This window comes from Alnus glutinosa, chromosome 1 (genome assembly GCF_958979055.1).
Source record: "Alnus glutinosa chromosome 1, dhAlnGlut1.1, whole genome shotgun sequence".
Taxonomy (NCBI): domain Eukaryota; kingdom Viridiplantae; phylum Streptophyta; class Magnoliopsida; order Fagales; family Betulaceae; genus Alnus; species Alnus glutinosa.
This window is the reverse complement of record NC_084886.1, coordinates 12,148,401-12,251,136: the sequence shown is the minus strand read 5'-3', so window position 1 is coordinate 12,251,136 and position 102,736 is coordinate 12,148,401. Positions and strand designations below refer to the sequence as shown.

General features: G+C 36.1%; 9 protein-coding genes, 1 long non-coding RNA gene and 1 pseudogene across 12 annotated transcripts; 4 read left to right on the top strand and 7 right to left on the bottom strand.

Annotated features, from left to right (window-relative positions):
* Positions 1 to 12,459: 12,459 nt before the first annotated feature.
* Positions 12,460 to 14,505, top strand: LOC133872937 (probable indole-3-pyruvate monooxygenase YUCCA7). The gene is made up of 3 exons (XM_062310610.1): positions 12,460 to 13,134; positions 13,608 to 13,979; positions 14,098 to 14,505. The coding sequence occupies exons 1-3, from the start codon at positions 12,460 to 12,462 to the stop codon at positions 14,332 to 14,334; spliced, it is 1,284 nt and encodes a 427-aa protein (XP_062166594.1). The 3' UTR covers positions 14,335 to 14,505.
* A 2,310-nt stretch (positions 14,506 to 16,815) lies between these two features.
* LOC133872930 (7-hydroxymethyl chlorophyll a reductase, chloroplastic) lies at positions 16,816 to 27,902 on the bottom strand. The gene is made up of 19 exons (XM_062310598.1): positions 27,745 to 27,902; positions 27,532 to 27,637; positions 27,305 to 27,389; positions 26,695 to 26,806; positions 25,423 to 25,507; positions 25,253 to 25,294; positions 25,030 to 25,108; positions 21,723 to 21,774; positions 21,563 to 21,625; positions 21,003 to 21,100; positions 20,201 to 20,236; positions 20,055 to 20,116; positions 19,403 to 19,430; positions 18,443 to 18,522; positions 18,177 to 18,246; positions 18,033 to 18,090; positions 17,495 to 17,559; positions 17,316 to 17,410; positions 16,816 to 17,237 (listed from the first exon to the last, which is right to left on the bottom strand). Exons 1-19 carry the CDS (start codon positions 27,821 to 27,823, stop codon positions 17,147 to 17,149), a joined length of 1,386 nt encoding a protein of 461 aa, XP_062166582.1. The 5' UTR covers positions 27,824 to 27,902; the 3' UTR covers positions 16,816 to 17,146.
* Positions 27,903 to 30,222: 2,320 nt separating this feature from the next.
* LOC133872916 (protein BLISTER) lies at positions 30,223 to 47,844 on the bottom strand. 2 transcript variants are annotated; one of them, XM_062310584.1, is made up of 14 exons: positions 47,459 to 47,844; positions 43,257 to 43,938; positions 42,942 to 43,121; positions 42,508 to 42,815; positions 36,913 to 37,032; positions 36,227 to 36,292; positions 35,894 to 36,004; positions 34,772 to 34,848; positions 34,632 to 34,699; positions 33,920 to 34,012; positions 33,375 to 33,541; positions 32,674 to 32,742; positions 30,863 to 31,018; positions 30,223 to 30,713 (listed from the first exon to the last, which is right to left on the bottom strand). In XM_062310584.1, the coding sequence occupies exons 1-14, from the start codon at positions 47,513 to 47,515 to the stop codon at positions 30,633 to 30,635; spliced, it is 2,235 nt and encodes a 744-aa protein (XP_062166568.1). In that variant the 5' UTR covers positions 47,516 to 47,844; the 3' UTR covers positions 30,223 to 30,632. The 2 variants fall into 2 exon arrangements, with proteins under 2 accessions (XP_062166568.1, XP_062166558.1); XM_062310574.1 differs by having other exon boundaries at positions 42,508 to 43,121.
* On the top strand, positions 38,913 to 40,548 carry LOC133858343 (succinate-semialdehyde dehydrogenase, mitochondrial-like). The gene is made up of 4 exons (XM_062293809.1): positions 38,913 to 38,931; positions 39,333 to 39,775; positions 39,890 to 40,078; positions 40,129 to 40,548. Exons 1-4 carry the CDS (start codon positions 38,913 to 38,915, stop codon positions 40,546 to 40,548), a joined length of 1,071 nt encoding a protein of 356 aa, XP_062149793.1.
* A 4,042-nt stretch (positions 47,845 to 51,886) lies between the features above and the next one.
* LOC133872908 (small nuclear ribonucleoprotein SmD1a) lies at positions 51,887 to 57,762 on the bottom strand. The gene is made up of 4 exons (XM_062310563.1): positions 57,475 to 57,762; positions 57,300 to 57,376; positions 52,278 to 52,469; positions 51,887 to 52,167 (listed from the first exon to the last, which is right to left on the bottom strand). The coding sequence occupies exons 1-4, from the start codon at positions 57,486 to 57,488 to the stop codon at positions 52,106 to 52,108; spliced, it is 345 nt and encodes a 114-aa protein (XP_062166547.1). The 5' UTR covers positions 57,489 to 57,762; the 3' UTR covers positions 51,887 to 52,105.
* Positions 57,763 to 61,481: 3,719 nt separating this feature from the next.
* LOC133872875 (probable glutathione S-transferase) lies at positions 61,482 to 62,378 on the bottom strand. Its single transcript, XM_062310515.1, has 2 exons — positions 61,986 to 62,378; positions 61,482 to 61,894 (listed from the first exon to the last, which is right to left on the bottom strand). Exons 1-2 carry the CDS (start codon positions 62,295 to 62,297, stop codon positions 61,526 to 61,528), a joined length of 681 nt encoding a protein of 226 aa, XP_062166499.1. The 5' UTR covers positions 62,298 to 62,378; the 3' UTR covers positions 61,482 to 61,525.
* Positions 62,379 to 65,482: 3,104 nt separating this feature from the next.
* LOC133872860 (wall-associated receptor kinase-like 10) lies at positions 65,483 to 69,448 on the top strand. Its single transcript, XM_062310490.1, has 3 exons — positions 65,483 to 66,543; positions 67,317 to 67,496; positions 68,239 to 69,448. Exons 1-3 carry the CDS (start codon positions 65,685 to 65,687, stop codon positions 69,420 to 69,422), a joined length of 2,223 nt encoding a protein of 740 aa, XP_062166474.1. The 5' UTR covers positions 65,483 to 65,684; the 3' UTR covers positions 69,423 to 69,448.
* A 4,107-nt stretch (positions 69,449 to 73,555) lies between these two features.
* On the top strand, positions 73,556 to 74,765 carry LOC133872866 (wall-associated receptor kinase-like 1). The gene has a single exon (XM_062310503.1). The coding sequence runs from the start codon at positions 73,571 to 73,573 to the stop codon at positions 74,603 to 74,605; it is 1,035 nt and encodes a 344-aa protein (XP_062166487.1). The 5' UTR covers positions 73,556 to 73,570; the 3' UTR covers positions 74,606 to 74,765.
* A 7,673-nt stretch (positions 74,766 to 82,438) lies between these two features.
* On the bottom strand, positions 82,439 to 84,983 carry LOC133872892 (probable glutathione S-transferase; annotated as a pseudogene).
* A 1,225-nt stretch (positions 84,984 to 86,208) lies between these two features.
* On the bottom strand, positions 86,209 to 90,447 carry LOC133872853 (uncharacterized). Of its 2 annotated transcripts, XR_009901091.1 has the most exons (3): positions 89,921 to 90,447; positions 88,342 to 88,439; positions 86,209 to 86,497 (listed from the first exon to the last, which is right to left on the bottom strand). It is a non-coding gene; the product is annotated as an uncharacterized LOC133872853 (long non-coding RNA). The 2 variants fall into 2 exon arrangements; XR_009901090.1 differs by lacking the exon at positions 88,342 to 88,439.
* Positions 90,448 to 94,225: 3,778 nt separating this feature from the next.
* Positions 94,226 to 95,927, bottom strand: LOC133872884 (probable glutathione S-transferase). Its single transcript, XM_062310527.1, has 2 exons — positions 95,582 to 95,927; positions 94,226 to 94,894 (listed from the first exon to the last, which is right to left on the bottom strand). The coding sequence occupies exons 1-2, from the start codon at positions 95,891 to 95,893 to the stop codon at positions 94,532 to 94,534; spliced, it is 675 nt and encodes a 224-aa protein (XP_062166511.1). The 5' UTR covers positions 95,894 to 95,927; the 3' UTR covers positions 94,226 to 94,531.
* Between the last annotated feature and the right edge of the window lie 6,809 nt (positions 95,928 to 102,736).

Sequence of the window (102,736 nt, the reverse complement as noted above, 5' to 3'; positions counted from 1 at the left end):
CAGAGTAGTGTACCCATTTTTATTTTATAGGAATTATAAATTCGGGGCATTAAATTAACTTCAGTCTCCTCTAAACCTCAAGCCACAAACTTCATTTTCCTGACTACGACTCGAGGATCATGTGAAAGCACTCCTGCTAAGGATGGGAAAGACATTAGAAAATGGAAAATCGATCAATGCAACGTCTAAGATAAAAATAGAAACGTGTAATTACCTCTCTCAGCTGAAAATCCATCACGAGGGGGCTTCAAATGGAGAAAATATTTTTTTAGATTCTTATCATCTAACAACTCCTTGTAGACAATTTTTAAGGGGTGGTTGGCTGCCCATTCTATACCACCCAGGCCATGCGCAAAGACTTGGATGTTGTAGCATTCCATGTAAGAAAATACTATGATGTAAATACATGAATAAATAAAAGCATATTATTCATAAATAAAAGCATATTATGATGTAAACACATGGAGTAAGGTAAAGCTCGTAGGCGCGTTTGGTTGAAAAAACGTTAAGATTTTCAGTTAAGTCTTTAATAATTAAAATCTGTGGCATCTTGTACGAATGGGATTGGAAGTCCTTTAAACGAAAGGGAATCTCCAAGTTTAAGTTTTATCCACGAGCAGGAAAAGAACTGACGACCGAGATTATAAGGAAAACATTTCCTTTATTTCCTCCAGATGAGAGAGAGAGAGAGAGAGAGAGAGAGAGAGAGAGAGAGAGAGAGAGAGAAGAAGAAGAAGAAGACGAAGAAAAAGAAGAGCAAGCTTGGAGTGAAGGAAATTTCAAGAGGTAGTTTTCGAACCGATTTTCTCCGCTCGAGCGATTATTGGTTTTTGAAGTATTGTTGTTGAGATTTTGTTAGATGATGGTTGTTAACGTTTTGTTGACCTTATATGTGATTGTTTTGTTAATTTGAAGTTGTGGGGTGAAGTTTTTGAAGGAGTTTGATATATATCGTTGTGATTTGATATTTAGGGTTTTGGTGGTTGTTAAATATTTTAATTGTGAGCTGGTTTGGTAGATTTGAGGTTCTGATTATGTTGTTGAGTAGATGATAATGGTTTTTTGTTGTTGTGTTAGGCCAAAGGGAAGAACTAGTAACAGTTAGGCAGTAAAGTCCAGTAGCTCAATATTTTAGTATTCATATCAGTATTTTCAGTATTACCTATGCATGAAAGTTTATAAAAAGCAAGTCTTTTACGTTATTTACTTTCAGCTGTGGCGGACAAAATGGGGTTCAATCATGATGAAGTAGTGCTTGGACTACCTTCACAAATTTGTGTTCACCTATAACATATTTGGGTTCATTTATGACAGATTAGTGTTCATCCAAACTAGATCTGCAAGGCAATATTATACACAACCTCTCTCTTTCCCCGTGTTGATGCTATGACCTATAGTGACCTCACGCCACCCATTAGAGATCGAGGAGATATTCGAGAGAGAAATATAGTTAGAGGGGTTCACCGGTGGGATTCGGTGAAGCCACTTCGATACTCAAGTCAGTGAATATAAGCTAAGGGAGAATTTAGGTAGCATTTTGCTAGGGTCAAAATTGCATACGTGGGTGAGTGTCATTTCCTCCATTATATAGGCTGTCGTTTTAAGGATTTCCGCCAATAAGTTATTATTGACGAGGAAATTCCCTCCCTAGAATATCGGGAAGGGATGCATGGCATGGCATTACAGGTAGTTAGCTGAGCTGGTAGAGGGAGAATCGGCTGCTAGGCGCTATACTTGGGTTAATGTGCATTCGAATCTTGGCAGTTAGTCGGATTGTGGATAGTTGGACCTGCGGTGACCCATGGGTCTTGATGGTACTGGAGGTCTATTGGGTTCTCCGGGCCTTTGAGGCCTATTGGTAATCCAAGCCCTCCAATAGGCCCCAAATTTCTTTGGATGATTGGTGTGCCAATGGATCCATGAGAATTTAAATAGAGGCCTTTAAGGCTTGTCGGTAACCAAGCCCTCCATCCGGCATCCCCGAAGTCAACGTTTTTACGCTCTCTCATCTAATTTTTCTACTCTTATTTAGAAGAAAAGAATTAGATGTTCTAGTAGCTATAATTAATGGGGTTGTCAAAAGTTGAGGTAACACTGAGAAAGCAAGGCCTTAGAAGGCGACAACGACATGTTGCTCCATTGAGCCAATTAGGCGTGGCTAGCGTATTAATCAAAATGTCACCAAGAAGATTTCATAGATGAAGGTGCTAGAAAGATTGACATGCACATTGAGAGTCTTTTTAATTAGTGAGCCCATAATATAGCATGTTGAGACACCACACAACCTAAAGCTTAAGCCTATAAGTTTGAGCTCGATCAACTATGTTATATTATCCACTCACACTTCTTCCATCTTTCTAATATTAGACTCAATCTTTTTTACACTCATACATGTATACTCAATAAAGGGTATATACGAACTATGAAGGGCAGGTAATCAAACGATGGGTCTGTCAAAATGCTCATCTAGCTATTTAGCTAACCCAAAGTTATGTGTAATATTAATAAAGAGTTGAACCCAATCCTATATATATATAAAGGAAGCGGAATCCAATCCAAAATCAGAATAGAAAGATTTATATTAACATGCATTTCTGCAAAAGCATGCAGAGGTGAGGCCGGTTTGGTCAATAATTCCTACAGAGTTAATCATTTAGCTTGGAAGCACATGCTGCTGGTCTTCTATTTGGAAAATTTTCATTAAATGCGTTTGTTGACCGTTTCCAACTCTCACCAACGGTCTTACCCAACTCTTCCAACATTCATGTGATCACATGGCTTCCCATGTTTCACACCTGATTATTCTCTCGCACAATTGGGGGAACAGTTTGACTATATATATTTATATATATTAATTACTTTATTATATGAAGCTAGCTAGGCATGCCATTCAGTTATTACAGTTATGGAGTTAGTTGCTTTCGTACATATATCAAAATTAATGTCTTTTAAATATTATATATTGAGCAAATTAATAAATTATAGTAACTGGCTAAATATTAATCAGAAAATAAAATAAATAAATTAGTAACTGTATGCCTCATGCATGTTTCTAGGCCGGGGATTTGAGCATGCATGCAAGATGGCATGGTCCTCGATCCTTCTATAACAGTATCTTTTTGAATCATATATATCTTTTTTCTTTTTTATTTATTTAAATACTGAGATTCATTGAATTGGTCGGTAGAACCACCATTTGATACATGTTACCGTTCCAGAACGATGTTCGTCCCCCCGCTCCCCTTCCAATGGAAAACATTAAGAAAAACAAACCAATTAATTAGTTAATTAAGAGCACAAATCGTGTCTCTCCCCGTGGGGGAGATCGAAGGCAGTCAAGGCACTAGATTAGGTTGGGCAGACAAAATAAATGCATAAGAAAAGAAAACAAAATCTAGATCAGCTGGTTGGTGCCGCAAGAAAGATTTTGGTTGTGCCTAGTGCTACCTATCCCTGCCATAGTACTTGGATGACTACATAGAAATTGACTTCATTCATTCCAACTTCTTAACCGACCTCATTAGCAGAATCTAATTATCGAAAACTGTGTTATATAAATTGGGGAATATATATATATATATATATATATATATATATATATATATATAGCAAGAGAATGAGGCTACGTAGTCAAATGAATGATTTCAGATATCCCGGCCGGCCCCTTTTTCATTTGTCCTTTAATTACTTGATATCCTTTCTTTAATCTTTAACATCACTTCTTTTTCTTCTGTTTTTTTTTTTGGCAATAAGAGATTCATTCTAACCAGACTCTACAAATGAATAAATAATGAGAAAAAAATATATATAAAAAGGAGTTAAAAACCTTCATTATTGATGAAGGCAAATGATTGTCCGGAAGTTCTTATGTGTGCCAAAAAATAAATCCCAATGATTGATTTGCTTTGGCACCGCCAAATTTTGATAACACTTGCCATAAGCTTAAATGGGATCACATGCATTTAGTATAATTAATTTTATTGTTAATGGGGTAATTAATTCAGAACTTTTATTAGTTAGATCAAAGCAAAATTTATAGGGAATAATAATACTACTCTTCACATGCACTTACTTTATACCGGTTGATATGACATATTTTAAGTAATATTTTTCTTTAAATAATTGACATGAAAAGTTACTTAAAATATGCTATGTCATCCAATGTCAAATTTATTTAATAAATGAGTGCAAATAGTAACATTACTCATAGGAAAAGTTCACGGATATGTTGTAGTACTAGGAAAGCCAAACACCTAGTTTGTCTTTATAAAATATATATTTCAAACAAAAATGAGTACTTCCTACTTAAACTTAATTAGAACATAATGCCAATTAAGGCGGTAAATGAACAAAGTCGTTCCCGAATAAGTTTGGGCTCGGCTCGGATTATATTAGCTTGACTTGGAATTGTTTTACTAATTAAACAAATAAAGCTTGAATATATTTTCAAGCTCATTTATTATACGAGTTGAACATACAAAAGCATAGTTGAAAATGTTGTGATAGTTTAGTAGGCTAAGTGTATTTTTTCCAAAAAAATATCTAGTGTTTTTGTAAGAGGAACCATTTTTTGTGGAGATTGTGTCGTCCTAGTTACTTGTGTACGTAGTTACTCCCAATAACCATTTTTTTGTAGAGGTTGTGTTACCCTAGTTACTTGTGTACGTAGTTACTCTCAATAACCATTTTTTGTACGTACATAGTTATTGGGATCTGACTCTTCTTTATGATTAGTTTCTCTAATTTATTACTTCGATCTGCTGAAGAGGGCCGGGAGACTAACTTTTATTTGCTTTGTCTTTTAACAGGTTGCTTTCTTATTGTATATGAACTGTGATCCCCCTCTATTGGTATTTACTTTCTGTTGGTACTTGGTATATTATATGCTCATTGTTGGTATTTTGCTTTTGTTGTGCTGTACGTGGAGTATTTTTTGGTGTGCTTACTCAGTCACTGATTCTGTAAGTTATCATGCTTATGATGGTAAAAATGTGATATGATCTGATTGTTAGAATTGCTCGGGTTTTTTTTTTTTTTTTTTAATAGGTTAACTTGTTATTGCTTATTGACTTCGTGATTGTTGATTTTGAAGTTTTTTATGCCCACTAATTAAGTCACTGATTCTGTAAGTGTTTATGCTAATTAAATATTTCTGTACTTATGATGCTACTTTGTGATATTAATTCATTGTTATTGCTATTTTGTAATATATAGGTTAACTTGCTATATATTGGTTATTTACTTTGGTGATTTGTTGGTTTTGAAGTGCGCGCTTTATGCTTACTAAGGATCACTGGATATGTAAGTTTTGTGCTTATGATGCTTATATTATTCGATATATATGAACTGAATTAAGGATTTGTTGTCTTTTTAATAGGCCGGTTACCATGTTATTGATTATTGACTTGATTATTGTTGATTGTTAAGTGTTTTATGGTCACTAACTCACTGATTATGTAAGTTTGCATGCTAGCTTAAGGTGTTTATATTTGTGATTTGTTTCTGATTTTTTTGAATTTGCTCTTGTAATTTGTTTTAATAGGTGATGAAGCTCGATCGGCAGCTTGACTTCTGCTTTTTTTTTTTTTTTTTTTTTGGGAGGGGGTATTCTTGAGATGGGGTCCATGAGAATACATTTGCCGTAGTAAGTTTACCATACGTACATTCATTTGTACGTGATATATAGTCATTATCAGCCACAAAAGAGGAAGTGATATTAATTATACAAATCTTTTCCTAATTAAACAAGCTGGCCGTGCCCTTGGTGGAAGGGTAATTATTTACTTTTGTGCCACTGCCACAGCATAATCAGCTTTAGAATTAAAAAGTGTGTCCTGTCCACATATATATCAACCCTTTAAGCTAGAGCCTGTACAATGGCTGAAAAAAGGATTGATATAGGAATAATAAGCATTATTATATATTTCCCTAGCCTGTTTGTGAATGGTGTTTGTAGTGATATTGACGATGGTATATATATATATATATATATATATATATATATACTTACAACTTTTACAGCATAAAAATGGTCCAATGAGAACTTCATGAATTGAGTTCTGATCAAGGAGATCGAATTAGGTTAATTGATATTATTAAAATTTGTTCTTGCTAGCTACGATCATCAAGCATAGAAGATTTTATATATGGTTTTGTGTATGTCTTGTAGTTTCCTCGATTAGTGGATTTCATCCAAAACTTGATTACTTGCTTATCACTAGTAATGCTTTTTTAATTAATTATTAGCACCATGGTGATCGATCGAATATCCTATATTATGTATGATTCCTCATGTTACTGTTGTCCCTTGTTTTTGCTAAAAGGGACATTATTTTACTTTTGATTAATAAATCTAATGGTAGATATACCATCCCTTTCCCTTCGATCACCATTTGTATAATTAAGCTTATTTTACTTTGGAAACCTGCATGTATTGATCATGATCAGCCGTTTGTTACTTTTCCTTTCTTTTATTGCCTTGCAAGGGCAAAACGATCCAAAAGGATTGTGCAGCCCACCATGAGCAAGTGGGAATTATAAGACTACTCGTTTAAATATATTGAAAATCTCAATCAAAATAGGGAAAGTAGGCCAGGGACATAGGGCAAAAAGGATTCCTTGTAGTTATTATTTAAACCCTTTTCTATATAAATTTTATTTTAATTTGCTCATCTCGATCTCTCCATTTTGAACTACTCGATCTTCACACTCATTCATATCAGCTGATCGACGTTATGTATTTTAAGTGGCTTCTCATATCAATCAGTCACTTAAGAAAAACAAAAGAAAAACTACTTAATTAATACACATCACATAAGTTGATAGAAATTGGGTGTGAAGAGTGACATTACTCCTATAATTTTTATATAAAAGTAATGTTAAAGATGTGAAAACAGAACCAATTCCACATGTATGGTCATGATGTCAAAGCATTGTTGCTTTCATTATACTAAGGTTCTGGTTATTATTATAATAAAACTTACTATTAATTAAGGCTCACTTTCTAAGAACACATTGTCCAGTGATCGAGCTTCTTGGAAGGTCCTTATACCTTAATTAATTAATGAGACGTTCCGGCCAGCTATATCATAATTAACTGGCCATCAAGATTCAAGATATCATTTAGCTTCAACTTAGTATAGCTAATCGAAGAATATTATCCAGAGAATTTCTTGGAAGCCACTGATATCCTCAGGAAAGCAGCCATCTTGTTGCAACTTGTTTGCATGCAGAATTGGATCTGCTAGTGGTCTTCGGTTGACGAGCATGCTTGCTCAATCTGAAGCACATCCCTCCACAAAAAGTATATATTTCTTGAACCTCTAATTTTGAAAGAAATGAGGAGGAAAAAAGAGAGAGAGCTGTATTATCCATTGGTAGCTATAAGGAATGTTGTTTGACTCCAAGCTGAAGCCTAGGGCCTCTCATCATAAGCTGCCTCAAAAGTGCCTTTGCCAGGCTGGCAAGCTAGATAAATATAAGCTACATGTACACATCCCTGTTTGACCCTGAATGGAATATGGACAGATCTCTCTTTCCTCTCTATGGCCGGCTTGATATAAATAAAAGTGAAAAGTCTAAATGAGATTTTCTTTTTTTAAAAAAAAATTAATAATTAATAAACATCAAAATATTTACTTGAAGATGCAATTGTTCTAGTTCTAGATATAATTATTAATAACAATACATGCGGGAAAAAAATCATAACCATTTGAAAAAGAATTTTGTATGTTTTTTTTTTTTTTTTTAAAGAACTCCATATATATGATCAATCATGCATGTTAGATAAGCAATGCTTCCATTAGTATCTTTTCTTTTTTTTTAAAAAAAAAAAAAAAAAGTGAAATCCATATATATAGTTAAAATGGAATCTTATATCACTCTTTTTTGGAAGATAATGAATTATTTAGTTTTGTGATGATATATCATTAATTAAAAGTAGGATTTCTTTAAAGCTCTCTCTCTCTCACACACACACACACAATCGTGGATTCGTGGGTGTGCTTAATTCCATACAAATATATATGCATATAGATGATGAGTGGGTTGTCAATTGTCTTGGAGAGCCCATAACGATTTTGAAATGATAATTCTTACACATTCCAAAGACTAGATCCCAAACCACGTACCTCCTCATTTTTGCACAAAAATAATTTATTTAGTTCAATTCGTGAAACCAGGGTTGCAAGCACGTGAGGCACCTCTTTTTCCCCCATGATACATATCTCTATCCTTGTCATCTCACACCATATAGTTAGGGTAGAATTCGGTGGGGGAGAAAATTGACTTTCGTGGCCCAGAAACAATTTGTTCCAAGGGCCAAGGCAAGAACTTAAGGTAATTAGGTGTAGATTATATATGAACATGGTTCCAAATTCCAATTTATAGGCTACATGAGGTGCAGCTGCAAATCAAGGATTAATGCAAAATCACCTTCTCCACGTGGGTGCACCGTGCATGCATGCCTATTCTCGTCAGCGTTGCATCTATTGGAAACGTTGAATTTAAAAGATTGATGTTTTTAATTTCAAGTGGCTCTTTTTGAATCCAATCTGAACCATAGGTCTTGGAGTAGGGACAAGAGCATGGTTGCTTAAACTCGTTTCCCGAGATTTAATCCTGCTGTACGTGCTTTCCATATCCTGTCTTTCACGACGTTTGTTTTCGTAATAATGAAACAAAATCTAGGTCCTTTAAACGCTCAATATATATATAATTTATTTACTGGGTGCATCGTGTTATCCCATATATATCCATCCAGTTAGCCCAGGTTGAGAATGCGGGCCAGGGCTACAGTTTTGGCTCGGGAGGTTAGGTCCAAACAACGGCCCCGATCAGGCCATAGGAGCTAATGTTCCGGTTACGTAGATATCGACTGAGGATGTGATGTAGAGGATAACTCTCCGTACTACTTTGTCTTAACTGTCCCATTATTCTATGTGAGAAACCAAACACCCTTAGCCTACCCGTGAGCATGCAATCCGGCATGAAACTTGATAATAGCTGCAGCCTGGCAACATGCAAGGAATTCGGCACCATAATCGACCAAGGTGATCACACCCCATCAGCAAACGATACCAAGGGCATATCTTGCTTAGAGGCACTAATTTAACGCCAACAAATGACACTTGGCGAAAGTCATACATTGTTCGTAGGCACTTCACATGAGAGGGGGCATGCAACCCATCCAGGTACATACACATGCACTGCATGCAAATCACATTATACTCTCTTCTAGCTCTCACACTCTCTCTAAGAAATCCATTAATTGTTCTTCCTAACTTAAGTATCGGAGATATTTCTCATTGGGACCCTTGGCAAGTCTCTAGCTAGCCTTTTGTTGCTCACTCTTAAGAGCATCTCCAACTACATAATAGGTAAATAACTCATAATAGTTAATTTTGACTATTATTAGTCATTTTTCGTCTCCAATAGAATAGGCAAAATATAATTTTTTCTTCTAGTGTGAATAGTAAATAGGTAGAAGAGCCTATTCACTATTCACATACACTACAAACAGTTTTTTATTATTTTCTCTCTCTTCCTTTTCTTCTTTCACACTCTCTTCCATACAAAATAATATTTAAAGAAAATAAAGAGTAGAATAGATAATGTGTTGGAGAGAGTATAAAAAAAAATAGTAATTAAAGTAGAGATTTGTACTTTTTCAATACCTATTTTGGCTATTATTACTGGAGATGCTCTTACAAACACCTATTGTTCAAGGTTGACCATGTGATCAACCGCATCATCACATCCCAAATCTATTTATGCTTATATGATTTGTAGCAAGGTTTTCTTATATAATTCAAATTAGGAGAGACTTCACTTAACCCCTAATTAATATTTCAATTTTCGGTTCTACAAGCCTTATTTAAAAAGAAAGAGAACATAATTAAAGACCTTTGTTGTTTCCATTGCCCAAAATCGTTGTGTCCAATTAATCAATTTAATTTTCTAGAGTTAATTAACGAACTTAAGTTGAACTTTTCACCTTTGTCCAGCCAAACACAAAAATATAAGACATTTCTATTAGCCTTCGGGTCAAATATTTCGTTTTCTCATTTAAAAAAAAAAAAAAAAAAAAAAAAAAAAAAAAAAAAAAAAAACCAACTATTTTTCTATCATCTACAAATTGTTTTTGTCATATATGTACCATGTCTCCATATATAATATTGTCGATCAACAATCGTGTTCCATCTGGATGAAGGATATATATAATATATGTCATCTCCATTTTACGATCAAGATTTTATTTTATTACATTTAATAGTATGCATGCATGGTGTCACATCATTTAAAAATTTTAAATGATGTGACAACATACTCAGTACGTAGCAACATATACATTATTAGATTCGTAAAATCTAATTAATTTAGACAATAAAATGAATCATTTCTAATTCACTTGAAATGATGAGAATCCTATTCTGTTAAGCCATATTAGCTATTATCACATTAAATTATGTGCAATTCCTTTAGTTGTTTTTAAGGGTTGAGTGGGTACTACCGAAAGTTTATTAGAGGCCGCGGGTATGGGCAGATTTTTGCCCAACAGCAACAATAGCATGTGTTTAAGCTACATGGATTACCTTCCACAATTGTCAATGATCATGACACAGTGTTTACTAGCTCTTTTCGGAAAGATCTTTTCAAATTACAAAGTTTGTGTTAGCTATGTCTTCGATCTGCCTAGCTACCACTTGGCCCCAAGAAATGATCGACAAGTTTTTGCTGTTAGTACTTTTATTGGTGCACCATTAATGCATGGTATCCTTCTGTGAGACAGTGAGATCACCATATTCAGAATGTAGTGAACCTGATGAACCTCTTAGGCTCTTAGCTTGTTCAGTTGTACGTTCTGACCTGAAAATCTTAATGGAATACAGTTTATCGAAAGCGATTGGGCAATTTAATTTGTACACAAAGAAGAAGTTTGTCTATATATAGATTACAATCACTCGTAAATACTCGATGTTTCTCATATAGACCACAGTCGATCTGCATGACCAATCTTTATCAATACGAGACTTGAAAGATGACCAGATGGGAATAATTGAATGTCAGCTGTAGAGTTTCATATAATATAAAATATAGAAAAGAGAAGAGCGCGCGCGGAAGCGGTGAAAAAATAACGTACACGAAAGAAAAAGAGAGAAGAGCGGAAGTGGAGAGAGAAAGAAACTAACATTGACCCTCAAGACTACATTAAATGTATTACAATACTCTCTATTTATAGCTAAAGAAACTAAGAGCGGTGAACAAGTAAACTTAGATTAAGTAAAAAATATAATAAACTTATAAAAAAAACCCTTAATATAGAGATTACAAAAATCGTAATCAAATCTAAATGAAAAATAGTAAAATCGGGTACGTCTCATAGGAGGTCAATAATTTCGACCTCCCTCTACCCTCTAGAGTCATACTCAACAAAAGAAAATGCTAGCTAGAGTATCATTTTTACGGCTGGTCATGGTTCCTATTTTAGTCTTTTAACTCTATATTTGTCAAATAGGATCGAATATATAGCAATAAATTAAACATATATATATATATATGGGTAAACTCTCCTATAGTGATAAACGAAAACTTAGTCCCTGTTTTTCTTTTTGAATTTCAGGACATTGAAAAGTTGCATGCAATCAAATTAAGTTGGTTGGATGTGGCAACGTACGTATTCAAATTGAATTTTGACAATTGTATTATTCAAACTGGGGCAGACAAAATGGTTGGACAAAGGCAGGCTTGGATTTCTGGAGCTAGCTAGGATTATAGGGGCTTTTATCTTTGAAGGAACCAACCCTTGAAAAGAAGCTGCTCAACCATGTGCTCACTGGAAGCCACTGTACCAAATAGGACACAGATGATCAAGTAGGATATATATATTGATAGTAGGTTTGGTGGTCACAATAAGCTAAATTGGCCGGGGTTGACCAAAACAAGACCCTCTAATTAAGGTTCATGGGTATGAATATAGCTTCCAAAATTTGGAGGACCCTTAAATGACATGATTGGGAAATTTTTTTTATTTATTTTTAAAAAAGAATGAATTAGTAGTTTAGGTAAAGTTGAATGTAGTAAACAAAAGAAGGCGGCCACAAGCTTATCATTTGAGAAGGACTTATATCATTTTCAAATCCCAATCACATGCTGCTCTCATGGCTATGACCCCTCCCTATTTAAATCTCTCCATCCCTCTTTCCCCCTCCACACATAACTTCAAACAAATTACATTTTATTCCCCTTCTCCACTCCTCTTTGTCGCATCTCTATAGCTTTCCACATAGATCAAACTATTTCCTTCATTTGGTAAACAGAGTCTCTTGTCTTCTTTTCTATTACTACTTAGCCTAGCTAGCTATACCATTAACTTTCACCAACCATCGATCTCTCCGATCCCAAAACCCACATAAATTACATATATAGTACTGCATGATGCCGAGCACTTGTCTCATTAATATGCTACCAATGGTTCAGGCTTCTGATCACGGCGACTTTGTTTCCCGTCGATGCATATGGGTGAACGGACCGGTCATAGTCGGGGCCGGCCCATCAGGTTTAGCCGTTGGTGCTTGCCTTAAAGAACAAGGCGTGCCGTTCATTATCCTCGAACGAGCCAACTGCATTGCCTCTCTATGGCAAAACCGCACGTATGATCGCCTCAAGCTTCATCTCCCCAAGCAATTTTGTCAACTACCCAACTTTCCATTCCCGGAGGAGTTCCCGGAATATCCCACAAAATATCAGTTTATCGACTACCTGGAATCCTACGCGGAACACTTCGACATAAGCCCATGTTTCAATGAGACAGTGCAGTCAGCTAAGTATGACGAAACTTTTGGTTTGTGGAGGGTCCAAACCACTAGAGAAAGCAGTTCAAACCCTGGCGATCAAGTTGAGTACATTTGCCGGTGGCTCGTGGTGGCCACCGGTGAGAATGCAGAGAAAGTGGTGCCGGAGTTTGAAGGCTTGGAAGAGTTTGGTGGCGACGTCATGCATGCTTGTGACTACAAATCCGGCGAGAGTTATAGTGGGAAGCGTGTATTAGTTGTTGGTTGTGGGAATTCAGGCATGGAAGTCTCCCTTGATCTTTGCAACTACAATGCAGAACCATCAATGGTTGCTCGAGGCCCGGTAAGTAAAAGAAACCAGTAATTCTAAATACTCTAACTCTCATCTCACTATTAATTTATTGAATTAATATGGTAGTACTCGTCGGTCGTTAAATTTCTTTTTGCTTTTTAATAAAGGCTGATGTAAGCACTAAGCCCAATGGGATGGGAAATGGAGCATGTAGTATTACTCGAAAAGAAATTTCATTAAGATTTATGATATTTAATAATTAATTGTTATATGATTACCGTACAATAAAATGATGATGTAATAGTAAAAATTAGTCATTGTTTTTTCTTTTTTTACAAGTTCAACTTGTTGATCCAAATGTATTTGATTTTTACTGTCACATCGTCTCAATTACATGACTGTCGTATAGCAGTATATATACAAAATAGCATTAATCTTCCATTAAATATGGTTATTCTACAACCACTCCTATTTTCTTTTGTTCAGATCGATTATAATTGGGTTAATTTTATTTTGGCCCACAGGTTCATATCTTGCCAAGGGAAGTTCTTGGAAAATCAACTTTTGAAGTAGCATTTTTCTTAATGAAATGGCTGCCACTTTGGCTTGTCGATAAGATATTGCTGATTCTTGCGCGGTTGAGTCTCGGAAATGTTGAAAAATATGGTCTGAGAAGGCCGTCGATGGGTCCTTTACAGCTCAAGAACACCACAGGAAAGACTCCTGTGCTGGACATTGGCGCGTTGCAGAAAATTAGATCTGGTGAGATAAAGGTTGTCGGTGGAATCAAAAGGTTCTACCCCGGCAGAGTTGAACTTCCTAATGGAGAGCATTTGAAGATTGATTCTGTTATTCTGGCGACTGGGTATCGCAGCAATGTTCCTTCCTGGCTAAAGGTAAGGGAATTGAACACTAAATAGTTCCCATATTAGTCTCTATTGGATTTGTTTGGTGGCTTCATTGTCTAACTTATGAGCAGAATCTAATGTTGTTGGGAATGTTTGTATTGGACAGGAAAATGAGTTCTTTTCCAAAGATGGGATTCCAAAAAACCCATTTCCAAATGGGTGGAAAGGCAAGGCTGGGCTGTATGCAGTTGGGTTCACAAGGAAAGGCCTGTCTGGTGCATCTTTGGATGCCATTAGTGTAGCACATGACATTGCCAAGAGCTGGAAAGAAGAAACAAAGCAGAAAAAGAGATCTATTAATATTAATGGGACTCTCCATAGGAGATGCATTTCACATTTCTGAAGTCCTGGACTTATTACTAAAATAAGACTGATTTTTGGGCAGTTCTGTACGTCTCTTTTTGGTTTGGAAAGCGATCTGTTTGCGTAGAAAATAATTTAGAACACAAGAGGAAGGAAGATATAGCACAGAAATTTCAGCCCTTTCCTAAGCAAATCCCAAAATGTGAAAATAATTGGGTTTCTTTTTTGTAAAAAGGAAAATGAGGCGCATTGTTTTTCAGATTCTAAAGATATTTGTTTCACATTTTAATAGTCCGATTCAAATGGGAAATCCCTCTCTCAGTCCACGCAGTCATTAATTCATCTGACAATGTTTTTCAGAACATGTTTTTTACTTTCTTTTTTTTTTCGTGATGCGATATAAAAGTTAAATAAAAGTTAAAGTAGTTTATAATCTTTTCCCATAAAAGTAAAAATATTATTTCTTTACAAAATAATAATTTTTTACTTACCTTCGTATTTTTTACAAAATTTTAACACAATTTTAAATAAAAAACAAAAAAAAAAAGAGTTAAGAAAAATGTTTTATGTTAAAATAATGTATATGAAAGCTAAAGAGTTACCCAATAAATTGAATGGAACTACAACATTCTCAATGTTTAGATGTGAAATAGGTAAGTTGCTCCAAGTAATTTTTTGTGATTTTTTTTTTAGACTTTCCCTATATTCAAAGAAATGTGAGAGGTTATAAGAAAACTGCTGCATACTACCTGCTTGTGCTTTTTAGGGGTTCAAAATATACCAGCATTTGTTTTCATTGAAGAAGTTCAAATCTCCAATTTGCCAAATCCAATAATTATTTTAACACAGCATTTGAAAACAGCTTCATTTGTTGAACATGAGAGTCATATGGGAAATTGTGAATTCGGTGTTCCAAGAACACAACTTGATATAAAAAGAACAAATTTTTGTGAAGATACGCAGCAGAGAGATGACTTGTATTTGAAGGAAAGTGTTCGACTGTCATGCTATCATATAACCAAATCCCTCTCTCCCATCCAAACATATATAATGACAGGAAATAGTTTTACGTAATTTATTTCCTTTGCCAATCAGATTTGGCAGGAAATAGTTTTCCAATGTTCTACTAAAATGAACAGAGACTTTTGTCCTCTTACAGAAAAGAAATTTAGAAGTGAAAGACAACCCACATGAGAACCCATTCCTCTCATTCAAACATGCAGAAAAGCTCTAACTTGATGGTCCATATAAAATTTGTTCACAGCCACAAACTCATATAAAAAAATTGAAGAAAATGAGGCAAAAAGTTAATGGAGTCGGTCTCAGTCCTACATAGGGGCATTCTATTCTGCGGCTCTCTTTCTTCAATGTGTCTTGAATCTGAAGCAAAGAAGCAAAGATTGACTGATTGAATTTTGTACGACGTCGTCCAGTCTGCAACATGAATTCTACAACTGTACCTTTGTAATTGTCAATGCTCACTCAAGTAGTGCTGAAATTCTCATAAAATCCTGCACTGTTACCAAGAGAAGGAAACACATGGGGTGGCCGCCACCCACATCTTTTCCTTGCAACTCACCAAAACCCCATTCCTAGCTTCATTCATTCCTCTACCGCTCACTATTCACTAACACTAAGGTTGGAATGTTACCTTATATACAACTTTTTTTTTTTTTTTTTTAATATTCAAAGAGGGGAAGGGGGAAATGGGAGATTACTAGAAAATTAAAAAAAAAAACAAATAAGACTATTCTAACATAAAGGAGCTAGGAATTGGTCAAATAAATAACCTGACCCATTTGGAGAATTGAGACCACCATAAAAGACGGTAAGCGTGAATGAACACACTCAAATATGTATGTATATATATCCATAGCGATATCCTTGATGATGCTGATTAGATTTGTTTGAGAAAGTCATGTAAGCATGTGTTAAACCCCATGCTTAATGTGTTGGTTGATCCTAACTGTATAAATTAGGAATAACTTCACTTAACCCCGAATGTTTAAGCACTTTTGTAATCATACTCTTAAACTTTAATAAATGTCAATGTCGTGTTACCGTCTTTTAAAAATTTGCAAAGTCACTCCTATTATTAGAGTTTAATGTTAAATCAGACAGTATGCAGGTAAAATGTCCCTTATACCCTTGTAACACTAATAAAAATATAAAATTGCCCTTCATTAAAAACTTAGAGACTAAAAAATAAAAACCAAAAGAAAAAAAGAAAAGAAAAGAAGAAAGAATAGAAAAGCTATACGTGACTGGCCTGGGTCTAGTGACCCACGGCATGGGTATTTAAAAAACACAAAAAAGACAAAAACAAAAATAAAAACTAAACTAAACAAAACTAAAGAACAAAAAAAAAACCGAGTATTTTTTAAAATTTTGACATTATCTGTTAAATCTATTTCCATGGCTGATTGCATCTTAACGAAGATATGACATTGCAAACTTTCAAAGCATGGCGACTTGGCATTGACACTTTCGAAAGTTTTAATAATACAATTACAAAAGCGTATAAAAACAGGGGTAAGTAAAGCTTCCCCCTTCTTTTTATCCTGATAATCACCTGTTTCTGCCCTTTAGGTGAACTTTCTAATATGGGAAAATGATGGGTTTGTGAACAAGCTAATTTCAGACACAAAATCTTTCAGCTGGTTATTGTCACAGACAAACGCAATTTGCGAGGACAAGAAGCATTGATCATCAATCTACATTAGGTTACCAAGAGAACATTGCCAAAAATTCATGATCATACATGGCATTAGTCCCTTCTTTACAGAAAGGAAAAAAGATGATTTCACATGCATGAAGCACCCTGATTTCACCACCTTCACCGTCCAATACATTCACTTGTTGGACAACATCTGTTTGATTTCACCGTTCTTGTTGTACATTCCCACGATCTTCTTTGCGTAAGAAGGCATGTGCCTATCAGCTCTGCATGTACTCAAAACTTCAAACATAATATATGACACAGTATGCCCTACTAAAAGCTCATTGTTCATTATAATTTACCTTTCTTTTCCCCATGCGCGGTTTACGTGCAAATAGTTCCGGATGGTATGGTAATCAAGTGAGTAACGTGCAAATTCCAGGCCCTTGGGGCCAATCTGAACCAAAAGAACCAAGTAAGAATAGAGACTTTTATATAGATACTTTTCTTGCCTAATGAACCACAAAGAAAAATACTTCACCAAGTTTAGGATAAAAGCTATCAAATTTCCAATAAACTTTGGCGCTGGCTTAGAAGGACCTCTCCCTGAGAAAAACAAGAGAGAAATTAGCTCAATAAAATATTAGTAAGTGGCACATTTCACTCAGGAACTTAATCAGCTCCATTCTTTATGTACAGAGAGAAAAGGAAAAGCTTATTTGAGAACATTCAGAATGTTGCAGACATTTGATTTCCTTTGTGTAGTTTTTATCCAAAAGGTGGGAAAAAAAAAAAAAAAACCCATTAACATAATACACCCCACAAGGCATTAACATTATGCTGAATTGGGCCCCAGAGTTGAGTTTAAACGTGATTCCTAGAAAGAGAGTGGGACAGTTTCTAGATAAATGAAATGTGCATTTGTTCGGAACAGAATCCAATATTATTTTCATTCTAGCACTAAGTTCATCCCTGCACCTCCAAACATGTGTAACTTGCTCAGTTAGGGAGCTTATACCTCTGAGGTTCAAGTGCTACAGATACCAATAAAAGAAATAACAAAGATATGCAACACATACCTAACTTAGCATTATCATCTGCCTTAACAGTCTCCGTAACAAATGATCGCCGGTCACCCTGAAGTAGTCTCTTCATGTTAGTAAAATTATCTATTCTACAATGTATTTAAAGTCAACCAGAAAGAGCAAAGCAAAGGGTTTTACACTACTAATTGTAGGAGTAATTTCCAGAAGGTTTTCCACCAGACTGAGCATTTCCCTTCCACGTTCATTTCTAACATTTGAATTTTACACAGATATAGAACTTAGTTTGTCATAGAAATAATGATATAGTAGAATTATCATGAATTAGAAGTTGTACTAGAACAAAATGATGAAAAAAAAGAATGCACATATGCACGTGGGCAAGCGTACACACACAGAGATGGAGACAGAGATAGAAGAGGAGAGAATCAAAGCAATGATATTACCTTACTGTAACATACTGTGGATGCTGTGTCATGCTGATTTCAGAATATTTTGGCACACCCATGTAGCCAACCACCAGATCCTGTAGTTGGAAAGACTACATTATAGTACCAATGAATTACAACAGTTCTTTTTTGTGGCTTCTTTGCAGGACAAAAGTTCAGATCCAAGGTTGATTGTAAGTACATGCACGTAACCATGACTCTCGAGACAGGCCGGCAAATCTAATTAATTATCACAAGGTTATAAGGCATCTAAAGAATGTTGCTGTGTTAGTAGAGGGCGGAAAAGTAAGAGTTCACATCATTATACATTCAACAGAACGGAGGGGAAGGTATTTACAGATGTGGAATTGTGTAAAACACAAATAGAACAATAAAGGGTAGGAAGACCTTATTGTGTTGAATTCATTATCATTGGAATTTGGCGTGCACAACCATGAACAATGATTTGCTTTTTACGTGTAGAAGAGCATCTAAACTATGCTTGCATCATCCAACACTGTCCAATTGGTCTCACACTATCACCAACATCCATTTGGACCATTTATTTTATTGTTCACGCAAGCAAGGTTTTCAGAATTCTCCTAAATAAAATTTGAGATCTATTTATGATTTCAAACACCATAATTTGATTAAGACTTTGGCAAAAAAATGGATACTGAACTAGGCATGATAGGACTCGAAACACCAACAATACACCCCAGATGCCATAGTAATAGACCATTGTCTTTATTGAAGCCGGTAAAATGTCTAAAAACCTCTCACATTGCTCTAATCTAACAAAGAGCAAGTTAGACAAATATGAAGCAAAATAGGAGATGGCTAAATTCTAAACTTTATGGACCACTTTGTTAGTATAAGTAACAAATAAGACACAAGAATCGTCACAGGCATTCTAAAGTTACAAGAGATAATGCATCTTGAGACAGAATACTTGTTAAGAAGAGTAACAAAACTCACCGCTAAGGCATTGGTGTAGTCAAAACAACTGCAGACACAACAACATTTGACTCGTAAGAACAATCTTTAATGGTCAAATAAACATGTATTTGATTAGTAAACATAACTGTGATAATTGTAAGCTGTCAAATACATCTTAGAAATACAAAATTTATTGGCTGAACCAATTTCTGGGGAGTCCACAAGATTAACAATTCCAACACCTGGTGTACCAGAAGTTTAAGGCAATAATATTCTTGCCTGGGAAAATTTATGCGTATGCAAGCATCCAAGTTTACTACGGGCACTACCTAGATATGTGTTATGTCGGTGATTGTCCACCATCATTGTTTTTGTTCATTATTCCATTTATCTTTTTATCATAAGAAAATGGTGTAAATAACTAAATTTTCCATTAGGAATTGCAGGGTAGGCTTGTCTTGAGTAGACATTCATCATGAATCAGTTAAATAATTGATATTGCCTGGATGCTACTTAACACTTTCTAATTCAATTCAACCTTCACAAAAATAACGATGAAAAAATTTATATATGCATTTCCAAACAAATGATTTCCATGGGTCTCCGGATATTTACTTATCTTTTGCATTGAACTCTGCCTAATACTTTCAAGGAATTCTAAATAAAACAGAAACAAAGAATAGGAATTTACCTATAGCATGAGGGAGCAATAACATCAACCAAATCATTTGCTGGTAGAGAGAAATAAGGAACCTGCTTTAGTTAAAATTTAAAACTGGGTGAAGCAGCATGGTTGTGATACTTCAGGCCAAATGGGAAATAGAGGGACTGTTTTACCTCTTCAATATGACCGTCCAAATGCTTCAAATGAACCTATTAAAGTACAAGAAAAAGCGTCGGGAATACAGCAGTCAATGATAACTCAATAAGAAATACCCAAATTGGTGAAATATTACCAATACGGGAGATTAAATAATCAGTAACTTCAATACTAATATTTTTAAATAGTAACAATATCTCGCTTGAGACATAAGCAACATCAAGTGCTTATCAAACAGAAAATATCTCCTACTTAAATTTGTAACAGTCTCTTTAAATGGAAAAATTACCATTGAATTAAACTATCAGAATAATTACAAACTAAAATAATCACATAGTAATAAACCCGCGTACGGTCAACAATTAATAGCAAGAATATGTTAAAAGATTTTGAGGCTTCCCTTGAAGCCTAAAGAAACTGCCTCAAGGAACTACCTTGAGACAAATAACCCAAAGTGCTCACACCTATTAGGCCTTTGCCTCACACTCTGAGTCTCTCCTAGTGAGTGAAGTATGTAATAAGCCCGCGAACAGTAAAAAATTAATAGCAAGAATATGTCAAAAGCTTTTGAGGCATACACCTTGGGGCTTGCCTTGAAGCCTAAAGAAACTGCCTCAAGGTACTAACTTGAGACAAATATCCCAAAGCTCACACCTATTAGGCCTTTGCCTCACACTCTGAGTCTCTCCTAGTGAGCGAAGTATGCGCCCCTCTGGTAACTAAGTGATTCTTGATTATATCTTCAATTCAGAAAGGATTCTTCTCCTCAAAAAAAAAAAAAAAAAAAAAAAAAAATCAGAAAGGATTCTCAGCACAAACCTTGTAGTCTTGCATAAACTCGTAATGGAGAACTGTTTCTGGTTCACTACTTGCGGCCTTTAGAAACTTATCCAGTCCTTCTCGAGTTCCATTATCAACTGTTGGATAAAACTTTTAGTACTAATCCAAATTATGTTCAAGTACTTCCAATTACTCACACAACATAATATTATAAACTACAATTCATGCATAAAATATTATTTCTTATGTCACCCACATAAACCAGTTGGTGTAAGGAGGGATGTGGAATTCTAAGGAATGGTAGAATCCAAGTGTGAAACTACTTACCAAAAAAAAGTGAAATGTGCTCCACCACCTAGTTTCAAGGTACAAGAGAATAATATTTTGACTATTCTACCACACAAATTTGACCCAAAAAAAAAAAAAAAAAAAGACTATCAGAGTGTTCTCATGTATGAACTTTGAAATTAGCTGAACCGCATATAACATGATATCATATCCATTGCAATATCTACATTATTAGTGGGGCCAAGAGTACCAGTATTTCAAATCTATGGCTAGATAAAAAATAGCAAACTGAATATAAAGCTTTTAATTACCACAATTAGTGCCTAATACATAGAGCTTGTCCAAATTCAAGTGGTGCTCCACAGATCTTAGCGCTGCAGTTTAAGAAATTACTCTGCATTACAATGGTACAAGTCACAACAGAGAAAATAACTGAAAATAGAAATTTCCAGATCATTGTATAAGCCATACCTTGCACTTGGCAACCCACACCGCAGAAAAGAAGACGCTTCACACTTGCAGCCTGTTATAAGTAGAAAATGAATACTCATGTCAATATATTTTTGAAGCAATATACAAATTAGATTTATAAGAGCTGCCATCTAGATAATAAGCTAATCATAAACAAGTCAGACGCGTGCACATGCACACACACAAATAAAAGGTAACTTCAATATTCTCAAAAAGGAATTAATTAAGCCAATATCCACCCTCTAACCAACACGTACACAAGAATAAAAAGGAACATCAGTCTTGCCAAAAGGGAATGAAATAAGTCAATTTTTACAAATGAAAGTCTAAACTACACTAAAATGACTATCTAAATTAAGCAGAAGCAAGTCCTCACATGAAATGAAAGCCCAATCACCCTCTTAGAGCATTACTAGCAGCTTCTCTACATGGGTTCCCTTCCCTACATTTTAGGGAAAATTTTAAAAAAGTCATAAAAACCACATCACAGCAGCTTCCCTTCCCTTTTCCATTCCCTAAGAAGTGCATTGGGAAGAACTGTTCATCTCCCTCTCTATTGTTTAATAATAAAAAATAGGCCTCTCTCCTCTCTCCTCTCTGCGCATTTCTTCCTCTCTCTCTCTGCCGTCACTGCTCATCTCTCTCATCGCCATCTCTCATCTCTACTCCTCATTTCCTTGTGCATCTCTCCATTTCTATCTCCTCTCTGCGCACGGCATCACTGCTCCTCTGTCTCTCCGATCGCCTCTGGCGCTCTACAACACGCATCCGGCATCCACCACCCCCACCTTCGATCTCCACTGCCACCTGAAACCCCAATCCAAGATCGAAATTCCCTCACAGGCACGACCCCTCACTGACGGCTCCAGAACCCGCCGGTGCACGAATCAACGGTGCAACCATCACGTGTTCGAGTTCACGGCCGAATCAAACGAGAAATCAAGGTTTTTGATCTAGACTGAGATTTGATCTTCGGGCAATCGGACGGGAAGTGACAAACCGACGGTGATAGAGATAGAGTTAAAACCAGGTGCTGATGGTGGTGGGGAAAAAAAAGAACCGAAGTGCTTGAAGAAGTTGAAGAGTGGGATTTTTCGTCGATTCCATGGGTGTGGACTCTGCATCTTGTGCGAGAAGACAACAAGAGAGAAGAAAAAAAAAAGAATAAATAAAAATTAAAAAATAATATTTAATTGATATAGGGAAAAGTAAAAGGAAGCTGCTGTGAGAATTTTTTTGATTGGGAAGCAAAAAGTGCTTTTGTTCCCTATACATAGGGAAAATAGTTGGGAAGGGAAGGGAAGCTGCTAGGAATGCTCTTAGTACCCCTATATATGGTAGTAAAACAGTAGATTTTTTTAATTTTTTTTTTTTAAAAAAAAAAAAAACCACAGTCAGCATGATCTTAAGCCTTGTCAAAACAAAAGTTCATGAGAACTCCTGCCTTATTCCAAGCTTAACACTCATCATCATGCTTGTTTCCAAAAGGAATGTATGATAGAGGCAAAAATGTCATGTTCATCAAATCTTAGAAAACTAGAAGTTTCTGATGAACTGTTTGGCAACCGAGTGGAATAATTATTCCACTCGGGTTTTAGAAAAAACCCACCCACCCGCATAAAACCCGGATTTTGACCCGGATTTGACCCGAATTTTGAGAAAATTTAATGCTGTTTTTCAGATTAATGGTGGGACCCACGCGCAGGAAAAGTTGACTAAAAAAGCGCGTGGGTCCCACATTTAAATAATAAAATATCAATAATTTAAATTAAAAAAAAAAAAAAAAGAAATTAAAAAAAAAACAGAGGGGTGGCTGCCGGCTGGCAGCCACCCCCCTTGGGGGAGGCCGCGCGGCCACCCCCGACCCTTGGGGAAGGCCGCGCGGCCTCCCCCGAGTACAAGGGGTGGCCGCGCGCCCCGACCCTTGGGGGAGGCCGCGCGGCCTCCCTCGAGTACTGGGGGTGGCCGCGCGGCCACCCCCGACCCTTGGGGGAGGCCGCGCGGCCTCCCTCGAGTACTGGGGGTGGCCGCGCGGCCACCCCCGACCCTTGGGGAAGGCCGCGCGGCCTCCCCCGAGTACTGGGGGTGGCCGCGCGGCCACCCCCGACCCTTGGGGAAGGCCGCGCGGCCTCCCCCGAGTACTGGGGGTGGCCGCGCGGCCACCCCCGACCCTTGGGGGTGGCCGCGCGGCCTCCCCCGACCACTGGGGGTGGCCCAGCCACCCCCAAAAGGGTGGCTGCCAACCGGCAGCCACCCCTTCCTTCATTTTTTTTTTTTTTTTTTTTTAATTTTTAATTTTGATTTCAATTATTTTTTTAAAAAAATATTATTTATTTTTTTAAATTAAATAATCAATATATAATAAATTATTATTATTTAAATTATTATTTCACACAACTTTTCAAAATACCAATCATTATACACAACTTTTTAAACTTCCAATCATTTCTTACTATTAAAATATAATATTTTTCAATCTCAAAATTCAACACCCAAACACAATTCTTTACCTCGATATTTGTAAATAGAATTAGAATTCAATTCTAATTCTAAAAATTCAATACCCAAACGCACCATCAGATTTTCAATCAGATCTCTCATGTGCTTATGTATATTGACATAAATGATCATAATATCTCATTTTCTAAATCACATTCAACTAGTTGCCTAAGCAATTTATGAATCACATGCTTGCATAGCACCGCAATTTGAGAGACAAGTAAGGAAATTAGAATTTAGCCTTGCAGATTGGTATTCACCAACTCCTTCCTCATGGATAGTCCTAGCCATCTAAGAGAGAATAGGAGTTCCAAATCTCCAAGAGCCAGAGGCACAGAGATTTTATCTATAAAGGCCAGGGCTGTTAGCTCTAGCTGCCTAATGATTGAAGAAGTGCCATCTCAATGCACATGTTATCTGATCTTATAAGAGAAGCTCCTTGAAGCCATCTAAAAGAGCAAGATCTTCAACTTCAACTGCATCTCTATATCCAACTGGATGGAAGAGAACGTGAACTGGTTTCCTGCTATGTTCTTTTAAAATGCCACCTGTTTAATTTTGCCTTCTTTTGATTCCTGTCTTTTCCCAAACAAGTCAATACAGAGTGCACCTAAGCATGTCAACAAAAATTGTCCAGTCATAGTCAAGATTTGCTTTTTTAGATTTAAAACCTTTCCTTCCGCAGAAAGATCTAATGCAATGTGCTCTTAACAAAGATGCAGCAGAAACCAAGCATAGGGAATCAAAAGCACCACGAAATAGTAAAAGAGGCATTTCTATGTCACTAATTAAAGAAAATACCAGGCACCTCAATAAGGGCAAGAGTATTCAGATTAGGAGATAATGTTGGCTTAACACCTTTAGCAGCTAGAACTTCATCCGGTGTCCTATTGCAAACCAAAACAAAATATAAGCATTACATTATGGATGAAAAGATAAGTAAACAAGCAAAATAAAAGCTCTCAATTGAATTTATTCAGTGACTGAGAGTATCTTAGATCAAGTATAAGTAAAAAGAAGTAGATGCAGACCTTGCTAGGACAGGCCTAGGCATGAATCTGTCGTCTGGATCACTGTGATTAACAAAATAACATGACCACAGAAGTTCATAAAAAAAAAATACATATTAAAAAAGGGCATTGACAATCAATAAAAAGTTACATTAATTCTACCATATATCATATTAAATTTGTGGCACTACCTCTGTACACAAACAACAGCTTCTACCATGCCTGATTTAAGCATTTCAATTGCAATAGTTGTTACTATCCCTGTCCATTGAGCTCCTACAATTATAGAAAGTTAAACAAAAATTTAAGTTTAAACCATAAACTATTTGGCTCCAAAATTTCCACTGAATTTACCTCAAACCGAAATGGAACTTATAGATAATAGTTTTATTTGCAGATATGTTGGTCTCAATAATTTCAACCAAAAAAAGAAAGCAAAGAAAGGGCAAACCTATACCTCAGTCTATGGAAGCATTAAAGTGGATCCAGAACATTAAAGATATTTGACATAAAAATCCATATCTTTTTGAACAATTGATGGCATTATGTTTATAGGGTGAATTACAAAAACCTCCAATGAGGTTACAGAAACCAACACTAGTCACCCTTGACACTATACTAAATTAGTCCGACCACTCGTAAACTTTTACCATCTAACACACCTCCCCTCCATCTTTTCAAGTCGCAGAAAGATGACAGTAAGCACCTCATAAGCAAAGGTTGAAAATGATGTTAATAGTGTCAACATAAAAGCTAGTTAATGATGCTGATATTAGTTTGATAGCATCAGATTGCAAAGAGACAAAATATGTATGATGTATCATTTGGATACTTCGAAAAGATTAAGTGCAAAACTTACAGAATGGCTACTGTTATTCCAAGAACTAAAAGTGCAGTTCCCTAAAAATTCATAATTTAATACTATTCAAATAAAAATGAGGAAAGAAAGAAAGAACGAAAAAAAAAAGGGCTTAATTTTAGAGAAGATTTGAATGAAATATGTTGGGTGGTCAAAGAAACCGGAATAAATAGATAAAATAAACATATGGTTCCAGTCGTTCCACATGAAAGATAAAAAACCATAAAGTCAACACAATTTTCATCCCTGCTAGCTGATCTCATTAGAGCACTACATATCTTTCACCAACTACTTGAATTATAGACAGATACCCTATTTTTTATCAGATGGTTGTCACTAGACACCACCAATGGAGAAAGGTGGCAAAAGAAATGCTGCCTTTTCAAATTAAAAGATAGGAAAGAAATAATTCTCCAAGTGCAATGGATACCAATTATTGTATAATATAAATTACAATAACAGATTAATTCAAACCCCAAACGAGCTAGTGTACACCAGTTGTCATAACCATTACACTTGAAGTCTCAAGCAAGCTATTAGACCATCAAGAAAAACCCAATATAAGACGGACAAAAGAATTGTAGGGAATCAGAAAAAAACTTACCTTTTACAGGCTCTACTTTACGAGCATATAACAGCTCCTCATAGACCCCAAAGTAAGTTTCATCTAAGGAACTTGATTTCCTCCCTCTACCATGAACTATGGGTTCCAAGGCCTGAATGGGGGAAAACAGATCAATACAGGGAATAAGTGAAAAGAAAAAATGGATAAATATTCCTATATACATCTACATCCACACATATATGGCATTTATTTGATTAGCAGGTATGCAGTATTTATTACATCTAAAGCAAGCGTATAAAGCAACAACTCGATTTCAATAGAATTAACCGACAAGACTATTCTACTAAGTATCAAGATTGTCGCAGAGCAAGTGAAGATGGTGCTTTAGGCGCATGAGATCAAAATAGTACCAAAATGATAATCAAAGAAGAAATAAGTAACAGGCATATGGCTGCGTCATAATAGGCATAGCATCAGCCTAAAATCATAACCCGTTTAGTAATTATTGTGTCTAAAGTGAAGGTCCTTAAAGCCAAAAATAGTCCGAGAATTCCAGGGGCACGCAGCTACTTAATACTTATTACCATTCCTTGGTGGTGCCGCAAAATGACAGAAAGAGAGAAGATATAAAAAGAAGTAAGAAACTTACTTCAATTTTAGACATTCCATCTCCCAAGAAAGCGCATGCATTCTTCACATGCGCAATGTAATACGTATCACACAACCCGCAACGACTGCACAAAAATTAATCAAAGCAAAGTTTCTCATATATATAATCTTTAAGATAAAAATATACTCATGAAAAAAAAAAAGGGTAGTGGAGGGAAGAAAAGGAAAGAAAGAAAAAAGTTTGCAAGGAGGGTGGGGGGGTTGAACCTGCAATGATCTTTGGCCGGGTAGGTGCCTCCTGGAGGAATGGGTTTGGAGCGGTTCCTCCAGTCCTCTCTGAGCTTCACTGATTTTGAAGACTTTGAGTTCCCATCTGTTCCGCAAAAGAAACATGTAGTTATGCGATAAAATCCGATATAGCACCCACGCTTAGGAACATACACACGCACAGAGCAGAGAGAGAGAGATGCTTTTGGGTACCTTTAGAGGGAGAGGAAGATGAAGAAACAATGGAGGCTGACAGAGGAAGCGAAGAGAGGTTGGAAACGAAGGAAGACATAGTTGCGGGGAGAGAGAGCTGGAACTACCGAGAGTGAGAGTGGCTCTGCACCACACGCTATATGGGATTTGGTCGGATCAAGAAATTCTACACTACATGCGTCATTCTCCCAGTAAATTAGATACACCAACTACGACGTCGTTGGGTCTTTTCTTGCCTTTTTAATCGAGCCAGTCAGGCAGTCAGAGCTACAAACGACGGTCGTATTCTTCTCGTAGTAAAAAGACGATCATATTGGTATCTCGTTAAACAGATGTTATTCAACTAAAACGACCCATCGTGAATCTTTGTACATAATTTTTTTTTTTAAGTACGAATTTCATTCAACAAGATGGGTTACAAACATAAAAGCAGAGGGGTAGGCTCCCCAACAATAAACCCAAATCTAAAAAAGTAATGCCAAAAGTAGAGGTAACATGGTAACCAATGAGGGAATGGTGAATTTTCAGTTCTAGAAGAACTAAAAAGGTTACGGCCCTATCTACCTTGAACAAAGCCAAAACTTGGTCCGCATAAAGCGGATTAGAGACCAAATCAGTGGTGAATAGGGGCATGACCCATGCAGAGGCCTTCAACCCGGTCCAAAACAACCTCTTTAAGAGGGATGGGTGGGCACTGATCTGGATATGAAAGAGAATTGGCACCACAAATATCAGAACAAAATATCCAATGAATGGGTCTCCAACAGAGACCAGAACCCAAGAAAAAAAATTACAGAAAAGAAAAAACAAAAAGCATAAATGAATCAAAAAGCATCGCAGGTGGAAAATAACAGGGGGAGTCAGCACGCACGACGTCCAGATCTGGCGCGTGGGTTGCATGCTCCGGCGTGAGAGTGCCGGGCGACGAAGCGGCTGACGGTGGGTTGAAGGAGAAAGAGCTGGGAATCCGATGGTATGCAACGTATGGTGGAGAGACCTCCTGAAGTTGATAGATTTAAGTTGAAAAACATCATATCTAAAAACTTCAAGATACCGGTGGATCCACAGTCATGAGCGGGAGGAGGCAAACCAGACTGATCTGGATGTGGGAAATCTGCCCACGATGCTATAACCCAAACCACATAACAAAAACAAAAAAGCACCCATAACAGTGTGGGAAATCAACAGAAAAACTACACAAAAGCAAGAAAAAACCACAACACAGTGGATCGGCAAGGATGGGAGCCGTCTGTGATGGCGCGTGTAGTCCACGCGCCAACACAGGAAGGCCTCTCCATGGACAAGAGCAGTAAAGTCGACCAGTAACCACCAACAGCGGAAGTGGATGAAGGCGGAGAGGGGAAGCAGGGCTAGCACGCGCCGGCAGACGTGGAACCGTTGCTGGCACGTGCAAGCCACGCTAAAGTGAGGAGTGGTCCGGAGGCGGAGCGGATGGTGTCGGCGTGACCGGAGGACGACGGTGGTCTCGGTGGGGAGGAGCATGTAGGCCGTGATCGGGTGGAGAATAGTAGATCTAAGTGTAACGACTTCGACCTTTAAACTACACAAAACTCGGCCATGAACACGATGGGTAGCACGGTAGATATTGAAGGAGATCTAGGAGATCTGTGTTGAGAGACAGAGAACAAAAGATAAGGCTGGGGCAAGCTCCAACATGTTAAAGGCTGGAGCTAGTTTCAGCAAGATAAAGGCTGGAGCAAGCTCTAGCAAGATAAGGGCCTCATCAGAGGCGGAAGCATGGGAAGTGAGGGGGGGAGAGGAGAGAAAAAAGGAAGAGAACGGGGAGGGAAACACAGAGCTTCCCTCCCATGGCGTTTGGTTCAGAGGCTGAGTCAGGAGAGAGAACAGAGAGAAAGGATAGTTTTTTTTTTTGGTTTCCTTTGTACATAATTGATTAGTTTTAGACCGGTTCTAGAATTGTGCGGAACCGAGCTTTATAGATTTGTGTCCAACAATAAAGGCTTCGCGTGCTTGCTTTCAAATCGGAGGAGGAGCCGGTCTTTTATATACAAAGAAGCTTTTTTGTAAGTTTACACAATGTAAAATTATAAAAATACCTTTATGTATAAAGAACCGATTCCTCTCCAGTTTCTTTCAGCTAGGGCAGAGACTGCTTGCTGCAATCTGAAACAAGACACAATCTTACGCACTTTTAAGCCTTTTTTTTTTTGCTCCAAGAAATTATACCAAATGAAGTTTTTATGCTTTTTTTTTTCTTTAAAATTCTTCAGCTAGATTGTAAGGGAAATTTTAAACAAAGGAATAACAACAACAAAAAAAAAAAAAAAAAGGAATAAAATTACAGATGTATAATCACCATCAATCATAACTCATAAGAGTCCCTCAGTTTTTAAGGGTAATACAAGTGTAGGAAAATGATACACAGGAGGCTACCCCTTAACCATGTTGGTAAATGCGATGTGCGGCATAAATAAAGCAGAACAAGAACACCTGAAATGCCAAAAACTATTTGTTTCACTTTATGGGCTTGAGCCCCGAACTGTTATAATCAAATACAAAAGATGATATAGGCAATAAAGAACTGCAAAACCTGAGAGGCACGTTACAACTACAACCTCTTACATTCGTCTCTTATCCAACAAATGTCCAATTAAACTTTGATAGCAACAAGGGACATCATTTATTGTCATCGGTCAAATAAATGACAAATTGAATTTACCAATCAATGGGAAGACCTCTCAAAACATTACTCATTTCCGTTTATAAAGAATGGCTGTATAATTGACTCAAAATATACAGATTACGACCTCTGTTGTATCGCCAAAACAAGGGATGATCTGCTGGTGAGGGATGACAAAAACAGATCTCAAAGTAGACCTTTGCCAACAGCTTTTCTGACTTGCATATTACAGCAGCTTGCTGGTTCTTCGTCTTGATGGCCCTCCAGGAAAGAGCTTCATGATCCATCCTAAGACCCTTTCCACCACCTAACAAAGCAAGAAATAAATTTAATAGAAAAATAAAAGGAGAAAGCATGAAATTTTTAGCTTCCAATTCATAAATTTGAGAAGTGTACAATAACAAACACACACACACACCCAACATAGATACGATAACATATAAGGATAGGTGATACCTCATCGCCCTCATCTGCATACGGGGTATTCTCCTGCATAGTATGAGAATCAGGTTGTCTAGCTTGAATACTCTCATTGGCCATACTTTGAGCAGTCAAAAGCTCTAGTCTTTGAGTTTGAGATTCAAGTTTATGGGACAAATCCTTGTTCAACTCCTTCATTCATGAAAAACAGAACAGTCAAGCTTGCAATAGACAAGATTAAGATTAATACCCGAACGAGGCATTGCATTTAGGTGTACGTATGAAAAACTAAATGATTACTTATTCAATAATATAGCTTTAAACCAAGTTTTCTACCAGACAAGAGTAAGACATTGCTGTGGCTTGAGAATGCATATAAAAGCCACACAAGACATGACTTCTAACACATCATATGAAAGAATAAAGGCAACAAAAATCTAATTTAGAAATTTGCAAATAAAACCAACAAGAAAACCAATAATATTTTTGAAAAGAAGGTGCGAAACAAATCTGCTCATGGTGGATCGATACAAGTTCAACAGATAGCAAGAACATAACGACAAGATTAAGAAAGTCAAGGAAAGAGTTTAGCATAATTACCACAGTTCACCGCCTAATTGCTATTCACAATACATGGTACACTTCTACTTCAAGGAGAGAGAAAAAGATTCAGAAATCCAAAACTCAAACATATTTTTTTTCTTTATTTGCCATTTTAAAAGTAGTTTTGAAAAATAATCACTTGAAACATTAATGTGAATTATTGGCATGAAAAAGGAGAGGCTACAACCTTTATGAATCTAGCTTAAGACAGCTATGCGATATTGTTCACTTCAAGCTAAGAAATTTATATAGACAAGGTACAAGCTTTACCACACTTATCACAATCCAGGCTCAATGGTGTACCACTTTACCATTCCTATTTAGCGTACCACAGCAACCCACAATCAGGTGACAGATTAATTAAGAAATTACGACACATACTAAAAGTTGAAAATAAAAGGGACTAGTGCAAAGGTAAAATCTTAGGCAGACAAACACAGGTGTGTGATTTCTAGTCTTAAGAGCAGCCGCTTTATGCAGAAAATGCTGAAGGGTAGACAAACCCTTGATTTCAATTAAGAATAAGGCCCTTAAACCCTTAGTGAAGTTTGAATAACAAAGAAGGATAAGCAAGCTTAGCCAATACCAAGCAAATGACAAAATGTTTGATTAAATATAATTATTAGAAAAACAATATGTATAATTCTGATCTAAGGACATAGTACCATAAAGATTCTTCATACAGTTCAAAAAAGAAAAGGGTTAAAGTCATCAAAGGAAAAATCAGACACAAACAGTATGCATGTGAGATACATGCACATGCATACAAGTTATGTAACGTCTTACATGTATGTTAAATGAATTAATGTGCTCCCTCATGTCCTTTTTTCTTGAAACTTTTCCATGCCTACTATGCCCAGGATCATGTTTAAATCTGCCCCCGTGTTCTATGTCCATAACAAAGCAACTAAACCTCTACCAGACTTTCATTGATTATCGATTAGAGTACAGGGACTGTAGCAACAAACTTGTATGAAGGGACCCTACTGAGATGTTTGAATATTAAACTAAACATGATTTCCATTACCAATTTCAGAATAAGTCAAGACATTTAATCCAGATATGTCGGAGTTGTTCTAGCATTAATGTTACATTTTCTTTACCGAGTATCGAACAATATGACCATCATCTAGAACATTCTAAAAGAACTCTTTCTGAAGCGATTAAAGCAAGATTCAGTACCTTCCATTTATGATTTAATTGCTAAGAGCAGTATATAAAGCCCAGTTCAGATTCAAACTTACCTTCAGCTTGGAACAATGAGATGACTCAGATACCAAAGCTTGCATCAACTCTTCTTTCTCCAATGCTAACTGCAGCAAGAAAAGGTCAGTGCTCTTGTTAGGTCTAAACAGCTATCTACTTCAACTACATCATCAGATGATTAAAAGGAGATTGACAAAATCCAATGAAACAACTGAATTTCAAAACATAATAGTTATTATATATACTTATAAAAAATTAAAAAAAGAAAAAAGAAAAAAAGAAAAAGGTATTATATATATCATGAACGACATGGAAATGATAGAGTAATCTCTTCCTTATCCAGGGAAAAAATGGAATTTATAGTTTGCATGGTCCAACCATTGGTCAAAGACATCTAAAAAAAAATTAGGTAGGTCCCCATGAAATCTAGTGCAGTGCTAAGCCCATTTCATTTCTTATTGAATTAACTGATCAACTTGCTTTGCCATCGAGTATTTATTTTGTTGTCTTGGATTTTAATAATTTACTCACAAAAAATTTGAGATATTATATTTTATTACGAGAATAAATCCTCCCACTCCTGGTCCTGCGGTTCCAGCAGATGGAAAAAAAAAAAAAAAAAAACCTGGGACATATAATCGAAATAATTGGTCCAGTACTGCATGCAGCTTTTCCCCCCGGTATCACAAATAAACTAGCAAGAAATGGACAATGTATAGAAATGAGGGTTGGATAATACCTCAGAAATTATTGCATTAATATTCTGAATCATTCTCATCTGATCAGAAGGAATATTCACAGATGAAACTTCAAGAGTTGATTGGCCATTTTCAGGCAGCAAGGAAACACTGGAGGCATCACTTCCAAGAGAAGATGCTGTTTGATGTGTTTCATGGATGGAAGGCTCTGGGATGGCATTGAATTGAATTAATCAGTGGACAACCCAGAAAGAGAAAACTGAATATCATTAAAAAAAAAAAAAAAAAAAAAAATCCTGTACAGTACCCAGTAACCACAAAAGTACAAATACATAATATCAGCACAGGACCTATTTTCAGCCGTTGAACTTTGTTATTAGTAAGGAAACGAAGTAATGACTTGGCAGCTAATAATCAAAATTATAAACAAATTTTTAAATGCAATCATTAAGAACTCTTGTTTTGAAACATGAGCTGCATCAAGGACCATAATGATGTGGCAACTCAACCTAATTCCACTATTTACCATGAATTTCTATTAGGTCAATTATTTAAATTTTTGCCAGCGACAAAAAAGTGATCTTACCTAAATCTTCTGTAGATGTAGATGTATCTCTCTTATTAAGAGAAGTGTTGCTTGTGGAAGCTTTCCGCAGCTTAGACTGCAACAGCTTCTTCTCTGTGTCAGAAAAACGGATTAGGGACAAACATTGCAAGCATATTTGATATACTCAGACATGTACTGTGTGACAAAGTCACTTTAGTCCATTGCAAATTGAAGACGAAGAAACAATAGAAACTTCATCAATTTAGTCATGTTTCAGTGTCATGACTTCTGGAAGTTAAAAAAATGAAACCCAGAGCATTGCTGGAGTTTTTGGACCAAAAATTAGAACATTTTTGGAATTTTCTATTCTTCAGATCAAGTCTGCAAAGAAAGAAACAATAAAAATTGAAGAAAAGTTTCATATTTTTCATAACTGACAAACAAGCTAAAGCACAAATTCTCAGTAGGGTCTTAGTAGTGAGTTAAAAATGGAAGTTCAGACATAGAAATTGTGGATTACTGGAATGATCCAATTACTTCCTTATCATCCCCAAACTAGCTTCCCCCATCTCCCCCCAGCCTCCTCATCCCCCCCAAAAAAAAAGACAAAAATAATCAATTTTATATTAATGAAGGCTGCTCAAACCCTACCCTTCTGATAAATAGACTGTATATTGAAATTAGAAGAAAAATTGATAAGTAAAACATAAACAACAAAAATCCGTAAAGAAAAACATATAAGCAACCTTACCTTCTTGAAGAGCATCAATAGTTGACTGCAAATCCTGACGCTCTTTCTCTAAGCTAGACATTTTCTTTCTGCAAAATTATCCAACATGATCATTATTTTCTGACATCCCTGTCCACAGGCAAATTAAAAGTAAAGCATACCTGTATGAAGATATTTCAGCTTGTGATTTCTCCAATTGCCTCTCCAGCTTTAGCTCACTAGATCTTAGTCTGAGTGCCTACATAATATAATTACAGAATGATTTCAAAGAAATATAGCAGTGAATGGTTAATGTGAAAATTCCAGTATACATCTTAGTACAGGTATAACCTATATGGCAGGTCACAGTCACAGAAGCGTGAAGAAAGCAACATGAAGGTTAGACTAGTCTATCATCACCACTAGATTCATAGAAGTGGTAGTTGAACTTTTACACATTGGTTTATCCATTATGCCTTTATCCTTATCCACACTTACTAGTTTTTGTGGAAAGGGTCTAGTTGATACACTTCACTTTCTGGTAAATCATGGATGTTTACTGAAACTAAATTCGGTTAAATTTAGCTAAAACGTTTCCACAACATGATATGAAGAAATGCTTTCCCACAAAGCAACAATATGGTTCAAAAATACAATTTCCTCAAAAAAATTATATTGTGCATAATCTTTCATCTTATTTCAGTTTCTTCTAAAGACAATTAGAAAATGGTTGATCTTAACTGAACCACCTAATGTAGATAGTATACTAACCAAATATCCCATGCCACAAAATATCAACAAGCTTAAATTAAACATATTCTCACGTGGACAAACTCTAAAACTAACAAAAGAATTAAGAAAATAAAAGATAAAAAGGCCCAAACAAACATCTCAGCGATATCAAAACTTCTATCTTATAAACCATGATCTTTTTCTGATCAAAGACAGTTGATTAAGTGTACTGCCCAACCTAATGAATACATTAACCCTTATGCCAAACCTAATTATTGTACTAACCAAATCTTTCAAGCCACTAAGATTGACTGGGCTTGAACCTATTCCTTGCTTGTCTAACCAGCCTATCTATCCACATTACGACAGTCTGCAAATAACAGACAGACAATTCAATGGAAAGCAGACTTTTAAAAGGCATGATTACAATTGTTTATTACTATTTGTATGAAATACACATTTCAAGGGTATAACAGAAACTACATTTTTTCCTTTAATAAGTATCGTATGGACTGGTATTTTCTTCACGAAATGTAACACAAAAACTTAAACATACCAATAAATTTTACTACCTTCTCCTCTAAACCGATGACTTCCGCAGCTAGTAACTTGGCACGCTCATCAGCTGCATTACATTCTAGCTGCGCATTTGAATATTCAATCTTGACAGACTCAAGTTCCACCTGCAGACATCAAAGGGCACACTTATAGCAACAAAAAATAAAAATAAAAATAAACTAGAATGATAATTAACAACTTCTCAAGAACTTGAAAACATACTAGTCATGCAAACATCACAAAGCAGGAAACAACGAAACTTATATCCAATAATACAATTGAATAACTTTTCCACGTGAGATTTGAGTTGGTAGATAAGCAGCAATTAAAGAATAATTGATACTAACCAGCTGGGCCTTGATTTCCTCCTGTAACTTTTCCATGTCAGATTTGAGTTGGTTGACAACACTTCTCTGTAGAAAATATACATAAAACAAGGGGAGATTAGACAAAAAATTGGTACTATAATCCAGGGACTGTTACAAGATTCAAGTTCATATTACAATGCTGTTACAGAACTAAAAACCTTGTTTTGAGATTTTTAATTTTCTTTTAAATCACCACCTGACATATACATCAAACGTTGAAAATGTACTATCAACCATGTGGTTCTGGATAAGATTTTGAACTTTTGTGCACAAGTTGCGCACATGCATCTTCTCCAAATACAATCCCTGCTATCTAACAATAGAGGCAGGATAAAATTTCTGAAAACAACCCTTAATGCACAGAAACTCGTAAAATCCAATACCCCAATGTCATTATCCATATCAAGTAAGAACTTAAATCAAATCAAATCAAATGGGGAAAAAAGAAAAATAAGGAAGTACCATTAGCTTCATTTTTCCATCATGGAGTATCGTCATACAATTCTGATAGCACATGCCTTTTATTTATGTTATGAAAATAGGAAGTAAAACAGAAATATAGAACAGAGATTCACAATCATAGTAGAGATCATGTTGAAACATAATATTAACAAGCTGTCAAAAGTAACATAGTTTTAACAAGTATAATAAATTCAAAAGCCAACCTGTTGATTGTAACTATCAGTCGCAGATGAATTCTCAGAAGCTAAGGACTCCGCTAAAGCTTGCGAAGCCTCAAGAGCTCGTTGCAAAGAGAATTTTTCTTGTGTCAAATCTTCAATATGCTGCATGGCACAAAAAAGGATGTCACTAAAGTAATTATTCCATGGCAACAAGCTCAGAAGGCAACATTAGTGCATCATTCGACATATACAAGGATTAGATTATTAATTGAACAGTTAAAAAATACTAGGGGATTATTTTTTTAAAATGTTTCAAGGAAACTGAAGTAATATTCATCACAAAGGCTTTATTCAAAAGTTCAAAGAGTCTGAAGTCCATACTTATCAATCAGTTTCCATCCAGCTAATGCTTTTAAAATTAAGAATATGCAGTACATCACATATTTAAATATAAAATTACTCGATCACTTTCGCATATGCGAGATTCTCAGATCAAATCTCACCAAATCATTACAACTTGCTCAGGGCTAATACACACATCTACTTAAACCAAGTAGACCGTTCAAAACCTGCTGCCTTAGAGGTATGCCATTTGGTGGTGAAAAATCATTCTCCATGTTTTGAATAACAAGAAAGACTTTGAAAGGAGGAGAACAAAGGAGTGGCAGCTACTATCTCCTTAGTGTGTCATCTTCCCCCCCCCCCCCCCCCCCCCCAAATTCAACTTGCTGACCCTTACTTGATTAAACCTGTGAACTCACCCCCCCCACCACTTGTTTAGGGGGTAGGAGATACCATTTGGTCCAAAGACCATTGAGCTAGGTGTCTCATCTTTCTGTTAAAGGGAAACAGAAGTAGCCAACTTATAGAATGAGGGGACTGCCAAACAAATAATTATAGAAAGAAGCATTAAATGACAATGTCTTGGTTTTGTGAAACTTGCCTGGTTCCCCTATCTTTTTTTGTAATCTAATTTATTAGTCAGTGAAACTTGCACTGTTCCTTCAGATTTTCTACATCAGAAAAAGAAAAAAGTAACAAATGTATTCTGAAAGAAATAGGTACCCTCCTCCTAGAAATTTTTTAGAATCTGAAGTTTAATTAATCATAAAAATCAAAAGAAGAAGAAAAATGGATACTATAAGCAGTCATCCAATCTTCCAAGTAGTGGTGCGTTTGGGTATCGAATATTTCGAATATGAATAATATTCAGAATCTGATCACGGATTTCAAGGCAATGAAAATGTGTTTGGATGTTGAATATAATTTAGATTCTTTTGAATATGTGTTTGGGTGTTGAATTTAGAAGATTGAAAAAAAGTGTTTTATAATAGTATAAAGTGATTGGAAATGATTGGATTGTATGAAAAGTTGTGTATAATGATTGGTATGGTAAAAAATAATAATAAAAAATATATGATGGGTTTTAAAAAAGTGTTTTATAATAGTATAAAATGATTGGAAATGATTGGATTGTATGAAAAGTTGTGTATAATGATTGGTATGGTAAAAAATAATTAAAAAAATTATATAATAGGTTTATTCAAACTATTCATACTTTATTTAAATGACCCATGGGTTTTATTCAACTTGGATCCGGGTATGGGTTTTTGAATAAAAACCCAGTTCGAATATTGAATATCACTACGAACCAAACGCATGACCAAGCATCCATTTCCAGCAAAAAGGAATAGAAACTGATACATTCAGATTTCCAGGGCTTATGTGGCAGCACACGTGGCAATCCTAAAGCCCAAGTCGGCAAAGAATAAGGAGTATAATCTCCATACATTATTTCCCTAAGTGTTTTAGCTAATAAGCTACTCAATGACCAAGCATCCATTTCCAGCAAAAAGGAATAGAAACCGATACATTCAGATTTCCAGAGCTTATGTGGCAGCACACGGGGCAATCCTAAAACCCAAATCGGCAGAGAATAAAGAGTATAATCTCCATACATTATTTCTCTAAGTGTTTTAGCTAATAAGGAATGTATTTTCCATTAGTTTATTTCCTCCCTAGTTATTTTCCTGCATGATGTAATGACGGTTAGACCTAATGGTTATGTCTTATGCCTTAGCCGTTTTCTATATAAGTGTAACCCTAACCAATAAAATATCATGTTGAATAGTATGAAAACCTAGAACCTTTGTTGGTATCTTGGAGGTCACGGCTCCTCAAAGTAACCATTAGAGATCACGGCTCTCTCGAAGTAGCCTATATCCTTTTCTTTTGTTCCTTTTTTTATTTGATTGCATCAAGTGGTATCAGAGTAAACGTTGATTGTTTTCTACAACAATCTCCGATCCACACCATTACCATGTCTTTCTGGAATAAAGAGGAACGAGCAAAGCTAGATAAGATGTGATCACAATTCCTTGCGTGGAAAGAGGAATCTAGCAAACAGATAGAGGAGATCAGGAAAAAAATTGAATGTTTTTTTCTACCACGCACCTCTCCAGCAAGCCAATCCTTGCCCATAACGGAAGAGTTCAATGCAGGTTCTGTTGGTACGAATTTTATGCCCCATATAATCCATGTCAATGCTGGAAATGACGTCCCAATGCAACCTGATTCTTCTGTGGGTATTTTGAGCCCTGATGGTCGCGTTGTCGGGGGAGGAGTCGCTGGAATTCTCGTAGCGGCTAGTCCAGTGCAGGTTATCGTCGGTAGTTTTCTACCTAGCAACCAGCTTGAGCCGAAACCAAAGAAGCTGAAGAATGGGTCTGACAGGCCAAGAGAGTTCCTGTCTCTCTATCCAGAAGGGGCTGAAAATATCAAGGGCGTGCTGCAGCAGAATATGAAGAAGAAAGAAGAAGAATGGAAGCACGGGTTGGAAGAGCATGGAGCAAGTTTTACAAAACCAGAACTGAAACAAAATGAGAAGGAGAAGGAAGAGCAGGGGGTGATTTTTGCTTGGTTCAGGAAGAGAAAGAAGGAACAAAAGGAAGAAGCCGAACGTGTATATGGTAATATAATTCCATCGCCTTTTGCTGATCGCCGGTTGTTTGTTTAGTAGCCTGTAGGTGTTGTTGGTGCAATTGCACCCCGGAACTTTCCCTTGGCTATGATTACTCGGAATGTTGGTCCTGCACTCGTATGTGGTAGTACGGTAGTCATAAAACCCTCTGAAATTGCGCCTCTCACAGCTTTGGCAGCAGCTGAGCCCTCTCTTCAGGCTGGAATACCCCCGGGCGTTGTCAACGTGGTATGGGAAACGTTTCTGATATAGGGGATTCTTTACTTACGAGTAAACAGGTAAGAAAGATCACATTCACGGGCTCAATAGCAGTTGGAAAGAAGTTGATGGCAGGTGCTGCTGGGACTGTTAAAATGGTATCTCTGGAATTTGGTGGCAATGCAACCTACATAATTTTTTATGATGCAGACCTGGATGTGGCAGTAAAAGGAACTCTTGCAGCAAAGTTCCGTAACAGTGGACAGACATGTGTTTGTGCAAATGGAGTTTGTGTGCAAGAAGGTATCTACGAGAAATCTGTAAATGTTTTTTTTAAAGCTGTCCAAAATCTCCAAGTTGGGGATGGCTTTACTGTGGGTGTGGTCCACGGTCCTCTGATCAATGAAGCTGCAGTGAAAAGGGTGGAAGGGCAGGGATTAATTTTTGGAAAACTAGAGTTCTTCCTTGGGGACAAGGAAGATGTTAGGGGAGAGGGATGATACATTCAGATTTTCAGGGCTTATGTGGCAGCACACGTGGCAATCCTAAAGCCCAAGCCGGCAAAGAATAAGAAGTATAATCTCCATATATTATTTGCCAAAGTGTTTTAGCTAATAAGGAATGCATTTTTCATTAGTTTATTTCCTTCCTAATTATTTTCCTGTATGATGTAATGACGGTTAGACCTAATGGTAATGTCTTTTTTTTTTATAAGTAATAGAAATTTCATTAAAAAAACATAAGGTACCCCTAGTTACACAGGGAGTATACAAAGAAACAACCCAGCTAGCCCATAAAGCAGAACCCAACAAGATCCTCTAAAATCTAAACACCCAAAACAGTAAAAGCCCCCAATAAACACCCAGACAACAACAAAACCTTGATGAAACCCAAAACCCAACTACTATAAAAGCCCCCAAAAAACACCCAACCCAAAAAAACAAAAAAAGCGCCCAACAAACCCTCCCCAAAACCCAAGAGAGACACCCAAACCCGAGCCAACAGCAGCAGAAAAACAGGCCCAAAATACAAAAGAAAACCCAAAAATGCAGGGAAAAAAAAAACTGCAGAGACTAGCCATTGAAGATTATGAAAACCTAAAAACTTTGTTGGTATCTTAGAGGTCATGGCTCCCTTGAAGTAGCCATTGAAGATCACGGCTCTCTCAAACTAGCCCATATCCTTTTCTTTTGTTCCTTTTTTTTTTTTTATTGCATCAGAAACTCCAAGATTCCTCTAGACTTTCTTTTAATACACATACCGGTATCCCTCTTCTTGTAATCAAATATGATAATCAATTACTTGAAAAATAAACCAAGAAAAAAAAATTTGGATCCCAAAAGATAACATGATTACATACATATATTCATTCCACGTTCCAACACGATCTAGGTTGTCGACATCCCCCCCCCCTCGGCCCCCGTGTTTAGACAATTATGTTGTTTTTTGTCCCTTAGTGCTTATGTTATCCTAAGATATCTTACAGCCTTATCCAGTTAACTAGGATTTTAAAATAGAGAGAGCAATCACTTCCTTTGGACCTTTTCACATGTATCAGAGTTTTGATTGATTATGGAACTTAAATAGTCCAATCAGCGTAATTAACTTCAGAAATTTCAATATTGTACTTTCACTTAGGGTTGACAATTTTAGACACGACCCGCGAATCCGAAACGAAGTTATAGGGTTTGGAATTAGGCTAAACGAGTTCGGGTAAAAATACAGGTTGACCCGTTTATAAGCGGGTCAACCTGCGTGTTGACCCATTTATAAGCGGGTCAACCTGCGTGTTGACCCGTCAACACATTTATTTATTAAAAAAAAAAAAGAAACCGAAAACCCTAGCCATCAGACATAAACTTATTTTCAATTTTTCACATTTCTCACTTTTCTTTCACTCCAGGCACCGCTCGACTGTCCAATGTCCACTCTCCTCTCCAACGCCGGTCGTCCGAAAAGTGAAAACACCACTCGTCTCTTCTAACACGCCGTCGTCGTCACTTCACTCGTCAGTGTCAGTCTCTCAAGTCTTTCCTCTTGTCATGCTCGTCTCTTCTCAGTTGTGGAATCTCCACAGGTAAGAACCATGAGAGAAGAATGCTCCATCAAAAATGAAGAGGAGAATGCTCCATCAAAAATAAGAGAATGCTCCATAAAAAAATAATAATAATAATAATGGGGTCGTGTCAACACAACATGACCCGTTAGCTAAACGGGTCAATCGTGTTGTGTCGTGTTACCTGAATTATATAACCGTGTCGTGTTCAAGTTTCATATCTCAACCCATTTAGCTAATCGTATCAGGTTCGTGCTGGCGGGTCAACCAAGTCAACCCGAACCCAACACGTTAACCCGTTTTGCCAACCCTATTTTCAATGGCTGAGTCAGATAATATAAGTAAACACAAAATTGCAACACCAAAACGGTTATGAAAATGCAGCAACATAAAATACAGGTACCTGTTCCAAAGCAGCAAAATCTTCATTTTGTTTAGCTGAATAAAACTCTTGTTTTATATCCAAGTTATTCTCATTAATACTCCATCTCACCGGGTCTTCCCCACTGCCAGAATAAACTGAAGAATTCCTGGATTGATCAAATACACTAGGCCCATTAGGAGTTTTCAGCTTCGGAAAAGTCCCCATGCTTTCACTCTCCACTGATGGCTTCTTAAAAGCAGATGATCCAAAAAGATCCATGTTGTTCGTATTTGAACTATTGGACATAAATGAGCCCTTCTCAGGATCAGTATGTTGAAAGAGAGTCCCTGAAAAATCTCTAGGCACATTAAGAGAATCAAGAAAAGATGGACGAGATCTCCAGGAATTAGTTTCAGTTGTGCCTGAAAATAGTGGTATATGATTGGAGGAACTTCTGACATCAGAACTAAAACCTGTGGCTTCAAATGTTAGTGGAGCTGCATTGTTGACACTAGGCAAACTGCTGGCATAGCTACTAAGTTTTCTTTCCTCATAATCAGAAACCATAGAATCACCGATGTGGGAGATACCATTCATGTGTTGCCCAGTTTCATGAGCAGACCCTCTTGCATTAGAGGTAGCTTGAATAGAGTCTACCACAAAACCCCAAGACACATTAGCGTGGTCAGTTCCTTACCCCAAAGAACAATATATAAATATATTGTCTAGTGTAAGTTCATCTTAATAGGTGAAAACACTAGTAAAAGAAATTCAAACATGCAAATTACCTTCATAAAATGAGGAGGATGTATGGGCACTGATCAGCATGCTGGCATTACTGGGGTTAGCTTGTCGTAGAGTTCCAACAGAATTCTGAGGTGAGGCTTTTGCAGTAGAATCATGAGAATAACCAGGATTTGTAACATTAGATTGCATCAAAGAACTTCTATTTTCTGTTGACTGGGATCCATCCCTTCCAAAAAACCTAGACTGATCAGTTGCAGTCTCGAATGGAAGTTTACCTTGCACTCCAGTATATATTCCCACATCATTATTCAGCCCTTCAGTCTCATGGCTATGGTTAACATCCATTGATCTAGCAAATCCTGAAGCACCATATGTCTTAAACTTTTTATCACCTGCATCTGTCTGTGCACTATCTGCATAATGTGCATTAGAATATTTCACTGACAACGGAGGACTAGCAAGTGTGTCATTTAAAGAATCTTGTTCACTTTTAAAGGGAAAACCGATTGCTTTGTTTTCATTGGCAGTTACTGCAGCTGAGGGTCCCATAACAGCTTTGCCAGGTTCATCAGATGTGCCAGCTCCATCTGAATCTGTACGTCGTACAGGTTCAGTTTCTAAAGGCTGTTTCTGATGGGGTCTAATGTCAGAAGTATGATTTTGGCTGACAGATGCAGCCTTCTTCACTTGTTCTGCTGCTTTTTTCTTACGGAACTCCTCCAACTGCAAGATAAGTGAAGACAAAATGTGAATTTTGACAAATAACAAAAAAAAAAAAAAAAAAAAAAGTTCCTGGTAATATATTTGGGATTGTAACTCAAATTAAAAGGAAATGATCGACAGAAATTCCTGAATAAATTTATAATAAATAAAATACCTTAACCATATAAAACTTTCATCTATCTATTTAAAAAAAAAAAAAAAAAAAAATCCCTCAGGTTACATGCAGATGCAAATGCACGTGTACTAAAAAAAATTACTGGTTTACATGTTGCAGAAAATTGGAAATAAATAAATCTCTTATTTTAACAACCAGGACCATGAAAACCTGACATTAAGCTTCAAAAATAAAGCACAAGCGCAAAAGCAATAACAGGATACCACATAATCTAAGGTACATTCCATGAGAAGTTTCTAGATAACAACAGAAGTTATAAGGTTTATCAAATGATATTGCAAAGTCATCATCCATCCTCCCCATATAAGACTAATCTTGTTCTGATGCACTAACATGCCCCATGAAAGGGTAGATTGTTCAAAATAGGTCTCAAATTAAACATCAAACCACCTCTAATTTGTAGTTGAAATTACAATATAAAAATTTACATTCAAAACCTTTGAATATAGGCCAAGATATATCTTGGAATCTATTGCTCCATCTCAGAATTTTTTTTTTTTTTTTGATAAGAAATAAACCAATCTTATTAAAAGCGTAAAGCGCCCAAGTACACCAGAGTATACAAAAGGAAGCACCTAACTAGAAAGAGAAAAACAATCAAGAAATCATCATAACTAATCGACAAAATGGACACAAAGGCTACACTCCTAAGGTACAAGTATGGAAGAAAGAGGATATAATATCCTCCAAAGACCTCTCCAAATCCCCAAAGATCCTGTTGTTCCTCTCCCTCCAAAGAGTCCAAAATAGGCAAATGGGCACCATTTTCCACACCGCAGCACTGCTCGGCCTTCCAAAGGACCACCAACACGCAAACAAGCCGATAACCCAAAGACATTCCAAAACGGCTAAAGAGAGCACTACACAAAGCAGAAGCCACATCACAATGAAGAAGAAAATGGTCCACGAACCCCCATCTCTTACACATGCAACATCTATCCATGACAATAACATGCCATCTCCTAAGATTATCCAAAGTATGGATTTGTATGTTACAGGTATCACTTCTACATATGTTCTGGTTTTGTTTGTTCATCTACTTGTTAAGGTTAAACTCCTAGTCAAAAGAGTCAACATGGCTATTTTCTATAAAATATCTGGACACAGACTCCAAGAGAAATGTTAAAATTCTTAAAAACATTGTAATTATTTTTCTCTTTGAATGTATAAATATGAAGTTAATAGTGGGCTTGTTTGGCAAGGGAGAGAAAATTCTCCCTCCCCCTCTTCACTTTTCCCAAAAACAATTAACTTCAAAACATTCTAACTTTATATCACATCAATAATTTTTTGTTACTATTTAAATAAATAAAAAAATTCACTACAATACAAAACTTTTTCATTTTTCCATACAATTTTTTTTTACTTTATATCACATCTATCACTTCTTACTACTACCCCCAACTCACACTCCCTTACCAAACAAGGCCAGTATTTTAGGATCTTAAGTTTAGTCTGGGTCTGCGCTTAATGGCTGGCACTTCTCAGTACCAAATGCTGAAGGTGGATAGTCTTTGCAAGCAAGGTCTGACGTAGTCAATGGCCTTATCTTTCCAGCTGTGGAATCTGCTCCTTTGATTAATTTGTGCAATAGATTAAACCATATTCAAGGAAAAAAGACAATTAACTACCTAGCTCTGGCATGCAGCGTTATTCCTCTACCTCACAGTTCTGCCTCTCAGGTGAAACAATGAGAGAACCATGTTATGATGGTTTGACTAAGCAAAGCAGACACCTGGTTGCACCTTTTGTTTTTTCATTTTTTAATAATTAGCTATTTATTGAGGAAAAAAAAGAAGGGTAAACAGTGCAGGCAGTGTACTGCAGTACCCCCTCCAAAATGACATTGATAATAAAAAAAAATCTAAAACAAACAAAGACAAGCTGTCATCCGAAGGCATCCACCGAAACAACGAACTCAAAAACACGTGCTTAATCCTACAAAGGGCAGCTCATCTCCCTCAAAAATCCTCCTATTCCTGTCATACCATGACCACCACACAAGACACAACAAGGGAAAAGCATTGCAAAGCTTGCTATCCCCACAATGCCCAAGCTTCCACCTCCAAAAGTACACTAAATCAATTTACCCTATTCATCATAACCTATTTAACAAAAACAAAAAAACAAGCGTAAATACTAGTGACAAGATGCTGCATGCAACAGGGCAAGAAGCAAACAATTATGCCATTTAGCCACTCTTCTTGTACATACAACGCCAATTCATAGTAATGTTTCTCGTCTTAATCAAACTATCCATCGTAAGAATTTCTTTGTCTGCCACCGTCCAATTACAAAATGCAACTTTATGAGATGTCGTTGATCACCAAATAGCCATCCACCCTAACCCAAACCGAATGTGATAACTCAAAAAAGGGCTCCATGAACCAGTACAGAACGCTATAGTTCAACTCTTTTAATTTGTATATTCCAAGTCTCTATATATATCTTTTTGTATGTAGGACAAACCATTAAAAAGAGGTCAAGAGGGATATTTATGATTAATTTGTTATAACTAATGAGGCAGTCTATTACTTCAAAGATTAAATCTCCATGCTCATTATTTAGAAGTAACACAATACTTCAGCCGAATGACATCACTCTAAGTCCTAGTCAAACAGAGATAGCCTTCCAACACTGAAACTGTTTGTAAGAGAGTAGTCGGCATCAATCTTAGTCCTAGTCAATCTTAAGCCGAACGACAAATTTTATGCACCACAGCGCATGTTTTGAATCCAATGACATGATAGTGAAGTTGCAAGGTCAAATCCAACGAGATGATAACAAATACTACGGAACAACTAAAAAACCCCATTCTAATAAACCATAACACATGCAACAGTGAAGTCGCATGTTCCAATCCAGTTTATAGAGCATATTAAAAGCTGAAGAACTAGAGAGACAGACAGACAGACAGACAGACAGACACAGTTGATTGAGTCTAAAGTGAGACCTTAAGCTTTGCTTCTATGCATGACGCACTCGTTAAACAATGTAAATCCAATGCTCAATCAGACAGTCATTACTGTACGAATAATTGAAGTCATCATGAACTCCACAGGTTGTATAATAAAGCACTTTTCTTTTCAACTAAACAATCAAGCAAAAGGTAATGCAATGGGGCAGCTTGATCGTCGAAATTTTAACCCATACCGGTGACAAATGATTTCTTCGGATTCATATACAAGAATTCTTGTTGTGCATGACAAAGACATGTACATAGGATCACCCACCAACGCATGCATACACAAACATATACAGCGATTGACACATTGATGAAATTCCAAACCCCATTTGAAAATATACATGAACAATTCAAAGAGAAAAATGAAAACGGAAAACTACCCGGCGCTTTCCAGCTTCCAAATGCTCCTGTTTCCGCAGCACCTGAGCCGAAGCCATTCAGACCCAAAAGCCCACGAAAACGCCGAAAAGTCGCATACAATTAACCCACAATTCTCATCCCCACCACCATCTCTCTCATCAAAACCCTAAGAAACAAACCCTATAGATCAATCAATTTCGGAAATCGTACAAAATTCGAAGTGATCAACGGTCGGGCAATATTATTTGAAATTTCCAAAACAAGAAAGAAAATATTGCGAGGTTTAAAACGCTAGTGCCCGATCTGGTCGGAGAGGAGGAGAGCTGTGTGTGAAAATCTTTGGGTTCTCGCAGATCTCCTTGCCCCTCTCTCTCCCTCTTTGTGCTTGTTTTTCAATTTTACACTTTTTTGGTATATTTTCGGTGGGTGATAACGTCACCTGGAGGTACATGCAAGTGACGTGTAGGGGATTTGATTTGAGTGCAAAGCGTAATTACGTTTTGTTTGTTAGTTCTCTTCGTATACAGTATACGTGTCATTAGGTAATTTATGGTGGTTGCGTATTAGTGCCACCGACTGTGTGATAAACATAAGTCAACGATGGGCAGCATTTAAATGTCGGTTTTTTGACATTTGAACAAAAAGAAAACCCATTATATACTAATTTTTTTTTAAATATATTTTCAGAAAAATATTAGACCTAAATCTCTTTTACAACTTGATTACACGTGTCAGTGTCATTATGTAATTAGAGTGTGTACAAAATTTTTTAGAGGTGACTTGTAATTCTAATCACGTACTAACATGCGCCAATAAATTATAAAAAAGTTGTAAGGTAAATTACTCATTTTTTTATAAAGTTAGAAAAAATATATATATATCAACCAACCATAAGGTCATGTATTGGTAGGCAGAATCATATTCCCTTAAAATAATTAATAGCTATTACAAAAAATAAAAAAAGTTGGAATTGAATAGATATTCTCGTTCTTTAATTTGGTTGTATTGAATATGTATTCTTTTGTTTTATATAGTGCAATAACTATTTTTTTAGTTTATGCCTAGAGATTCCTAACTAACAAATGTCTAGTTTGTCTTAACAGGTATATATATATATGACTTGTACATCACTTTTTTAAATCAACCATTAGATTTATAGGACCCATAAGAATCCACATGTAAGTCTTACCGATACGATAGTTGATTTAAAAAAGTGACCTACAAAAGATGTATAAGAGATATACATGCAATATATATCTATATATATATATATATATATATATATATATATATATATATATAACCAATCGCAACACTTTTTTTTTTTTTGTTTTTTTCATGAAATGCTACCATCACAAAAGTTAATAAAATTTCAAAACAAAATTTAGTGATGATTTCCATTTTCTGAAGTAGCTAAATTTAAAGTAATTAATTACATATTATTGATCGATTGGAACGGACATATATAAATAATGGAACTTTTAGTTGTTCTTACAACAACCGGACTAAACTCGATCGTATAACTCCAACAACAATTAGTATTTTTTTTTTTTTTTTTTTTTTTGATATGAACAACAATTAGTATTAATCAGCACTGTAACTATTTATTAATTCTTTTTTTTCTTTTTTCTTTTTTTGGCAAGTATTGTTCATTGGTTCACAAATTCCGAGATGCAACAACAGTTGGTATTAGCATTGTCTATTCATTTTGGGTTGTTATTGCAAAGCTGGAGAAAGAAAGAGGGGGAAGAGTTGGCGATTATTGGTTTTTTTTTTTTTTTTTTTGGTTACAGTTTTCTCAATTATTCTTGTATAGTTTTTTTTTTTTTTTTTTTTTCATTTCTCCTTTCCTCTCCAAAAAAAAACTTTGGTTGAGGTGAATGAAAATTGGAGAAGAAATTGTCTTATTTATATTGAATGCATGTGACAGTTAGGAAGAGACAAATTTTGAAAAATATGAACATTTACAAAAAAAAAAAAAAAAATGAAGACAAATTTTCAAAAATATAACCATTAGAAAAAAAAAATGTAAATTTTCAAATATATGAATGTTGGAAAAAGAATAAAAAAAAATCATTTAGAAGTAATATTTAAATAGAACAATAAAAGTGAATTCTAAGTTTGTTCAGCCGGATGTAAGTGTTTTAAAAAGTAGGTAACAAAAATAAGAAAACATATTTTTTTTTAAAAATAAAAAAATAAATTTAAAGAGCTAAAAGTGAATGCTGTAATAGTAGGATTGGCTTTTCAACTTTTGGAACAAAGACCATGGGTGGGATGAGTTGGGGTTGGGCTTGGATTTGGGTTTGGTAAGCGGGAACCTCAGTTTGGTTTTCTATGAGTAAGAGGGGATGCGAAATATGGACATGATGTTTTGTGATTTTTTAAGGTTTATTCTCTGTTTTTTTCATGCGTCAAAGTGTTGTTTCTCTTAAATGGAAAAGATCGATTTGATTTTTGTTTCTCGTAACTAAGTTTCATTTTTGTTTTATTAATGACTTGGTACTAGCTAACGTGACATTGCATTGGGTACTAACATGTCCCAAGAAAACACACGTAACAGATAACAAACCGTTAACTTTCATAATAAAATATGCATACATATATAGGATTCACACAGCTAGTGAACATCATCATTAGGTTGAAACAATAATTTTATCCCCAGGATTTTAGATGTGCCAACAATTTCGTGTAGTCAGGAAGGTTCTCTTTGATCACAAGAACTTGCTAGAGATTCTCAACCCATGCATACAAGCGAGGCAAGGCGTTGGCGTTGTATCACTTACGTCCACCATTAAGTAATTGCTCTAAGAACTATATTTTGCTCTTATTGCTCGATTTGAATATGTAAAAGACTCTATTTATAGGAATTTGAATAGGTGCTGTAGTTTTTTTAACAATTAAGATTTAATAATTCTAATTTTTTTAATAAGAAAGAGAGAGTGAAGTTAAATCTTGACAATTGAAAAAACTACGATAGATATGTTGTAGTATTTTTATAGCATTGTACCAGTGATTTGAATAATTTCAAATATAATCAAAATCTCATAATTTAAGGTAACCAAATCCTCATTTATCATAAAAGAATTTCTATAAGTTATCAATAAGGAAATTATCTTAAAAAAATAAAATAAAAGTGTGCTCATAAATATAAGCAATCTTAACAGAGATGCATGACAGAATGAATTGTGGAGGACAGGTTGAAATGACCTTATCTTTTGCAAATTTAATCCAGAAGCGAGCTAAAGGCCTTCTCGTAAGGATCCTTTGGCAGCAAAGGGCTCTCAGGCCACGTTTCTTCGATGCATTCAAGGATGAACAAGCACTGGAATCTTCTTGTGAACCGGGTTGAACTGCAGTAGCATATCACTCTTGTTGCGAAGGTCTTCTTCTATGTACTCATATTTCACACCCTTCAGCTTCAGAGCCCATATCACTCTGTGGCTATAGGGTATAGCCCTAAATCCCAGAAGCTTCACTTTGTTCCATTGTTGATATGAGACCAAGTCACCAAGGTTGGAGATCTAGCACTCTAGTACCAACAGAATAAATCAACTTTTAGCAATTATTGTATTTAGTTTCTCCCCTAGTCAATAAGCGTTGAGTCTGAAAAATGATACAAACTATATTTTTATCTCATAATCATTTTATAATGTTGATAGTTAGGGGGTTTCTTCTTTCTTTTTTTTTAATTCAAAGGGGGAAATAGGTCACAATGGGATCCTTTCCACTTCAAAACATGAGGAGAGGATGGGGAGCGACTATGAATGGTTTCAAACACAAGACTTGAAGCGGCCCATTTGGCGCTATGGTGTGTACATAAATTAGTACACATCTAGAAGTCTTCAATATAACCCATCAAGAAAAGTGAATGAGCTACTTGTTGACGTCAGCAAGAGCATGAGCGGTGGCCCATTCCGAAGGTAAGTGGGGGGAGTTGATGGCTACTGGCTAGAATATTTGTCAAGGAGTCCGCTTCAAGCCTTCAAGAATGAGCGGAGGGCTTCCAAAAGTAGAGGCAAGTTGTACCGCAAGAGGGCAGCATGAGCTTTACATGGGGAGACGCTTAGTGCAGGTAGCAAGGAAATCACCCCGGGGGTCCCTGAGGATTGCAGCAGCAGCAAACTAAGGTCTAATAGCCACGTCAAAATTCACCTTGATAGAACCAAAAGGAGGGGGAGACCAATCATCCACACAATCGGTGCTGGACTTCACTTGAAACATCTATCTCATAGAAAAGTTCCGTGAAAATCTATCATGAAAAATTAAAAGGGATATTCTATCCTAGAGTTCGGAACAATAATTACAAACTACAGGGTAATACTAGCACTAAGAAACATCTACAAGCATATAATCATTAAACCAGCTGGGTCAAAACTGATGGCCCAAAACTAGTCAGGCTGATCTGATACTCCCAACAAATTGGACGAGAGGTTACGAGATTATACTGATCGCCGCAGCACACAAAATAAAAGGTTTAAGGTTTATCAATACCAACTTCTTTGATGGGCATTTTAAGAAAATACCAAGCATAGACAAACTCAAAATACACGATTCAATAGCAATACCAGTCTTTTCATGTCCCTAAGATCACCGATAAATCCTCCCTACAACTTAGGTTTTTACATAACCAGGAGCCACAAAAATTGAAACCAGTGCGACATGACTTAACGGCCACGACCACGTCCGCGCCCACGACCACGTCCTCGGCCCCGTCCCAAAGGCTTCCCTGAAATTTAGAATGGGTTTAGAAAGACTACTAGAAGAAATTCACCAGATGCTGACAAAGAATAACAAAAGAATATCAACATGAATGGCATTGAAGTCAGAAAAAAATACCAGCAGTTGGCTTCTTGGGCTTGACCCTAGGTGTCTCTTCAACCAGCAAAGTCTCAAGATTCAAGCTGTCAGGAAGGATATAATATCGAATATTGTTACCCCTCACGCTGAGATGATCCAGAGTCACTGGATTTTTTCCCTTCAATGTAAGTTTCACAGTCTTCAAGTGTGTATTCATACTAATATCCACACCTGTATCATCAAGTCAATCCACCAGTCAAAACAGCTATAGCTTCCATGCGAGTGTCTGTGCTTCAAGTAAAGCAATCATTCACTTCAATAAGGAATATGCGACCATAACCAAGAAGTCCCCATACACTTTATTTTCACTATAAATACACTTAATGAAACAATGGAACTCTGCCTAACTTAAAAGTTTCACAACTGAAGGAAAACTGAATTAATTGAAATGAGAAATAACAAAAAAACTTCATATTTTTAAAGGTCAAGATATTGCAGGTACTCATATATTGGAAGCAAATACACATTGCAACAGTAGCACGTTAGTGCTGCAAAAAGTGCTTGATTCATCCAAATCAATCAAAACGCCTTGAGAAGCTCATTAACTGATGTGCTTAAAATTGGAAGTGTCCCATGTAAGATGTCCTCCAAAGACAAGATTTGTGAAGTTGTACTTCTGCTAAATAAAGATGGAAATCTAGGGTAAAAGGACATATTTACCAAATAAACGACCAATGAAATTCCAAAGTTCAGAGTATCCTACAGAATGCGCATCCTCTGAATGCTTGTAAGAAGTTGGCAATATTATATTTAAGATATATAAAGTGGTCAACACCCTAAAAGAACTAGTTTTTTTTCTTTTGGGGGGGGAGGGAGCTGAAAATACACATATCTAAGTCCCTGTTATGCGGGACTTGTTGGCAGTGCTTCGCTTTTTAAAAAGCAGAAGTTACCTGCATCTAGCTTGCTATATGAAAGGTGCTTACTGATCCACAGAGAGAGAATTTAAAGTTCCAACAACATACGAGAAATGCTATATATACCTCAAAGTGCTTACTCCCACAATGAAAATCATCATTGAATTTTAGACAGGTTAATCTTTATATTTCATATCAATGATGATTTTCATTACCACATCAGGAAATAAGCACTTGGGAGTACATGTAGCATTTCTCTTAACATACTCCTAATCAAGGGTCGAAAGCAATTGACCATGATGCTCTTGCAAATTATTGTATGAAAAATGACATCTATGAATATTATCAGTAACAGAGAATATAAGGTTCCATTAATGTACTTCATTCCTTATGTTTAACTAAGGACTCAATAATCTTTAACTAAAGGACCCTAAGTACACAGGTAGTATACACAAGAGAGCCAAAGCTAACCCGCGAAAACCCAACAAAAACCACATAAACTAAACCCTAGAAACCAAAAGAACACCAAAAAAACAACCCACAAAAGATCACCCAAGAAACAGCCCACCAAGAAACCGAAAGATTACCCGTGAAACAACCCATAAAAAACTACCGAGGCATACAACCCTACAACATGTGGGCCTTGCCTTTCCTACACCTAGAAGAAGCTTTAACATCACCATAATTGACGGAACTTTGCAGATTTTGAAGCTCCCTCTTTCCTTTGGTTTTCTAGCACCCAATCATCTCGCCCACGATAGTCTTGAACTCCTTGGTCTGACCCTCGTCCACCACCCACTCAACAGACAGCTTCTCCCAAACATCTCTCCCCCAATTGTGGTCAAAATCCACAGGCGAAGCACTTTGACGAGAGTTGAGAAAACCTTTCCTAAGAAAGTCTTTCGCTGGAGGCTCTGTAACCTTCTTCAATGGGAGCACTGCCAGACTAGCCGAAGCAGGAGGATCAACCTGAGACACCGTAGGCGGCATCTCTAGATCTGGCAAAGGGGGGAAGAAGATAGTGGGAGTCGGCTTGACTGGAGAAGGGCTGAAGCGGACTCTAGAAGACAAGACGATCCACCCCCAGTAGAAATCTCCCCGACTAGATGCTCAACGGACTGTCAACTAGAGCAAAAGCTGAAGCCGTCTTCAAAAGGATAGACGACCCTTCCCCATGAGGAGGAAGACCCAGAAAGACCCCAGAAGAATTTAACGGCGTCTTCTCTAACAGGATTCTCGCCAGAGGGGATGCTATGGCCTTTGGCTTGAGACAGCCCAGACGAAGACCTGATCATTTCCGGCCCAGCCCAGACCTGGCAAGCCGACCCAAAAAACTCCTAAAAGCCCGGCCCACGTCCAAGCTAAAACTGAAGACCAACTTGTTCCACGTGCGCGAGTTCGAAATTTTGAATTTCGAATTTGGACATGTGAGAATCTTCTTAGCCAACGGACTACGAGACTGATATTTGTCTAGCAGATCAAGCAGAGACTACACAAAGAGGAGCAATCCACCGCTGACCTTTGGTCTTCCTTTGCAAGCCTCATTGCCGAAATGAGGTCAAGAGCACACGGCTCCACCAACGGATCCCTCAGACTGGAACGACGACCCCCCATGAAAGGCACCTCCTTCGCAGTAGTGACCGAACCCGACCTCAAAACCTCCACAAAAGAAGGCCCCGTCCACTTTGGAGCCAAACCCAAAACCGACCCTTCTGCCTTCCCATCCACCGCGCTAGAGAGGAATTCTATGGCCTTTCTCAGCTCGCCAGAGAATTTGTGCCATCCCCACCCTCCACGGCCCTCAAGGATAAGAATGAACCCTTTCGGCCGCCCATCTCGAAAGTTGCCGCCTCTAGAAATGACCAACCTTGTTCCCACCCCTTCGCGCAATCAAACCTTCCGATCCTTTCCGAAAAAACTTGATAAAATCTTGCTCATTTGGTACACCCAACAGCACTTCCAACGTCGACGCAAGCCACTCAAAGCACTAGGTACTCATGAAGACCTCGCCGAAATTTTTTTTTTCTCTTCTCCATCACCCACAGCACCGAACCCCCATCCAAAGCCGAGAAGGCAAAATCCTTCGACTCCACTGTAAATCTCTTATCCATCTCACGACAGACCCAAGTCTCAGATGGCCAAGCTGAATGATTCACATCACCTGAATAAAAACCACCCAACCAGAGAGATATAGGCTTACGCCCCTACGAGAAGCGCAACCCAAGGAACCGACGAAAACAGATCTAGAACCCCAAAACAAGAAGCAAGAGGCTGAAAGAGAACGAATAGGTGGACAGGAGACGAACCCCTAGCTTGACATGCTCTCGCGCCGACGCTAGGGCAAAGGAGCGAGAGAAAGAGAGGAGCAATATAATGAGAAAGTGAACATTCTAACTCTTGGGGACAAAACATCTCTCAAAAATGTGTCCCAAGTTCCCAACTAAATAAGGAAATTAGAAATAAACAAAGCATCCTATTGTCTTCTTGTCTAATCATGCAAGGATAAATAGATATTTCAAAACACTATCATGAAATTCCAAGTTCCAAGACATTACATACATCAATCCAACATGAAACAGTATCCAGAGAGATACATACATATTCGTGAAAAGAAAAATATTTAGCTTAGCTACCCTTAACATACTGGATGGATATAAGTATCTGCTATAAGACATGTATAATATGAAACATGATAGAAGTTATGAACACCTCAAAGAAGGCAAAATACTATTATATGACAAGGACTTGGAGATCCTGGCGAAGGTATAGGCAAAACCATACTACTGGTATCTAAAAAGCATGACGACACAACCTCAGAAAAGAAATAAGCATTAAAGAGCGGATTTTTGTTATCTGAGTAAGACTCTCGCCTTACCAGTTACCCGTTAGACTTGACTGGGCCACTCAAAAACTTAGACACCACAATGAACTCCTATCAAGTTTGGCTATCATCCAGGATATCAAATTTGTCTCCAATAAGCATTCAGTACATAGTCATAGGTTTATACTATCAAGTATCAAGAAAATGAAACCTGCATTTTTGTACAGCCCCAATATTACCTCACCAACGCCTCAGGCTTTTTTTTTCCCATTTTTTTTTCTTTTTTTAATTCAAGGTGTTATGAGACAGTAGGAAATCTTAAAGTATAAAAAAAAAGCTTTTCCAACTACTCATCCATTTCTTCTAAAAAAATCCCACTTCCCATCAAATTCTAAATAGTAATTGTCTTGCCATTTTGAAAGGAATAAGTGAAGAGTAAAAAGGTAAAATGTGTGAAGGATCATTGTCTAATCAAATACAAAAACAAGCTCTTCAGCAAGCGTTTTGTAGGAAACTCAAATATGCAACCATTTTGAAGTCAATTGTATGCTAAGCTATATGCTAAGTCACATAGTTGATGCTTCTAGACGGTATGCTAATAGAATTAAGGATAGACAAACATTGCCACTGAAATAACTAACCCAAACAGGAGAACGCAACCAACTAGAGCTTCCCACCTTCCATTCAAATCAGCTTTTTCCCCAATGCCACCCTAAAAAACTTTGAACTTTGGCTATATACTGCTCATAGAGTTGCAAAAGTCTGTCTCATTTTCCACCAAACTTTTAAACAGTATTTACACAAAAATTGCATCATGTGACAACTCCATGAGAACTTCGAGTAGTATTGACTATTGAGAGAACGCTCAAGCTCTATTGGCATAATTTCTTGAAATTCTAATACATACTGATTTTAGGTGCTGTGAGAGAACATCTAACCTCAACCTTATAAAAAGCTAAGTCAATTGTTGGAGTGACTGTTCTTACTATAACCAAAGAGCCCCCTCTAGTTTAAGCCATCGAGACCTCACAGAGCCTAAATCAGAAATATATCAGAGAAGTACAATTAAATCCAGTTCTTAACACGCCTAATTCTAGTTTACGCACCATTAATCTAAGATCCCTGCAAAACCAAGCAAGTACCAAACGGCTAAATTTATACCCAACATTTCAAATGCCAAATAATGAGGCTCCAAGATTCACACGATCGAGCAACAAATTTTCCCATTATAAGCCATAGAAGAATCTGTAACCCAAAACCTAGGGTTTAACAAAAACCCTAAATATACAAGAACTAATACTAATAAAAGGCAAATAGAGAAACCTGTGATAGTGCCGTGAACAACGGTGCCATTTTTGAGCTCGATCGACACGGTCTCGTTGTTCAGCTTCATCAAAAACCTGTTTATTTTCAAAATCAGATTTGTACACAAACACCAAAAAAAAAAAAAAAAAAAGACAATAAAGTTTGAGAGAGTGAGAGAGAGAGAGAGAGAGACCTGACGAGCTTCATTGTGGGCAAGGAAGAAGAAGGCTGGGGCTAGAAGAATCTGTGTCAAGCTAAAGCTTTTCGGAAAGGCAATCTCTACTTTCTCTCTGCTTCGAGAGTCTTCTTCCTCAGCTTCTCTGCGTACTTGGCATCTTCCCCTTGCTAGAGATTTTCTTGGAGTTTCTCGGAACCAAACAGAGAATTATGCTTCGAAGCACAGATTTGGTGTTAGAGAGAAATGGGTTTGGTCTATGTGGATTGGAGAAGCTCTAGGGTTTTGCCGTTTTGGCGTAAAAATGTGTTTGGAATGGACGGCTGGGATGTGTGGGATGCTTGGGCGGCTGGGATTAAGCGAATCAATTATTTTGGTATTGTTCGATTTTGTGTTTGGTTCGAATGTTTTTCAACATTCGAACCGGGTTTTATTTTCAAAAACCCGGAACCCGGAACCAACCCGAGTAAAACCCGAATGATGCTTGAATATGGTTTGAATTTGGAGGCGAAAACTGTGAAATGATGACATGCTCGACTGCTTTTCAGACTGGTAGCATTGATTGCAACAATCAAACCAACTTTTTCTTCTTTTTAAAAACAAAACTCTCTCTCTCTCTCTCTCTCTCTCTCTCTCTCTCCGACCGGCGTAGAAGCTCGGGACGACAGGATTTGGAAGGCCGGCGGGATCGGTATGACGGGTCGGGACGCTCGGCCGGATCTAGGTGGTTTTCTGGTCGGATCTGGGTTTGGATCGGGACGCATGGACGGATCTGGGCTCTGGACGGCATGGTTTTCTAGCCGGATCTGGGTTTCCGGTTGGATCTCTCAAACCCACGCCGGTGTGCGTGGGTTCCTGCCGGATCTTTCCCGAGCTCAGTCGCCGCCCGTCCATGGCCTTCGGAAATGGACGCTCGGCGGCGACTGTCTTGGAGGTGGCGATGTCGACGTGTTCCAGGGTGGTGGTGCCGGGTGGTTTGGGTGGGTGGTTCGGGGGCACCGATCTTCCTTGTGTGCTTGAGAAGAAAACCAAAAAACTCAAGAAATAAAGATGGGAATAAGCTTTTGGGTGTGAGTGTAGCAGAAATGATTTGTGAATTGTGGGGGACGAATTGTTCTCGTGAGTGTAACCAAAAAACTCAAGAAATAAAGATGGGAATAAGCTTTTGGGTGTGAGTGTAGCAGAAATGATTTGTGAATTGTGGGGGACGAATTGTTCTCGTGAGTGTAACCAAAAAACTCAAGAAATAAATATGGGAATAAGCTTTTGGGTGTGAGTGTAGCAGAAATGATTTGTGAATTGTGGGGGACGAATTGTTCTCGTGAGTGTAGCAGTTTTTTTTTTTTTTTGATTAACCCAAATTTTTGCTATTAACCCAAACCTTTTTTTTTTTTTTTTTCCTTTTGTCAAAAATAAAAATAAAAATAAAATTTTAGTTTTCTGAGTTTTTAATTTTTAATTTTTAATCCTTTTTTTTAATTTTTTTTATTATTAGTTTAATTTTTTAATTGAAAAGTGACACGTGGCATGAGTAATATGAGAATATTTCGTCAAATATGACATTTTCTAAAGGTTTTTGTAGTTTGTGGGGCTAAAATGATATTTTTTCCAAGATTAATTTTCATCATACCAATCATTATTTACAATTTTTCAAAAAATTTTTTTTTTTCAATCTAAAAAATTTAACACTTATTTTCATAACACCAATCATTATACACAACTTTTCATACAATCCAATCATTTCCAATCACTTTCTATCATTAAAAAATATTTTTTTCCAATCTCAAAATTCAACACCCAAACACATATTCAAAAAGAATCTGAATTTTATTCAACATCCAAACACATTTTCATTACCTCGAAATTTACAAACAGATTCAGAATATTATTCATATTCGAAATATTCAATACCCAAACGCACCAAGGCATCCGATGATCTTTAATTTGGAGATGTACTCGTTTACGTGTTCCAACTTTTTTTTTTTGGTATTGTTTTTAAAATTATGAATTCAAAAAAGATTAAAAAAAAAAAATACTAATTATATTTGAATAGTTTAGATAATAAAAAATAAAATTGAATATATATGTTTGGGAATGTAAATTAAATTTAATATAATTAGGAAAAGTAAAACTAAAACTCAAAGAAAATAAAAAAATAAAATTCAAACTCAAAAACCTAAAACTAAAAATATTAATAATAATAAATAAAAATAGAAGGGGTGGCAAAGCCGTCACCAGATATCTGGAGGTGGCCGAATAATTCTTGGGACTGAACTTTTTCTCTTTCTTCTTTTTTTAACCCTTTTGATTGCTTTTTTTCGTCCTTTTTTTAAAAATAAAATAAAATAAAATTGTTTTTGAGTTGGGTTCAAAAATTTTGAATTGGATACAAAAAGTTGCCAATCAAAAAATAAAAGAAAATAGTTATAAATAAATCCAAACAAGCCCATAATTGAAAGGAGTGAGTCGACTTTTGGTTGTTCAAACTCCGCTCAATAAACATTAATACTGGCCTTGTTTGCTAAGGACATGAACGGTACAGAGTAGTGCATATCACTATTCTCATTATTTTTCTCACTTTTTTACATTTTTCAATAACAATCAACATCAAAATATTCTCACTTTTTTCATTTTTTATATCACACCAATAATTTTTTATTATCATTTAAATAAAAAAAATTCACTATAATACAAAACTTTTTCACTTTTTCATACAAATTCTTTTCACTTTATATCACATTATCAATTTTTACTAATTTCAAAATTAACAATTTATTACTATGTTATATACATGTCTTTGCCAAACAACTTCACTAACTCAAGCATTAGAGCTGGCTCGGGCATGCATATGAGGAGGGTAAAAGCGCGTCTAACACTCAAAAAGCCCGTTTCAAAAAAAAAAAAAAAAAAAATCCATTTGGTGAATTTTGTTAAAAGCTTAAAAATGAAGCATTCTGTCAACCGCACTTTTGAAGGGAAATGAGCAATTGAAATATAGTAATTGACAAATATGCCCATACGATTTTCACGTAATTATAATCATGCCATTGTATAAACATCTTTTATTCTTAACCGGGAAAAAAAAAAAGAAGACAAATATTTTTATTTTGAACAAAAATTTTGAACTTTTAATAACTCCAAAAGAAATATCTTGCTCAGCAACTACAATACTTTTAATAAAAACAAAACAAGACTACTCTCTATCTACACTTTATCTAAAAGATCGGTGATGAGCTGCTTTCACTAAATAATAAACTGCCTCTTTAGCTACTCTTTGAAAAACTATGAAAAACCATTGACATAGTTGTAATATATTGAATCAATTGGTCATACTATAAACAAATATATATATATATATATATACACACACTCATTAGAGTTGTTCACAAAATCCATAACAGGTCCAACCACACCATCTTACAATTATCCACAAAATATGCTATAATATTATGATGGACTATATATACATCATTCATCAGTGTTTGATCTCAATTTGTAATTCACATTCTAATATACAAAAACATCAAAAGCAAATGGACAAAATATGGAGTGAAGCTCAGCTAGTCAGATTTATAATCATTCCTACAAGAAACAAAAGCTAGCCTAATTCCATCAAAATGTTAGATTATTTCATTTAATAAGTCTTCCCCCTTATTTGAATTTTTCAACTTTCCTTCAATTTGAGTATTTTATTTTGTCTCACATTAAAAAGTTAGAACAACTTTTGTTACTTCATAAAAGACTGTTTTTCACCGAGTCTAAATTGGCTTTTAGGTAGACACATGCTAATGGTGTCCGTGTCACATAGGTCAGAGCAAAAAATAAAAATAAAGATTGATTTTCACTACCACGTCATCCAAGTTGTATAACAATCTACTAAATAACATTAATTTTCTATAAAATGGTGATTTCGGACATTCGCAATCATACTTTTTGTTTAAAATAGTGTTATTTTAAGGAATATTTTTGTCTTTTTTATGACAAAAATGGTACATTGCAATTTTTTTATTTTAATATGAGGAAAATCAGCATACATATCACTGGAGTCTGGATCCATGCACGCAAGAAGCTAGTGATTGTGACATGGAAGGTCTGAAATGAATTTGGCCCTCATGCATTTCATATAGGCCAACATTTTTCCATAGTCAGGAAGGTTCTCTTTGATCACAGGAACTTCCTTAAAGACCTGAATCCAAGCATACAAGCGAGGCAAAGCGCTCGGATTTACCACTTTCACGCCCACTGCTTCTTCCATGCCTGAAAACCAATAAGCCAGCCATCCATATGCAATGTCTACCATTCCTATGCTCTGCCCGCTAAAAAACTTCTTGTCTCCGAGGGCTTTCTCTTCCAAGATCTTCAGAACTTCCAGGGCCTCTTTTGTTGCCTTTTCTTGTTCTTCTCCACTGCTTTGGAAAAATGCGTGAATAATGGGGGCCTAGAAATAGAGAATCAGGAAAACAACCAAAACCTGAAAGAAGTTACTTCAAAAGAAAAGAAAAGAAAAACAGAGTAGTAGAACAGAGTACCTTGTGCAATCCAAACTGTATCCAGAATCGAGCCAAGGCTCTTTCATAAGCATCTTTTGGCAGCAATGGATTCTCCAGCCATATTTCTTCAATGTATTCAAGGATGACAAGGGACTCGGCGATCGGTTTGCCACCGTGAAGTAGAACAGGGATTTTCTTGTGAACTGGGTTGTATTGCAGTAGCAATTGACTCTTCTTATTGGGAAGGTCTTCCTCTATGTAATCGAATTTCACACCCTTGAGCTTCAGAGCCCATATCACTCTGTGACTGAATGGGCTTGCCCAGAATCCTAGTAGCTTCACTTCCTCCATTGTTATTGAGGGATCAAGGTGGGAGGTTCATTTATAACAACAATGGTATTTTCTTTCTTGGGCAATAAGTTTCTAGCTAGTTTGGTGGACGGATGAACATTTCAATAAGTTCCTTTTCCTTCATTTTTCAATTATAAATTACCCAATTTTATAACTATGAAATACGAACTTGTGCCAGAATCTTCTAGCTATTTGTATTTTCTACTTTGATAATAAATCACTTTTTTATGTCGCATGTTCTTCAACTACAACTCCCTATAGTCAAAGGTCAAAGTAACTTTCCCTACAAGCTATCCATAGAATAAAAGAAAACTGGATTTTCTTTTTTCCGCATCAATTTTTCATACAAATTTTATTTATTAATGTTTTGTTCACTTAGTTAAAACACCAAGTTCAAATTATTTAACTAAAAAATAGCTTGGAGTGATACTATAAAGTCTCCAGATTTATTTAACAGGTAAATAATCCAAAGAGTTACTGCTACTACTCAATAATTAGATACAGTGGCGGACCTAGGCTTTTAAAAATGGAGGGGCCAAATTGAAAAGAAAAAAAATAAAAGGGGCAAAATTAAAAAAATTAAAAAATTAAGGGGTAAAATTTAAAAATTTTTTTTTTTTTTTTTTTGGAAAAGGGGAAAATTTTGGGGCTTGGGGGGGCCAGGCCCCCCTAGCCTCCATGTAGGACCGCCCCTGATTAGATAGCTATGCAGTACGTAAAAAGGTATATCATTTTTTTTTGGACCACAATGGAAACAGGACTAAATCACAAATAATAATTAGAGCAGCTACCACACCATAATATATATAACTTAAAACATCATAATCATAAACTTAATAAAATCACTAAGGCCTCGTTTGGTTTGCGGAATGTCTATTCCATTAGGAAAAGGAATAACTATTCATGGGAATAGATGAAAGTGGAATGGAATAACTATTCTTATTCTTTTGTTTGGTTGTAACGGTGGGATAGAACATTGCATATGTATTCTTTTGTTTGGTACAGTGCAATACATTGGTGAATGGAATCATATTATAATCAAATTTTCTAAAATACCCTTATAATACAAATATAATTTATATTCTTGAGGACATTTTTTTTTCTTTATTTAAGAAACATAAACAATCATACTATGACCTTTTTTGTTTTTTTTTTTTTAATTTCATAGAGTTCATGGCTTCTTTTTTTTTTTTTTTTTTTTTTCATATACAATTACGCTACAAAATGATTTATAAGGAAAAAAAAAAACACACACACACACACATAATCATCATATCACCATCATAAAAAAATAGATCATCTGCAAAGCCCTTTTTATTTTATTCTTTTTTATTTGTTTTCCAGCAACAAACATTCATTCTTTGCTTACAAAGTAAAATAATTTATAAGAGAAAAAAAAAAAAAATAATAATCATCATAAAAAAATAAATCATCTACAAAGCCCTTTTTATTTTATTATTTTTTATTTGTTTTTCAGTAACAAACATTCGTTCTTTGCTTATAAAGTTTTTCTCAAACCTCCGCAAGGCAATTGGAGTCCCCCCGATATTAAGAGGTACTCGTTTTGCTACATCTACTGTAGGCTAAATCATAGGAGGAGGAAAAAAAAAAAAAAAAAAAAAAGACTACCCCACAACAAATTAAGTTGGGTTGAGAAACAGAGAGAGGGGGATGAGAATATAATTGCAGAGATGGAGAAAGATATTGATGGTGCACTTGAGTGATGAATTTTTGAAATCAGAATTAAATTTTTATTTTGTTTGCGAATTTTGAAATTTGACTTTTTATATAAAATTGAATAAAATATGATTTGTTTATAAAAAGTTGAATAAAATATAATTTGTTTTTTAAAAAGTTGAATAAAATATGATTTATTTCTGAAAAAAGTAGAATCAGAATTATATTTTATTGTCAAAATTTCGTATTAAAACACACCATGAGTTGAGAAACAGAGAGAGAGAGAGGGATAAGAGACTTGGGTGTTGAGAAGGTTGGGGTTTTTGGGCAAAAGACGAATTTAATTTATTCCCATAGGAAAGGAATAGGTATTCCACTCATTTTTGAGTGGAATACCTATTCCTCTTCGTAAGGGAATAACTATTCCGTGGGAATAACTATTCTCTTAAATAATATACAACCAAACAAAAGAATAGCTATTTCGTAGGAATAACTATTCCTTTCCATGGGTCTAATCCGCAAACCAAACGAGGCCTAAGTCTACCATCAATACGATCATAAACCAAATAGATAAGCTAATTAGTCGATCACAAGATAACACAGATAGTCTAAATTCAGGGATACATAATAAGGTCTAGAATCATCATATATAAGCTATAAAATAAGTATGGGAATACCAAAAGGCCACAGAAGAATTGTCGGTAATTAATGTCTAAGCTAGCTATTAGCGATGAAACAGTTGTTGTCACTAAAATGGCCGGGAGCTATTCATGAAAGCATATATATATATATATATACTCGTCTTCGCGCGCGACTCGCAAATATGGGAGCTATTAGCGACAACTCGTCTACCTCATGATCGAGGTGGTTTTTGGCAATGACCATCAAGCGGCAATAGCGACGATATTGTACTTGATCATAAAGAGAAATTTTAGAGTTTATTTTAGTGTTTTTCTGGAGTTTTTTTTATGCTGACATGGCACCATATTTTTAATAAAAAAAATTACAGTTTGATTTATCTATTATGTTTTTATTAAAAAAAAAAATAGGTGTTATGTCAGCATAGAAAAATTCCAGAAAGAGATTAAAAAGAACTCTAACATTTCTCAATCATAAAAGGGATATTATTATAATTGTCTATGTATGATCATGTTTATTATTGACTTATTGTGTCGTACGTCCAGAATAATCTTTTTTCTCCGATAGAATTTTTGCGAAGACGCCGAAAGGGACATTTTCGTGACTAAAAGTCAGTTCAATGATTAAGTCGTTAGGCCTTTTTCGATATCCTCTATCTTGAAATTGGATGAATGGCCTAGATCATCAACTTGGTCAGAAGACAAGTAATAAGTTAGCGTGGGATTTCAGCTTAATTTGTTGCGAAATTCTGAATTTCCTCGTGAGGCCGCCAGGCCGGCCTTCTAAATTTTAATTGATTGTTTAACGCGTGTTCGATCTATATGTGTACGTATGGATATATAAGACGCACCCAAAAAGCCACAATTGTGGACCATCCATATGGCCGGGATCATTTTCCAAGTAAGTTCTGAGAGATCAATAATGGCTGCTAGGTTCATGCGCAGAAAGAACAACTTGGTCTTCTTGGCGACTTATTGAAGGAAGATAATCGCGTTATTAAAAGCGGGGCTTGAGCTTTGCTGCTTCACACGCCCAATATTCGTCATCCTAGAGAGAGAGAGAGAGATAGAGATGGCGGTGCAAATGGCAGTATTTCAGATAATTTTGTTATTGTTTTCAATCTATGCATTTGTGCAAGCAGCGAGTTTTTCATTGAGTTCATGCCAAGCAACCTGTGGGGATGTTAACATCAAATTCCCTTTCGGAATAGGAGCTGCAGATTGCTACGCTGATAATTCGTTTGAAGTAGTTTGCAATAATGACTCTTTGGGATCCTCTCCCAAACCTTTCTTGAGGAGCCTCAACCTAGAGGTGCTGAACATTTCATTAGAAGGCACAGTTCGCGTCAACTATCCGACATTTTTTAATTGTACAAATGGTTCAAGCAGCGCAGCAAATATTGTGAACTTAGCAAACAGCTCTTTCGTCTTCTCCCAGTCCAAAAACAGATTCATCGCCATGGGTTGCAACAACTTTGCTTCAATGGTGTCCGTAGAATCCAACAGTTCTGGTTCTGTTATTGGTGGGTGCATGTCCATTTGTGATGCGAGTATAGTGGTAAATGCAAGCAGTTGCAATGGCATTAACTGCTGCCAAACCACAATTCCTTCGGATCTCGTTGCCTTCAATACAACAATAGAGGTGATGAAGAGTAAAGACACTGTCATCGATGGATGCCAGTCGGCATACTTGGTAGAAGAAAAGTGGTTCATGACCGATTTGCAGACTACTCTTCCGCTTCACCTTTACGTTCCGGTGGTGTTGGAATGGTGGATTCCATATGAATCATTCATCGCACTTCCAATAGCCAATAATAGGTCCTCAACCTATAATTGCAGCCAAGTGCGGCGTAACCAACGGAACGCAACTTTTACATGTTCTTGCAACGTCGGCTTTGGAGGAAATCCCTATGTTCCTGGAGGATGTCATGGTAAAGTTAAAGTCTATGATCTATCTCTTTAATTAGTTCTTCTTTCCTTTTTCGTTTGCTTGTGTGTGAAATAGTTCTATGAATTAACACTTGTAGAACACATGCATGCGTCACAACAACGTCATTCCTCTACATATATACATGCGCATGCCTTATGCAGACCACACGTATAAACGTGTGGCGGCGGCTAATATGAGCCCTGAAACCGCCATTGAAGACTTTCAAGATTGTTTAATTAATTATTATTCAAATAGTCCACTTTCTATCCTATGAAAATCGCATGTTTAAAAATACAAAAAATTTGCATTTTCATATCGTAAGATTTTTATTTTTTAAATGCAAAATTTTAAAAAGGTTAGCCTCAGCCTATGATTTGAAATGCTAAACTTCGTTTTTAAAAATTATATTTTTAAATCGTACATTTTAAAATTATTATTTTTTAAATCGCACATTTAATTTCTAAACGGCAAAACTTCAATTGCCAACTTTTTAAAATTTAGTATAATTGAACTAGTTACCAAAATACAAGTCTTCAACGGAATTTTAGATAGAAAATGAACTATATATTGGAATAAGTAATTGAACAAATCATTCACAAAATTTATATAGTTACTTTATCAAGTGATCTAATTAGAGAACTTAATTTATGATTAGTGTTTTTTTTTTTTTTTCTATTCTCAATCTTTTGAATTAATAATCGATGATCGCTCTGAATTTATTTGCTGATTTATTATATAGATGCTAACCGTGTTTGTGTGGTTATTACATTTCAGTTATTGAGAAATGCGAGCCCTCACACGCTTGTTTGGATTACAATCGATCCAGACTTGATCAATATTGTGAAATTACATATAATATGGAAGAAAAGAGAGAGGATATTTACAATGGGTCTTACATTTGTTACCGTCCGGTATTTGACATCACCGAGCGTCGGGTTGAAGTGTTCACGATAGGTATGGTTTACTGATCGTATCTAAGTGTTTAAGGATTTCCTATTTTATTTTTCTTTCTCATATTTTCATTGATTTTCATGGATCAGCATTTTTTTCTTTCTCTTTTAATATTTTGTCGTACATTTCTATGCAATCAATTTTTAATAAATATATCACTAAAATTCACTTACTACTATCAAGAGCATGCTTCAAGTATATTGGATTTTGAGATATATTGGAATCTTTAGGAACAGAACTTCCTGAAAATCTCTAGGACTAAGATTTTATTTATTTTTATATAATCTTAATAATTGCTGGGGCTTGCAATTTTTAAAAGAGTAATGATTCACTACCACCTAAATATACAATTTTTCACCACCTTGTCTATGTGGCAAGGTGGTCCCCCACCTTAATTTATTTTTAAAAAATAAAAAAACTCAAAAAATAGTGGGGGACCACCTTGCCACGTAGGCAAGGTGGTGAAAAGTTGTATATTTGGGTGGCATTAAATCATTATTCTTTTTAAAATACTTCAAATAAACACTCAAGGAGGGGTGGACGACCACCCCATATACTTTTGAAATACTTCATTAATAGTCAAAATATATTAACATACCTTTTGTCGCATGATATTTTGTCAAACTAATATCTAGCATTAAGAGGAGATATCTCTCTATTTTTTAGTCAATGTTCTCAATCAAAACTATTGCTATAACCTTTTACTGCAATGAGTAATATTTTGCTATTACATTGCGTTAAACAGGTATTAGCAGTAGCCTTGGACTTTTGGTTCTACTTGTTGGTGGATGGTGGTCCTACAAAGTTGTAAAGAAAAGGAGAAAGATTAAACAGAAGAACAAGTTCTTCAAACGAAATGGTGGTTTATTGTTACAGCAGCAATTATCTTCACATGAAGCCAATGTTGAGAACATCAAATTGTTTAGTTCAAAAGATTTGGAAAAGGCCACCGACCGTTTTAATGTGAATAGAATACTTGGCCAAGGAGGACAAGGCACTGTTTACAAAGGCATGTTGGCAGACGGAAGAATCGTTGCAGTAAAAAAGTCCAAGGTAATTGATGAAGGAAAACAGCTCAAAGAATTCATCAATGAAGTTGTCATTCTTTCACAAATTAACCACAGGAATGTGGTTAAATTGATTGGCTGTTGTTTGGAGACGGAAGTTCCTTTGCTAGTTTATGAATACGTTTGTAACGGAACTCTTTTCCAATATGTCAATGGCCAAATTGAAGAGTTCCCACTAACATGGGATCTGCGCTTACGAATTGCAACAGAAGTTGCAGGAGCTCTCTTCTACTTACACTCAGCAGCTTCCACTCCCATTTACCATCGGGACATTAAGTCTACAAACATACTTTTAGATGATAAATACAGAGCCAAAGTAGCTGATTTTGGGACTTCAAGATCCATCGACGTCGATCAAACTCATTTAACCACACTAGTACATGGCACGTTTGGATACTTGGACCCTGAATATTTACAATCAAGTCAGTTTACAGAAAAAAGTGATGTTTATAGTTTTGGTGTTGTCCTTGCTGAGTTGTTAACCGGAGAAAAAGCAATCTCTTCAACAAGGACACAAGAACCGAGAAGTTTAGCCACATATTTCATTCAATCGGTGGAGGAAAACAATTTGTTTGATATTATTGATTGTCAAGTTTTGAAGGAAGGTAAAAAAGAAGAGATCCTTGCAGTCGCGAATCTTGCGAAAAGGTGCTTGAACTTAAATGGAAAGAAACGACCGACAATGAAAGAAGTTGCAATAGAGTTGGAGGCAGCTCAAATGTTGCGAAAAGGTCATAACCTTCAGAAAAACTATGAAGAGCTTGAATATGTCAAAGCCGAAGTGTACGAGTTATGGGATGCTGTTCCCACATCAATAGTATCAACCTCATCCATAGATTCCCAACCATTATTATCTTCTTAATCAATATGAACCAGTATTTTTTTTAATGCCATATTGTAGCCTACACAATTTATTTTCTTAATTTATATTCTTCAAGTAATTTCAAGAACTTGGATTAACCATAAATATCCAATTGTCTTACGATAGTATAAGATAGCAAAAAGCTCCATGTTCATAATATAAGGATCCATCTTTGTTGTCTATATAAAATCAGGTTTCCAGTTGCTTTACTAAGCAGGAACAGAGAGAGAGAGAGGAGGTCGAGAGGAATCAAATGCTCTCTCTCAACTCACAGAAATTCTCTTTACTCGTATAATTTTTTCGCATGCGAACAATTATTTATAATTAGGGGCATATCTTTTCTAAGAGAACTGGAATTCACAACTCATTGATGTGAATTTCTTTATGTACAGACGTTGTGATGATTAGGTCAAAGTCCAAAAGAATGTTGAAGAAGACAAACAAGGTTGAGGATGATGTTGTCTATTTTTTTGCCAAAACACACCGTTAGGCTTGTCTTTTCTTTATGTACAACCCGGATTTTAACATCTGAGTATAGAAGTTTTAATTTAGAAAATTAAGACTAAAAAATAATGCTTGGATTATTAAGTAATAATTTTGAATGGATCTAAAGGAAGTGTGGAAATATTTATGGAAATAAATATTTATTTATATTTAAAGGTCTTAATTATATTTTCCAAAATAAGCGATTATTAATTGGGCGAAGGCAAATGTTCGGGAAACTAAATTAGAGATTGATGTAAGGATGTGACACTCAAGAAATTTGGATCTGATCATAAAGCTTCTGGAAGTGTGATTAAAAATAATATTAAACAACATTATCATTTTTATTAACATTAAATATAATAAGAGTGTGACTCAAAAATTGAAGGTCAATTAATTTGAATAAATTTTTTGACAAAAAAATTACCGTATGATGTTTCATGTTTCGAAAACACTTGGTAAAAATTTGAATTAAGATCCCCTCAAATTCTTTGCCCGAATTTGATAGAATTCGGGCAGGTAGTTGTGAGTGAGCATTTATGAGACCCACCTGACCAAATAAAAGTTGGGCTGCCCAACTGCTTATTCGGTCAGGTGAATCTCATAAATGCTTACTCACAACAACCTGCCCGAATTCTATCAAATTCGGGCAAAGAATTTGAGGGGATCCTGATCCTAAAAATTTAGGGTACTCAGAGTTCATTTAAGGATCCAATTAAATAAAAGTTGGATGTTGAACTGAAATTTTTGGGACCTAAAAACTTGGGTCAAATAGATTTATATGTTAATTAAATTTCGTGAGAAGGTCAAAGAAGAGCTGAGATAATTGAAGAGGAGCACTGTTATAAAATTATTATTAAATTTGAGATGATTATTATTAAATTTTGATCTAATAGTAATTTTAAAACTACATGACATTTGGGAGAAAAAAAAAAAAGGGACTAAAATTCTCTTTATAGCATTACTAATGAAAGTGGGAACAATAATAAAATAATGTAAAAAAAATTAAAAATTAAAAATAAGTGGCCGGTTGTGGCGCGCACCACAACAAGAAACGAGTCTTGACGCCCAAGCAAGCGGGGTGGGTGGCACCACATGTTGGACATTTGTCCCATATGAAGTGCGGCATGGAATGTTATTATATTTAATTTATTGTAGGAAAATTATAATAGAGTCGTTATAATGTCTAATGTAACCAAATATATATTGGCCTGGAAGAACCTGCAAAGCTTGTCTTGCCTTGTCATTCAAGTTACAAAATATTTATAATACAAGATAATAATAATAATAATAATAATAAAAAAAAAAGAGATATTTTATCATTCTTGGTAACTTCAAGGGAACTTCTTGGCGACTTTTAGGTCGATAATGGCGTCATTAAAAGCGGGGGGCTTGGGCTTTGCAGCTTCGCACTCCTCTCATAATCCCATTCATATGATCATCCTAGAGATATAGAGAGAGAGAGAGAGAGAGAGAGAGAGAGAGAGAGATAGATGGTGGCCGTGCAAATGGTATTTCAGATCATTTTGCTCTTGTGTTCACTTTATGCAGTATCTGTAGATTCTGTACAAACATCGGGTATATATAGCAATTAACAGTTTCTCTTTAATTAATTCTTCTTGTCCTTTTTCATTTTTGTTATATATAAATATAGGAAAAAATTCTTGCACATAGTGCAAGGTTTTAGAGACATGACGTCCTACATGAGACTCATTCCATATTTTTAGAATGATGCAGAACAGTTGCACAACTGTTATACACCAATCACTCTTTTACATGTGCCTTATGCAGACCACATGCACGTACAAACTTGAGATATAATAAAATTTCATTTTTGGTAGACAAAGGGAAAGTTTGTATACTTCATTTTTGTATTTATTTTTCTTTTCTATTTTATATATGTTTTATCAACTATCTTACAAAATTTACTAAATAAAAAGTAGATAAAATAACTAGATATTAACCTTTTTACCCTGAGCGAGCGGGGTGGGTGGTCCCTTCTAAAGACAAGACCTTCTTTTTCCAACACTTGCTATCCTGGTGCCAAGTAGCTAGCTAGCCACACGTGTAGGTACATGTTGTATGAGTAGATTTATTTATTTATTTAAGTTTTTAAACTAATTAATGATATTATCAGACTTTGCTTATTGAATATATAGGAATTTCAACCCACACACAATATTATAATATCAATTTAAATGATTAAATTTCTTATTTTCTTAATTTCATAAAATAAATTTGTGATTTAATAATCACTTTGAATTTTGCTTTTGATTTATTGGATACTAACAGTGTTTATCTCCTTATACATATTTCTCAGATTGTAACTATCGGCAACAAACTTGTTTAAGTGAATCCGGGAGACCACGTTTTTGTTCAACTTCTAATGAGTCTTTCACTTGCACCTTTGCTATGGGTCCCAGTGAAAAGGCCTTCATAGGTATGTTTACTTGGATTGGAGTGTTTAAGGCTTAATTCCTTGATTTTCTTTCATCTTGCTTGTTTCAATTGGTCCCACTTGTTTTGGATGTACATTCTTTTAGGAGAATTAAAATTATGCTTTTGGAGAAAATTTTTAAATCACATGTTTTGAGAAAAATAAAAATTAAAGCACAAATTTATAGGGATCAAAATGGGCCCCCCGTGGTTTCATTTTCTAAAACTTATGGCACTGATCAACTATACTCCTTGTCTCTTAAAAGTGCTCATATATATCTCAATCTTTGAAGTATTTCCAAGTGAATGTGTCTGTGACTTCTTCTTCTTCTTCTTCTTTTCCCCTTTTTTTTTTTTTTTTTAAAAAAAAAAAAAAAAAAAAAAATTCTAATACACTTTCTAAGCAATCAAATTTTCCAAAAAATAAAATAAAATGCTTGGACTTCACTTACTACTATCTAGAGGAATGCTTCATGTATATTTGATTTTGAGATATATTGTATCGACCAATAGTTTGCTAAGTCAATCATTTTGATGTAGAACAAAAATTTAAGAAAATAATTATTTAGCTAATCAACTAAAAAAGGTGACCGAACCACTCCTCAAGATTTTTGGGGCAATTGGTCACCCCAAAAGGGTAGTCACCCATTCCCATAAGCCTTGACGAGTGGTTCGACCACCCCCTCAAAAGCTTTTCGGAGGTAGTCTGTTCACTCTTCAAGGCTTATGGAGGTGGTTGACCACATTTTTCGGATAGCCAACCACTACAAAAATCTTAAGGAGTGATTTGACCGCCATTTTTGGGTGGCCGGTTGAAGAAGCCATTTCCTACAATTTTTTTTTCCTCAAAATAGATGGTGTAACAAAATCGTAACCAAATAAACAATCATGATTTTAAAAGTTGTTATCGCAGGATTCTAACGGAAACCTTAAAACCTTATTGCTTTTTTTTTTTTTTTTTAATTTGTTTAATTGTGTTCCTCCGTCAACGAACCACTTTTAGCATTACTTCTTTCAGAATCTATTGGAATACTAGAACAATCAACAATCAACAATCAAAATTAAGAGAAGATGTCTCTCTCTTTTGAGTCAACATTTTCATTGAAAAAACTATTGTTATAATCTTTTACTGCAATTAATAATCTTTTCCTATCACACTGTGTTAGTTAGGTACGACCAGCAGCTTTGGGGTATTAGCTCTACTTCTTTGTGGACAGTGTTCTTACAAAATGGCAAAAAATAGGAGGAGGACTAAACAAAAGAACAAGTTCTTCAAACGAAATGGTGGTTTATTGTTACAACAACAATTATCTTTACATGAAGCTAATGTTGAGAACACCAAATTGTTTAGTTCAAAAGATTTATGCAAGGCCACTGATCGTTTTAATGTGAATAGAATACTTGGCCAAGGAGGACAAGGTACTGTTTACAAAGGCATGTTAGCAGATGGAAGAATCGTTGCAGTGAAAAAGTCCAAGGTAATTGATGAAGGAAAACTTAGAGAATTCATTAATGAAGTTGTCATTCTTTCACAAATTAACCATAGGAATGTGGTTAAGTTAATTGGCTGTTGTTTGGAGACAGAAGTTCCTCTATTGGTTTACGAATACGTTCCTAATGGAACTCTTTCTCAATATGTCAATGGCCAAACTGAAGAGTTTCCACTAACATGGAATATGCGCTTGCGAATTGCAATAGAAGTTGCAGGAGCTCTGTTTTACTTACACTCAGCAGCTTCCATGCCCATTTACCATCGGGACATTAAATCTACAAACATACTCTTAGATGATAAATACAGAGCTAAAGTAGCTGACTTTGGGACTTCAAGATCCATCACTATTGATCAAACTCACTTAACCACACTAGTGCATGGAACTTTTGGATATTTAGACCCTGAGTATTTTCAGTCAAGTCAGTTTACAGAAAAGAGTGATGTTTATAGTTTTGGTGTCGTCCTTGCTGAGTTGTTAACTGGAGAAAAAGTGATCTCTTCAACAAGAACACAAGAATCCAAAAGTTTAGCCACATATTTCATTCAATCGGTGGGTGAGAACAATTTGTTTGATATTATTGATAGTCAAGTTTTGAAGGAAGGCAAGAAAGAACAGATCATTGCGGTCGCAAACCTTGCAAAAAGGTGCCTGGACTTAAAGGGGAAAAAACGACCTACAATGAAAGAAGTCGCAATGGAGTTGGAAGCAGTTCAAATGTTGCAAAAAGCTCCTAAACTCCAACAAAACTATAATGAGCTTGAATATGTCTGAGCAGAAATGCACAGATCATGGGATGTTGTTGCCTCATCAACAATTTCAACCTCATTTGCAGACGCCCAACCATTATTATATTCTCAATCAGTCTAAATCAGTATTTGCTTAATGTCATGTTGTAGGCTACATAATTTGCAGTTTATGTTGTATTCTACTAGCTATTTCAAGAATCATCTAAGAACATGGATTAACAATATATATATCCAATTGTCTTATGGTAGTATAAGATAACCAAAAGCTCTATGTTCATTTATAGATTAAATCGGGCCTTAAGTTACTTTACCAAGTATATGATCCTATGAGTAGCTGTCTTTCCTGCCTCAAGATTTCCGCTATAGTTCAAGAATTAATGACAATGAAAAATAAATCCAATTCACATCAACACAATATCAATTCATGTCAACAACTTCAAGATAAGCACCCAACCCAACTAAACTACATCTTAAAGAGGTAAATTGAAGATAGAGCAATCGCAATTGGTTAGCTCTTTTTTATTAAGACTTAACAATATGAGAAATGATTGTTCTACAATTTTTGTACAACTCTAACAACCATTTTTTTTATGTTTTTATTTTTTTTATTTTACGATCAACCATTAAATTTTTAGGACCCACATGTAGGAAAACAGATCTAATGATTGATCATAAAAAAAAAATAATAATAAAAAAAAAAAAAAAAGTTGTTAGAGTTGTACAAAAGTTGTACGAAAATTATGCAAGAAACATTACTCTTAACAATCTAACCTAATGGGCTCCGAGTCGGGAACCGAATCCTATCCATATAGCCATGCAACATTAATTATAAAATAAATAAATAAATAAATAATGCTAGACCTATAATTCTTTTACAACTTGGTGGCATGTGTCAGGATGTGTTTTGAGGGTGTTAAACAATTTTTAATAGCTAACGTGAATCTAATCATATGCTTACAGATGTTACAAGTTGTAAAAGAGATATAAATCTATAGCAACACTATCGGTGCCTTGTTTTCTTTTTCTCAATTTTGTAATGTTGTGCCCCAACCCATTGACCCCACATTTTGGCCATTGGTTTGTCTTCTTCGAAAGTTACAAAATTGATTATAGTATATATTGTGGTCATAAATCCGTTGGTTCTTGGTTTTATCCTTTTTACCACCTTCAAGTCTTCGTGGTATAGAAGAAATAAAGAGAAGTGGCAGGCCCAACTTTTATGAGACTTGTTACAGATCAAGCAAGCTTTTCAGCACTGCAAACTCACAAGTTCGGATGTGCGGCTCATGCCACCAAATCCATACATTGGTTCTCCGACAAATCCACCGTTGAATTGAAGAAAAGAAAGTCCTAACAAAGGCATATGTTTCTTTTTTCTTTTTATTTTTTCCTCCAAGAGGCATATGTTTGGCCAAGTTGCTCATCTTTTGGCCCTTTTGGACCAATCGTTTGGTCTTGTTTATGACCAAAATGACTAGACTCATTTGAGGGTCATAGTTTGTCTCATTTCATCCCTTTGTTGGTTCTCTTTTATTTTGACAAACTGTTTGGCCCAAAATTTTTGTTGGTAAAGGCCCATCATTGGTCACTGTTTCCGACTGCCATCAACTTTAGTCACCTCCGCCAACCGCCACCAACTCCAACGAGTTTCTGGCTACCATCTCAGGCCTCTATCGCCGACGGCTACCGTCTCCAACAAGAGGAAAAAAAAAAAAAAAAAAAAATTTCAAGCTCAAGATTCCACAAATTTTCAGCTTCAGGTTGAGGGAATGTTAGAATATATTATAAAGTTCAAGAATTCAAGCTACCATTGAAGTCTATCACCTAGCTACAATTGAAGGCTATCACATATTCACAGTTGAAATCTATCACCTAGCTACAATTGAAGTCTATCACCTAATTACAATTGAAGACTATCACCAAACTAATAACAATTGAAGACTATCATCTAATCGTATTTGAAGTCTATTTGTATTATTCTCATCTACCTTATATATTGTAAATATTACCAAAGAAATAAGAGCAAAATGTAGCAATTTGAATTTTATCATGTGAATATAGGCTATAGACCGAACTATATATGTACTTATCCTGATGCTTGGACTGAGATGCTATCAAACCATGCATTCATTACTTAAAACATCCCCTTCTCGTACTTCATCAGGCATTCCTATCTTAAACGCAATTCCATTTGTATCTCGTCAAAATGTTTGTTGCTCCATGCTTAGTGAGCTAACCTTGTTCTCCAATCATTCCGAGTGGTGTGGACAGACATTGTTGGTTCTAACTTCTAATACCAAATTATGATGACTTCTGGTATCAAAACGTGTAATTGGTCTATTAACAGAGAAGGAAGTAAGATCGTTCCTACTTAACCTTTCTATCTTGAAAAGTTGAAAGTGATTAGAAAAAAGATGCATCAGTAGGGTAGTTCAAAGAATCCTAACCTCGTAAAATATTTCAAGGAACTTTTAGTCGCCTTAAAGATGTGTGGAAAATAATAGCTTGATAATTTTATTCATGACATTGATAGGGTGCCTATGTTAAGTTTTGTAGGAAACTTTAAGCTTTTAAAGTTGTTTTGAAAGAAAAGACTGCTGCATGCTATGGTGATCTTAAATCCAGAATTGTCCAAGCTAGAGGCAGGCTGGATATGGCATAACTTGAAGTTCTGGAATCTCATGGGAGTGCGGTTTCTTTACTGAAAGAGAGAGAATGTCTCCATGCCTATGTTTCCATTACAAAGGCAGAAGAAGCTTTCTTGAAGCAAAAGGCCCGCAATCAATGGTTGCATCTAGGAGATCAAAACCCTGCCTATTTTCATAGGGTCATTGAAGGCAGACAAGCTAGAAATTCTATATCTTTTCTCTTTGATGAACAAGGAAATAAAGTGGATGATATTGATGGTATAAAGGGCATAGCAGAAAAGTTTTATAAAAACCTTTTAGGCACCACTCACATGGTGTTCACAAAGGAGCATGCACTCGGATTCAACAGCTTGTTTCCCCTGCTATTTCAGCTGAAAACTGTCTTTTGCTTGAATGAGATGTTACAGTTGAAGAGATTAAGGAAACTATTTTTAGTATGAAATCCAACAAGGCCCCTGGCCCCGATGGATATACTTCTGATTTTTTCCAGGCTGCTTGGCCGGTTGTTGGAGGGGATGTGGTTGATGCTATCAGAAATTTTTTTGTGTCTGGGTGTCTCCTAAAAGAGGTCAATGCTACAATACTGACTTTAGTCCCTAAGAAACAAAACCCTTCTGTTGTGGGGGAGTTTCGGCCCATTGCTTGTTGCAATGTTCTATACAAATGTATCACAAAGATCCTTTCTAATAGGATCCTTTCTATTCTGGATGGTTTGATAGGCAAGAATCAATCAGCTTTCATCCCGGGGAGGAGTATTGCAGAAAATGTATTTTTGGCTCAAGAGTTGGTTCGGGATTATCATAGGAAGGCTGGAACTGCTCGGTGCACTATGAAGGTGGATATTATGAAAGCATATGACTCAGTCAATTGGTCTTTTCTTATACAATGTTTGATCTGTTTTGGATTTCCTGCGAGATTCATCAATTGGATTAAGGTTTGTATAACTTCACCCCGGTTCTCTGTTTCTGTGAATGGTACACTTGTGGATTATTTCAAAGATGAAAAGGGGCTGAGGCAAGGGGAACCCCTGTCTCCTTACCTCTTTGTGATTGCAATGGAAGTATTTTCTAGACTTATGGCAGACTATACCCGGGATGGTTATGGTTTTGGGTTTCATCATAGGTGTGCTCGGTTGAGGATCACTCATCTATGTTTTTCAGACGATTTACTAATCTTTTCTGATGCTAGTACTCATTTTATCTCTATTCTTAAGGCTGCCCTTGAGGAATTTGAGAATTTATCCTGTTTGCAAGCTAACCCAGAAAAGAGTACCATTTTCTGTGCTGGTATCTCTGATAGGAGAAAGGAGATTTTGTTAACCGATTTGGGGATGAAAGAGGGTCATCTTCCTGTTAGATATCTTGGAGTGCCCTTAATTTCATCTAGACTTTCTGTCTCTGATTGCAGCATTCTCCTTGACAAAATTGTTGGCAGGATAAATTCTTGGACCTCCAAGAATCTCTCTTTTGCCGGTAGACTGCAGCTTCTTAAATCAGTTCTGTATAGCCTTCAGGTGTAATGGGCCAGCTTGTTTATTCTTCCTAAACAGGTTCTCAAGGAGATCACTCAGAAGTTTAATCAATTTCTGTGGAATGGTAAGGAGGGTAGTCGTGCCAAAGCTAAAATTGCTTGGGATGAACTTTGTTTTCCTAAGAAAAAGGGCGGTTTGGGATTGAAGAATTTGGAAATCTGGAATTCCTCCTCCATGATGAGGCATATATGGAGCTTGTTTGCATGGGCTGGCTCCATTTGGGTTGCTTGGGTTCATGCTTACTTGTTAAAGGGCCGAAGCTTTTGGAGTGTAAGCATCCCCCAAAATTCTTCTTGGTGTTGGAGAAAGTTGTTGAAGCTCAGAGGTATGGCTAGGGGCTTTATTCAGTTTGAAGTTGGTGATGGAAAGAATATCCATTTATGGTTGGATAGTTGGCATCCGTTTGGTGCCCTATTTGACAAATTTGGGTATGGAATCATTTATGACTCTCATAGCAGTTTGAATGCTAGATTGGATACTTTTCTTCTGAATGGTTCTTGGTGCTAGTTCGGTCTGATGAGTTGGTGGCCATTCAAAGCAAACTTCCTGAAATTTCTCTTGGTGCTGCTAATAAAAGGGCTCTTATGTGTGTGCTGTCATCTGGAATTTCCTTAGGAAAAAGAAGGAAATTGTGGATTGGGGGTCGTTAGTTTGGTTTCCAAATGCCTTACTCCAAGCTTTTATTTATGGCTTGTTATAAAGAATAGGTTGACTACGGGAGATAGGATGCTGGGTTGGGGATATACAGGTGATATAAAATGTGTTTTCTATAGACATCATATATATATATATATATATATATATATATATATATATATATATATATATATATATATATATATATATATATAAAACCCGAGTTTTTCCTTAGAATGGCATAGAATAGTGACACGTGGCATGAACCCATACTTTTTAGTAACTAAACCAGTCATTTAAATACAGAATCGGTCTTTTAAATAAAATTGAATCGGTCTATTTAATCTCTCTCCCTCTCTCTCTATTAATGATACAAATAGTCTCTCTCTCAATTAATGATATAAGTATGAGATTTTTGGTATTTTTATATTTTTGGTTGAAATCTAAATATAACCGATCTATTTAATCTCTCTCTCTCTCTCTCTCTCTCTCTCTCTCTCTCTATTAATGATACAAGTAGCCTCTCTCTCTCAATTAATGATATAAGTATGACTCTTTGGTATTTTTATATTTTTGGTTGAAATCTAAATATGTTTCCATTTTGTTTGTGAATGTTGATGAGATTTTTTTTTTTTGTTCATTTGTTTTTTCGAATATTCAAAATTATATAAGATTGAAATATAATAGGTATCACACCAACATTAAAAAAAAAATTCCTACTAATTTTCTATTTTATATTTTGATAATCAAAATTGTGGTTTTGTTCTTTCTACTTTTCTTCTTCATACTTATTTTCATTCTAAACTACACCTATGAGAACAAATATTTTAACATATTTTAATTTATATGAATTAAACTAAAAATAAGGGTCTTAGGTATTAATTCATTTAAATGTTTTATATACCATATATATGTAAAAGCCGAGTTCCAACTTAGAGTTGGCATAGAATTAGGACACGTGACATGAATCCATACTTTTTAAATATTGAACCGGCCATTTGAGTAAAAAAACTGGTAATTTAAATAAAACTAAACTGATCTGTGTATTTCAAGTAAAATAAATTGTGCATTTAATATCACTAATTAACTATCTTATATTGAATAAGAAATGAATAGAAACGTCAATTTTTTTTGTCATTAAATCCTCACTAATTTCTACCTCTTTCTCTTCCTTTAAGTAAAATCTTTTACTCTAACACCGTTTCCCCTCCCACAAAATGTCCGTTACAAACTAAACCTCAAAGAGTCAAATGTCAGTTTTTTTTTTCTTTGGGAAATGTCAAAAGTCACTCCAATATCTCTCACTTTCTCAATAAATATATGGAGAAGTAATGGTTTGTGGCTATGCAAAATTGTAATGTTGTTTACATTACCGGAGAGTGATGCTCAAAGCAAAGAGAGCGCAGTTTTTGCTATTGTTGGAACATTTTTGTTTGTAATATTGCGATAGCTTTTTTTTTTTTTTTTTTTTAAATTTGCTTTTCAAGTTTGTCGGGGTTGTGTTCAATAGAATTGTAAATAATATGTTTGTATTTATTTTATGTGCTTCTGTTTTTCTGATTTGATTTTCTATCCTTATTTTTGCATTGATAATTTATATATTTTTTTTTATTTTTGTTGTTTTGAGTACGAGGTATGATGATTTTTTAATTTACGTTGTTCACTGATTTTTTTCCCTATATAATGCACATTGGTAACGTGCTTAATTGATAGACAATATTGATTTTCAAGGTTTCATATGAACCGAAAAAGTATATGGAAAAGAAAACTCTAATTTATTCTTTATTTTTTATGTAATTAATATATTATTTTTCATTCAAATTGCTTATTTTATCTTTTGTAAATTTTACACTAAATTCAAGAAAATGATAGTGAGAGAGAGTTTCCTATGGTTGTTTTTTGTATGGGGTATGATGATTTTTTAGCGTATTATGTTTATTGAGTAGTTTTTTATTACTTTGTGTAATACAAAAAAGATAATACTATTATATGGACAGAAATTTCCTACAAACCGATTTGTGGGGAATTTCTTACAATCCACATATAAGATTGACATGTGTCATTTGGCATGTGAGAATCATATGTTATTTAAATAGCATGTACGAACATAGCATTAATAAAAAAAAATGTGCTTCTCACATGTTTAAATGATACGTGTCTTTTTTAATTTTGAGTCGTAGAAAATTTCCTATAAACCAGTTTATAAGAAATTTTTGTCCCTATTATATTATATTAGTGTTTTTCAATTTTCATTTTTTATCTGTATTTTATATGCTTCTCTTCTTCCATTTTTTTATTATTATTATTATGAAACTAAATTATAAGAAAGAATCCCGAGCATAGCACGGGTTACAAGCTAGTTTTATTGAAAGTAGAGACCATCTTTTGTTTTCCTGTAGCTTTACATATAGGATATGGAAAACTTGTATGCAACGTTGCTCTCCATTGGCTCCTCCTTCTGATTGGTCGGTTATAATCAGTGATGGGTGCAAGAATTGGAATTCTAAGTCCATGGAGGGTATTATATATCGGTTGATTTTGAGCTCTTTTGTGTAAGGTATTTGGTGTGCCCAGAATGAGATCAAGTATTATGGACAACCACAGACTGAGGAGCAGATTTTGAAGTCCATTTTTTGGGAAGTCCGGACAAGGATTTCGGGAAAAAGGGTGTTTCCAAAAGACTAAAAAGTCTATCAGATTATGCCTTTGCTGGAACATAGATACTAGAATTTTGGTGTAAATGCTAGTTTGTTTGTTGTTGTATAGGTTGGTTGTTTGCTGGTTTTTTGTCCAGCTGGGTTGTTGTTTTTGTTCGGTTTGAGCTAGTTTGCTCCCTTGTTTTGTTGGGTTGAACAGTTTGTACCGTTGGTTTGAGATCAATATAGTTCACTTATTCATCGAAAAAAAAAATATATCTTAAAGATATTGCCGAAGCAATCAGATCGAATTGCTTAGCTTTATATTGAACTCAACCAAGTCTCAACAACCTAATCCTATCCATACAGCCATACAACAGTAATGTTACATATGTAACACAGTTCATATCATTTTGGCCCTCTTTTTTCATTGTCTCATCACATATTTGGATAACCAACAAAGAACGCATTTTCTTATTCTCTCAATCATAGGTGATACATACCATACTAAAGGTTCCATGCCCATGCAGCCACGACATTCAAAATAAAAAACATGGAGACCCAAAAACTCACAAGTTTAGAGACTAATTAATCTTGTAAAGATGCCAGCAACACTTCCCTTCTACGCTTAAAAAAGACCAACATTTCATCACGATCAGGAAGGTTCAATTTGATTACAGGAACTTCCTTAAAACTCCTGATCCATGCATGCAAGCGAGGGAACTTGTGAGCCTCAAGCAGCTTCACCCCGACAACTTCTTCAATGACTCCCAACCATTAAGCAATCTGCCCAAAGGCAATGTCCACTATCCCAATGTTGTCCCCACCAAAATATTTCTTGTCTCGGCTGAGCCCATCTTCCTCCATGGCTCTCAGCATCTCCAAGGTGTCTTTGATGGCCTTCTCTTGTTCTTCGCCACTAGTTCGATAAACTATCCACATTGCAAGGCCCTAACGAAATAAGAGACTCTATTATGAAAATCAATAAACTCAAAAGAATTTCAGTTAGCTCCGTTTTGTTCGCCGTAAAATGATTTCTGAAAAATGATTTTGATATTTTACGGTGTTTGGTAGGGGTGAAAATAATGGTCAACGGAAATTATTTTCAGTTTGATCATAAAAACTTCTTTAATTTTTTGAAAACGATTTATGGTTTTTTGAAATTAAACTCTTCGTCTTTTCACGTACGTTTGATATTCGATTGCCGGAATCCAGCAATAATCGATCATTGAAATCTAGCCGGCGCTGGAATCCGGCCATCAAGAACCTGCCAGCGCTGGAATCTGGCGACATTCGGTCACCGTCGCGAGATTTCGGGCATGGTCAGAAGCCAGATCCGTCCATTGATCCGGCCGGATCTGGCCAAAATGGCTAGGATCCAGCCAAATCTGGACGAATCCAACCATTTATCCAGCCGGATCCGGTCAAAATGGCCAGATTCGCCCGAATCTGGCCAAAATGGCTAGGATCCGGCCGGATCCAGAGTAGTCCGACTGGAATTCGGCCATTTTGGCCGGATCCGGCCAAACCTGCCAACGGAATCCTGCAACGGCGACCAGACATTGACGGATTCCGGTGACAGTCGCCAGACTTTGATTTTCGCCTTTCATAATTTTTTCGTGCCAGCCAAACGTCGAAAAATATTTTCGAGAAAATTAATTTTTTTGAAAATAATTTTGCCGAAAATATTTTACGACGAAAATCATCTTACGTTGAACCAAACGGAGCATAAATCAAACTAATAATAATAATGACAGAAATTTCATACAACCCACATATAAAAAGGACTTGTGTCCTTTAAACATGTGAAAAACACATGTTTTTTTAATTAATGCTATTAAAAAAGCATGTAAGAATCACGTGCTATTTAAATAACATGTGCTTCTCACATGCCGAGGAACACATGTCAATCTTATATGTGGGTTGTAAGAAATTTTCTACAAACCGGTTTGTAGAAAATTTCTGTCCTAATAATAATAAGGGAAAACTTCACTTAATCTTTCTGAACTTTTTTTACCTTTATAACCTCCTCCCAAAGTTTTTTTTTTTTTTTTTTTTTTTTTTTTTTTTTTTTTTTTAAAAAAAAAAAAATAAAATCTCAATTTAGTGTATTAAAATTTAAAAAATTTACAACCTTACCCCTCCTTTAGGATTTTACGGAAAACTCTAACGGAGTGGTGAAAAATTTCCAAAACACCCTTATTATTTTCTTTTTATAAAAAATTAATTGTAATTTTATAAATTTTACAAGGGTATAAGTGTATATTTACCCTTTGACTGTCCAATTAAACCCCAAATTTCAATGGAAGGCGTGAGATTGCAAAAAATTGAAAGTTCGATACACTAATGGTATACAGATTTCACATTATTTAAATTTTTAAAAGACGTGACAATATTGACTTCGTATACACGTACCGTTAGATGAACAAATCTAAAATCATGACCTTTCATTTGATTAAATGAAATGGAGAGGATCCTATCCCTACTAAATTGAGGGTTTTTAAACTTTAATGAGGATATTATAAAAGTAACAAAAGTTTAGGAGGATTAACTAAAGTACCGAAGAAGATGAAGCAACTAAAAAAAAACAGAAGAGCAAGTGGGAAAAGGGGAAGCATATATGTACCTTATCTTCAGCAAACTAATTAATCCAAAAGCGAGCAACAGATCTCTCATAAGGATCAGTGGGCAGCAAGGGGTTGTGAGGCCACATCTCTTCTATATATTCAATGATAATCATGGACTCGCAAATTGGTTTTCCGACGTGAACAAGCACAGGGATCTTCTTGTGGACTGGATTGAGTTGGAGAAGAACAAGACTTTTGTTGGAAAGATCTTCTTCTATGTATTCATATGGTATGCCCTTCAGTTTCAGAGCCCATATCACTCTGTAACTGAATGGACTTGGCCATGTCCCATGAAGCTTTACCTCATTACTCATGTTTGAAGGAGCAATATAATTAATGCGGTACCAATTTAACTCTCACAATTGGTCATTTTATAATGATCAATAGTAAACCTGGCCTCTTGCTTGGACAACAAGCTTCATAGTTTCAGTTTCCTTTATATTTAACTCAAAATTGGTCATTTTATAATTGATCAATTAACCTGGCCTCTTGCTTGGACAACAAACTTCATTGTCTCAACTTCCTAATTATATCATAACTCAAAAAGGTTTGGCGTCTTGACTTTCTCCTTTGATTTCAATATATATATATTTTTTTTATTCCTAATATATTGTTTTTAGTTTGCTGTTTTGACACGTATGGCGTGATTTTTTTTCATCATTTTATTCTTGTTAGTTTGACTATGGATTTTGGCATTTTTTGAGTATTTTTTTTTAAAGGAGATCGATCGGGACTAAACCCCAGAGAGGGACAAGACCATCAACAAAGCTAGGTGGCTAGCAAAGGCAAAAACCTACCGACTTGAACAAGACAAAATGATATAAATTATTTAAAATAATTTCAGATAAATCCAAAGACCCAAGTCACCAAACCAACCATCTGTTCTGCAGATTCAATAGTCAATGTGCTTGTAATTATTTAATACAAATTATCTAAATATTTTGTTGGACATTGTAATTGCTATTGTCAATGAGTCTCCATGACATTTAGGACGACAACAGAATTGACGCTAATGCATATTAATCAGTTTGCCTGTCTATTTCTCAGATTTTATTGAAATTTTTGTTGACAGATGCTAAATCGGCCATCTTTTATTTGAGTATGAGCGTTAATATAAGAGAAGCTCAAATGTAATTTTAGTAGGGTTCGATGTCTCTGCTAAGACAGCTGTTTTTTAAGTCAGATCCTTCTGGCTTAGAGTTTAAAAGGGTCCTGTCCCTTTATTTATCATGATGTATGATTTGCAGAATTTATAATAGCACATGCTATTAGTTCAAAAAAAAGAACATGGATTTCTTGACAAAAGCATAAAAGAGATTTGAAAACCATAGATCCCTTCCGTCCTCCATATATTAATTCAAACTACGTACATTGTGACGACACCTTTTTTTTTTTTTTTTTTTTTTTTTTTTTTTATACAAAACGTAAAATGAGTCATCGCAGTGGTACGACTACGTGTCACTCAGCCAACATATGGCACATGCCCTATAACATGTACCTGATAATCAGAGTATAACATAAATCTATCTATGCAGCGGAAAACATAAATCTGAATAGCGAAAATTACAACTTATACATCTATCACAAATCAATTACAACAAAGAGCCATTTAACATCTATCTGTTTGAGTCTTTATTAACACAACAATTACAAAACAACAATGGCTTTACAAATAATAAGTGACACAAAAGTCACAAGCCATACTAGACCTATAAAATAGTGGACAATTCGTAGTCCGACAATTATAACTGTCGCGGCGAGCTTCAGTCATAACATCTCAAACACACTGCTACTAACCCATCAACTATATCGAAGTACCTGCAGCCAAAGAAACATCATCTACACGGTTGTGGTGGTATCCACATCCGCATAGGTGAAAGAATGAGTTCACCGCCTTAGCATGAAACATACTAAGACCTCAGTGGTATAAGACTAACTGAGTTTTCACAAAGAACCAACCCTTATTTTATTTTTAGTCATGCGAGCACTATATTAGCCACAATTTACCAATAGCTAATGTAGCAAACACCGACTATTCAGAAATCATTTAAAACATACTATATAGCTGTGAACATATGTAGAAGTTCCAGTCATCCCTCCTTGGAAGTTTCTACATATAGACCTCTCTATAATAATACTTTTCATCGGTCGCTCAGACATATGTGCATACGATCACTCCATCACAGATATCATGCATACACATAGGTCATAAGCAAGGAACATGGCATCTTACTCTTCCATACTAGGACAACATCCGTCAACAAAATACTCGTAACACCATCTCTAATCGTATTTCAGCTTCGTGCCTTGAACGTCAGTAGATCATGAGAGTACTAGAGCTAAACTCAATCATGCTAACACGTCTTTCCTGAAGAACAAGAACAGTCAACCTTTCTACTCATAGACATGCCATTACTCGCACCTGGACAATCACGTATCCATGTACTTTCAAGTTCAATGTATGATCTTAACACATGACTATCCGATAGAAATATACATAAGATCTTTTTCATGAAGACTCTTATGCATACCAATACGTCTAGTAAAACTACTCAGCATAAAAACACCTCTCACAAAACAATGCTATATATGCTATGCCTGAACTGGGGCTAATAATGCTACTGATACTGATATGCTGCTGATACTGATATGCTACTGATATGTAGAAGTTCCTACATATAGACCCCTCTATAATAATACTTTTCATCGGTCGCTCAGACATATGTGCATACGATCACTCCATCACAGATATCATGCATACACATAGGTCATAAGCAAGGAACATGGCATCTTACTCTTCCATACTAGGACAACATCCGTCAACAAAATACTCGCAACACCATCTCTAATCGTATTTCAGCTTCGTGCCTTGAACGTCAGTAGATCATGAGAGTACTAGAGCTAAACTCAATCATGCTAACACGTCTTTCCTGAAGAACAAGAACAGTCAACCTTTCTACTCATAGACATGCCATTACTCGCACTTGGACAATCACGTATCCATGTACTTTCAAGTTCAATGTATGATCTTAACACATGACTATCCGATAGAAATATACATAAGATCTTTTTCATGAAGACTCTTATGCATACCAATACGTCTAGTAAAACTACTCAGCATAAAAACACCTCTCACAAAACAATGCTATATATGCTATGCCTGAACTGGGGCTAATAATGCTGCTGATACTGATATGCTGCTGATACTGATATGCTGCTGATATACTGATGCTGCTAGTATGTATGCTTTATACTACATGCTCAATGTTCCGTGCTTGACCAATATATATTTCACTACTGTATCACACTGAAATTATGCAGTTGTTAAATCACGCCCTTTTAAAACTAAACAAATCCAGCATTTTATCCAATACTTTGAAATCATTCAAAACTTAGTTTCTTTATAAAATCTACACAGTTTCAACATGACATGTTCTCAAACAATTTGCATAATTTAAATCTCAACCGCAGAATTTAACACTTTAAATCTATTCAATACTTTTCACTCTTGCACTATCTCTTAAACATCATTGATATAGTTTAAACATAATCGAAACTAATAAATCATCTCAAAGCATATACATTTCATCATATGGTTGGTTCGGTTTCATAAACAATATATATATTTTTATCAATCCAATACATATAAAAATATATATTTTCTCAGTGAGTGGAATACCCACCTTGGCTGCATTGGACTCCAACTCAAACACTCCTTGGACTCTAGTCACTTGGACTCTACATTGGAGAACCAATTAAATTCTCCAATCCGAACATGATCCTGCAAACATTGGTATCGTTAGACTACACTATTGAATCTCATACTCTATGACATCCTAACTACCCTCGTGCTCACACGTCACATCACGTTACTCGCTTCTAAAGCTAGCTAAACACCTTAAGCTATTATTAGATTAGTCGTTCGTTATAGGTTTGCGTCTTATCTTATTTATTAACTAGAAGACACATCTATTATTTCATTAGCTTATTTGTTTTTGTTGTGTCACATTATTACTCCTAATCCTTTTTATAGCTTGTCATTTATTATTATCACATCCTATTGTCATTGTTAACTCAATAACGACTAGTTACTTATTTACTAAGTTACCAATACATATTTAACCTATTTACATTTGTATATATATATATATATACACACACACACGATGCTTAACTTCATCCAATGACACATGAATATAATGTGTGCTTGTATAGGTGTATTAGTTACTACGTTGCCAAATAATGGATTCATATTACATATATGTGTTCCTGTAAGCTTACTAACTTATACCTATTAACTTAAGGTCATTTGGGAAATTTACCACTCTATGTTCTTCTAATCTTAATTAAATTAGACAAGAGTCTTATGGTCCATTTATTAAATCATTTTACCCATTCAATGATTCATTCATTTTTGCAATTTATATTCAATCAGACACCACAACCTCTTCTCTATTTTAGCCGTATTTGTTATTTACATAAAAAGGATCTAAACGATTTAATGGCTATGGAGTTACTTAGATTAAACTATAATATCAAATTATAATATATCTATCTATCTACTCCCTTTATTTATTTTACTCTTTGCTCTTTATGCTCATTTTTCTCACATTTGCCCATCGCATAATTTCTCTTCCAATCTAATGTTTTCATTTTAATTATTGAACTTAACATAACTTCTTTCTCATTGGTCTCATGAACACAATATTTCTCCAATTTAATACAACCATTATCTAGCCAATTCACAATACAACACACCACATATCCAAGTACATATGTTCAACCATCCTCTTCAAAATCACAGCCCAAAACCCATCGTTGAAACACTAAAATACAGCAACCCATAATCAGCCTACACACACACACGGCCATCCACAGTAATTTCACCCACCGGAACACCAATCAGACACCATTGGCTAGCACCCAACACACCCGAAATAATTCCAGTTCCAAGTACAATACCCTCACGGTTAACACATAAACTCAACCATACAAGCCCTAATCGATTAACATCCAACGATCATCAACATTGCAAAATCCCCAATCAATTCTAGCAACCAAAACATGAAAATAAATTCGAGCTTCAAACACCCACTCCAACAAACATTAACCGGTAGCTACATCAACCTCAAAAGAAAGACCCATTCGGCCAAAACAAGCCTCAACTAAAATCACCCCACCGCCAACACAACCGACCACACACACACACAACAAATTACAATTAAATGAAAACCCCCAAATCATAAAATCATTGGGATTTACCTATGGGGATTTTCACAAAAATCCATCAAAAACAGGGAGATCGGTCACAGGGGTGAATCGCCGGAAAACACCCCCTGGACCGCCGGAAATCGCACTTGGAGAACCAGATTTCCTCTCAGGTTCGGCAGGTCACGGGTCTGAGGGGTTCTGGGTTACGGGTCTCACGGGTCTTCGCCGAAAATCCACTAGAAGTCGGGCCTGGGTTGACCGTAATCCGCCCCTGGTTCGGCCATCGTCGCTCCTCAGGACACCGGCGATGACTCAGCACACCGATCGGGTTCTACCGGCCTCACGGGTTCACGGGTCACCGGGTCGCAAGTCTCGGGTTTTGGCACCCGGCTCTCTCTCAATCTCTCGGTCTCTCAGTCTCGGTCTACTCTCTCTCAACATGTGTGAAGAAGGGGAAGAGAGAAATGGGGAGGGGTTGCTGTGATGTGCGGGAGAACAGAGAGGAGAAGGAGAGAAAGAGGAAGAAAAGGAAAAGAAAAGGGAGAAGGAGAGAGGCAGTGACGTGCGTGAGAGAGGAGAGGAGAGAAAGAAAAGAAGAAAAGAAGGAGAAATTATTAAAACACTCACACTACACAATAATGACACAACACCAAGGCACAATGGAGTGGAGTCCACACATTGTGACTTGGTGTTGTGTCATTGTTATGTAGTGTGAGTATAAGGATCACTCCCCGAAAAGAAAAGAAGATGAAGAAGATCGGGACACGTGGCGAGCTGCTAGTGGGTGAAAAGGGATGATGAAATCTTCCTCGGCCAATCGGGCAATGACACATGGCAAAAGGGAGATTACTTTATTTTTAAAGCCCCCAAATTATATGAATTAAAGAAGGACCCTATTTTATTAAAATCATATCGTTTATTAATTAACATTTGACCCCCTCATATTTTTAAACTAAACATTAATCAATGTATTTAATTATTTATCTAATTAGGACCTACTATAATAATTACCCACATCTTAACCCAAATGTATTTTATTTTCATAACATGATTATTATTTCCTAGAATATAATTACTAATCTCAACCATTTAATAAACATAATTTATTAAACACCTAAATTCCATATTTATTTTCTTGGTCTTCACATACATTATTTATTTTGGAAAAGGAAATTAAAGAATAGAAACACGTACATGCATGGATGATAAAATGACCACAAATCTTGAATTAATCTACACGATGTTAGAGACATGCAAGAAGGTTATAGTTCAAAGTGGTACGTCGATACTGACGGTGACATCATTTTTTGATGCTTAAGTTGGTGAAGGTGAACTTGAAACGTAGAACGAAAAGAATGTAATTAAACACAAGCGAAGTAGATTCAATATAAAGCCAAGGATCAAACTTTTACAATCCATCGCCGCCAAGTTTTGCAGTTTGCTTTTGAACTCCATCGATGGATTCTACGACAAAAATGAGGTTGAGCTCAAATCGCAAGCTTCAGCTTGCTAAATCGCCGGTACGACTTCGAACTCGACGAGTTCTTCGTTCAAATTGAACCTCTTTTCTATAACGACCTTTTCTGTCAAATATCATACAAAAGTCATTTAATATAAATACATTTTTCGTTTTTTTTTTTTATATAAATACCCCTATAAATTAAAAAAAATAATAAAATTTTTATTTAAATAACTAAAAAATAACTTTTGAACCTCTTTTGTATGATATTAGACAGAAAAGGTCGTTATAGAAAAGAGGTTCAATTTGAACGAAGAACTCGTCGAGTTCGAAGTCGTACCGGCGATTTAGCAAGCAGAAATGCACGGTTCGTTGGATGTTGTTGCTTCATCAACAATTTCAACCTCATCTGTAGACGTCCAACCATTATTATCTTCTCAATCAGTTTGAATTAGTATTTGCTTAATGTCGTGTTGTATGCTACATAATTTGCAGTTTATGTTTTATTCTAATAGCTATTTAAAGAATCATCTAAGAACATGGATTAACAATATATATCCAATTGTCTTATGGTAGTATAAGATAACCAAAAGCTCTATGTTCATTTCTAGATTAAATCAGGCCTTAAGTTGCTTTACTAAGTATATGATCCTATCAGTACAGTTCAAGAATGAATGACAATGAAAAATCAATCCAATTCACATCAAACACAATATCAATTCATGTCAACAACTTCAAGATAAGCACCCAACCTAATTAAACTACATCTTAAAGAGGTAAATGGAAGATAGTAAGAGCAATCACAATTCCTTAGGGTTTTTTTTTTTTTTGGTACTTAACCAGGACTTAATAATCTAACCTAATGGGCTTTGACTCGAGAACCGAATCCCATTAATATAGCCGTGCAACATTAATGATAAAAAATAAAATAAAAAAAAGCCATACCTACAATTCTTTTACAACTTGCTAACATGTGTCGACATGTGTTTGGAGGGTGTAAAAAAAATTTTAGTGGCTAATATAAATCTAATCATAAGCTAACATGTGTCACAAGTTGTAAAAGAGTTGTAAGCCTAGCGTATTACTCTCGTTTTCTTTTCTAAGTTTTGTGGTGTTGTGCCCCAACCCATGGACCCCATATTTTGGCCTTTGGTTTGTCTTCTTCAAAAGTAACAAAATTGATTATAGCATTGTGGTCACAAATCTGTTGATTCTTGGTTTTGTCTTTTTTGCCACCTACAAGTCCTCGTGGTATAGAAGAAATAAAGAGAAGTGGCAGGCCCAACTTTTGCTGGGACTTGTTACAATCAAGCAAGCTTTTCAACACTGCAAACTCACAAGTTCGGATGTGCGGCTCATCCTACCAAATCCATACATTGGTTCTCCGACAAATCCATCGTTGAATTCAAGAAAAGAAAGTCCTAAAAAATAAAACCGAAGAAACAGGAAAAGTCGGTTGATTTTTTTTTTTTTTGGTTTGCCCACGAGGCATATGTTTGGCCAAATTGCTCATCTTTGGGCCTTTTGTTGGACCAATCATTTGGTCTTGTTTATGACATAGACCCATTTAAGGCCCATAGGCAATAGTTTGTCTCATTTCAACACTTTGTTGGTTCTCTTTTATTTTGACCAACTGTTTGTCTCAAAATTTTTGTTGTTAAAGGCCCATCACTGGTCACCGTTTTCGACTGTCACATCCGCCAGCCGCCACCAACTCCAGCGCAGGCCTCTATCGGTGACTGCTGCCATATCTAACAACGACAAAAAAAAATAAAAAAAAAAATAAAAAACCTAAGATTCCACAAATTTTCAGCTTCTATTTGATGTGATGTTAGAGTATATTATAAAGTTCAAGAGTCTAAGCCGTAATTAAAGTCTATCACCTAGCTACAGTTGAATCCTATATCACCTGATCACAGTTAAAATCTATCACGTAATTGCAATTGAAGTTTATCACCTAAACACAGTTGAAGATTATTACTTAATCGCAATTGAAGACTATTTGTATTATTCTCATCTACCTTAATTCTCTTATAAATATGAGCCTTTTATATTGTAAATATTACCAAAAAAATAAGAGTAAAATATAGCAATTTGAGCTTTATCATATGAATATAGGTCATAGACCGAACTATATACTTTTTTTTTTTTTGCATTATCTTTTCTTTCAAATGCATCATTATACTCGCCATCCCTTTGGGCTGAGATGCTATCAAACCATGCATAAATATGTCATCCCCTTCTCGTACTTCATCAGGCATTCCTAGCTATCTTAAACGTAATTCCATTTGTATCTCTTGTCAAAATGTTTGTTGCTCCATGCTTAGTGAGCTAACCTTGTTCTCCAATTATTCCAAGTGGTGGAGAGACATTAATTGCTGGTTCCAATACCAAATTATGATGATTTCTGGTATCAAAACGTGTAATTGGTCTATTAACAGAGAAGGAATTAGTAAGATCATTCCTACTTAACCTTTCTATCTTGGAAAGTTGAAAGTGATTAGAAAAAGGTTGTATAGGATAGTTCAAAGAATCCTAAGCCTCTTTATTAATGTAGAATATTTTGAAGAATTATAACTTTTAGTCGCCTTAAAGACGCAAGATATGTGTGGAAAATAATAGCTTGATAATTTTATTCATGCTTCTTGTCTTTAGAAAAAAATTACAATAGCAACTTAAGACTAACACACTATATATCTACTCGCACACAGATCTTGATAAGCTAGCACTCAACCCATCTAAACTACATCTTAAAGAGATATGAGGTATGTTATTTGCACACAATTTGTACACAAAATGTATACATAACGCCTTTTGGCATTTTTTAAAAAGAAAATAATAATATAAAATACACAGCCACGTCAAATTGTGTGTAGAAATTATATGCAAATAACACATCTCTAAAGATATAGCCGAAGCAATCAAAATTGCTTAGCTTTATATTGAATTTAACCAAGACTCAACAACCTAATCCTATCCATACAGCCCTACAACATTAATGTTACATATGTAACATGTTCATATCATTTTGGCCCTCTTTTTTCATTGTCTCATCACATATTTGGATAACCAACGAAGAACCCATTTTCTTATTCTCTCGATCATAGATGATACACACCATACTAAAGGTTCCATGCCCACGCAGCCACGACATTCAAAATAAAAAGCATGGAGACTCAAAAACTCACAAGTTTAAAGACTAATTAATCTTGTAAAGATGCCAGCAACACTTCCCTTCTACTCTTAAAAAAGACCAACATTTCATCACGATCAGGAAGGTTCAATTTGATTTCAGGAACTTCCTTAAAACTCTTGATCCATGCATGCAAGCGAGGGAACTTGTGAGCCTCAAGCAGCTTCACCCCGACAACTTCTTCAATGACTCCCAACCATTGAGCAATCTGCCCAAAGGCAATGTCCACTATCCCAATGTTGTCCCCACCAAAATATTTCTTGTCTCTGCCGAGCCCATCTTCCTCCATGGCTCTCAGCATCTCCAAGGTGTCTTTGATGGCCTTCTCTTGTTCTTCGCCACTAGTTCGGTAAACTATCCACATTGCAGGACCCTAACGAAATAAGAGACACTATTATGAAAATCAATAAACTAAAAAGAATTTTAGTTAAATCAAACTAATAATAATAATAAGGAAAAACTTCACTTAATCCTCTTGAACTTTTATTACGTATCTTTATAACCTCCTCCCGAAGTTTTTTTTTTTTTTTTTTTTTAAAAAAACTATCAATTTAGTGTATTAAAATTTAAAAAATTTGCAATCCTACCCCCCCTTTAGGATTTTACGGAAAATTTTGACGGAGGAGTGAAAAATTTCCAAAACACCCTTTCTTTTTTTATAAAAAAATTAATTGTAATTTTGTAATTTATAAATTTTACAAGGATATAAGTGTAAATTTACCCTTTGACGGTCTAATTTAACCCCAAATCTTAATGAAAGGGGGGTGAGATTGCAAAAAATTGAAAGTTTGATACACTAATGGTATATAGATTTCACATGATTTAAATTTTTAAAAGACATGCCAATATTGACTTCATATACACTGTTAAATACACCAATTTCAAATCCTAACATGAAGAGGAATATGATCAAATTCCTACTAAATTAAGAGTTTTTGAACTTTAATGAGAATATTGCAGAAGTAATAAAAGTTTAGGAGGATTAAGTGAAGTACCGAAGAAGATGAAGCAACTGAAAAAAACAGAAGAGCAAGTGGGAAAAGGGGAAGCATATATGTACCTTATCTTCAGCAAACTTAATCCAAAAGCGAGCAACAGATCTCTCATAAGGATCAGTGGGCAGCAAGGGGTTGTGTGGCCACATCTCTTCTATATATTCAATGATAATCATGGACTCGCAAATTGGTTTTCCGCCGTGAACAAGCACAGGGATCTTCTTGTGGGCTGGATTGTGTTGGAGAAGAACAAGACTTTTGTTGGAAAGATCTTCTTCTATGTATTCATATGGTATGCCCTTCAGTTTCAGAGCCCATATCACTCTGTAACTGAATGGACTTGGCCATGTCCCATGAAGCTTTACCTCTGTGCTCATGTTTGAAGGAGCAATATATATAATGTGGTACCAATTTAACTCACATTTGGTCATTTTATAATGATCAATGGTTAACCTGGCCTCTTGCTTGGACAACAAGCTTCAATCATAGTTTCAGTTTCCTTTATATTTAACTCAAAATTGGTCATTTTATAATGATCAAATAACCTGGCCTCTTGCTTGGACAACAAACTTCATTGTCTCAACTTCCTAATTATATCTTAACTCAAAATGGTTTGGCGTCTTGACTTTCTCCTTTGATTTCAATTTTTTTTTTTTTTTTATTCCTAATATATTGTTTTTAGTTTGCTGTTTTGACACGTATCGCGTGATTTTTTTTTCATCATTTTATTTAGTTTGACTATGGATTTTGGCATTTTTTGAGTTTTTTTTTCAAGGAGATCGATCGGGACTAAACCCAAGAGAGGGACAAGACCAACTACAAAGCTAGGTAGCTAGCAAAGGCAAAAACCTACCGACTTGAACAAGACAAAATGTCATAAATTATTTAAAATAATTTCAGATAAATCCAAAACCGAAGTCACCAAACCAACGTACCATCCGTTATGCAGATTCAATAGTCAATTTGCTTGTAATTATTAATTAATATATGTTATTTACATATTTTGTTGGACATTGTAATTGTTATTGTCAATGAGTCACCGTACCATGACATTTAGGACGACGACAGGATTGTCGCTAATGCCTCACACTTCAAAAATTCAGTAATTAAAACGGCTTAACATATAGCGTATTAATTCTTTATTAGAATTATTTTACTATTCAAATGATTCTAATTATAATCATTTTTTTTTTGGTAATGCTTGATAGAGCAAGAATATTGTTTACATATTAATACACTCATAAACGATTACATACACTCATAATTCGGACTCCATACACTTATAAACAATCACTATGGTTTGATGTACACCAAACCATAAAAAAAACAATAACAAATAAGATGACGTATCAACATAATGTCACTCAACCTCAAACATATATAATACAAACTCTAAAACGTTCAAAGTAATTCCAAACATAATATATAAGTTACCGACAATTACAAACCAGTCAAGTCCAACTGATAAAACCATATAAATAGTATTTACATAATTTACAATCTTTGATATTCCACCTACATTCAAAAGAATACTAATACTTTATGTCACGATTGCCAACATAACTACATATCCTACGTACATAGTCACTCATCCGGATCATTGTCTTGAGACGAAGGCACGGCACCTATATTAGTGATTCGGATGAAATGTATTATGCAATTATATATATATAAGAAACTAGTAACGATATACGTATAACATTTTCAACCGAATGATAAAAAAATACACTTTGTGATTTTTTCTTTGAACGTGTGCACAGTATTATTTTTTTCTTTGATGGTGCGGTTTTACGATTTTTACCTTCTCTTTCCTTCATTAGACCTAAATAAGGTAGGGTTATTTTGTCTTTTGAATGTAGATTTACGGGTTTACTCTTCTTGTTTGTTCTTTATAGGTAAATCAGGTAAGGTTATTTTTGTCTTTACCACTTTTCATTCCTCTTCTTTCACCCTTTTTTTCTTCTTCTTGACAAAAAATAGGTTTTCATTTGTTGAAAATTTTGTCCAAGCCACTCCAGCACCACCGCGTCCCTCAGCCACGACCCTCTTGGTGCTGGCAAATCCTTCCACTTCACCCCCGAAACAATTCCCTTCCCAAAACCCAAGATAACGCCGAAAGAATATATCGACAGCCGTTGTCGCCGCGATTCTCGTCGAGTGGTCTAGATGAGATCGGTGCAGTTGTTGTCGCCATCGTCACCACAGTCGGATGGCAGGCATCGAGCTCCTGGACGAGGCGCTGGAGGGCTCACGGATGACCGCCGTAGCCTGAACCTCGCCTGAAACAAGCTCGCCGTAGTCGAAACAGCGCCGCAGCCGACACCTGGTGTCTACTTCCTGTGTTTCTGCCTATACGCGTCTGACATGTTGGTCAACTGTGTGGGTGAAAAACGACTGCTTTTTTGAGGCAAAAAATCACGTTAGAATTCAGAATGACGCTTGAAAAAGGAAACGAATTCGGGTTAATTTTCGGGTTGAATGCGGGTTGTTTTCTGTTGGGGATAAATCCCACTCAACCCGATCCAAAGAGGAGATTCAAAAGTCTAATAAAGTCCAAACAGATATCAGATCAGAAGTCTAAGAAGATATCAGATCAGAAGTCTAAGAAGATATCAGATTGGAAGTCTAAGAAGATATCCAATTAGAAGTCTAGTAAAGGATTGAAGTCCAATTAGAACTCGGACAACAGTTCTAGATCAACAAGGAGCAGGAGTCCTAATCCAGGTTTGACTCCACCTCTATGCCTATAAATAGGCCCATACCCCAGGTATAAACTAAGACTCAATTTTTATGCACAAAGCATTATTTTCTCACAGAAGCTAATTTAGGCATCGGAGCGGGACCCCCGGAAGGGTCCCTAGGTTTTGTTGTTTTGCAGAGTTATTGAGAAGCGTGAAGAACATCAAAGGAACGTGCAGATTCACACCATACCGGAAACTGTACCAACAGTTTGGCGCCGTCTGTGGGAAACGATTATTCGTTCCTCATAAAAGAAAAATAAGATCCAGCATGGTGATGAACACACGTTCCGGAAGCCAGACCAATCGACAGCCCGTGGCCCCACAGGAACCGGCTATTCAGAATAATTTGCAGCCTCCACCGAACCCTCCCCCGGGGGGTGGAGATCAAGATCGCATAGCAGCGTTGGAAGCCCAGATTGAAGACTTAAATGCAGAATTGTTACGCATGAGGACGAGACAGCCCAATCCCGAGATGAACAGGGATGAGCGTGAGGAAGAAGATCACAATAGCAACATTAATCCTCGGAGGGAGGATGACCGTCAAGGAGATCTGAGCAGAATTATTGCCGAGCTGGAGAGAAGGTGCACGGACATGGAGATGGAAAGAAAGGACAAAGGCAGATCCGTAATGGTGGACAAGCTCCTAATGGGTACAGACTCACCCTTCACCAGACGGGTGGCAGACTATCAGCTTCCCGATAAGTTTAAGGTACCCCAAATTCTAAGTTATGCAGGAGACAGAGATCCCTTGGATCACCTAGAGAATTTCAAAGCTCATCTAGACCTTCACGGGACACCCGATGAAGTAGCATGTCGGGCCTTCCCTCTTACTCTTTCGGGGAATGCCCGAGACTGGTTCAGGAAGCTGCCCCCGAATTCCGTTGATCAGTTCAAGGAATTGTCCAAGATATTCCTAACGGAGTTCTTGGCTTTCCGGACAAGGAAGAAGCCTTCGGGATATTTGCTATCATTGCACCAGCAGGGCAATGAGAGTCTTAAGGAGTTTATGGCTCGGTTCAACCGAGAGAAGGCTACGGTCGAAGATCCGACCGAGGATATGATTTTTGCTGCCATTTATCAGGGAATTTCACCCGAGGAGCCTTTGATGAAGAAGTTGATCCGGAAGCAACCGAGTACCTTGCAGGGCCTCATGGATAAGGTAGAAGAATTCATCAATCAGGAAGAGACGCTGAAGTCTATGGCTAGTTCTAGACTACCCCGAGAGACAGCCCCAGAAAAGAAAAGGAAAGAATTCAAGAAAGCTGATTGGGAAGAGCAGAGGCAGGTAAAGAAGTTCAAAGATTACAACTTTACACCTCTCAATGCCGAGATATCAGAAGTCCTCATGGAGATCAAGAGAGATCCGGCGTTTCGGGAACCGCAAAAGATACCAGGTAATCCTCCTTATAGGAATGCAGGGAAGTATTGTGATTTCCATAAACAAGCAGGTCATTACACCGAGGGGTGCGTAACCCTAAGGTTGTTAATAGAAGAATTCATAAAGAATGGCAAGCTAGTTCGGTTCTTGGGAAGCGACGGAACCATCCAGGAAATAACAGGCCTCGGAATCATCAAGACTATCAGCCCCGAGATCAACAGCCAAGGGATTACTATCCCCGAGACCGTCCTCAGCTAGACGAAAGGCATCAAGAGAATGCTCCCCGAGATGACATAGAAAGAAGAGAGGACCGAGGAAGCAGAAGCCCTAGGCATAGAGAGCCGAGGCAACAGCGGTATCTGCCCGTGATCCCATAAAAAGGATTCTGGGGAATTTCAGGCTTGCTTTTATTTTTTAGCATTTATATTTGCAAAGAACTAGATTTTTATTTTTAATTCAGACTAGACAGAAAATTCCCCAGATTTTGGGAATAAGTATTTTCAGAATAAATGAATAAAGCTGACTTAAGCATCGGAGTGTTCCCGGTCTAGGGACCAGGAACCCGTTGATGTTGTTTCTTTTGCAGGCAAAAACTCTCGGATCAGTTCTAGCCGAGAGTCTCGGATCAGTCCTAGCCGAGAGCATGAAGAAACTTCTCGGATCAGTCCTAGCCGAGAAGGAGCCTTTCGGATCAGTCCTAGCCGAGAGCATGAAGAAACTTCTCGGATCAGTCCTAGCCGAGAAGGAGCCTCTCGGATCAGTCCTAGCCGAGAGCAAGAAGAAAAACTTCTCGGATCAGTCCTAGCCGAGAGCAAGAAAAACTTCTCGGATCAGTCCTAGCCGAGAAGGAGCCTCTCGGATCAGTCCTAGCCGAGAGCAAGAAAAACTTCTCGGATCAGTCCTAGCCGAGAAGGAGCCTCTCGGATCAGTCCTAGCCGAGAGCAAGAAAAATTTCTCAGATCAGTCCTAGCCGAGAAGGAGCCTCTCGGATCAGTCCTAGCCGAGAGCAAGAAGAAAACTCTCGGATCAGTCCTAGCCGAGAGTCTCGGATCAGTCCTAGCCGAGACCAAGAAGAAAACTCTCGGATCAGTCCTAGCCGAGAGTCCCGAATCAGTCCTAGCCGAGAGCAAGAAGAAACTTCTCGGGGGGTCGGATTTAACCCTCGGGTTTTGTAGATTTTTCAAGAGACAGGGAGAAAACCCTAAGGAAAAACAAGAAGGTAATGGGGGGTAAGATTTAACCCTCAGGTTTTGCAGGTTAGCAGGTTTTCAGCAGGAGACAAAGATCGGGTTTCCTTAGACATGGAATTTCCATTATTCAAGCAAGCTTTGGATAAGGGAATTGGGGGGTAACTGTTGGGGATAAATCCCACTCAACCCGATCCAAAGAGGAGATTCAAAAGTCTAATAAAGTCCAAACAGATATCAGATCAGAAGTCTAAGAAGATATCAGATCAGAAGTCTAAGAAGATATCAGATTGGAAGTCTAAGAAGATATCCAATTAGAAGTCTAGTAAAGGATTGAAGTCCAATTAGAACTCGGACAACAGTTCTAGATCAACAAGGAGCAGGAGTCCTAATCCAGGTTTGACTCCACCTCTATGCCTATAAATAGGCTCATACCCCAGGTATAAACTAAGACTCAATTTTTATGCACAAAGCATTATTTTCTCACAGAAGCTAATTTAGGCATCGGAGCGGGACCCCCGGAAGGGTCCCTAGGTTTTGTTGTTTTGCAGAGTTATTGAGAAGCGTGAAGAACATCAAAGGAACGTGCAGATTCACACCATACCGGAAACTGTACCAACTTTTCAATATCCAGATTTCACACCCAAACCCAATGACTGTAGCAAAATGAAAATTTTTTCTACTCCAACCCAAACACATCATTGATTTTTACAACTCTTATCAGTTTTTTTTTTTTACCTTTCCTTTCCTTTCTTTTACCTTTTGAACTTTTAAACTGGGTTTTGATGTGAATCAAACAAGAGATAGAGATTTGTGCTGTTAGGGCTTTTGAATAAGAGAAATAATTGAGAAGGACCTTTTAACAGGTCTCTCTTTCCTTTTGAGTAAATAATATAATTTTATTAAAAAAAAAAAAAGTACATGTTTTGCAATAAAATTGTATTGTTTCCTAAAAAAAGGAGGGAGGTGCCATTTAAAGTCAATCATTTCTCTTTGAACTAAGTCTAAGAAAAAAAAAAAATGGAGAAAGAGACAAAATACGAGTTGGGTATGTCTTAGTTCATCTCTGTTTCGGGGGCTCCTCTGCTTTTGAGAAAACGGGGAGAAAAGAAGTCAGAGATGCATAAGAAGTTGGCATAAACGTTTGCTTAAGACGACAGCGTTTGGGTATAAAAAGATTTGGTTAAATCTCGACGGTCCATTACTTTTACAAAGATGTGCTGTAGTAGTATCCTTCTTTTTATATCGCCTAAGCCGGATCCTTATACGAAGACTTATTAGAGTAGCGCGGGGTCCGAGACTTTTGGGTTGAGACAGGAAAAATGATAAAAAAAATTTATAAACTAATTCATTTTTACGATAGATATAAGATTAATATGTGTTATTTAAGTATGTAAGAAATAAATATTATTTTATTAATATTATTAAAAAATATATATATATAAAGTATATATTATTAAAATAATATATATTTATCACATATCAATTTTACACGTAAATTGTTTCCCCAAAAAAAAAAAAAAACAAAGTTATCTTCGATCTAGGATTTTATGTGAGGTAATGCCATACGTCACATGGTAGACGCGAATGTCATAAAACATTAGCGTGGACCGCGTGGTAGACCTGCTGGCATACTGTGACCTGGTAGAACATGCAAAGCTTGTCTTGCCTTGTCATTCAAGTTACAAAATATTTATAATATAAGATAAGCGCCAAAGAATCACAAATGTGGACCATCCATATCATATGTGATTATTTTCCTAGTAATTTATGTGGTCGTGGTCAATAAAGCATGGCTGCTAGCTAGGTTCATGCACAGAAAGCACGAACTAATCGATCTAGTCCAGACAAAGAAGACAACTTGGCCTTACGGCAACTTCCAGGGAACTTGTACGTTGGCGACTTTTAGAAGGA

Coding starts and splice junctions, on each gene's coding strand:
- LOC133872866 (XM_062310503.1), top strand. CDS start 73,571: ATGGCAAAAAATAGGAGGAGGACTAAACAAAAGAACAAGTTCTTCAAA.
- LOC133872908 (XM_062310563.1), bottom strand. Junction 52,470..57,299: donor TGTTCACGGCACTATCACAG/GTTTCTCTATTT, acceptor TTGATGATACAG/GTGTGGATATTAGTATGAAT. Junction 52,168..52,277: donor GCCCAAGAAGCCAACTGCTG/GTATTTTTTTCT, acceptor TCTAAATTTCAG/GGAAGCCTTTGGGACGGGGC.
- LOC133872875 (XM_062310515.1), bottom strand. CDS start 62,297: ATGGAGGAAGTGAAGCTACTAGGATTCTGGGCAAGCCCATTCAGTCAC. Junction 61,895..61,985: donor TACAGTTTGGATTGCACAAG/GTACTCTGTTCT, acceptor CTCTATTTCTAG/GCCCCCATTATTCACGCATT.
- LOC133872884 (XM_062310527.1), bottom strand. CDS start 95,893: ATGAGCACAGAGGTAAAGCTTCATGGGACATGGCCAAGTCCATTCAGT. Junction 94,895..95,581: donor TTAAGTTTGCTGAAGATAAG/GTACATATATGC, acceptor TTATTTCGTTAG/GGTCCTGCAATGTGGATAGT.
- LOC133858343 (XM_062293809.1), top strand. Junction 39,776..39,889: donor AGGAGAAGGAAGAGCAGGGG/GTGATTTTTGCT, acceptor TTTGTTTAGTAG/CCTGTAGGTGTTGTTGGTGC. Junction 40,079..40,128: donor CCCCGGGCGTTGTCAACGTG/GTATGGGAAACG, acceptor ACGAGTAAACAG/GTAAGAAAGATCACATTCAC.
- LOC133872937 (XM_062310610.1), top strand. CDS start 12,460: ATGCTACCAATGGTTCAGGCTTCTGATCACGGCGACTTTGTTTCCCGT. Junction 13,135..13,607: donor CAATGGTTGCTCGAGGCCCG/GTAAGTAAAAGA, acceptor TTTGGCCCACAG/GTTCATATCTTGCCAAGGGA. Junction 13,980..14,097: donor ATGTTCCTTCCTGGCTAAAG/GTAAGGGAATTG, acceptor TGTATTGGACAG/GAAAATGAGTTCTTTTCCAA.
- LOC133872916 (XM_062310574.1), bottom strand. CDS start 47,515: ATGGCTTCGGCTCAGGTGCTGCGGAAACAGGAGCATTTGGAAGCTGGA. Junction 43,939..47,458: donor TGGAAGCTGGAAAGCGCCGG/GTAGTTTTCCGT, acceptor CTTATCTTGCAG/TTGGAGGAGTTCCGTAAGAA. Junction 34,013..34,631: donor TATTGATGCTCTTCAAGAAG/GTAAGGTTGCTT, acceptor TTTCTGACACAG/AGAAGAAGCTGTTGCAGTCT.
- LOC133872930 (XM_062310598.1), bottom strand. CDS start 27,823: ATGTCTTCCTTCGTTTCCAACCTCTCTTCGCTTCCTCTGTCAGCCTCC. Junction 21,101..21,562: donor TGTATTAGGCACTAATTGTG/GTAATTAAAAGC, acceptor TTTATCCAACAG/TTGATAATGGAACTCGAGAA. Junction 17,560..18,032: donor AGATGATAATGCTAAGTTAG/GTATGTGTTGCA, acceptor TGTTTTTCTCAG/GGAGAGGTCCTTCTAAGCCA.
- LOC133872860 (XM_062310490.1), top strand. CDS start 65,685: ATGGCGGTGCAAATGGCAGTATTTCAGATAATTTTGTTATTGTTTTCA. Junction 66,544..67,316: donor TGTTCCTGGAGGATGTCATG/GTAAAGTTAAAG, acceptor ATTACATTTCAG/TTATTGAGAAATGCGAGCCC. Junction 67,497..68,238: donor GGTTGAAGTGTTCACGATAG/GTATGGTTTACT, acceptor TGCGTTAAACAG/GTATTAGCAGTAGCCTTGGA.